Source organism: Myodes glareolus, chromosome 11 (genome assembly GCF_982192425.1).
Source record: "Myodes glareolus chromosome 11, mMyoGla1.1, whole genome shotgun sequence".
In the NCBI taxonomy this organism is placed as follows: Eukaryota; Metazoa; Chordata; class Mammalia; order Rodentia; family Cricetidae; genus Myodes; species Myodes glareolus.
Window position 1 is genome coordinate 15793837 of NC_142036.1, and position 141969 is coordinate 15935805.

The 141969-nt window shown below is 47.3% G+C and overlaps 2 protein-coding genes across 4 annotated transcripts in view; one reads left to right on the forward strand and one right to left on the reverse strand.

The window, feature by feature from the left end:
• Positions 1–424, reverse strand: part of Lbhd2 (LBH domain containing 2) — a 5407-nt gene extending 4983 nt beyond the window's left edge. The window contains exon 1 of one of the 2 annotated variants that reach the window (XM_087911844.1): positions 60–424. The gene's annotated coding sequence lies outside the window, so the exon portion shown is untranslated. The remainder of the gene's footprint in view (positions 1–59) is intronic. The other variant, XM_087911843.1, reaches the window with a different exon arrangement.
• A 20116-nt stretch (positions 425–20540) lies between these two features.
• Cdc42bpb (CDC42 binding protein kinase beta) lies at positions 20541–121459 on the forward strand. Of its 2 annotated transcripts, XM_048431346.3 has the most exons (38): positions 20541–21044; positions 60419–60510; positions 67418–67501; positions 69515–69610; positions 72982–73130; positions 79814–79907; positions 81791–81991; positions 84685–84933; positions 85818–85897; positions 88208–88374; positions 88455–88574; positions 89724–89857; positions 90117–90359; positions 91934–92044; positions 93194–93438; positions 93526–93631; positions 93909–94033; positions 94375–94480; positions 97726–97874; positions 98917–99011; positions 101051–101130; positions 103024–103074; positions 104086–104175; positions 104415–104489; positions 105875–105980; positions 107238–107374; positions 107951–108090; positions 109152–109233; positions 110598–110814; positions 110957–111019; positions 112331–112930; positions 115708–115805; positions 115892–115976; positions 116119–116236; positions 116377–116494; positions 117211–117316; positions 117407–117477; positions 120285–121459. In XM_048431346.3, exons 1-38 carry the CDS (start codon positions 20870–20872, stop codon positions 120414–120416), a joined length of 5190 nt encoding a protein of 1729 aa, XP_048287303.3. In that variant the 5' UTR covers positions 20541–20869; the 3' UTR covers positions 120417–121459. The 2 variants fall into 2 exon arrangements, with proteins under 2 accessions (XP_048287303.3, XP_048287304.3); XM_048431347.3 differs by lacking the exon at positions 103024–103074 and having other exon boundaries at positions 20543–21044.
• The last annotated feature ends 20510 nt before the right edge of the window (positions 121460–141969 follow it).

The window sequence follows — 141969 nt, forward strand, 5'->3', positions numbered from 1 at the left end:
TCCCTTCCCCGGGGCGCTCCCACTAACTCCTTACTGTACTCACCCTCCTCCCCACGCACCTGCCCCTGACTGCCGAGATGCACCTTGGACGGAACCCGGAGGGTGAGGGTGGGGAGGGGGCGTTGCGCCTCCCGCACACTCACCGACACTCGCCGCTGGCGCTTGCGGGGCCTCCACGTTGGCTAGGGAGCTCGCCTCCCTCGATCCTCCTCCGAGTTCTCCGCCCACACACGCGCTCGCAGCCCTCCCCTCATTCACACTCCCGCCCTCTGCTCTGCAGGGCTACCGGAAGGACCTGGCCTCCACCTCCCTAGACTACACCCCTATCGCCAGAACCTGGTCCTGGCCACTTCAGATCTCCTCCCCCAATCTCAAGAGTCGAATGTGAGGTGTAGCGTCACGTGGAGCCAGGTAGGTAAGGAGAGGATTTTCTCTAACCGTGCACCTGAAGAGGAAATGAAAAGGAAAGGAAGTGGGGCAGCTTGGGATTGTTTCCCATTCCCTCTCACATATTCATCCCCAGTTCCATTTCCCCAGAAGATTCTAAAGAGCCGGAACAATTGGTCTGGTGAGCGACTCTGCCCCCCAAGGCCATAGTGCATCATCCCTACACATGTAACCCACAAAATCCTGCTTCTAGGATCCACTGTGAACTCTCTATCGTCCCAGTTCTCTCAGAGGTCTACAACCAACACCCACTTCTGCTTAGCCAAATCACCTCTTGCCTACCATCAACAGCCCAGCATCCGTTCTATGGTCAAGCCACCATTACCTTTCAACTATCTCCCATCCTTTATCCATCCATCCATCCATCGCCCAGTCGCTTAGCAGCTAACATCCAATCACTGCTACCTATCACACAGCTCTTCTGCTCCATCCCTCACACACTCCTCCCACTACTGCATTCTCCACCCATCCCTCACTAGTCACTCAACCACCTAGTCATTCATCCATCTTCTTTCCATGTAATTATTCATCTACTATTATCATCAACCAATACCTATTAACTGCAAACACCCCATCATCACCACACACCATCCAACTGTATACACGCAGTGTACTAAACATCAGCATACTATGATATACCCATCTAACAGACATTCGCTTACCATCCACTTATCTCTCCAGAACTGTTCAATGTCACAGGTTAATTCCATCAAATAACTTCATGCTTCCATGCACCACTTCCAAGCTTCAACCATCCGTCTATTATGTGCTTACTATCCATGTATCCTGAGCTTTCTGCTAGCCTCTGTCCAATCAGTCACAATTCGTCATTGGCGATTGCACGTCTCTACCTGGTCCATGTCCACCTCATACTATCCACCTATCTGCTATCTGCCATAGTTGACTATTAATCCCAAATCTACCTAAGTACCATTGGCCATCTATCCACTCTTCATTGAGTTCCGCTTCTGAGTCAAGCATTGTTCCGTCCACTGAGGATAGACTAGAGAAGCAGCTACCATTGCTCCTCCCAACTGCCATCTAGGCACTGCCCACTCATCTCTCATCTAGCCAGCTTTTCCTATTGCTTCATATTTATCTTCAGGGATCTCTCATTATCCCCTTGCCATTGACCCATCTGTAGATCAAATCATCCACTTACTATATCCCGCTTACTGCCTTCCAGTCAGCCACCATCTCCTCACTGTCTACCCATCCACCATTCAGGTTTCATGAATCAGTTTTCCAGGATGTAGTCATCAACTACTTAGCCTTTCTCCATCTGCACATGGCCACCATCCACCTCCCCTCAGTCCACCCATTCATTATCCACTCTCCATCGTCCGCCTGCACTCCGCCTGGCATCCTTCAGCTAGCAGCCATGTATTTGCTGTCTACGATGGTTACTTTTGGCTGTGAACTCAACAGGTTCTGGAATCAACCAAGAGGCAAGTTTCTGGGCACAACTGTGGAGATTTCTTGTTTACGTTGAAAGACCCACCCTAAGTGTAGACAATAGTTTTTGATGGAGGCCCACCTATAAGGAGGTTTTAGGGGAGTTTAGCCTGGTTGTCTTCGCAGCCCACTGGTGAACTCATCCACTTTGTTGCTGCTACTGCCACGGTTGTTGCTGTTTTCACCAACATCAGCACCCGGCTTCCTCGGCCTCCCAGAGTGGACTGAAGCCCATTGACTCCTCAGGAATTCCCCAGGTCTTCAGAACCAGATTAGGACTGCTGGGGCATGCAGCCTCGGAGTAAGCAGCCACAGTTTTCAGCCTCTCTTGTGTGAAGAGGACCACTGCTGGACTTCCCAGGCTGTGTCTATCAGATAAAGCCCCCTTTAATATCTATTCATTCTCTTGTTCTGCTCCTCCAGAGAGCTCTCATCCACCATCCATGCCCCACCCATCTTCTGTCTGACATGCTTTTGTCCATCACTCATGATCCATCCACCACTCCTGTGGCCATCAACATTTTCCACTTAACTTTATTTGAATAGACCCAACATAACCAACTTACTAATTATCCATCTTGCATCTATGCTTTATGCTTTATCTACCAGATGTCCACCATCCATCATCTGTTACCTAGAGCCCACCTACTATCTATACATTCATCCACTCTCTACCGATTAACTCTTCACCCATATCCAACTGATCTTCTATCAATCTACAATTTATTTGTTCATCACCACTCAGCCGCCTGCCTTATATAGATACTTCTTCCCTCTTCCATCCATCCATCATGGTAGAACAACCAACAACCTTGTTTCCAGTGCCTGCTTAACCCCTGTGCATACATTCTGCTTACATCATTCTACCATTGCGTGCAACATGCGTCCCTCAACTAGCCATCCAGCCACATAGTAATTCCTCCTCTCCAGCACACTTCCATGTAGTCATCTATGATCCTGACATCACTGATAATGGATATCAGTCAACTATTTTAGTCTCTTTCTTTAGACCTATTTCTATAATTTATCCTTTTTCTCATTTACCATTCTTTTCCTCACTCAGTCATAAGCCAAGCATTCACTTGTTGGTAACTATTAAAATTGTTGTGTAGAGCTGACTGGAGAGATGGCTCAGCAACTAAGAGCATTTGTTGCTCTTGCAGAGGACCTGGGTTCAATTCCCAGCACCTGAGGATGCCAGGCATACACATGGTACACAGACATACATTCAAGCAAACACTCATACACATAAAATAAAGCAAATTAATCTCTAAGAAAAATTCAATATAAATTATTAATAAGCATTCATTGTTCAACACTGGGTTCTGAAATCATTAAGACATATAAGAAACAATCTAAATTCATGGTCTAGTGATCCACAAAGAGCCAACAAGCCAGTGAGTGTTGGCATAAAAACATGCATTTAGGGTCTGGAGAGATGGCTCAGTGAAAGCATGTACTGCTCTTGCAAAGGACCCCACTTCTGGTACCAAAATCCACATCAGGTGACTCATGACCACTTGTATTCCAGCTCCGGGGGATCTGACACCTTCTTCTGACCTCCATGGAAATGCACACTCATGTGCACACAGCCACACATTCATACACGCAATTAAAAATAATGTGCTTTGCCCTGAAATTTCAGTGCCTCCATCTCTTGGGTATGGAGCAGATGAAGCTTGTTGCCCAAGTTCCCAGGGAGGAGGAGTGGGAGGAAAGAGTCACAACGGAACTTACAGAGGCCTGGCCTGTGCCTATGGCTGCAGCCTGGGAGACCTGGTGGTGTGATTCAGAAGCGGTGACAGAGACCCTGCTGAGTGGATCAGCCTCCGTTTTGGGAACAATGAAGAGCTTCAACAGGACTGGGGGGGGTGGGGCATGTTCTTAGAAAGGGCCACCTACATACATATACCGCTCCACTCTGGCCACAGAAGCCCAAAGGTCAGACCAAAGCATCACATGCTGGTTGATCAGATGCCAGGTCCACTGGCCATTGTGGCTTCAGCTGAACCATAACCTTACAGCAGGAAGTGCTCTGTGCGGACATACCCTTCCCTCTGCTCCATCCGCTCCTGCTTCCTTCCTACCCGGGCAGGAATTGCTCGCCTTACTTATTAGTGCAGGTGTTAACTGCCATCTGAAGTGTTAGCTAAGGAGAGGTTTGGTCCTGATAAAGCTCTCTGGAAGTGCAATGCTGTAATGGATGGGGAGCGGGTAGGGAGTGTCTGTAAAGACAGGGCGGGCCCAGAGCTTCCTACAAAGTCACCTTGGGGCCTCACTTTGCTTTCGTCTCAATTTCTATGTCTTTCCCACCTTATGCCCCCACTTGGGGACATTCCACAGAAAAAGGGCAAAGTTGATAGCAGGAGCTTTGTGTCTGATCATCTGAGGATCACTTCCTGGGGCTCCCTGTCGGTGCCAACGGAGTGAGGGGTGGTGGACTGAATGAAGGTAAAAACTGAATACCTCTGATGTAGGAAGACAGCTGCGGGCAGGTGCCGGCTTTGGGCCTGATGATTTGCTCTTGTTGCCCTCTGGTGGCTGCTCGAAGCATTGGTAAGTCTCAGCATGAAATGTTTTTTACAGGATGCTATAAACTCTACAGTCCAGTATTTTGTCCTCATGTACTGATCATCTGTGAGAAGACAAGTTCATGACTGACCATTGTCCTGGATGGGCTTTGTAGGGAGACTTTAAAAAATATATTTAAAAGAATTTACTGTTTTAAAAACGTATGCAGATGTTTTGCCTGCTTTTATGTCTGTGCACTCTGGGCGTGTCTGGTATCTGAAAAGGCCAGAAGAGGGCGTCAGATTCCCAGGGATTGGCATTATAAAAGGTTTTGAGCTGCTACCTGGTTGCTGGGGATTGAATCTGGGTCTTCTGGAAGAGCAACCAGCGTTCTTAACTGCTGAGCCATTTCTCCAGCCGCAGAAGTTTTGTTTGTTTTGTTTTTAAGATTTATTTTTGTGTGTGTGTGTGTGTGTGTGTGTGTGTGTGTGTGTGTGTTCATGTGTTTGAGTGTATGCATGAGCCAGAAGAGGGTGTTGGATCCCTTGGAGCTGGAGTTATAAGTGTTTGCAGGATGCCTGGTTTACGATTTGTTAGACATATGCTGGGTTTGAAGTCTGGTTCCCATGATGTTTCAGGTGCTTTTAACCACCAAGTGCTCTTTCCAGTCCTACAGTGCTTTCTGAGGACTCTGCCTTGGGCACTGGCTGCCAGCCTACAGCTGGGAAGTTCCCTACGAGCGCCCACTCCTATCCTACTAAATGGCAGCTCATGTCCACAACGGTGAAGACAGCCCTTCTCCAGGTCCCATTGGTAAATAAATGGACAGTAATCGTCATGGGAACACGGGTAACACAGTTTGAAATGGATGCAGTTTATGCGTGTTTGTATAACACGGGAATGTTCTGGAGAGATACTCTGAAGTTCTGGCCAACAAAGCAGCACTTCCTGTGTGCAGGCTTCGTCTGTAGCTAAAATCTGCGGACAGTGTCCCTTCGTCATGAAACCCCGGGGATGATGACGTGAGACCCCAGGTATCGGGAAAGAAATTAAGCCCAGAGAGAGAGGTTGAGAAAGCTGTGTGGGGTCCCAGAGCTGAATGAGAGGTGGAGCTTGGATTGGAGTGAGCTTAACTTGCTCGGTTAGACTTGAGGCTGTCTGTAAAGAATGGGCATGCACATCCTTTTCAGTAATTGGAAATTGTCCAGTCACACCTCAGTGGAGGTGGGGGGACCCTCCTCCTCCCAGCAGTGCTAGGGATGGGAGCTCTTAACTCTCTGAGGGGGTGAGTGGTTTGCCTCAGGGTGAACAGCTGGAAATACTGAACTTGAATTTTCCAGGCCTTTTCTGCCTACCAAGACCAGGAGAACTAAGACATTCTCCCTTTCTATGAGTCAAAGCAGACATCAGCCACTGCCCACCATCACAGCCTGGAGTCTAGCCGATTCTTCCGGCTGACAGTCTGCACTGTAAAAGCCCCCATTTGAAATTCCCTGCATACCTAAAGGCAGAGGCTGTGACCAAAGCCAGTCAGGTAGGGAATACTGCCGCTCCCTGCTCCAGCAGGGACTACAGGTGGGGTCAGTGTAAGGTTCAAAGCCACTTCATGCCAAGGCATAGGGCCCTCCAGGCCCCTGCACCCTGAGGCAGCCATGAAGAGTGGGTGCCCACTCTATGGCTGACATGACTACCTGGATGTGCTCTGCAGAGGCCTGGGCACACATTCCCCAACAAGGCCAGCCACGCCCGCCCAGCCCTGCCTACCTTGCAGGTGACTCAGTGGTACAGGCCAAAATCTCCTCCAGTAGTACTTTCTGCACTGCAGCACCACTGGATAGCACCCCAACATAGCATATACTTCAGGTGTGGACATTCTGGGCAGGTGAGGGTGAAGAAAGGCCCAGAGTCAAGGTGGGAGGGGCAGCCTGCTCAGTCCCAGACTCCCCATGGTGGGAAAATGAAGAGGTGGCTGCCTGCATAGCCCTAAAGGACTGGTGTAGGGAACTGGTCTTCTGAGCTCTACCGAGGGGAATGAGAGTCACTCTGGTGGTAATAATAATGCTGGCTTGGATGTGGCCACCACGCCCACTCCATCATCTCATTTCTCTTCAAGCATGCTGACGTGTCTGGATTAGTTTTGTTGTCAACTTGATACACCTGGAAAGAGAGAACCTCAGTTGAAGGATGGCTTCTCCTGGACTGGTGTGTGGGCATGTCTGTGGGGGCATTTTCTTTCTGTCTCTCTGTGTAACCCTGGCTGCCATGGAGCCTCAAACTCACAGAGATCCATCTGCCTTTGCCTCTTGGTTGCTGGGATTAAAGATATGTACTACCATGTCTGGCCCCTATAGGGCATTTTCTGGACCCGTGATTGATATGGGAGGACCCGACCCATGGCGAGTGGTACCACCCTGGTTGTAGGTTGTATGTGTAAGCAAACTGAGCAGCCAGTAAGCAGCGTGCTTCCGTTCCTGCCCTGAGCTCCTGTCCTGACTTCCCTCAGTGAGAAACTGTGGCCTGGGAGTTGTAAGATGAAGAAAACCCGTTCCGCTTCTAAGTGGGTTTTAGTCAGTATTTCTTTTTTCTTTTTAGACTATTTATTTTTTACTTTATGTGTATGGGTGTTTTACCTGCATGTGTATCTGTGCGTTACATACCTGTCCGGTGCACACTTAAGGCACAAGAGGGTGTCAAATCCCCTAGAACCCAAGTTATAGAGTGTTGTGAACTTCCTTGTAGGTGCTAGGAATCGAACTCAGGTCCTCTGGAAGAGAAGCAAATGTTCCTGACTGCTAAGCTTCTCTCCAGCCCCTGGTCACTGTTTTATACAGCAACATAGAAAACAAACGAGGGCAGATGGCGACTGACCCGCTCACCAGTAGATGAGGTACAACCTGCTGATCCTCTCTCCTGTGGAGCAATGTCCAGGCTAGCCGGTCCCTGAGATGCTCACCCTCTCTGTTCTCACTTAGGACTGGAGTGCTGCTATGGTTAGGATCTTGGAGGTGTTAGGCCATCAGGGGTGTGCTTTCAAAGAAGATACAGGGTTCTGGCCCCTTCCTGTCACTCTATTTGATGCCTGGATCCCTTGAAGTGAGGATGTCTCCTCCCCTCCTCTCCTGTGTGCCACGTACCACCACCAGGCCTAAATCTGTAGCACCAAGTAACCTCGACTGAGCCTCTGAAGTTGGGAGCTAACGTAAAACTCTCCCCTTCTGGAATCAACTATCTCAGGTACTTGTCACACCAAGACCAGCAAATGAACACAGGTAGGAAAGTGGAGAAAGGCATGTGTTCACAGGCCAGTGATAGAACTCTGGAGAGAAGCCCTACCAGAGCCTGTTGGCTTAGGCAATAAGCCGGAGGTCAAAGCAGGTTCTCAGCCTGAACCTGCAGCAGGATCCTTAACCTTCCCGTAGAGTTCTGGGTTAGTAGGTTTAGAGTCTATGCCTAACTTTCCCGTAGAGTTCTGGGTTAGTAGGTTTAGAGTCTATGTCTAACAAGTTCCTAGGTACTGCTGATGGTCCCATTGGAGACCACGCCGAGAACTATGGGTTGTGGGAGTAGTCAGAAGATGATGATGTCCTCATCCTGCCAGTCCCGGGCCTCATCGGTCCACATCTCAGGCTGTACGAGCCAGTCTTGTAGCCTCTGGGGACTCCCAGGACTCCGCTAGCCATAAAAACTTAGAAAAAGGTCCTATCCCCCTCTGGTTATGTATCTCTAGGGGGCCTCTTGCCCATCTAAGCATATTGTGGAGAAGCTGTGTATCAGTTAGAGAGAGACGATGAGGCCAGAAATTAGCCTCATTTGGAAGGAACCACCTGCTGCTTGAGGGAAGGTGGAATAGTATCAAGGGCCAGGATTCCTGGACTCCAGATGGGCAGTGACTTCCCCTCTTCAAATGTCAGCTTGCTCTTCTGATGGTGATGCGGGTGCTCTCTTGTCCCTTTCCTACAGAGCACTGAGCACACAATGTTTGTAGCCGGGAAGAGAAATCCTTGACCTAAATGTCAGTCGGAACTCCCCATCATCCCTGAGAGAGCAGGAGCTGTGGAAGGATCCAGAGCAAGGTTGGGGTGCAGTCATTGCCAACTTTTCTGAAGCTGCCTCTGATGGTCAGTGGGAGATGGCCAGGCTGCCTGGAAGCAGTGTGCGTGCAGTCCGAGCTTTGCTCAGGTTTGTTGGCCAGCATCTCTTGACCCTGCCTTTTTTTGTTGTTTTGTTTGTTTGTTTTTTTTTTCAACTGTCACCAGCAACCCTGTGTGACTCTAGGGTTATCTGTGAGGACTGTGCCCACTGTGACTACAAACTGAACCTATGAATTCCCAACAACTTCACACACCACGCACACCATGGCAGAGTCCTCTTCCCCCGGTGAATGAGGAGCTGGGGTCTCAGGAAGCCCTTGTGCTGTTGGCATCCTGGGCTGGCAGCTTCTGGCAATGCTGTCTTGTGCTGTTAGATACCAGAAGCATTTGCTGGCTGCAGTGTGCTTTCCCAGAAGGTCTGAGAGAGGGACTAGGAAGGGCAGAGCTGTGTGCAGTCTAAACCAGTGCGACCAGAAACAAGTGGAACTGTATTTGCTGGGGACAGCGTAGGTCCCTAGGTGTCCAATCACTGAGACCACCCTCAACTGGAAGGAAGAGGTGAAGGCAGCAGAAGTTAGGCTCCAGAAGGGAGAGGGGCACCTCCCCTCTGCTTCCTGAAGAGGGGAGTAACATTTGGTCAGGATAGTGTCAGGCGCCAATGGCAAGGAAGAAGACTTGAAGATAAATGCCCCTCTTGTCTCCTCCTTCCTCCTAGATGTCCATCCAACTCCTCATTACCTGAAACCAGGGGCCAGATAGCTGGCGCAGATATGATGGCACCAACGCAGGTACCTTCAGAGATGTAGCAGCTAGAAAGGGTAAGGTGAACCTGGGGCCTGGATATGAGAACAGTGCCACCACCAGCTTCTTCCCGCACCATCACCATCCTTGTGGTCCCTCCCTCTTTCCCTCTGTCGTAGGGCTCTTTGTAAACACGGCTTTCTAAAATGATCCTCACCTGATGGTGCCGGTTGTTCCCTACTGGGCCCTTGCCTGGCAGGGATGTCCAGTGCTCTGTGAAGGCTCACTGGCAAACTCTCCAGAGGCTGTCCCCTGTTTGGCGCCCTTACCCCAGCAGACTGGTGGGGGTTCCCACATAGACTTCTTCCTTTGTGGTCTATGCATTTGGTCCTAACTACTTTGGCCTTCATGCCAGTGGCTCCCTGGTTCCACTCTCTCAGCTCCTCTGCTCATACCACATTGCTGAACAGAGAGGAGGTGTTCAGAGGTCCCCATTTCTCAACCTGACATGCCAAGCAACATCATAGGTTCTCCGGGGCCCTCTCTCCCCCTGCATCCCTCCTGCAGCTCCCTGCCCCTTTCCTTCACATTAATGTTATTGGGCATTTCCTTGTGTCTGATCACTGCAAGACCTGTGATCCTAAACTTCACAACCTTCAGTGTGGTCAGCAGGGGTGTTGAATAGGAGAACATGCGCCTTTGGGAAGAACTGTGATCCAGAGAGTCTGGCTAAAGACTTGGGAGTCGTTACCAGGATCTCAGGAGTTTTGGGACCCAGCAGGTATAGGGGGAGGGAAGGGGTCCTGCTTGTTGGGCAATAGCTATCTGTGCTTGTCAGGCCTTTGAGGGTTGGCCTGCCCACTCTGTCATTCACACTTCTGCGTGTGCCCTGTCTGGGGTTCTTTTACATCTCCCTTAAAGTGTCGCTGTAGGAGAGAGTCCTCCCTCCTCCTGTTTGCAAGGCACACAGATGCGTGTCCTCGGGTCCACCGTCCACTCACACCTCTGCATGCCCCCAGGCCCACCGTCCACTCACACTGTTGCGTGTCCCTAGGCCCACCGTCCACTCACACCTCTGCATGTCCCCAGGCCCACTGTCCACTCACACTGTTGCGTGTCCCTAGGCCCACCGTCCACTCACACCTCTGCATGTCCCCAGGCCCACCATCCACTCACACTGTTGCGTGTCCCCAGGCCCACCGTCCACTCACACCTCTGCATGCCCCCAGGCCCACCATCCACTCACACTGTTGCGTGTCCCCAGGCCCACCGTCCACTCACACCTCTGCATGCCCCCAGGCCCACCGTCCACTCACACTGTTGCGTGTCCCTAGGCCCACCGTCCACTCACACCTCTGCATGTCCCCAGGCCCACTGTCCACTCACTCACACTGTTGCGTGTCCCCAGGCCCACCATCCACTCACACTGTTGCGTGTCCCCAGGCCCACCATCCACTCACACTGTTGCGTGTCCGCGGGCCCACCATTCACTCACACTGTTGCGTGTCCCCAGGCTCACCATCCACTCACACTGTTGCATGTCCTCAGGCCCACCGTCCACTTCCTGCAGAATTGGTACTACCTTGGATCCACCATCTTTACTTCTTTATGCCCTGGTCTGTGTTCTGGTCCCATGGTTGGAATGAACCTTATATCCAGAAAGGATTTCAAGGAGCTGATGGTTCATCCCCTTGGTTTGGTTGAAAGAATTATTTTGCACTGTTTTTAGGTACTACATAGAATTCTACTGTCTGGTGTGGTGTGTGTATGTGTTTTGTTATTCGTTCATTTTTATTTTCTGAGTCAGAGGGTTTTGTTGTTTTGTTTTTGCTTCCTCCCTCCCTCCCTCCCTCCCCCCCTCTCTCTCGCTCTCACTCTCTCTCTGAGACAGCTTTTAGCTTGTGTAGCCCTAGCTGTCCTGGAACTTGCTCTGAAGACCAGTCTGACCTTGAACTCACAGAGATCAGCGCCAGCCTCTGCCTCCTGAGTGCTGATATTAAAGACATGAGCCACCAACGCCCAACTTTGCAGACGGTTTTTTGTAACCCAGGCTGTCCTGAAACTTGCTATGTAGCCAAGAATGACCACAAAGTTCTGATGCTCCTACTTCTGCCTCCCAAACTGAATTAGCTACTTTTTTGCTGCTGGGATAAAACATCATGACCAAGGCAACTTATAGAAGAAAGAGTTTATTTGGGCTTCAGGCTCCAGAAAGTTAGGAGTCAACCAGGGGACTCATATGGTGTGGCGGGGCCCTTGTCACACATTTCCTCCTGCAAGGCCACAAACTTCTAAGCCTTCCCAACAACAGTGCCACCATCTGGGGACTAAGCATTCAAATGCCCAAGACTATGGGGGGCATTTCTCATCCAAACCAGCACAATAGTGCTGGAATTACAAGTGTGTTCCACCAGGTCTGGCTGGACCCTTCGAGTGTTCCAGACTTACCTATTCTCCTGTCTGTATAGACATTTAGGCTTTCATTTTTCCACAGGTGATAACATGCTGTGACCGTCACTGTACAAGTGGCTGGATCAGCCTGGCAGCGATCACAGCCTGCAGGAGAACTGAGGAGACCTTACAAGTGACCTGTTTACCAGGGTGCCGGCAGGGTCTGGTCAGGAAGAAAGGGATGGACCAACTATTGTGTCCTGCTACAGGTCTCATGGGGTGGCTGGAAGGAGGAGTGTCACAATCTGAGAGCAGGGGGGCCCCCAAGGAAGGGCTTAAATGGGAGCTGTTCTGTCGGTGTTGGGGTGGAAATCATCCCTTATGCTCCAGAGTCTCCCTGGACAGCCCACTCTGGGGTACAGAGTAAGACAGGATTTCAGATCTGTAGAGGTAAGACAAACCGCTTAGCCCCGTGCCTCTCAGCTTTCAGCCTTTGTGTCCTTAACCCAAAGGCCACAGAGCTTCAGTCTCTGGTGACCATGACAACTAGGGCTGCATCTATCAGAAGTCTAAGACCTTGGCATCACCCTGTCTTCACGGAGGGTGCCTGTGAGTGGGCGGGACTGCCCAGCAGGAAGCAATCCTCCAGTCCCATGCCATGGCTCCCTATGGTGGCTCTTTGGCAGCTCTTTTCCTCAGCCCTGGAGATATGGCTGGAACTTTAGTTCATTCTGGGCCTAACTCCCTTCAGGGCCCATTTCTAGTGTGTTCTCTTTCTTTTCTGCAGTAAGAGTTATTAACAAGAAGTATTATGAGTGAAAGAATAAAATTCGTAGGCTCTGTTCAACATCCCCTGCCTCACCAGCAGAGCCTGCTCCCAGTCCCCCTGGTGGTTGAGGCTGAGCATCTTAGCTTTGGTGGGGTGGGGCAGGCAGGGCTGGTGGAGGAGGGGCAGCCTCAGCAGAAACCCTGCAACCCCTCTGAGCTGTGGCGAGCTGTGACTGTGTTTCCTGAAGGAAGCATTCCTTTCTTGGAAATTTGCCCAAGGTCACAGGAAGGAAAGCAGAATTCCTGTGTGTGAGCTGGTGTTAGGCGGGAGGGCCTCCTCTGCGGCTGGGTTCCTGGACTCATCATCACGTGCTGTGCTGGGACACAGCACCACACAGAGCCTGCTGGGGAAGGACGGCTACCACACCCTCCAGGGTGGGCCTGACGGTGAGGCATGTGGTAGTCAGGGGATTTCATGGGCATGAGCTCTCTACCAAACTTCCTTCTCCATAAAATGAATCCTACAGTTCTCGGTGATGTTGTTGGAGTTGCTATGGTGATGGATAAATAAAGCATTCTCCAAGCCCAAAAATGGTGGTGCTGGTAGAAGTGCTGTGGCTGGGAAAGCCAGCCCTCGCCCACTGCGATGGAAGGAGTGTCATGTCAGTAACTGGGGATGCCACCAGATGAACAGCACAGCATGGGTCCCTGTTGATGGAGTCTGGGCTGTGTGCTGTGCTGGAAGCCCTGGCAGTCTGGGTGGGGCAGTCTGTGGCCTCCATCCCCCTCTTTTGTCAGTTGTACCTGGGTCCTTTGAACAGGCGCTGTGATAGGGATGAGAGAAGGCTGATATCTTCAGAAGGGTCACCCTATTTGTGGGAACTCTGAGAGCCTCCTCCCCACGGAACCTTTCTTGGTGAATCTTCATTCTCACAGGCTGGCGTGTTATGCCTAACCTGAGAACTATACCCAAATTACCACCCCTGCCTGGTGCCTCTGACTGGCTGAATAACACATTAGTTAGGATTCAACGAGGAGTTTTGCCTTCTGGGAGAATTTCTCTTCAATGTTGTCTCTTAGGCATTTTCCTCACTGGGTCCAACCACAACTGGCTGAAGCCATCACCCCCTGAAGAGCAGCCCCATTATATATTGACTGACCCTGAGGCAGCAGGTGTGGGGTAAGAAGAGTTTGCAAAACAGTAGGTGCAAGTACCATGGGTACCATGCTACCTACTCAAGAGGCTCACTCACTTCTCCCAGATATATCTGGGTCTGGTGTCATTTTACAACGGAATGCTGTTGTGCATACCTGGTTTTGTGGTATCGTGGATAACATCGACTTTTTGATGGGCAGATAAATTGGGTTGAATAGTTTCTTGGTATCCATGGCCAAGTAGTCACACTTACTAAGCCAGTACTAACCCTGCAGCAAGCCAGTAGGAACCTTTGAAATGGAGAACAGTCACTGAAAGAAGAAGTGGATTTGTTCCACAGTCCTGGAGTGTCCAGTGTAATGGTTCTTCTACCAGGGCTGACTCTGCAGGCCTCTGACTGCCCTGCACGCTCATGTGAACTTGCACGTGGAAGCCAGAGGAAACCTGTGTCCTTGAGTGTCATTCCTCAGGAACCATCCACATTTTTCTTCTAAAGACACGGTCTGTCACTGGCCTGGAACTCACAGAGTTGGTTGGTTATGGACTCTGCCTCCCAGCTTTGCTGCCACTCTTGCTGATGTGAGTTCTGGGAACCAAATGCATGTCTTTGGGTCTGTGAGCACTTTACCAACTAAGCTTTCTGCTTAATCTCACATTTTCAAAACTTGCTGGGTCATGAGGCGTAAGAGGCAGGCAGCCTTCACGAAACTTGCGCCTGGCCACCCACCTGGCGTTGTTCTGGTTCCCACCCAAAACTGGCAGCCTTCAAGGATGCCCAGCAAATGAATCAGAGAAGACCATGCAAGGCAGTGATTGTTACTTAGAAAATTCCAGCATGCACAACCCCAAGCCGAAGGTCCTTCATCTCTCTTTTTCATAATGGGTTTTCATGTATCTGGAATACTTTTTCCCTCTTTTTGGAAAGATGTTTTAGCTGAGTATAAAATGTTAGGTCAGAATTTTTTTTCCCTTTTGATACTTCAGTGTGGTGCTGCAAAATGAGATATTTGCTGTCATCCTTTTTTCTTTGTATTTGTCCCTAAAAAGATTTTTATTAGTGCGTACGTGTGTGTGTGTGTGTGTGTGTGTGTGTGTATGTGCGTACGTGTGTGCATGCGTGTGTAAGGGGTGTCTGAGGAGACCAGAAGAGGGTATCAGATCTCTCCAGGAGTGAAAGATGGTTATAAGCCGCCACATGGGGTCTAGGAGCCAAACTCCGATCCTCTGCAAGAGCAGTGTGCCTTCTTAGCTTCCGAGCTGCTCTCTGGCCCGCAAATGATGCCTTTTTCTCTAGCTGGTTTTTTCTTTTCCCTTTATCCCTGGTTAGGAGCAATTCATGACGTGTCTAGGCGCAGCAGTCACAGCGCCTGGCTCTGTGTTTCCTGTGCTTGTGTATCGCTGTCTTCAATTCCTGGTTTATCGTTTTTGACAAATTTGGAAATTACTGTCATTTCTTTCTTAAAAATTATTCCTTTGGTCAGCTCTGATGGTGCACACCTTTAATCCCAGCACTCAGAAGGCACAGGCAAGTGGATATCTGAGTTCAAGGCCAGCCTGATCTACAGAATGAACTTCAGGACAGCCAAGGTTATACAGAGAAATCCTGTCAAAAAACAAACAAACAACACACACACACACACACTAAAAATTATTCCTTTTACTTTTCTGAGGTTCTACTATAATTGCACCATTTTATTCTTTCCTTTCTCCCTCTAAAACCCTTCCATATACCCCTCCTTGCTCTCTTTCAAATTTATGGCCTTTTTTCATTAATTGTTGTTACATACATACATACATATATATTCCTAAATACATAGATAAAACCTGCTTAGTCTGTATAATGTTATTGATGTGTATGCTTGCAGGGCTGAGCACTTGGGATTAGATAATCAATTGGTGTGCTTTTCTTTGGCAAAGACTATGTCTCCTGCTCTCAGCATTTCTTAGTTGTTTGTAGTTCTTTGTGTAGGGTTCAGGCCTAGTGGGCTCTCCACCACACCACCCACCCCCATCTACTTTAGCATGTCTGTTGTTGCTGTCCTTGTTCAGGTCACATTTGGGCAGCCATGTTGGTGAGAGTTTATGGGTGTTGTTTCTGAAATTACTAGGAGACACAGTCTCACAGAAAATTTCTTGTTTCTTTGACTCTTATAGCCTTTCTGCCCTCTCTTCTGCAATGGTCCCTGGGTTTAGGAGTTGTTTTGTAAATGCATCCATTAGGTAGGACTAGGCTCCACATTCTCCATTTTGACTGGTGTGGTTTTCTGTAATGGCCTCTTTCTATTGCAAAGAGAAGACAGGTGAGAACATTTATTATAGCTGAAGATTTAGAGCTAGAAGCCTCAGATGAGAGTGAACTTGTGGTATTTGTCTTTCTGGGTCTGGGTTACAAGTTCCATTTGTCTGCAAAGCTCATGGCTTCCTTTTCCTTCACAGTTGGGTAGTATTCCGTAGTGTAAGGTGTCACGTCCTCATTGGTCGCTCAGTGGCTGAAGGATCCTTTTCCTTCACAGCTGGGTAGTATTCCGTAGTGTAAGGTATCACGTCCTCATTGGTCACTCAGTGGCTGAAGGATCTAGAGGCTGTTTCCGTTTCCTAGCTATTGGTTCATCACCCGCTGTTGTCCCAGAGTTTACAGGTGCTCAGCTCATGTGTGTATGTGCTCCTGCACATGCACATGTGTGTGTGTATAGAGGTCAGAGGACCAACTTTGGGGGGGTCACTGCTCTCCTTCACCCTTGTGGGTCCCAGGGATCAAGGCTATCAGGTTGTGAGCCTGGGTGGCAAGCCCCCTTATCAGCTGATCCATCTCCCTGGCCCTCCTGGATAATTCCAATTTTAAGCTTTTAATTTCACTAATCTTAAATAATATCTAATCTGTTACTAGTAACATACATTTTTTCCTTCAGGAGCTGTAATTTTCATCATTCGATGTTAAATTAAAAATTAGAATGATTTTGTTGTCTTCTGCTAATTCTCTTATGGTGTAAACTGCAGGCTGGTTTTGACTCTTGGTCTCCTCGTGTGGATTGTGCTTTCCTCTTGGCTGGTTTGAGAGCTTGGCTCTCCCTGGCTGGACTCCAGGCATTGTGATGACGCCGTTTGGGATCTTCATTACTTTGCCTCCAATAAATGTTCTGTAGCTTTTTTCTGGGATGAAGTTATTTGTAAAGATTTTGCTATTACTTTGTCTTGTTTTGATGAGTTATTAGCCAGACATGGAAGTATGCTCTGTCTAGTGCCTCTCTTTCCCCCGTCCTCTCCCCTCCTCTGTTGGACGGAACTCAGGGCCTCACATTTGCTAGACCAGAGCTCTACATGAAGCCAAATCCCAAGTATTCAATCTAGGCCTTTATCTAGGGGGTCTAGAGTGGTGATCCCACCATAAGGCACAACTGTTTGTCATTGGGTTGACATCTGAAGGCTCTGTCAAGGCACGCATGTGGACTGCCTGCTTACCAGCTGGTAGCATTAGTGGGAGGGAGGCGATGGGAACCTTAGGAAATGGGGCCTAGCTGGTGGAAGGAAGTCACTGCGGGCATGCTCATGGAGGGTATGCTGGGCACTTGCTCTTTCCTCTCCCTTTCCCTCTTTTCTGGTTGCCATGATGTAAAGACGCTTTCCCGCCATTTTTCCCCCACTATGACAGAAAGCTGCTGAACTCAGCAGCCTTCCTGAGCATTCAGTGTCTGTGAATTATGAGGTTTTCTAGTCTGGTTCGTGGGAAACAACATTATCCTTTTTGTCTGTTTGTGCACCAGATACTGTTCCTCTAATCTTTTGGAAGCCTCTTTCCCTGGCACTGGATGTTTTCTTCCCCTGTGAGCACTGGTAAGTAGGCCACTGGATTCCTGAGGCACCCTGGTGCTCTGTGGAGTATCCTTACAGCCAGGTACCATCCTGAGAGCTGTGCCTGTCTCCTTGGCCCCAATCATCTTCAAGCTTCAGGGTTACCAGGCTCCACCCCAGTTCTCCTGGATGGCTCAGAACATTCGTCTCTGGCCAGTCATATCTCAGGGAGAAGGATCACAGCTCTCTGTAGAAAGACAGCTGTTTTTTATGGTCACAGAATTCCTTATTTCATGTAACCTATCTGTATTTTTCTTACGTAAAAGAATAATTCTGATTTGTCTCCCCTTGGATTTTTAAGACAGGGTCTTACATATTCTGTCTTTGAACTTGATGTAGCCAAGGAGGACCTCGAACTTCTGGTCCTACTGCCTTCACCTCTAGAATGCTGGGATTATGGGATTGCAGGCGTGTTCCATTATGTCTGGTTACACACAGTGCCATGGACAGAACCCTGGAATTGGCACATGCTAAGAAACACTCCACCAACTAACCATATCTCCCTTCCCCCGGACCTTTTGAGATAGGGTCTCACTCTCAGTCCTAGCTGGCCTAGAGCTCCCAGTCATTTTCTTGCCTCGGTCTCCCTAGTGCTGGAATTAAGGCCTGAACCTCTATGGCCCATTCCATCTTACGTGGAAGCAGAAGTTTGGGAGGGTTTTTAAATTTTTTTTTCTTATTTTTAAACACGAGTTAGATCAAGCAAATTCTCATCTGCCTATTGATTCTTTGTGTTTGCTTCCTGTATAGTTCATTGTTCCTGTTATTTGTTCTTTTCTCTTTGGGGTTATCTCCTGTTCTTTGTGATCTGAAAGGATACTTTCAGGTACAAACTTTCTCACACTGATTTACAGAGAAAAGGAAACTTAGTTGCCTGTAGTCAGATCCCTCTTCCCAAACAAGGGTTGTCCCTGGGCCTGGAATCCCACTGTCAAAGCCGGTACTATGAAGCAAGAGTCAGCAAACTTAACCCCACAAACCACTGACTTCTGGAAATAAAGTTTCACTGGCACAGATCCACCCTCATTTGTTTAGACATCATCTGTGCGGATGCGGAATTCTCAAGACCTCAGAGTTAATCCTCCAGATTGCCTATGTAGATTATCAAGGGAAATGCTTGGGACCCTTTCCCTCACTCTGGACCAAGTCTTTGCTTGTGGCATGAAGTTACTACGTTGTGTACATTTTGAAGTGCTGGGATGGGCTAGCTTGGAGTAGGGTTGGTGTGTTGATCTAAAAGCTCATAAAAACATTGGCAAGTCCACACAGTTTACTATGTGTTCTCATGAATGCCAGAGACGATATAGCTAGGCTAACTCCATCTAGGGGCCAAGAGCCAGTACCCAAGGCTGTCTTACCCATCAACTGGTCACAAACTTTCTGTTTTCTAAAATATTAACCCAAATGCCCCAATTGCAGCCACCAAAGTCAATGACAGGGCAGTGGGCAAGTGCTCCTTGGGTGTTTATTACTCACAAGGCCCCTACCAAACTCTCTGAGATGCACAGAAGATACTCCCTTTTACATTCGAGGAAACTGAGGAACAGAAATATCTGTTTAGTTATTTTACTTTTGGCTCCAGGCTAGTGAGCAAACTCCATATGGACCCACTGTTTCAAGTTCAGAGGAAGTCTAGAGTCACCTGGGGCGGATCTGTCTCAGGGCTGTGAGGCGGCCCAAAAGGCAGCATGGAAGCAAATCTGGGATAAACAGACACAGCAGAGGTAGCTGGGTGAGGCACTGCTGATGGCACAGGCGGGGGTGGGGGGCAGGTACGAAGTTCTAATCTAGAGGGATTAAATACTTCAGAGGCAAGCAACCGAGAGTGGGCTCAGGGACTCCAATGCAAGGGTTTGGAAGGCTGACAGGGCCAGTCAGAGAAGACGCGCTCTCATGGGGACACTTATGGGACAAAGAGGAATCATAGGTTCTGTCAGTAAAGGAATTCAGTTGTTTGGTCACACTATTTTGGATCTTTGTCTTACAAACAGTACTCAGATTCTGGCTTTGGGTAGTGCGATCCTCTTGGCCTTTCTTTTAAAATTTTAAAAACTGGGCATCAAATATATGCAGTAACTCGTGAATACACTATGTATATAGATTCCCTCGCGATAACACCGCTATGATGAGGGGTCGCTCTACCCAACCTACTATACTGGGCCATTTTGCCTGCGTTTTAAAAACTAAGGCTAGACATGTGCTTCTGTGACCCCAACCAAGCCATACATCATTCCCGGCAGCTCAGAAGGCTCCAGGGACCCTTCAGTCGCTTCCTGCGCTGGAGTCGACGTTCGGCGGCCGTCTTTCCACCGAGCGTTTTGCCTCAGGCGCCACTCAGCTTCCGGCTTCCAAACCCAACCTGCCCCCGTTGAGGCACAAGCTCTCACTCTGTTGAAGCAACCCCGGGGTCCACAAAGGGATCCTCTGCAGAGGCCCGGGGTTTGTCGTAAGGGATATTCTACATCAACCTTTCCGGCCGCCGATCCCACTAAAGGCGGCGTCTCGCCTGCAGACAACATTCTCAGCGCACTAGGCCGACACCCTAATCAGTCAGGGGGTAGAATCTCAAGAGTCGAGGCAGGGTATTGCGAATTCCCAGGGGCGCGTGCGGGGGGGGGGGGGCGGGAGCGCGCGTCCAGCGGATCCCTGAGCCTTCCGGCAGGTGCCCCGCCCGCGTCTGGCGAGCGCACTCGGGCACAGGGCTCGGTCGGGTTACAGCTCGGACGAGCTCGGACGCGACAACCAAGACCCAGCAGAGCTGCTCCTGGGGTCGCGCCAGACAGATGCCCCGCTAGACCACGATGGTCGGTCCCGGAGTCCCGGGAAGGGAGCCGAAATACGGGACTCCGGACACATAGCGCGCAGCTCCGCGCCCCGCCCGGGCTCCTCTGCGCGTGCGCCACCCGCAATCTCGGTTTCGCACTCGGCACCCCGCCCCACACCGTTCCTACGGCGAACCGCGAGGCCCAAAGAGCCGCGGGCTGAGGGCGGGGCGTCGCGCTGAGGTCAGCGCGGCGGCGGTCGGCCCCGCGGTGGTTGGCTGCGCGGCGCTGGCCGCGCCCTGGTTGGCTTGCAGGTCGCGGGCTGGGCGGCCGGCCGGGCTGAGGTCGGGGCTCGGGCGCCGGCCGGGTTTCTGCTGTGTTCGGCTCCGCCGCGGTCCAGGTCGGCGACGGCGCGCGCGAGGGCGCGGCCAGGCGACTGAGGGCGGGGACGGCGTGCGGGCGTGCGGGCGGCGCCTAGGGGAGGAGATCGGCCCATGGACCCGCGGGGCCCGGTGCCCCAGACTCGGTGCCGCCGGGACGGAGCCCAAGATGTCGGCCTAGGCCCGGCTGCGACGACAAGGACTTTGCGGCTACTGGACGCCGGGGCGCGCGGCCGCTGGGCCGGGGAGTGCTGGCCCTGACGCCGGGGCGCACGGGCGGCGAGAGGCCGGCGCGTGGGGAGCGGGCCGCGCGACACCATGTCGGCCAAGGTGCGGCTCAAGAAGCTGGAGCAGCTGCTCCTGGACGGGCCGTGGCGCAATGAGAGCGCCCTGAGCGTGGAGACGCTGCTGGACGTGCTTGTGTGCCTCTACACCGAGTGCAGCCACTCGGCGCTGCGCCGCGACAAGTATGTGGCGGAGTTCCTCGAGTGGGGTGAGTAAGGTGCCACTCGCCCCTCCGCGCCTCTCGCTCCTCGTACTCGCGTCGGGCCTCCCTGGTCCTGCGCTCCGGAGCCACATCCTCCGTTCGCACTCCCCCCACTCCCGGCCATCGCCCTGGCCGCTTCCTAGACCCACCCTCCGTGTCTGGATATCATTTCCTGCAGCGCTCCCTGGGACATCCGCCCTGTCTCCGCCCGGGACTAGCCTTCGGGGTCCATAGTCGGGCCTGGAGTTACCCCTCCAGCCCTTTGCTCTGCCGGGTGGGAGGGCAGCCCCTCTGCCTTTTGCATCTCCTCCACTCCCGCCCCCGCCCGGTGGGCCTTCCAAATGCCTCGCCCGGCAGCCCAGCTCCGAGAGCTCCACCCAGGTGACAGCCTGTCCACATCCCCTTGATGTCCAGGGCCTGGGCATTCCCCTTTCTTTAGCACCCCAAGCGAATTTTACTGTTAAAAGCTTTATTTCAAATACACCATAGAAGAGCAAGTAGATATTCTCCCACTCCCGAATTATAATCGTGGCAGACTCTTGTGATATTGGAGGGGGTGGGCAGCTGGAACTGTCACTTAACTTTTCTTCATCTGACCTTGGTATCCGGTTCCTTTAGGAATCGAATGCAGTAATCGTAGGTCGGATAACCTATTGTGCTTCATTGGGACAAATGCTTGTTTATTGATGGGAATTTCCCAGACAGGGTAGAGTGTAAGGTGAAACACTTGCTTCATACCTCCCTTACATTCATTTCCCCAGAGACCCCCAGTTCCCTCACAAGGACTGACTGAGCAGGAGGAAATGAGGCTTAGGTTCGGGTCAGACTCTAAATCTTCCCCTCGGGTTGCTTTCGTCACTGGGCTAGGACTGTGCAGTTTGAACCAGTCATCTCTAATCTTTGGGACCGATAAAGCTGATATTTACAGGAGGAAATGCGTTCCACACGGAGGCCTCCTGCGCTCACAGTGGTGACTGGAATCAGAGCTGGAGTCACGGTAGTCTTTACTTCTGTCTGGTTGCCAGTCAGATGTTGCTGCATGTGAGAGCAGCTGGAGGAGGGCCCCTGCCTCAGGACACTCTGGGGCTTTGTTGTGTGGGGCCTCTGCTTTTGGTTACATAGAGGGCTGAGCCCTTAGCTGGGAATGCTGGCTTTCCGGGGACCTTTATCAGTGACATGATTTCCAGCTGGATAATGTACTGACTTCAGAGTTGCTTTGAAAGTGAGGTCTTTAGTGCATGCTGCAATCTGAGACTTCTCAATATTGGATTTGTCATTCTTTTCTGAGCACTGGGTCTTGAAATCCAGATAAGTCCGCAGTCAGGTTCAGCTGGTGCATGGCCTGTGAGTGAGCAATGAGAGGAGACAGCAAAGGGAAGGCTCATTTCCCAATGGGGTGTGGTCCAGGTGTCCTCTGGCCTGGGCCGTGCACAGTGCGTGGTAGGGATGGGCCAGAAAGTGGGTGCTCACCACTCGGCACTCCAGACTTTCCCGGGAGGAAGCTCTTCTCAGCATGTGAAGAGGTCAGATTTTGTAAGATCTGACCTTTCCAAATCTAAACAGAAGTTGTGTGCTATAGTGTAAGCATAGTTTTGAAATTATGTTTTGGCCCTTGGAAATTGTGATTACAAATAAATTATCCTCTTAGCTCAGTTCCTGCAGTGGTGTAAGCTTTTAATTAAGAGCAAACTGGGTGACACACCCCTAATCCCAGCATTTGGGAGGTAGAGACAGGAGGATGGGGACTTGAAGGTCAGCCTTAGCTACATTTGAGTTTGGAGCCAGTGTGGGCTATCTGAGAGACTGTTCCATAAACAACAACATAAAACAAATCAGAACAGAATGGTCTGTTAGATACAAGGTAGAATTTTAGTGAAGTGGTAACACAGTTTAGAGTGCGTGTACTCTTATGTATATCGCCGTGTACACTGTTGTAACATTGAAGTGGTGTGTCACCAGGAAAAACGCATGTGCAGGCATTGTCTAGGTGTGTTGGTGACAAAGCAAAGAATGGCCTTTCTAAAAAATTTGTTCTAGAATTCTGGTAGGTGAAGGGGCTTCAGTTTAGGAAGCATCAGGCTTGTTGAGATTTAGGGTTCTTCATTCTGCCTCTTTCAAAGTCTCTGACAGCACTGAAAATGCAGAGAGCCAGTCTCTCCTCCACCACACCAGTCCTGCTGAGTACCCAGTGACGAGTAGATAGGATTCTTGAGATTGGGAAGGGAAACGGGTGACTCAGCCCTTAAGAAACTTAAGGGAAACCTTTGAGGAAATTTGGGAAATAAAAGTAATAAAATGTTTTTGAAATGTAAAGATTATTCCTGCCGTCCATCGCCACCGTGTTTGTGTTGGATGCGTCGCTGCAGCTCTCTCTGTGGGAGTTCGACTTTACTTCCCTCTGATTGTGTTTATCCTTTGATTGCTTTCCTCTATGAAATTCCAGACCGTAATTAAAAGTTGGAAATACTGTACTTTGCATGTGTGTTTCTTCAAAAAATGTAAATAAGAAAGTGTTTGAAGCACAGCCTATGAAACACTTTAAAGTCCCCACTGGTAAATAGTAACACATACAAGCACCCAGTGTGCTGGCTCCCTCTGTGTGTGTTACATCAAAGTGTGTTTTCCCGTGCTGAGTAGTTTTTCACAGTTCAGAGTGCAGTTTGAAAGAGCAGTTGTTTGGAATCCCAGCGTGCCTCACTGCACAGACCTCTGTGTGGCTTATAGACCAGGAGACAAAAGTCATGGCTCCCCAGTTCCCTGTCGGGCATCTTCTCTTGCTGTGTGCTACCCCTTAATAAATAGAGTTAATCTTTTTATCCTTCTGGTTAGTTAGTTCCTTGTAGTTTTTTTTTTTCTTCTTTTGGATTTTTAAGACAGGGTTTCTCTGTGCAGACCAGGCGAATTCAGAGATCTGCCTGCCCCTGCCTCTTGAGTGCTGGGTTAAAGGTGTCTGCCATCACCCCCACTAAGCAGATTTTTATGTCTTTAATTATCCACCCCCTTTGTTTTAATGTATGGGTGTTTAATATGCATGAATGTATGTGTACCGTATGTATGCTGTGCCCTCAGAGGCCAGAAAAGGGTGTCAAAACCCTGGGACTAGACTTACAGACAGCTGTGAGCTGTCTTGTGGGTACTGGGAGTTAAACCTTAATCCTCCAGAAGAGTAACCAATGCTCTTAACTTGAGTCATTTCTCAAGCTCCTTTAAAATATATATATTTTTAATCTTGTGTGCACACAGGGATGTGTGCCATAGTGCATGTGTGGAGGTCAGAGGGCATCTGACAGGTGAGAGTCCTGGGGACGGAACTCAGGTCGTCAAGCTTGATGACAACCACTTTTGCATTAAGTTGCTTCACCCATCCCACTTAATGGTTTTCTCGACACCAGTGTGACCATATTTTCTCTTCTTGATTGAGCTATGTGCCCAGCCCAGTATGACCAGGTAAGGGCCACCGTGTTTAGTAAATAAGACCTGATAGTGCTAAGCATCAGGTACCGAATAACTTAAGATTTCTCTGAATAAGATGTATGTGGAATATAGTGAGTCTTTCTCTGTCTTGCCAGCTCCCGAATGGCGACTTTGCTTAAGCTTGTCCCACTAGCTCTTATAACTTAAATTAACCCATTTATATTAATTTATGTTTTGCCTCATGCCTTTTAACCTTTCATTCTGTATGTCCTACCTCCCTCCATGTCCACCTCCGTCTCTCTCTGCTCGGAAGTCCTGCCTATACCTCCTGCGTAGATGCTGCCGTTCGGCTTGTCATTACACCAGTCACAGTAATACATCCTCACACAGTGTACAAATATCCTACAGCAGTGGAACATGAAATTTTTTCCCCCTAAGACAGGTAGTCCTGGCTCTCCTGGAACTCCCTCTGTAGACCAGACTGGCCTCGAACTCAGAAATCCTCCTGCCCCTGTCTCAAGTGCTGGGATTAAAGTCTTGTACCACTACTGCCTGGCTAAAATTGCAATGTTTCTGTCTTTTTTTGTTTGTTTCTCCCAGTGAAAATACTTTTTAAAATAAGAGATTTAAGAAACATCTTTTAAAAAGTTCCAAATTGGAGGGAAATGTTGGGACTGCATGATAAAAAAAAAAAAGGCTCGTGTAATTTCGATTTTTATAAATAGCTCTTTGAAGTGGTATTGACCGTGGGTTGAAGGCGTGAGATGGGATAGTGGAAACACTGAAACATTAACAGGCGGTCTTGCTTTGTCCCTCCTCACACCATGCCATGGGCAGTGACACCACAGAGCTGAGCCTGCTATAGAGCTGGCAGGTGGGTGCTCTCCTGGCTCCTGCTTCTTGTCAGGATCCAGGTGCCCAGGTTGCCTAGCTGGGCATCAGAAATGTGTGATCAACTGACAAGTGGGCAAGAACGGGCTAAGGAGATCCAGTGTGTTTCTTGTTAAAGAGGGTGAAGGCACACCAGAACCAGAGGCAGATTGATCTCTGTGAGTTCAAGGCCAGTCTGGTCTACAGAGTGAGTTCCAGGGCAGCCTGGGCTACACAGAGAAATCCTGTCTTGAAAAAAGAGGAGAAAATATTTTTAAATTTAAAAAAAATTATCTATTTTGTGACTATGCATATATGCCACCAGGTGTGGCGGTCAGCGTGTTGACAGCTTGTGCGGGTGAGCTCTCCCCCTCCACTCTGAGTTCTGGGGATCATCTTAGGTCATTGGGATTCCTAGGGAGAGCCCTACCTGTTGAGTCTTCTCACTGGCCCCAGAAAGTTCTTTTTGAGACTGGTGACTTTAATAGGTTCTTGTTAGATGAGAGATGAGACCAAATATAGGTTTTACCTTTTTCTTTTCTTTTCTTTTCTTTTCTTTTTTAGAATTTAAAAACTGGAGAGGGATTTGGCTCAGTTGGTAGAGTATTTGCCTGGCACGTGTGAAACCCTGGTTTCAGTCTCTGTTCCTGTAAACTTGGCCTGGTGGTGGCTACCTGTGAGCCTAGTGCTGAGGAGGTCAACCTTGACTGTGTAGCTAGGTACGGGAGACCCTGGGCCCAGAAAGAACTTTTGAACATTGAAACAGCATAGCCACGTCATCCTGTTTGAATCTGTGATGAGACACACCTGGGTCCTTTTCCACTTTGATGTTTAATTATTTATTTTTAAAAATGTTACTCTGTGTGTGGATGGGTGGGTACATCAGTGCCACAGTGCATGTGTGGAGGTCAAAAGAAGGCCTTTGAATCCTGTCTCTCTCCCCACAACTGAGCCCTGGGGATTAAATATAAGATCAGGTTTGGTGGCAGAGTACCTTTACCTACCCTCTGAGCCATTTCACTGACCCTTACTTATTTCTAACTTTTATTTATTTTGAGATGGGGTGGTGGTGGTACGTAATTCAACTGGCCTGGAGTTCTGTGTAGACAAGGATGACCTTGGACTTTTAATCTCTTGCCTCTGTCCTGTGCTGGGTCACGGCAGGATCACAGACATGGGTCACCACGCCCAGCTTTTGCTGAGATTTTATTCTGGATTCCTGGGATACTGTGTAATGACAGGATCTCAGGAGGTGTGCGTGAGATCTCATACCTGTCCTTACTGAAGGAAGAGCCATGTTCCTCAGTAGAAAGTCCTAAGTGTTTTGGCAGTGTGATGTATTTAGGACAGTTCTCTTTCCTTTTGTGGGGAGGGACTATAGCTCCTCACAGTAAATTTTTCACAATTTATTTAGTTTTAAAATCTACCAGAAAAGGCTGGGCAGTGGTGGCGCACGCCTTTAATCCCAGCAGTCAGGAGGCGGAGGCAGGGGGATCTCTGAGTTTGAGGCCAGACTGTTCTACAAAGTTAGATCCAGGACGGCCAACAAACTACCAGAAGAAGCTCTTGTATGCACGAACAGAATAGATACTACCTATGAGGTATAGGTTGTTCCTTTGAGTTTGATTTTAAACAGTCTGTGTTGACAATTAGGTTTTGGTTTGTTTCATTGACTGATGGGTAACTGACAACTGTTTTTAGATGAACATTGTCCAAAAAAGATTATTGGGCACTTTGGATTGTTTTTTGTTGTTGTTTTTTTTTGTTTGTTTGTTTTGTTCTTAGGAATGTGTTAAAAATTCAGAAATTTTGAATTATTTCATTCAAATTCTGTCCTGCATTGGAGCTCTTGTGATACTTCTCCCTCTCTGCTGATCCTAACTTCATTGAGTCCATGACTCCTGTGGTTTCCAGACAGGAATTTTGAGACTCTGGAACCTGTCGCGGTTCATGCTCCTCTCCCTTGAGTGAACAGGTTATAAACATTCCCTGTAGTTCATTTCAGCCCTGTGGGACTCTCACTCAGGACTACAGTTGTCCTTGGGCCTCCTGGATTCTGGTTGCTGGTTGATTTTTAGCTTTTTTCTTTGGGTTCCCTTTGGCCCTGGCTTAGCTAAAGCTCTTGACCCTAGATGTAAGTGGGTGCTTTTCCAATGTTAAGAGCCTCTGCAGGAACCGGGCAGTGGTGGTGCACACCTTTAATCCCAGCACTTGGGAGACAGAGGCAGGCAGAACTCTGTGAGTTTGAGGCCAGCCTGGGCTACAGAGTGAGTACCAGAGCACCTAGGGCTATACAGAGAAACCCTGTCTCAAAAAACTCTTGCTTTTCAGGTCATTACTTTTTCTCTTAAAACCTCTTGCAATGCTTCATAATGTTGCCTTGTTAAATTGTCTGAATCCCAGTCAGTGCGAGAGTTTAAAATGGACTTAAAGACCTGTGTAATCCTAGTTTTAAAAGTTAGGTTAACATTTCTGGTAAGATACCCTGGAGTGATTTTCTTTACATTTAAATTTACCTTCGTTAGTGTGGTCCATTCATGTAAAGCCAAGTAGAGGTGTGGAATTGAAACATAAACCAGCAGCCTCTTTGCTACCTCTACCTCAGATTCCTTTTGTCTCCTATTTCTGCTTATGAGATAGGATCACACTTCACTGCTAGCTGTGGAGATGAAAACTGAGAAACATGGAGCCAAGGCTGCATTCAGTAGCATGTCAAACCGGGATGTCATGGTCCAGGACTAGTAGGACACCTTGTTCTTAGGAGTGACCAGGGCTGAAGAGGTAGATGAGACGGTTCGGTGGTTAAGAGCGCTGACTGCTTTCCCAGAGGACCTGGGTTCAGTTCCAGAGGATCTGATGCCCTCTTCTGGCCTCTGAGGGTTTCACCACGTGTGGTATGCAAATACACATGCCCACAAAACACCCATACACACTAAAAAGAAAAAAAGTGTTAGGATTTGGGCCTGTCAGGTGGTGGCCAGCCCTTGGATCTCAGGCGGTAGGGTGGGGGTTACTATGGAAAACCCTTGGGTGTCCATGGCTGTGTATTTAGCAGTCCCTGGCTCACTTCCTCCCACATAGCATGCTTGTTAGGTGCTCCCAACCTTCCTTTGGGTATCACCACCTGCTCCAGTGTCTCAGGACTCCTGCATCCCTCTCCTCCACTGCCCTGGAGACAGGCTTTGCCTTCCGTCTCCCTTTCCAAACACTGCTGCATAACTTGGCTTACACTGATATTCAGTGTTGTCGTTCTTACCATAGGTGAGCCCTGTCACAGCTAACCTATAGACAGTAGGGTTAATAGGGCATCTTTTCTAAGACAGGAAAGTTTTTTATGTGATTGGAGTGAATTATTTGCCTTTTTGCTTGAGTTTCAGTCAACAGACCTTAATTTCATACTAGGTTTTTATTTTATTTACTAGGTGTTCTTGTTCTTTTTAAACATCTTGTTTTTGCTTTATGAAGGTAATATCTTCTAAACATTTTTATGTTTTTTGTTGACTTATGCACACATATTTGTTGCACAGATATTTTCTTTTTTCATTCTTGTTTCTCTTTGTGTGATGTATGTGTGTGTGTTCTGTGTGTATGTGAATGTGCATATGTGAGCACACTCCTGTGTAGAGGCTACAGATCAACATTGGATGTCTTTTCTATTGTTCTCTACTGTATTTTTTGAAACAGTCTGTAGTGCATTTTCTAGTTGGTCTTAATAATAGAAGCCTGGAGTCAGATATTAGTGGGCGAAAACTGAAAGATCAGAGAAGCAGAGCAGCCAGTCGCTAGTTCTTACCTCTATGAAATCCTCAGACTGAATGCAGTGAGCTCCTGTCTCCTCCCGATTTATATTCCTCTCTCTATGCAGCTATGTCCCTTCCTGTCTCCACTTCTCTAGTGCTGGGATTAAAGGTGTGTGACTCCCAAGTACTGGAATTAAAGGTGTGAGCCACCACTGCCAGGCTCTGTTTCTCTTTTAGACTGGATCAATTTCCCGTGTAGCCCAGGGTGGCCTTTAACTCACAGAGATCCCTCCACCTCTGCCTCCTGAGTGCTGGGATTAAAGGCGTGCACCACCACTGCCTGGCCTCTCTGGCTAACTGGTGGCTAGCTCTGCACTCTGATCTTCAGGCAAGCTTTATTTGTTAGAGCACAAACATGATATCACCACCACAACAGTGTGTTTACTGAACCTGGAGCTCTCAAACTGCTCGACTAGTTGGGCAGTGAGCTCTAGGGATATACTGCCTCTGCTCCCCATGCTGGGGTTACAGTCTGTGTCATGCCAGTTTTTCCATGGGTGCTGGGATTTGAGCACAGGTCCTCATGCTTGCTCAGCTGCTCTTTACGCTCTGAACCCTCTCCATCCCCATCCTTCCCTCCTCCCTCTCTCTCTCTCCCTCCCTCCCTCCCTCCCTCCCTCCCTCCCTCCCTCCCTAAGACAGGTCTCACCGGGTTGCCCAGGCTGGTTTCAGACCCCACAGCTCTGAGGTCACATACTCTCTAGTTTCAGGAGTTGTCTCCAGGTTCCTCTTTTCCTGTCCTTGCTTTGGTCTTTGGAGAGGCTCTTTTCCCACATCTTCTGGTTTGGATTGTCTGTCTGTCTGTACTTATATATTGTCTGATTAGAACTCAGTATCACTGACAGACTGGAAACCTTGTGTCTCACCTTTAAGAGACCGGATGTGGAGGCTGGAGAGATGTTCAATATAGAGAGCACATCCTATTCTAGAAGACTCCAGTTGGTTCCCATCATCTACGTAGGGTGACTCACAGATGGCTGTAACTCCAGCTCCAAGGGATCTGATGTTCTTTTCTGTGTGAACATCAGTACACTTTGTGGCATGTACTCATACAGACTCATATAAACACCCCCTTGGGGGGAGTTTCCATGTATAACAGCCCTGGCTGTCCTGGAACTCACTGTGTAGACCAGGCTGGCTTCAAACTCACAGAGATCTGCCTGCTTCTGCCTCGTGAGTACTGGGACTAAAGTCATGTGTCACCATACCCAGTCCAATAAAATCCAAACAAACAAACAAACAAATGAATACAAAGGATGTGACCTGTCAGTGTGATTGACAGTCCACAACTTGGTAATTTGCTAGCATAATTTTCTCTTTGTCTTGAAAGTTTCCTCAGAGAGGCACTCCCTTCTCTGTCTGGTAGCAAAGTGGAAAGTAGCTGTGGTAGCCTGGGAAGGTGAAGTGGAGGAGGGTGGTGGGTAGGGCAGACTGAGGAACAGCTACAGGCCGATGCCAGTCCCGCTTTCTGCCATTGCTGCTCAGCTCTGTGGTGGAACCTGGTGATCGCCCCACACTGCCTCAAGCACAGACACGGGTTTCAGGTTTGCAGCTCTGCTAGCGTCCGCTTGTCAGTCAGCTTTCCCAGAGTTGCATGCGCACGGCCAGGCTGCTGTTACTTCTCATTTCTCATCCCATGGTTATTTTTTTCAGGGCTGTGGCCTTATGCATATTAGTCACACTGCACCAATGAACTATATCCCTATCTCCACAAAATATTATGAAGGACCCAGGATTGCCAGTACTACACTGGTGAACAGAACAAAATTCCTGTTCTCCAGAAGCTCGGCTTGTCTCTGAGACTCAATCCCTATGAAGCTTGCATATTCAGATTGAGGTGGAGTCTTCTGACTGTAGGTAAAAGGGTGTACTGTGTGTGGCCCTGCACATGTATGTAGCTGTGGGTGGAGTCTTCTGACTGTAGGTGAAGGGTGTACTGTGTGTGGCCCTGCACATGTATGTAGCTGTGGGTAGAGTCTTCTGACTGTAGGTGAAGGGTGTACTATGTGTGACCCTGCACACATGGCCTTGGAGTCTTGTGCTTACTCTGCCCTTTGATTTGGATACATTGCTTTTTCAGTTTTTATTGTAATCCATTTTCTTGAAAGGAACCCAGGTTGAGTAAAAGGAGGAAATGGACATAAGGGAGTCAGACTTGCACTGGAAGACAGAGATTGAGGGGGGACAGCTAAGAGGGATGAAGGATGGAGGGGCACCAGGCTGTGCTGAAAGTCTCAAAAGGGTGTCTGGCAGTTCCTGCTTTCTCTGGTGGCCAAGAAGACAAGGGGGCTCAAGGGTGCCCTTTCTCCCTCTCTTTTTCCTTCTTTCCTTTCTTCCTCCTTTCTTCCTTTCTCTTTTCTTTGAAGGTAGGTGGGGCGGTACACATCTCTAATATCAGAGCTGAGAGATAGAAATTGGAGGATTAGGAGGCTGGTGTGGGGACACTTGATGGCTAGCTAGCTAAACCATATTGGTGAGCTCCATTTTGTAAGAGACCCCTGCCTGAGAAGGAGCAGGTGAGGTGTTGACACCTGACCCCTAGCTGCCACCTGCTCACACATGGGGTTTATGCACCTGCATACACACTGTACACACATAGACCACACAAGCATACACTCACTATACACACATAGACCACACAAGCATACACTCACTATACACACATAAACCACACAAGCATACACTGTACACACATGCACCACACAAGCATACACTGTACACACATGCACCACACAAGCATGCATTGTACACACATACACCACACAAATGTATACAGAAAACCCTCACAACCCCAGGTATACAGCTCAGTAGTTCTTAGTTGTGCAGTTGCTCATGTACCGGCAGAGCATTTCACTGCCTCACTGGGAAGCTAGTGTGAGCTAGTGACCCCCAGCTGGCCTTCTGCCACATTAGCTCCAAGCAGTCACCGAGCTACTTCCTTACACATTTGTTTATGCTACACTGTGGTTAACACCAACCCCCAACCCCCAACCCCCAACCCTCAGGTTTGCTCTGTATCTCAGGCTGGTATTAAACTCATGGTGAACCTCCTGTCTCATCCGCCCTAGTACAAGGTGAACTAACCGAGAACGGCTTGCCTAGCTTTTTCACTAGCATGTTTTCAGGGTTCCTCCTATGATATTCATTCCTTCCTTTTCATCGCTGACTGCTATTCCATTGTACAGCAAATCCACACTTTGTTCATCAATCGATGGGCATTTGGTTTTCTCTTGTCTATTAGGAGTAATGTATTATAATATTGGTGTACAGCTCTTGTGTGGACATGTGTTTTTGTTTCTCTTGGGTCGTGGGATGGCAGCTCTGTTTTTGGTGTTTTGAGGACCGTCCAGATTGTTGTTCATGGCAGCTGACAGCAGCACAGGCTTGCCCTAGTCTCATCCTCCTGCATGCAGTCTGTTCTGCTTATCGGTGTGGGCAGGTCCTCATTGTTGATTTGATGATGTGCTTCTCATTAGTGGCTCGTGATGTTGCATACCTTTTCCTCTGTCTGTTGGCTGTTTGTCCATCTGTCTTTTTTAAATCAGATTCTTTGCGAATTGAAAATTGAATCAAATTTCATTGTTGAGTTTTGAGTCATTTATAGGATATATATATCAAACACATAATTGCTCCTGGTCTCTGGGACTTCAGTTTGCTTTTCCCCCTTGTCTTTTGAAGCAAAGGTTAAGTTGGATGAAGTCCAGTTTTCTTTTTTTTTAGTTGCTTTTGGTTTCACAACTAAAAAGTCATTTCCAAATCTGAAGTCACAAAGTTTTGCGCCTGTTCTTGCTTCCCTTCCTTCGCCTTCTCCTCTCCCTCTTTCCTTTTTTGGTTAGTTTGTATTCAGGCATGGTTTTCTTATGTAGCTAGCTCAGGCAGGCTGTGAACTCACTTCTGTACCAGCCTTATTATGTCTTGAGACAGGGTCTCTCTCTGTAGCCCTGGCTGTTCTGAACTCACTATGGAGACCAGGCTGGCCTCAAACTCAGAGAGATCCACCTGCCTCAGCCTCCTGAGTGCTGGGATTAAAGGTGTGCATCACCCCTCTGAGGATGGAACTGCACACCTTCTCCCCTGTGCTCAGCATCTGCGGCTGTAGCTCACAATACTGCATAAGCCTGCTGGGGCTGAGGTGAGATCTGACCACTGTGCCTAGGCTGCCTTTTTTTAAAACAAATATTATCATTTTATCACTTAGATTTGGGTCTTCGATTACCTTTTTATATGTTCGTTTATTTGTCTATGAATATCCAGTTCAACCATTTGTTGAACAATTTAGTTTCCTCCACTGAATGATCTTGGAGTCTGTGTTTTGAATTCAAAGCATTCTCCGTATACTCATTTGTTTGGATATTTGGTCCCCAACTAGTGTCAATGTTTTTGGAGACTGTAGAATCTTGAGGAGCTGGGGCCTTTCTGAAGAAGTTTGTCAGCACTGAGACTTAGGGATGAGCCTTGCCTGGTGCACTCCCGAGTTCGCCTTCTCCCTGACTGCCACTGGAGTGCAGTGTAACCAACCTCCCAAGTCTCACCGCCATCCGCTCTGGATCCTCTCAAACTGCCAGTCAAAAGAAACCCTTCCTCCCTTGAGACCTTTCAGATGTTCTGCTCAGCTGTAGGAGAGTTGAGTCATTTGTAAATGTGTGGGTTTGTTTGTAAATTTTCAGCTCTCCTTTTGTTGTTTATGCAGTTGTCTCAGTAGCTCACTGATACTGTTACTGTGTAGTCAGGTGCTGACATTAGGACCTTGAGTGCTCCAGCTTTGTTCTTTTTAAGATGGTTCGACTACTTGGGGTTCCCTGGGTTCCCGGTGGGACTAGGAGACTGCATGGTCTGCCTGGAGGACTGCATCCTGAGGGTAGTGAGGCTGTCTGCTGATGAGCACCTATCTTCCTGTTCACAGAGACTGTCAACATATGTGACATAAACCTGTTATTCTGACTATTATATATTCAATTCAGCATTTGTTCACAATTCAGGATTCCCTTTCCACTCCATTATAAATGGAAATTGTTTTCTCAACTTTATTTTTTGATTTTTCATTGTAAATCTAAAAATACAGCTTATTTTGTATATTGATCTTGAGCCCTACAGATTGCTGAATGAATTCCCTTATTCTAATAGTTTCTGTATGCTGGAGTTGGAATGCAGGAATTTTTTTATTGATGTTTTATTTTTTTAGAATTTTATGGAGTTGTGGTGAAATGGAGGCAGAGGCAGGGGGATCTCTTTATTCAAGACCAGTCTAATCTGTACAGTGATCCTGCCTCAAAAAACAAACCAAAAAGCCAGATGTGGTGGTACACATTTTAAGTTTCAGCACTTGGGAGGCAGAGGCAGGTGGATCTCTCTTATTGAGGCCAGTCTGGTCTAAAGAGCAAGTTCTAAGACAGCCAGGGCTACATAAAGAGACCCTGTCTTAAATAACAATTAAAAATTTAAAAAAAAATTAATTTGGATGTGTATGAGTGTTTTGCCTGCATATATTGTGTACCATGTGCACACAATGCCTAGGAAGCCGGAAGAGGGCATCGGTTCCCCGGGACTGGAGTTGCACAGTTGTGAGCTACTGTTTGGGTGCTGGGAATTGAACCTCAGTCCTTTGGAAGGGCAGCTACTGCTTTTAGTCATCAAGCCATTTCTCTAGCCCCCAGTGCTGAGAAGTTTTATTCTGTGAGACTGGGCGTGGTGGTGCAAGCTCTGGGCCAGCTTGGTCTCCGTAGTGAGACCTTTGTTGAGAAACAAAGGAAAACAAAACAATAACAGCCCTCTCCTGAATTCTACCATTTGCTGAAAAGGAAATCTGCTTTTTTACAATTTGGGTGCCGTTGATTTCTTCACTCGTGCTGGCAGGGACCCGGTACACTGTGAAGTAGACGCGCGTGCTGTCAGCTCAGGTTCCGTGGACGTCTCCGGAGTGTGGAGCGTCCCTGTGTGATGAAAGGATGCTGGGGTTTTGCCCTGTGCATTTTCTGCATCTGTTGAAATAATTCTCAGTTTTCTTTTTCTAATATCTTACATCTAATATCTTACACATCATACTGTAAGTTTGTGGGATACTTCTCACTTGTGTGTTCCTCGTTTTCTGTGTAGGTGGTGTGTTGTTGGTGCTGTTGAGCATTATTGCATCTGCATTCATAAGAGATAACGGGTCTAGTTTCCACATTCATCCTTGCTTTGTATGGGATGGTATTGGAACTGGACAGCTTAGGACGCATTCTTCCTTCCTTTTTGATGAGTTGGAATAGTTGATATTCTTTTTTTTAATGTAATTGACATTATTTATTTATTTGTGTTGTGTTTGTGGGTGTCTCTGTGCCATGGCACACACATGGAGGTCAGGTTCTCCCCTTCTACTATGTGAGTCCTGGTGATTGAACTCAGATCCTCAGTCTTGGAGGCCAGTGCACAGCGATGTCCACTAGAGCCCTGGGATTGACTCTGTGAACATCTGTGGGCTGTATCTGTGACGAGATTGGGCCTGGCCTTTTGTGGTAATTTTTTGATTGCTCACTCTATCTTTGTATGTATAGTCATATTTCCATTTTTTTCTTTGGTCAGTTTTAATCATAACTCTTAAGGAACGTGTTCATTTCACTTGGTTATCAGATTTTTTGGTGCACAGATGTTTATAGTGTTTCTTATGCTGGGGATAGAATCCAGGGTCTGTGCATAAGTGCTCTGTGCTCCGCCTGTCCCAGTCCTCTTCGTTTCTGTAATGGCAGTGTCCCTTTTATTTCTACCCTTGCAGTTTATATCCCTGCTCTTTTCTTGGTTGATCTTAAAAGTGGCTGACTGGCATATATCACATAAATAACTTTTGGGGATGGGATCAGCGTCTCACAATATAGCCCAGGCTTGCCTGAAGCCCTCCATCCTTCTCCTTAGCCTCTTAGTTACTGGGCTGACGAACAGGGGTCCACCATACCTGGCCTGGTAGATACGTTCACTACAGTGAAAGAGTGATGGCAGAGCTGGGGAGCTCAGTGGTTAGAGGGCTTGGTGTGCAAGTGTGAGGACGGGAGCTCAGATCCCAGAGTCCATAGAGATCCCGCACCTTCTGATGCCAGCTGGACTAGCTGTGCGGGCGAGTTTTGGATTCAGGAAAGAGACTGTCTCAGTATGTAAGGAAAAGAACAGTCAAGGAAGACTCTGGTTGTGAGTGCGTCTGTGTATCTCTGTCTCACACACACACACACACACACACACACACACACACACACACACACAGAGTTTTAAAGCTGAAGATGGCTCAGTAGTGGTTAAGAATACTCACAGCCCTTGCAGAGGACCAGGGTTCAGTTTCTGGCACCCACACGGTGGTTCATAACCATTTGTAACACTAGTTCCAGGGATTTCAATGCCCTGTTCAGATCCCTGCAGGCAGCAGGGGGTACATGTGGTGCACAGACATGCATGCAGGCAAAATACTCAAATAACAGTTATAAATATATTAAGCTGGGCAGTTGGTGATGTACACCTTTAATCCCAGCACTCGGGAGGCAGAGGCTGGAAGATCTCTCTGAGTTTGAGGCCATCCTGGTCAACAGAGCTAGTTCCAGGACAGCCAGGGCTACACAAGAGAAACACTGTCTTGAAAAACATTAATAATAATGACAACAACAGCAACAAATATATTTTTAAAAGTAATGGTAGCGGGGTGTGGCTGAGGCATGAATTGAGGCCACCTGGGCTACATGGTGAGCCTTCCCCTACAGACAGCAAAACAAAAACTGAAGTGATTGTGAGTAAGTGACCATGATCTGCCGTGGTGTTGTGCAGAACAGCAATGACTGTTGGGTATTGTCCCTCTGTCTGTCTGTATCATATGACTGCCATTTACTCCTGATCTGGCTCTCCCAATGAAGAGCGTAGTGAGCGCTCTTCACTCAGGGGTGTCTCTGAATTCAGCCTGTTGTGTCAGCAGGGTTGTTGCTGTTGTTTCTTTCATTCCTCTTCAGGTCTTCCTCACTTACCCTGTCCTAGCTTTAATAGTTGGTAGAAGGTTCCCACCAATGGTCCAGTTACCAGTTTGTGGTTTAGGACTGCCTTATCCCAAACATCAGCAGTATTGGAACGAAGGTCACAGAAGCTACATTTGGCAACTACTGTTGTCAAAAGGGTTGTTTATTTATTTGTGTATTTATTTTTGTGGCGAGATGGAGAATGTGGGCTTGCTTTGTTGGAGACAGAAATGATCGTTCTGTCTTAGTCTTCCAAGACTGGGACTGTAGTTTCCTTTTGTTGTGTCTACCTTTACTTACTTTTTTTTTGTGTGTGTGTGGCCAGTCACATGCCTTGGTGTACCTGTGAAGTCAGGACAGCTTTCCTGAGTTGGTTCTCTCCTTTCACCCTACAGGTTGTGGGAACACAGGTCCTCAGGCTTAGTAATCGGCCCCTTATCACTGGGTTATCTCGCTGACTCTGTTTTATTTTTTAAATTATGAAAATAATGTGAACTCATGGCTACATAAGTTTAAATAGTACAAGATAATACTCCATAAAAAGTCGGTTTCCCCACTTGCACTACTGTAATGATTTACTTTTTGGAATTTAAACATATTCTAGGTAGTTTCTCTTAGAGTTGGATATTATTTTGGAATGTTTTAAATATTAAAATATATTTATTGTTTTTTGAGTTGTGAGCCTAGCCTTTAGTGGCTGAGCCACCTCTCCAACCTGTTAAAAATAGTTTTCTAGTCATAGACTTTTATGGGAAGTTGATGTTGGCATATGGTTATTGCGTACATTTGGAGGATTTGGTTTCTGCCTGTGTAGTAAATGAGTGGGCTGTGTTCCTGCCGCCCGGCTAGCTTAACCCCAAAATAATCACAGAAACTGTATTCATTTAGACATTGCCTGGCCCATTAGCTCTAACCTCTTATTGGCTAACTCTCACATCTTGATTCAACCCATTTCTAATAATCTGTATGTCACCACAAGGCCGTGGCTTACCGGGAAAGATTCAGCATATCTGACCTGGCTGCTGGCTCCATGGCTGCTGGCTCCATGGCTGCTGGCTCCATGGCGGCTCTCTCTGACCCTGCTTTCTTCCTACCAGAATTCAGTTCTGTCTACCCCGCCTACCTATGTTCTGACTTATCAGGCCAAGCAGTTTCTTTATTAATTAACCAATGAAAGCAACACATAGATAGAAAAACCTCCTAAACCATGCCTGTGACTTTTATGTATGTCACCCTGCACAGTGCTATCTACTCGTTCATTCCTGACTCCATTTGATATTCTGATGATGTAGTGAGCCTGTTATGTTTATGCTTTGTTGAAGGGTAGGTTTAAAAACTTATTGTGCTATTACTAAAAAACTTTTATTTTATTTTATGTGTGGGTGTTTTGCCTGCATGTGCTTGGTGCCTTCAGAAGCCAGAAAAATACATCAGATCCCCCAGAGCTGGTGTTCCAAACAGTTGTGAACTCAAGGCCTCTGGAAGAGCAACAAGTGCTCTTAATCACCAACCGTCTCTCCAGTCCCTGTTTTATCTCGTGTGTGCGTCTGTTGCACACATATGCCACAGTGCCAACCCCCGTTTTACCTCGTGTATGTGTTGTTCACACACACCACAGTTCTTAGCCCATGTTTTATCTTGTGTGTATGTGTCTGTTGCACACATGCCACAGTTCCTAGCCTCTGTTTTACCTTGTGTGTGTGTGTCTGTTGCACACACGTCACAGTTCCTAACCTCTGTTTTATCTTGCATGTATGTGTTTGTTGCACACACGCCACAGTCCCTTGCCCGTGTTTTACCTTATGTGTGTGTGTCTGTTGCACACATGCCACAGTTCTTTCCTTTCTTCATGGTTCTGAGGATCAATGGACAAGTTTGTCCAGGGTCAGAGCCATCTCTCCTGTCCTGATTTGTGTGTGTTGGGGTTTTTTCTCCTTCTCTCCTCCTCCTCCTTTTTTTTTCTTTGTTTATTTGAGTCTGGATCTCACTATATAGTCCTGGCCATCCTAGAACTCGGTAGTAAACCAGACTTGCCTCTGCTTCTGGAATGGTATCAAAATCTGATTTTGATTAATAATTTTCTCTTAGAAACATCATCTACTTTCTCAATGATTTCAGGTTTATTAACATAAATTGTCTAAAAAATTGTTAAATTTGATCTTTATACCTATTAATTTTTAGTTGAGTTAGAGGACTTAATCAGTTGATGACACTTGTGTGACAGCAGTGGTTCAGGGGATGTTGGGGAAGTACTCTACAGCAGACTGAATCCTTAGCTTTGAAGGCTTTACGTTGGTTTAAAGAGTTGAAAACTGTTGGATGTGGTGGCGCATGCCTTTAATCCCAGCACTCAGGAGGCAGAGGCTAATGGATCTCTGTGAGTTCAAGGCCAGCCTGGTCTATAAAGAGAGTTCCAGGACAGCTGGAACTGTTATACAGAGAAACTCTGTCTCATAAGTAAAGAGAGAGAGAGAGAGAGAGAGAGAGAGAGAGAGAGAGAGAGAGAGAGAATTGAAAGCCAGGGAAAAGCTTTTCTGGCCGCTACAGTGACACAGCGTTAGGATACATTACAAAGCATGAGTCTGTGACTCTGTCCAGTGAGAGTGAAGGCAGGGGGCATTTGTGAGCAGGTGAGGGAGTTGGTTTGATGTGGACTGCACCTCTCTCTGACTTCTGGCTTTTTTCATGCTACTGTGTCCCAAAACTCAGTCACTGTTGCTCTCTTGTGCTCACTACTTTTTCTTGGATTCTGTTTTGATGTTTTTCTAGGGTTCTTATGGGTGTGTTTCTTCTGATGCTCAATTTCTTCTTCTAGACATAGCTCTTTGTTGGCAGTGGAGCTTGAAGGTTGATAGTCCTTGGCTGCCCATTTTGCTATAGATTATGTAGATAACTTGTTTGTATATAGGTTGACAGTTGTCCCTCTTGGTGCTCTCCTTCAGTACTGTGACCCAGCCTTGGTTCATCTTTCTCCACTAGCATTCTGATGGCAGTTAGTTGTAATACAAGTCAGAGCGCGCATCGCTGTGAATTAGTGTCCATTTCATTTCCACCCCTCTTCCCATTGTTCTTTTCTGTTGTGGTTGTTCTTGTTGATGACATGAAAATTTACTTCCAGTGTTGTATTTAAAGTCTTAGAGAAGAATTCTCAATAAAATGCACATCAAATACTTTTTATAATAAAATTTGATGTGGGGAATTTAATTGTTGTTTCTCGTTTCCTGAAGTGTTCTATAGCACTGTGTTTGAAAGGAAGTCTGCATGTTGAACAGTAGGAGAACCTGCACAGACCTTGAAATCAAGTCCAGAGTGTGGCTGGCTGGCATTGACCAAGTTTGGGAAGTACAGATAGTTTGTGCTGAACACTGAAGCCATCTATCATGTTAGCTCTGCAGGATTTGCACAGAAGTTTTACCAGCTCGTAAAACTTTTATGATCCAGAAGGAACACCAGCAATAAACAAAATGAATTCACAGCTCAGCTGGCCATGAGGCTGGTTGTCCTGACAGTGTTCCCATTGGAGATGCTGTCCCACGTGCTACAGGGCTGGCAGTCATGGGGCTCTGTGTTTCTGCTTGGAGACTGTGTGTATGAGTGCTCATTCAACAGTTAGTTGTATCCTCCAGGACCTGTTTTTGGCCGCTGCTGTCTTCCTGTATCCCTTTACACCCAGAGGTCTGATTTGACCTCTGATACCTTGTCTGGTTTAGTTGGGGCCATCCTTCCATGTGATGGGTAATTTGGGGTGAAAGAAAGCTGTCTAGGAGGATGTGCTCCACCCTTCATCTAGCCTTCACCTCTTGTGCTGACCAGATGTCTACCCAGGAGTATAGGGCAGCTTCCTTGGAACCTCCTGTCCCATGGAACCATATAGACAGAGGCTGTGGAGGTGTGTGGAAGCCTTGTTCCTGCCTGTCTCCAGCCAGAGCACTCTGGTTCCTCTTTCCACTGGGTAGGAGGCTGTAGACCAGTTGAGAGATTGTGGCTGCCTCTTAGCCAGGGGTGACTGCAGGACCTTAGATCTACAGAAATGTGTGGTATCCTCCGTGCACCCCTCTCTTCCAGAGTTAGAGGCCCCTTGCACAGTGTCAGTCTAACACATGGTCTCGTGGTATGCTGTGCGCTACTGCTCAGGATTCCACTGCTGGCTGGAGAGCCTTCATTGCTGAAGGTAGTGAGGACCCTGTTTTGAAAAGGATTTTGTGCGGCCTAGGCTGGCATGGACTCCTCATCTTCCCACCTCAACCACCATTGAGTAGGACATGGCTTTTAAATGTGGTCTTGAGCTTTGTGGTTTATTTGAGTTTAGGAACACAGGTTGGTTCCATCTCTGTGAGTCATGCTATGTCCAGCTACCTCAGGTATGTTTCCCTGTGTATGGCTCTTCCACTTGCTAGGTCCTCCAGATCTCGATGCAGATGAGTCTAGATGATAGGACTGGGGTTTGAGCCTCTTCCCACCAAGAGCCAGGAGCAGTGTGTGCATGAAGGTGCAAGTCCAGCACCTTGAGTTCCCCATGTGCTCCTTTTCATGGATGTGTTGACTACTTCTGTATTGCTTTGGAGAGGTTATAGTTTTGAACTGGGGTACGGTATTTGTCTTCTGGTCAACTATGAAAGTCTTTTCCTATATTCTAGCTAGATACACGTCACTTATCAGGTATAAGATTTGCAGATGTTTTTTGGCTGCGGGTTATCTTCTGCTTGCCCTGACCCCCACCCCTGGTCCCCACCATGAGATGCTGTCTCGGGTATGTCTTGGGCTCACCAGAGCTCCTGTCTCAGCTTTGCAAGTGTCTGGCACTGCCAGTACACCGCTGCGCCACGGCACTAAGCCAAGAACTGCACCACTCTTCTTCCTCCTGCCTCTTCTTTCTCTTCCTCCTTTTGCTTTTTTGAGACAGAGTTCATGTAGCCCAGGCTGGCCTCAGCCTTTCAACATGCTGGTTTTGCAGAGATGCGCCACCGTTTGCCTTAGCAGTGCCTTCTGTTTCGGGGTCTGGAATGGACATCAGTGGTAAATGCTTTCCTAGTGTTGTGTGCTCGTTCTTCAGCACTGGAGAAACTGGCCTGCTGTCACTGGCTCCTGGCTGAACAGTTCTAAACATGTTTTTATGCTTATAGTTCAAACATGCAAGTGTTTTTTTGTTTGTTTGGGTTTTGTTTTTTGGCTTTTTGAGACAAGGTCTTACTAAGTAGTACTGGTCACTCTAGAACTTGATACTCAGATCAGGCTGGCCTTGAACTCGCAGATCTGCCTGCCTCTGCCTCCTGCTGTCCAGGGCATCTGCTGCCATGCCTGACATGCTGTTTTGATGAAATCCAGTTTGTTTTTGCTTGTGTTTTGGTTTCATATCTAAAATTGTCACCTAACTCGAGATTGAGACCAGTGTTTGTTTTAACTCTTGGAGAAGGTTGCCCTCCCTTACTTGTTGGAGCGGCCATTCTTTGCTCTTGGACTCATGGTGGGGTGTGGTGTCTGCTTTTGAGCTTTACGTGGAGTCGTGTGGTGGTTGTGAATGGTTTCATGTGTGGATGCTTGTGCATGGGCACTCCATTCTGTCTTTAGAGACGTGGACTGTTACTGGACCTGGTGTTCACTGACTGAACCATGTTGCCTGGCCACAAGTCTGAGGCATCCTCCTGTCTCCGTTTCCCCAGCTCTGGAGTTCCAGGTGTGTTGGTGTTTGTGTTATCTTTAAACATGGGTTCTGGGGATCCGGACTTTGGTGCTCTGGGTTGGGCAACAAGACTTTACCAGCTGAGCCGTCCCCTGCTCTAGAGTGTGTGCTCTTTCTCTCACGTTACACTTATGGTTTATTTATGTGTGTGGGGGGGGGGGCACTTGGAGCTGGGCTCTCTACTATGTCAGTCTTCCAGCTCAGGCCTGCAGGGTTGATGGCAAGTACTTTACCCACTGGGCCATCTTGCTAGTGAACATCCCCACCCCTCTCTTTCTTTTATAGTTTTTTTATTTTTGAGACAGGTTGTAGTCCAGTCTGGCATTGAACCCATGATGAATTCTGCCTCAGCCACTCTAACACTAGAAGCTCCATGAACTACTGTGCCCAGCTTCAGCTTCACACGGCGTCCCTGACATGCTCAGGTCTGCCTAGCTCAGAGCCGACCGTCCTTTCACCTGCTAGGTGAAAATTGATGATTGTGAATAAAGGTGCTGTGAGCATTGTCATGTGCCTTCTTGTGGAGTTACCTAGTCTAGAATTCAGTTTAGAAGCTGCACCTGTGTTAGCCAAAGAGCTCCCTGCACAAGTTTGGGATAGTGGCAACCAGCTGTGCTCAGAGGAGAGCAAGATAATCTCCTGAAGTTAACCTTCCCCCTTAAACTAAACATGGCCCCTCTGATGGACGGGGCTCAGCATAGGGCTCTTCATACCTGGGAAGCCACTGCCACTTGTCTGAGTTCAGTAGCACAGGATGTTTTGATAGTGTGCCATTTACTAAGTGATTACACTAAAAAAATAACAAAAAAAAAATCAGGAGCTAATTTCCCCCCGGCTTTTAAAATGGAAACTTATTAGTGTTGCAGGAAATGTCAGACATGGATGTGGGAGATAAATAAATGGTGACAGATATAAACACCAAGTGCTACCATGAACTTGGATCTCATATTTCCTCAGTCTGCTTAGCTAGTGTCCATCCTGCAGGTTGTCAGGACAGCAGTGTGATATCCCTGACGCTTAAATGTCCAGAGAACAACTGCTGTCAGCTGTGGGTGGATTTACTACTGACCTAATAATTGGGATTCAACACGCAGACAGTTTTTAGACTGTTAGGTGTTTTTTAGATAGGAAGGGTGTGAGTCTGATGAGTCTTTGCAGGCTCACGGTAGTAGAACCTGGAGAAGTGTTTATGTGGGGAGGGAGCTTGGCTGGATCAGCCCACTGGGTGCCAGCAGACAGCCTCTGGACAGACTGGATGCCCCTTATTCTCAGGGTTTCCAGATTACTGAAGTTTAGCTGCCCATGTTTCACTTCAAATCTGTTGATGCCTTGCAGACTTATCGGCGAATCAATCCCACAGAGCGGAAGTCGCTCCCACAACACAGACTCATCCCTCTGGTTAATCTCCTTATTTCCTTCCTGGTGCAGTTTCTGCTCTACATGTCAGTTTAGCGAGTGCACTTTGTCCTAACCTGCGACTGTGATCCCTGGAAGCATGTTCATGTATCCCGGGCTCAAGGACTGGAGCTGGAAGACTTCAGTTGTATTCAGAGATCCCTAGCAGCCAAAGTTGAATCTCCTTTTTGTCTTCCATTCAACAGAAAACTCCTGACCAGAGGCATTCTGGGAGGAAGAAGTGCAGACAGTTCCTCCGTGTCATGTCCTTCCTGTCATAGCAGGCCCCGGCCCATTCTCGTGTGTTGAATAAATATCCTCTGTGTATATTTAGAATGGCTCAACCCAGTGGTAGGAAGGAGGGAGGAATTCATTTTTGTTTTTCATCTTGCACCAGCACAATAGTTAAGCTCACTTCTCATGTTGCTGCCCTGGAGACAGGCATCATCCTAGGTTCTGTCTGCGTGCTAGATCCTGCCTGTTTGATTTGGGGAACCAATCTGTAATGATGCTTTTTGTCTCTAAAATTGCATAGAATTCAAGGGTAGGAGAATGGTCAGTCACCACAATTTCAGATGCTTAGTTTGCAAGTAAGATTGGATTAGAAAACTGTGTCTGCAATGCTCCTGCTCTTCTGTCTTGCTCAGCTATCAAGAGATTGCACCTCATGGTACAAGATGCAAAGTAACTCCATTTTAGCATTCTGTCGAATCTGCCCTACCAGATAATCCCACCTCTGCACACCTGGGAGGGCGTCATGTATAAAGTCCCGGAAGGGCTTTCCTCAGTAAATGTGGGCAGAGTTAAATCTGGACTGGAAGCCTTCATTTCTCAGGTCAGTTGTGAAGAGGGATGATTAAATTGGGGCAAAACCAGGGGCCTTTGTCTTTGTGTCCTTATTAGAATACACTGTTTCAGTAAAAGCTGATTTGCCAGTTAGCTAGCGCCTACAGACTACAGCCCAGCAAGGGCTCTGTCTGGGTGTATGCCTCAAAGACTTCGGCTTCTCTCATCATGTAGAGCTGGCCCTTTTAATTTCACCGTCAGGGTGAATAATTCCAGATGTTGAGTGAAATTCTTTGAAATTGTTGCATTTGAAGAGTGGTAGAGGTAGAGAGGGGTGGAAGTCTAGAGTTTGGGGAAAAGCCTGGAAAATTAAGTAGTGGAGAGAGGACAGAAGCCACACTCCTTTGCTCTGGAGGGAGAAATGGTTTTGTGATCTGTCCTCCACCGTTAGCTCTTCTTCATTCTCAGTACCGAAGTGAAAGAATTCAAGACTCTTCTTACTGAATTAAATTTTGGAATGAGGTTCCATCACAGGGTAACAGAAACAAGACTTTCCTCCTTGTAGCTTGGCTGTTGAACCCAAAGCAGGAAGGTGACTGTGGGGAAATTCAGAAGCTAACTGGAAATGCCCTTGTGACAGGGATGTGACATCATCTCAGCCTTCATCTCTACTTGTACTGCCCTGGCCTGTCCCTTGACGCCAGCACCTGGTGCCTGGGAGAAGATGGCCCCCAGAGTCGGACACGGTCAGATCTTTGACTTAGCCTTGGCCTGGGGTCAGAAAGCTCTTCTATTTCCTGTCTGTGTGATGTGACCACAACCTTAGTTGCCTACCTGTCGGCCACACTGCCGCTGGTTGGGGCACTCTGATTTCACATCACGTGTACTTAGATTGTGTGTCATTTTAATGGCAGGTTGCTTCTTACGTGTGTGTTGCTGTTTCCTGTCCGTGCTCAGCTTAAGTTTTGTCTTTGTAAAACAAGGTTAAACCAGTATTAAAGCTCTTAAAGATTCTACTTGTGCTTGGTGTTGGTGGCACACCTTTAATCCCAGTACTTGGGAAGCAGAGGCAGGTGGAACTCTGTAGATTCGAGGCCAGCCTGGTCTACAGAGCGAGTTCCAGAATACCCAAGGCTACACAGAGAAACTCTTGTCTCAAAAAACAAACAAAAATATTATACTTGCTAAAGGAAAAAAATACTTATTTTTCGAAAGATTTTTGTCCTAGTTCCCCCCAAAGCAACAGGGCTCTGAACCTTACTGTGCCCTTTGGTACCTCTCTCTTATTGTTGGGGTTCTGGTGAGTGTCCATCAGGGCCTCTTAAAACAAGGTTGCAGGGCAGGGAGGATGGCTCTGTGCATAAAGCACTTTAAGTGCAGTGTGAGGACAGTGTGAGTTCTCAGCACCCGTGAGAAGCTCGGTATGATGACATAGCACCCATAACTCCAGTGCTGGGGGAGGCAGAGAGACAGGTGCATCTCCGAGGTCCTCTGGCCAGCTAGTCCAGACAAAGTGCTGAGCTCCAGGTCCAGTGAAAGACCCATCTCAAACAGTAAGATAGAATGCATCAAAGATGGCATCTGATGTTGACTTTTGCCTCCCCTTATCTGTCCACTAATGAGTGTGCGTACACGCAGTGCCACATACACACAACACACACATACACGTGTGTGCACACACAGATTGAGGTACCTTAAACATTGCAAGTCACAAGTTTGTGACGCCTATCTTGAACATTCCACTTTTGAAACCACGTGTTTTTGTTGTTGTTTAACATGTATTTACTTATTTTGTGTGTCTGACTGGGGGCTGGTTGTGGTGCAGACCATGGAATGAATATGGAGGTCAGAGGACAGAGTTGGTTCTCTTTCTACTGTGTGGGTTCCAAGGACGAAATTCAGGTCATCAGCTTGGCAGCAAGCACTTTTACTCACCCAGCCATCTTGCCAGCACCAAAAAACCATCAGTTTGTATTCAGGGCACCATGTGCCTCTGGGTCCTTTTCAGCATGACTTTGGTTAGCTGGCAGAACCCCTTGGGAAGAGAGCCTTCAGGGGGAAGCACCCTGACTTCTAAACTCAGGTGCTCCCAGTAGAAAGTACATTACAAAATCTGCTTGCCTTCTCCCAGCAGATGCTGCTGGCCAGGTGAACTGGAGTCACCTGGGAAGAAGGAACCTCGGTTTAGAACATGCCTTCATCAGACTGGCCTGTAGGCTAGGCCGTGAGGGCATTTTCTTGATTAGTGGTTGATGTAGGAGGGTCCAGCCCACTGTAGACAGTGCCAACCCTGAGCAGGTAGTCTTATGTTCTGTAAGGAAGCAGGCTGAGTGAGCCACGGAGAGCAAGTCAGTAAACAACATCCTCCATGGCCTCTGCTTCAGTTCCTGCCGTTAGTTCCTGCTCTCACTTTCCTGGCCTGTAAGCTGTCAGGTGAAACCCTTTCCTCCTCAGGTTTCTTCTGGTCATGATGTTTGCCACAGCCATAGAAATCAAACTGGGGGTGCCGAGGAACCCACTCTGACACCTCTGTGCTCAGAGAGCAGAAGCGTCCAGAGCATTACTAATCCTGACTTGTTTCAGCCTTCTCTGAGGCCTTTTTTTAAAAAATCTTTTGATTGGAGTTGAGGTTTGGTTTTTGTTTTGTTTCTTTTATCCTGTGTGTGTATGTGTCCATGTTTGACAACATGCATACATGCATGTCTGTTCAAGAAGGGCACATGTGGAGGTCGGAGGACAGCTTGTGGGAGTTGTTTTTTTCCTCTACTATGTGGTTTGCAGGAATTGAATTTAGGTCATCATGTTTGGACAAGCACCTTTACCTGCTTGCTTGCTTTTTGAGACAGGGTCCCATAGTCTAGTGTGACCAGCTTGAAACTCACTGTGTAGCCCAGACTGACTTTGAACTTAAAGTCTCTTACCTCAGCTCCTGGGTTTTGAGCACTTGTTCTTTACTTCTGACTTTCCTTTCTTTTAAATTTGGGGTGTACACAGACAGGATGCTTCTAGGAGCTTGTAGAAGAAATGGCCTAGAAACTGGTTGTCTTGTGGGTGCACCAGCAAGCAGAATGGGAGTTTTGTCATGAAGCCCTTGCTGTGTTTCTGTGACTTCAACTCACTCCATTTTACACTAGGTTATTTTTCATTTTAAGTTTTTGGGGGAGAGAGATGGTGCTGGGGATGGAACCAGCTTTATGCAGCTGGTCAAAGCTCTATACTGAGCTACATTCCCAACCCTAGAATTTTAAATTAAATTTCTATTCAAGCAAGGAAAGCTGGCCTTACTGTAAAGTTGCTCATTCAGCAGAGGGTCTTTGCTTTTCTGAAGGACTCCTCCAGGACAGTACTCCATGTGACTGAAATCACTGCCTTCTTGGAGGGTTCAAGTGGGGTGTACCGTCCTTGAGCAGGAAGTCAAAACACTGTTGGGTGATGCGCAGTGAGGTAATGAACCTTGTTTCTGTAATGACAAAGCAACTTCAACCAAGTGGATGAGTGGAGAAAAGGTACCTGACAGCCACGGCGTGCAGGCCGGTGAGGGCCTGAGTTGGTCTGGAAATCAGGTGTGAATGGCTTCATCAAGGGGCATAGGCGGCTCCTCCCATGACTGTATCCTGCTGGAATGAAGGTTTCCCATCTGGTGTTGACTCAGCGCAGCCTCCCCACCCCAGTGGACTTTCACTGCCCAAGCCTGTAGCTGGCTTGGCTCCTGACTCACTGTTAAAACGCTTCCTCTTTACCCTTAAGTCTCATGTTGAATAGTTCATTAAGTTTGTTCGCTAAGAGTGTTGCAGTCTGCGATCTGTGTCAGCTTGGGCGGGAGGGTTCTCAGGTAGGAACTAGAGTGAGGTACCACTGGGACTTCTTGAAAGAGTCAGTTCAGTTTTCTCCTGCTCATGGTACATGGTGGAGGATTTGTAGTTGCCTGCCTGGGGTATAGGTTGTTGTCACTTTACAAATATCTAGCTATCTATACAAGTGAGTGTGGTTTTTATAATTTGAGCACATTTTTTCAGAACTCTTATGGTGAGTATTAATCTTTTGTGCCCTCACTAGGAGCAGGTGTTTTCAGGGAGCTGGCCGTGTGCCAGGTGGCCATCCTATGTTTCCTGAAGGGAGCTGTCCATGTGCTAAGTGGCTACGCTATGTCTGCCCCAGTGCCAGGTGGCCACACTATGTCTCCAAAAGGCCCTTAAAAGGAGAGGCGTTCTTAGAAGCAGGCAGCCTTCAGGTAGAGTTGACTTACATCTGTGTGTTCCACACACGTCAGCGGCTTTCAGGGGTCCCTGTTTCCCTGTGATAACATGCTGTTGGTACTGGGCGGTCATCAAGGGAATTCAGTTGCAAACATAATGATGCCGACACAGCGACAGAGACAGAAGAGTGGAGAGACTAAGTCCAGATCCGGATGCCAGGCATGTGGGTAGAGCAGCTAGGTGGGGAAAGTGAAACTTGATGCCTGCCTTCTGTGGGCAGTTACCTTGACCACGGTCCTCCTTCCTCTAGCTCTTCCCTGCTAGACCCTCTGTTCAGTTGATCTAATCTTACATCCTCTCTTGGTGAACAAGCCGAGGTAGGCGGCATCAGCTTCTCTTTTCACAGTGATTTGCAGTCACATCTCCTGTTGCCTCCCCTAGTTCTTCCTGGCAGAGCTTCCTGTTTAAAGGAACACTGGGCTTCAATTTTTCTTGCAGTTTGGATCTCATATTTATCAGTAGTTTCTCTTTGTATTTGTATGTGGTGTATACAGTGGGTATCAGTGTGCCTTTGTGAGCTGCAGAGGCCCAAGGAGGATAGCAGGTGTTTCCCTCTATTGCTCTTTGCCTTTTGTCTTGAGACTGGGTCTCTTGTTGAACTGGAAGTTTGCCTTTTTGGCTGTGTTGACTCTGACCATTAAGCTCCTGGGATCCACCTGTTCCTGACTCCTCTGCTTGGGCACACAGAACCATTCCTGCCCAGCAAGCAGTGTTACTTACTGAGCCATCTTCTCTTTCATAGTAGTTATCTTGATGAATTCATTACCTTTTGGGCAACAAGATAAGTTCAGAGAGGCAACAGAGATCTACAGCTCAGTGTAGAACACTTATAAGGGACTCTACGTTTGACCTCTAGCTCTACAAAAAGAGGAAAAATTGAATGTGGTCTAGAGAAATAGGAAGTCTAGCTGTCCAAGTAGACATGGTGGTGTAAGCCTTTTGATGGCTTGTCAGAGTGACCGTCAGTCTTCACAAGTTTGTGGCTGTGCTGGAGAGAAAGCAGTGTTAACCCATGGGAGGTAGACCTAGGCTTCAAGTCCACTTTGTGAGTGGGGAAACTCAGTGTGTGGGAGTGTCTCAAGGCTCCCAGAGTCTAAGGCTGAGAGTACTGACAGTGGAGTGAGCCATCATGGGCTCTACTCTAGGTCCCATCCTGGTCCTTAGCACTTAAAGTTTCCCTGTGGGTATTTACTGACCTGGTAGTATTTGGTGTTTAGACATAGATAGGTATTGATAGATTATGCAAGAAAGTTCTGTTGTGGCTTATTTGTTTTTGTCTCTTTTTGTGTAACCCATGCTTCTGCCTCTGCCTCCTGAGTCTTGAGATTACAGGTGTTAGTTCCTGTGTCTGGCTACAGTTCTTTCCCTTCTTGAAACTTAGAATTGTTACATGTGGTCTTCCTACTCCGTTTATAATATATATCACTGTGAGAGTCAGTATCATTACCAGTTGTGGCTGACTGACCATAACATTGCCTTTTAAAAGTGTGTTGTGTGAGTGTTGTATGAACTGGAAAGATGCTCTTCAGAGGAACAGGGTTTAATTTCAGATACCTACATGGCAGCTCACAACCCTCTGTAACTTCAGTTCCAGAGGATCTGACACTGTCTTCTGGACTCTCGGGGGACTACACATATGTGCAACACAAACACGTGCAGGCAGAACATCCTCATAAATAAATAGTTCTTTTTGGGACATAGTCTCTCTGTTTAGCTCTGGCTATCCTGAAACTCACTCTGTATACTAGGCTGGCCTTGAACTCACAGAGACTGGTAACTGGAGGTTTCTCTCCCACCTACAAACTCTTTGGCCTATTAGCTCAGGCTTATTCTTAACTAGCTCTTACAATTTAAATGAACCCATTTCTATTATTCTATATTTTACCACAAGGCTTGTGGCTTCTTACCTCACATCTTGCTTCTTGCTTCCCCAGTTGCTACTAGGATCTGGTATCCCATTTTTCCCAGCAGAAGAACTTATTAGTGTCAGAACTAAGTCCTTGGTTTGCTTTGTGTGTTGTTGGGTTTGTGACCATTGTGGTTTATTGGGCCATCCTTGAGCTTGTCCTCACACCACAGGGTGGGCTGGCCTGCGTGGGGAGACCTGGCTCCTTTGGTGGAGGACATTGAGAAACTGAAACCTGGTATCAGGGGCTCGTTTTTATTGAAGTTTCTGTTTCTGTGCCCCTCGGGGGATGGAACTTGATCTTCTGTCTCTGTGTACACCCACTTACATCTGTGTATAGTGGTATGTCATTGTGTTTTAATAAATAAAGCTTGTCTGAAGGTCAGTGCAAAGCAGCCAGACTATTCAGCCATACAGGCCAGGCAGTGGTTGTACACGCCTTTAATCCCAACACTAGAGAAGTGTATAAGATGGGAGAACACAAGTCTCACACTCAGTCCCATTCTGAGGACTCATGGAGGCAGGATCACGATTTTGGTTTGAGGTAGAGGTAAGAGCCAGTGACTTGCTGCTTTGCTTTTCTAATCTTTAGGTTGAACCCTAATATCTATCTCTGGGTTTTTATTATTTGTACTACATTTGGCACCCAATGTTTTGGGTAAGAACTCACAAAAAAGCCACCCGCACAGGCCAGAGCTGCATGTGCGGCTTCAATCTCATCTGGCTAGGCTTTCTCTCCCCACCCCCCAAGCCTCTGAGCTAGTTTGGGATTTTCCTGTTGTAGACTCTCTGAAACAGTCTCCAGCTGCCACCTAAACTCCAGAAGCACTTGGGTTCCAAATGCCACAGGACTCACCAGCTCTAGACTGGCTGGTTCTGCCTTCAGGCAGCCCCCTGACACACATGCTTTTTCTGAACAATTTCCTGTACATTTTTCAGACAGGAAAACTTTCTGTCTCTCTCTCTCCCCCCACTGTGGGTTGTGGGTTCTCCATGAACCCCCTTCTTGGGCTGCTGCCAAACTAGGTAGCTGTCCTGAAGTCCAGTCAGGCTTTCTACGCAGCAGCAGTCAGCCTCACACTTCATCAACATCATTGGCAGATTTGGTAAGAAAATTGGAAATTCTTAAAGGGAGGAATTAGTTAAAAGAGAGGTTTTTTTTTTTTCCACATTAAAAAAATGAAAAAATCATTACACTGGGGGGATTTGGGTCTCTGTAAGATAATATGCTAGACAGTTTAAAAATGGAATGATTAAATGAGATGCTATCTAATTTAGATGAGATTTATGTAATGTCAATTGTAAACATTCTCAGCATTATGATTTTTGTCGCATCACTAAAAATGTTGGTTAACCTGAGTGCTAAGATACAGGCCTTAGAAAAACCTAATAAAAAAGATCACAGAGATATTCAAATCCAGACAGAGGAATTTAATGGAGAACCAATTCCAGCACTGCATTATAAGAATAGAGAGGAACAGCCTAAGGTTTTCATACAACCAACCTTAATATACCCAGGAACCTTACAGGAGTTGCCAAATAGCAGAGGCTCTGTTACAGATAACTGGATTCCTGTGTCAGTGTTAGATTTAAGGAGATTCTAGGAAGCAATAATCTCATATGATATGCATTTACCTTTTTTGAAGCAAATGTTAAACTGGTGGTCAGTTTGTAATAGAATTATCCATAAAGACTAGATAGAATTGGTTAAAGATGTTTTAGAGCCTGGTTCACAATTATAATGGTGTTTGTGGTTCAGAGAAGAGGCTAATGTTTTTGAACAATGGAGTAAAGCTAGAGGTAGGGAAATCTTCCAAGATCAAATTCTTGGAGAAGGAGACTATGCTACTATAAAAAGACAAGCAGTGTATGATGACCACACCCTGGGTTTATGCCGCGCAGCAGCTTTGAATGCTTGGGACAGAATTGGAGAATCAGGAAAGAAAATCGAGTCACTTGTTAAAGTTATATAGAGTGCAAAAGAAGCCTTTATGGATTTCTTACAAAGATTGACTTGAGCAATAAATAGAATGATGCCAAATTCAGAAGCTAGAACAGAATAGAATCTCTGGCTTTTGAAAATGCCAATTCTCTTCGCAAAAGGATAATTAGGCTGTTAAAGGCAAGGTCAGCACCTTGGAGGAATGGATTCAAGATACAATTAATATTGAATCTCATGACCATGATGGTACATGGATAGGAGAGGTGATTTCCAGAGGTTTGAGGAAAAATCAAAATGTCAAATATTATAATTATCACAAACAAGGTCACCTACAAGGGACTGTAGACAGGGTGTTCCTAGAAACTGTTTTTTTTTTCTAAGAATATCTCATTCAGAACACCCCTCTGCTGGATTATGAGGAAGGTGTGGCTAAGGCAGGCATTGGACTAATGAGTGTAGATCAATGAGGAGTATTCAAGATAATCTTTGCCATTGGAAAACTCCATGAGGGGCTTCTTACAGGCCCTTATGCCAAATCTGGTTCAGTCCTTTCCTGTCATCATAGAGGCAACTCCTTCCCAGACAATTAACCTAAAGCCTAATATAAGAAACTATACTGCTCTGGATAATAGAACAGCTATAGAAGAGAGAACAAAAAAAAAAAATCAGGAGAAAGTATAAAGTGAATATTTTGGCAAACTTCTGTAAATGAGCAAAAACCAAAATTAAAAACATGAATAAATGACATCATTGAAGGTCTGGTAAACACAGGTGTGGATGTAATAATTTCATCAGAATCTTGGCATCCAAATTGACTTCTTCAGGATATAAATGTTCAGTTTTTAGGAATTGTAATTTTATCTCAGGTAAAGCAGAGTGTGAGATGGGTCAAATGTATAGGACCAGAAGGACAGAGAGAAAGATTAAAACCATATGTGGCTAAAATAGCAATGAAATTGTAGGGACATTTTTTGTTATAGCAATGGAATACTCAGATTAACATTCCCCCAATCTTAGAAACAAAGTATAAATTAATGTATGTTTCTGGAAAATATTAGAAGGTTTTTATAAAGAACAATTAACAGCTGTCTTGCACAACCAACCATTCAGGTTGTACAAGAAAGGGCCAAGCATCTGCTGCTATTTCAGAGGCACTAACAGCCCTCCCTTTAAAATGATTGACAGACAAACCTGTATGGGATAAGCATTGGGCTTTAGCAATAGAGAAACTGCAGGTTTTAGAACAGTTGGCAAGGAACAACTAGATGCTCAGCATATTGAAGAATCAACCAGTCCTTGGAATTCTCTTACATTTGTTGTTAAAAAGAAATCTGGAAAATGGAGAATAGTAACAGATCTGAGAGCTGTTAATAAGGTGATTCAGCCAAGGAGCTCTCTACAGTCTGGCATTCCTTTGCCTTCTTTATTGCCTAAAGGATGACCTCTTATAGTTATTGCTTTTAAAGAGTGTTTCTTCACTAAACCTTTAAAGAAAAAGACACAGAAAAATTTGCCTTCACAGTGCCTACTTATAATTCTTGCCTGCTAAAAGATACCAATGGAAGGTTCTCTCACAGGGAATGTTAAATAGCCCTACCCCATGCTAATATTTTGTAAGTCAGTCATTGGAAATGATACATAAGCAATTTCTTGAATCTATAGTTTACTATTACAAGGATGGCTTGTTAGTATCTGATTCAAATGTAGATACTTTAGAAAGAATGTTTGAAGAAGTAAAGAAAATTTTTCCTTGTTGGGGATTACAAATTGATCCTGGAAAAATACAAAGAGGAGATTCTATTAATTATTTAGGTTATAAAATAGGCTTACAAAATATTAGACCACAAAAGGTAGAAATTAGGAGAGATCAAGTGTAGACTCTATGACTTCTAAAGAGTTGTTTTGCATATTGAAACCGTTGAATTTATACCAGATGACACAGAATTGACCTCATTATTTATTCAGGTACAAGATATAATCAGGAATAGACACCGTCCCTCATACATAACCCACATCCTGTCCCATGTGGGTCTGCCAGGTCCTCTAGCACATGCAAAAATTGTTCAATTCTTCATTGGAAATGTGCTAAAGACCTCGGAATTTCATAAAAAAAAATCATGCCAGTAGCATTTAGAAAATTCAGAGTTAATAAAGCATTATTCAATCTATTTCTGAGGCTATTTATCATCCCTTTCTGTTAACATATCCTTTAGAGTTCATTTTGATCTTTTTGTAACTGCCTGCCCTGTAGGATTGTGTGGTATCCCTATAATATACTTTATATTATAATAAGCAAAAAACTTTCATTTTCTTAGAGATGTATGCTGGAGCATTGTCTGTCTTTATTTGTACAGGTATACCCATGATTGCCATAACTTCTAGCAAACATATAATTACCGAACCAGTCTTTTCCAAACTCAAAGCAGTTGTCCATTGAAAACCTGAATTAGGTATCAATGATGTGGTGTACATATTTTAGTTTTCCAAACTCTGTAAAATGGAACACATCTATTCCATCTGCCAGATTTTATTCTTTTGAGTACCCTTTGGGTTACTTCCTACAGGTGGTGGTGTTTGGCTGATTAAAGAACAAGTAGGAACATTTCCTTATAATTTCCTTGGCTTATTCCCATGTGATGGAAAAGTCTTTTTTTAAACCTGTGAGGAGAAACAGGGGACCTGACTTATTACTGTCCAGGCAGCCAGCTGTTTCTCTCATTTCACACAATTTTTGAAAGTCGCTTGCTCACACTTCCTGCTTACTCAATTAATATTATTTCCTTCTTGGGTCTCTGAGGGAGTTGAAGACTAGATAGTTATAGTTTTCCTTGTTTACCAGACGTGGAAAGCATGTTATTATAGGAAATAAGTTAGGCACAAGACTTTGGGCTCACCAAGACAGGATAGATAATGGAATATTTTCTCTGAATTTGCCAGATGCAAATGAACTAAACATTGTTGATGTATTTATTGCCTGTATATATTGTATATAGTATTGTACTTATTATTTATAGTTTTCTTATATTAGTTATAGCCTTCCTTTTTTATTTTAGACAAAAAGGTAAATATAGTGGTATATTATTTGTGTTTTAATAAATAAAGCTTGCCTAAAGTTCAGTACAAAGCAGCCACACTAGTCAACCATACTGGCCAGCCAGTATTTGCACACACCTTTAATCCCAGCAATTATACTAGTTAGCTATAGAGGCTGGGCAGTGGTGGTACACGCCTTTACTCCCAGCACTACAGAGGATTATAAAACGGGGGGAGAAGGGAAGACAGGTCTCAGTCTCAGTCTCATTCTGAGGATTCACAGAGGCAGTATCACCATTTTGGTCTGAGGTTAGTGGTAAGAGCCAGTGGCTGACTGCTTTGCTTTTCTGATCTTCAGGTTGAACCCCAATATCTGTCTCTGGGTTTTATTATTTGTGCCAAATATATGCTCATTTCTATATGTCTGTCTGTCTGTCTCTCCCTCAGTATATATGTTTGAGAAATGATCTCCCTGTCCTCTCTGTATGATGGAAATGGGGAGTTTGTACTGACCCTGTTGGATTCCCCAGTTACCCCTGCTTCCTTCCCGTCCTCCCATCAGCTTTGTCTAGGACTGTGTACTTACATTGCTACATCTGTGCCAGGTCACCCCTCCATCCTCAACCTGTTCCTAAGCACAGAAGTCTTTCTTGCTCTATCAGCCACAGAATGTGAGCTCCAACTCCTTTGTTCTTTGACCTAAAGAAAGTGCTAGATAAACTCTCAAGGATTTTTTTCCATGCTTCCGTTTTGTGTCTCACTTTGTTTACATTGATTTCCTGGTTTTACTCTTGTAGTTCCTTTACCTTGCCAAATTCTCCCTTAGGTTTGTTTCTGTACTTGTCATTTATCAGACTGACCTATAACTCCACGTCAACCTTTTGAGGGACACCTGGACACAACTGTTCAAATGCACAAGCAACAAAAACCATCAGCAAGCAGAAGGAAAGCTTGACAAAGATGATGAAGTAACCTTAGGGCAGCTGGTGCAGGAGAAACTACAAAGAGGGCATGGAGGTGACAGCCTGCAGCACAGTTAGTCAGATACTAGGGGTGCAGGCCGAGAGGTCAGAGAAGCAGCGCAGCCTGGGCGTGGGCTCCAGTGGGTAGAACAGCTGAGTCCTGGAAAGAACTTTCTGTTGCAGAAAGAAGAAATGTATTCCCAGAGTGGGGAGTGAATTCTAAGGTGATGCCACCGTTGGGTTGTCACCTGACGTCCTGATGACCCGAGTCTGTGGTAAAGGCTGGAGGTTTTCTCTGGGACCCCACAGTGGAGGTGTTTTCTTCTTGCCTGAGAAGGGAGAATTGAGCAGAATTAGGCAAATCATTTTTAGAATACTTAAACACACATGGGTGGTTAAAACAAGCATTAAAATCTGCATTTCACACCTGCTAAGACATGAACATTAGGTAACATAAAGGATTAAATTTTTTTTAAAAAGCCATTTAACAGAAAATAGGATTAAATATGTTCTTCAAAGGGTTAATTGATTTTTCTAAACCTTAATAAAATGATAGGAGAAAAAGAACCAATTACAATTTATTAAGATAGCTTTCATCCCTGTCTCAAAACCAAAAAAAAATATATAAAAAGATAATTTTCCTTAAACTAATTTCTGTAAACTAAAAAATAGTATAATTCATAAAAAAAAAAAAGGTCACAGCATACAAGAATTTCATTTGTAGCTGTTACGACTCGGCAGAACAAGAGTAAAGCAGTTCTCCAGTAGGAGGAGCAGTGTGTGGTGTGCACAGAGCACAGCTGCTAGGAGGCTGCGGCTCTCCAGGCAGCATCTGAGCGCTGTGGTGTCAAGAGTGTGGTCTGGGTTAGGCTTGCTTGGGAAGGCATCTTAGGTGCTGTAAAACATTTCTCTGTTCCTTGGAGAGTCCAGGAATTTCATCTTCAAAATTAATTGGAATATGGTCGTTCAGTCCCGGTCCAGCTGGATTTGGTGAACTCCCATTAGATCAGCACATTGCCTCAGTGGGTGGACCAACCTCTCACGGTCCTGACTTCTTCCAACCGGACTCTCTGAATGTGGCTGACAATGGGGGCTGAGAAGCCATTGATAAAGGCATTGATAAAGGCTTGTTTCTACTGCATGTACTGGCTTTTTGGGACCCTAGTCTATTTGGATGCACAGCTTCCTAGGCCTGGATGTAGGGGTGAGGGCCTTGGACTTCAGGAGGGAGGGGGAGGGAGAAGGGTGAGTGGGGAAACAGGAGGGCAATGGGAAGAGGGGAGGAAGTATAAATTTTTGAATGGAAAAATAAAAATAATTGGAATAATAAAAAGTATGTATGCAAATCATTGTAAACTTATTCACTCTATGAAAATAATATTTATTAAAATTAGCGTATCAAATAGACTCAATTCATAAATCTATTAAAGTGATTGTTGACTGATATAAAACATGAAAGTCACGAGTAAAATAAAACTGGAACAGAAGCTTGTAAGCAATTGACTATGTCCAGGAACAAGAACTGAAATGGCAATGTGGGCAAGTTCAGTACGCATGTGACACTTTTGTAGGTGGAATTTTCTTTACTTCCTGAGAGCTTCTGTGTGCTTGCGCTGTTTGAGTGAAGGCGCTCAGGCTGTGCACCTGCTTCTGCGGCTCCAGAAAGCCCCGCTGCTGTTTGCATCTGTGCTCTCGGAAGGCACACTTCCCTTCTGGCTCGTCCAGAAGTCAGGGCCCCTGCTTCTCCTCCCAGGAGAGTGGAAGGCACTGTTTGGTTCCCCTAAAAGATTGTGAGAGGTGGTGTTCAGTAGCTGTCTAAAAGACTTGTTTCCTTCGGGGGTTTTAAGAATGGTTATTTTGGTGATATTGGAAAGAAACAAGCATGAACTGTAGATGACCCTTGAGGGTTTTCCTGTTAGGCTCTGTGCACTGTTTGCTGAGCTCTGCGCGGCTGGCATTTATGGTGAAGGACCAGAGTCCTCTGCCCAGCTCTGAAGAAAGCCAAGAGTCTTCTTTGGCTTCCAGTATTGCCGGGAACAACAAACGATAGTGACCGAACCTTAATAGTACTGAGCAACCGTGTAAGAAGTATAGAGAAGTAGGGTTAACTGTATGGCTGTCAATGTAAAGTCTTTAAAATATCACATCGTACATTTTGGCAGAGCTCGTTTTAGATATTAATGTAAATGCAGTGGTAAGAATTAATACATTTGCTCAGTTTTCCAACTACTTAACATTCTAGAAACCTTAGAGTAGCCAGGCGGTAGTGGTAAACACCTTAATCCCAGCATTTTGGAGGCAGAGGCAGGTTTGATCTCTATGAGTTTGAGGACAGCCTGGTCTACAAATCGAGTTCTAAGACAGAGCTACACAGAGAAACCCTATCTCAAACAAAGAAGAAGAAAGAAAATCCTCTGGTAATTAGGATCAATAGAAATGTGGGTTTGACGGTGAAAGCAGGCAGGTATATTATAGCAATCAGCGTCTTTGGCAGGAGGGAGGGTGGTCAAGGGCACACTTCCTCTAGAGTGGCAGACCAGCCTCATTCCTGGCACTTACTCTGTCCTGGGGAGAAATGAGTACACCTCTGTGTGAATTTCCTGGGATAACCATACATTGTCATACTGGTGGAGATGGAGGGTGGTGCTGAAAGTGTTCGAGCTTTGCTTGTCACAGTTGAAGGCTAAAAAGGCCAAAGTCAAGGTGTGGTCTATTGTTTCCTTGAAGACTCGGGGAGGACAGTCAGACATTCCATGTTACTATGTGTTCTTCACACCAACTCTTTGAGAGTAACTCTATTACTGCTATGTTTTATAGATGAGTAAAGAGCTGAGTTTTTGGAAGGTGTAGTACTGGGATGAAGTGTCCCCCCAAAATATGACTTTATTTGGAAACAGTGTCTTCATAACCAAGTTAACCTGAGGTCACAACTGTAACAGGGAGGGCCCTAAAGTCAACAAGATTGGTGTTCTTATAGGAAGAAAATTTGGACAGAGGCAGAAGGGAGAAAAAGTCACAAGAAAATAGAGGATGAAGGGGGACAGCCCCAAACCAGTTAATGTCATGGGACGCTGGTAGTCACTAGGAGCCAGAATAGGCAAACAAGTTCCTTATGATGATGTGGGCGTGCCAGTTGCTCTCTCAGTGGACCAGCCTTGGATCGGACCAGGAAATTTACAGTGGTTGTTTGGTTTTGTTTTGACCAGGGGATACTGTAGCCATAATGTTTGCTACAGTAGAAACTAAATTGTACCTGCTGACAAGCATCCACATTGAGAGAAACCTATAATACGGTGTGATACCTCCATCATTTAGGTTTTGATAGAGTGTTAGTGTGCTGGACTAAATTGCAATTTTTCTTTCTGCCTTTAGCTAAGCCATTCACACAGCTTGTGAAGGACATGCAGCTTCATCGGGAAGATTTTGAGATCATCAAAGTGATCGGAAGAGGGGCTTTTGGTGAGGTAAGAGACTCCTTCTGCATGGCCCAGGCTCTGCTGGCTCCATACTTCTTGGGCACCTGTCTGCTGGCATCATCTGGGGAGTTCTGGGTGGGTAAACTCTGAGAAACAGAAGTAAGAAAACAAAATTTATTATTGGTGAATTACCCTGCATATTTTGGGGCTTCAAAAACTAGCTTCTTGAAGATAATATAAATAAATAAGTTTTCAATTTGTTGATTGAAATTGGGGGGGGGGGGATTCTTCCTCTCTCCTTTTTTGTTTCCTTGCTTTTTGTGTGTGGTTGAGGGATGGGGGTATCAAGATCTCATATAGCCCAGACTGACCTTGAACTCACTATGTAACTGAACTTTTGATCCTTCTGTTTTTGCCTCCAAAGTGCTGGGATTCCTGGCTCTTGACATTATCCAAAAACTGCAAGAGGGATTAAGTCAGGTTTACTCTGTGGCATCAGCACCAGTGCTATCCTGTCCTGTCTGTCCCGGGGCAGCTTTCTCTGCTCCTCCAGGGCCATGCAGTCCATGCACTGTAGTGAGGTTTGACCTGAGGCCCCGCTTGCTTTCGAAGTACTTGATAATCACTGAGAAAGAGTCAAACAATAGGAAGGCTGTGCATCCCACCATGTGGGCTTTGTACTCTGCCTGACAGGAGAACCCAAGGGCATTACCCACTGGGTACTAGTGTAAAGTACTGCCAAGAAAGTCAAGTAGTGGAAGGGATGCATTTTCTCATTTATAAAAACAAACCAAACAATGAAAGAAAGTAATTTAGACAATAGCTGCTTCTCTCTGGGATCCCATCTAACTACAGAGTCTAAACCAGCTCAGGGTTTGGGGTATATCTCTTCTGCGGAAGTCACCCCCACTTTATTGCAGGACTGTGATGGACTCTGAATATTGTTCTTGCCCTGTTCTCCTCCTTCTGTCTTCCCATATCTCCTTTCCAGGCCCATCTCTCTCGGCCCTTTCCCCATTGAGGAGAGAACCATCCAGTCCCCAGTGGCTTTTCAACAACTCCAGGTAGACCTTAGTCCTGCCCTGGATAATTACATACACAGATCTAAGAACACGATTATGTCTGACTGAGACAGAGGCCTGTTGCTCTAGAGCTAGCACCTAGTCGATAAAGTATCTCCATCCTGAAAGTCCCCTCCTGTCTCTAACAGTACCTCACCCACACCCAGACAGTTGATTCTTCCATTTTCACCAGGAGGGAACTTTTTATTTGAAGGAGCCACAGGTAAAAGCTGAGCTCCACATGAAGCCAGAACTCTTTTAAGTGGTCAGTAGCTTGCTTGATGGTGTGAGTATGGGTTTGTTGTAGAGTGAGAAGCAGAGAAAGTCTGACAGAGTCAGCCAGCTTCCACCCAGCTCACCGTTTGCCTGCAGGAGTGAGGAACACACCAGGGCCGGCCTCAGTGCAGCCATGGCATCCCTGCCCATAGGAGGAAACATCAGGTGGGAACAGGACTAATAGGTGAAATGAAAGAAGGAAAATTCCTTTGCCAAAATAGTTATAATGTGTGCCCATGGAGGTGGGGGCGTGTTGGGAACTTTGTTGCAAAACTCAGGGTTTTAATGAGTTTCACAGATGGCACTTATCAGCACAGGCTCCTCTAGGTTAAGAGAACCAAACCTCCTTCCAGACTGGCCCCTGCCCTCCTGTGTCTTTTCCCCTTTCTCTCTTTCTCTTTATGACACTGGGCTCAACCCAGGCCTCTTGAAGGCCTTGCACCTTTTTCTTCTTTTTTATTTTTGGTGTTTGAGGCAGGGTGTCACTATGTAGCCCTTGCTGTCTTAGAATTCTATGTAGGCAGCCTGTCCTCGAGCTCACAGAGATCCACCTGCCTCTGTCTTCATGCTGGGAATTGACATATACCACCATGTCTGGCTATCTTTTTTTGTTTCAAAATTTTATTACTTTGGTTTTGTGTGTGTGTGAGTAAGGCTATATGAATTTATGTGCATGCAGGTACCCAAGGGACCAGAGAGTGTCAGATCTCCTCAAACTGGAGTTAGAATTTGGGCCACCTGGTGTGGGTGCTGGGAACTGAACCTGGGTCCTCTGCAAGAGCAGTTCTTAACTGCTAAGCCTTCTTTTCAGCCCCTTGACCTTGCAACTTTTACCACAACCACCCCACCCCCATATAAGGTGTAGTAGCTCATGCCTATAGTGCAGCAGTTGGGAGACTAAGACAGGAGGATTCCCATGAGTTTGAGTCTAACCTATCTCAAAAAACAGTAAGTACAATTTTAAATTAAGAAAAAACAAAAAAATCCTCTTTGTGTACTCTTGGTTGTCTTTTGGTGGCCATGTCTATCCTCCCAGGTCCCTGTGGCCGGGGATTGGCACCCAGCTCTCCTTGCTTTATCACCTAGCCAATCTGCTCATTTTCCTGTGGTCATACACTCTTAGGTTTCCCCTGCCATAAACTAAACCTTTGGCCTCTGGCTGACGTTCCTGCAGCCAGAAGTGTGCCAGTCTTTGTACCTGTCTCTGAAAGCACCGAGCAAGTCACAGAAGGTGTGGACAGTTGCCAGCCACTGTTGGGAGAAATGTTCTTCCCCTCTGATCGGTTTGAATTGTGTTTATGAACATGTATGTGTGTGTTTAGTGGCACAGGAAGGTGTCCTTACTGAGTCTTCGGTGTGTTCTCGTTAACTCAGAGTTCTTGGCCGGTCCCTGTCTGTCACTGTGATCACAGCCCTCGGCCCCTCTCTTCAGCTTCTCATAAAGTACATTCAGATTTAGGCTTTCACCTGCCACCTGTCTGCCCTGCAGCACCGCCTGAGACCCTGTCCTCAGGCAAGATCAGGCGCCAGTGCCAGTCAGGGCCACTGTGGCTGTGATGAAACACCATGAGCAGAGCACACTGGGAGGAAAGGTTTGTTTGACCTACACTTCCACCCTGTAGTCCGACATTGACTGGTCAGGATGGAAACTCAACAGGGCAGGGCCCTGGGAACAGGAGTTGCTGCTGAGGCCATGGAGGGATGATGCTTACTGGCTTGCTCCACTTGACTTGCTCAGCTTGCCCTTACAGAACCCAGGACTACCACAGTAGGCTGGACCTTCCCATATCAATCACTAATTAAGAAACTGCCAGCAGGTTTGCCTGCAGACAGAGCATATGGAGGCATTTTTTTCTTTTCTTATTTTAAAGCAGTCTTTTCTCATTTTCCATACCAATCCAAGTTCCTCCTCCTGTTCCCCCATCTTCTCCCCACTCCATCCCCCATCCACTCCTCAGAGAGGGTAAGGCTTCCCTTGGGGAATTAACAAAGTCTGACACATCACTTTGAGGTGAAGGCATTTTCTTAGTTGAGGCTCCCTCCTCTCAGATGATTTGTGTCAAGCTGATGTAAAACTGTCCAGCACACTGGGCGATACTGGTATTTCTGTGGGTAACTACGATAGTGGGATCAGGGCTTGCTTTCCTGCTGCCCCATTATCTCAGGAGCAGCCTTGAATAGGGGACCTGTGACAGGAACACAACCCCCTACCAGAAGCAGGCTTGAGGGATGTGTCTGAGGGACTATGGAGCCAACAGCTGACTTGGCCCTGGGCAACCCTTGGATGTCATAGAAACCTCACACTGATGTGGCGCCTGTTGTCCGGGAAAGATGAGAGTTGAAGTTCTAAGCTGGAGCTGAGGTAGGACTTGACGTGACTCTTGAGTCCAGCCACTCTACCTTGCTGTTGTCACATTAAAAATCAGATGAGCCGGACGGGCCGTGGTGGCGCAAGCCTTTAATCCCAGCTCTTGGAAGGCAGAAGCAGGTGGATCTCTGTGAGTTCGAGGCCAGCCTGGTCTACAAGAGCTAGTTCCAGGACAAGCTCCAAAGCTACAGAGAAACCCTGTCTCAACCCCTCCCCAAATAAATAAATAAAATAAAAAAATAAAAATCAGATGAACATAACTTTAGAATCCATTTCATCCTAACTATACTGCAGCCCTGGGTGGGGGTCCTTTTGTTAAAGGTCACCTTGTGCATGCTTCCGCTGCCCCACCCAGGGTGTGTGTGTGTGTGTGTGTGTGTGTGTGGTGTTGAAGAGAGAATCCAGGGCCTCGAAGTATGAGTCAAGTGAAGTCCACTGAGCCACATCCTAGGCCCAGCGACTGTTTTCTCAAAGGGACTCTGTTTTGCATTCACATACAGACAGTATATACAGTGAATTTAAAATGGGTTCTGCTTTGTTTTGTTTTGTTGTCTCCTTTTTCCTTCTAGCATAGGACCAGCATGAAATATTAACTTTGTTCTCATGTTCCAAGGTCAATTTTTAATATTTCATGAAATTCCTTTGCTCAAATGTCTAATTTCAGACATAGTTTTAGAATGATAACTGTATTTCTATGTGTGGGGGTGGTGGTGGTATTTACACATGTTAGTGCCTGGGAGTCCTGGTGTAGGCCAAAGGTTGACATTACATGTCTTTGTGCCTTGTTTTTGTCGGGACTGGGGTGTGTATGTCATTGGACCTGATAGGCTGACTCTGCCTCCCAGTGCTGGGGTCACATGTGAGCAGCCTAGCGTGGCACGTGGCTTTGCACTTGGGCCCCAGGACTGAACCAGATCCTTAGCCCCAGGAGGATTGTTTTTATTTGTTTGCTTGTTTTTTTGTTTTTATTTTTATTGTTGTTGTTGTTTTGTCTTTCTCCCCCCCCCCCCCAAACAGGGTTTCCCTGTGTAGACTGGGAATTCACTTTATAGACAGACTGGGCTTGAACTCATAGAGATCCACCTGCCTCTTCCTCCTGAGTGCTGGGGTTAAAGGCATATGCCACCACCATCCGGCATGGAGGATTGTTTTTCTTTGAAACAGTTGAATTGAAGTTTGAGCTGGAGAATTTCTGGTAGGCCAGACGAGAATTTTATGCCTTGTTTATTTTGTAAGTTGTTTTGTCATAAAACTTAGCTAGCAGTCAAGGATTTGTTTTACATAACTTTTACTTGAATATTTTACTTCTACATATTCTTAATAGGTGTTTTTCTGTAACTAACATGCTCTCCCATACATCGTATTGACCATTTTGTATGTTTTCCAGCAGTAGTTTGCGTGGGACTTGCATCTTGCGAGGATTGGGGTCCGGCAAGAGTCCCAGTGCTGTGGGTCTGTTCTTGGAGTTCCCATTTTTTGTGCATCATCTGCAGAGTGTCAGCGCTTTTCCAAGCCAGCTCTGCTGCCCTCTGCAGCAGGACAGTTTCCATAGCGAAGCCAAGGTCACTTTAACTAACAGTGCCTTATAGCTAGCCCATTCTGGCTCTCCAGAGGGAAGAGCCTCTCCGGTGCAGCCTGTACCTGTGCATCTGGAGCTGCTGCTCCCACGGAAACTCACTGCATGCACTGTTTTCTGTTTGCTCAGGTTGCAGCAAGCTGAGCTGTTGGTTTCTAAGCCATAGATAAAGAGCAGGGGAAAGGCTGGTGTGAAGAACCAGCAGTGCTCTGACACTATAGGGAGCACTACAGTGTAGGCACATGTCCTTGACCCAGGCAGCCTGTCTGGGCTTGAAGACGTTGAATTGGCTGTCATAGTAATGTAGGCTTTAAAAGTTTGCACCCGAGAGTGAGATTCCACCACTTTTTGGGCTGTCATCTAGACCCTCCTGTAGGCGGAGACTGCTTGTTCATTTCCTGACTGCTCAGACCCCAAATAATCACACAGAAACTGTATTAATTAAAACACTCTTCGGCCAGTGACTTTTTTTTCTAGCTAGCTCTTACATCTTGAGTTAACCCATTTCTGTTAATCTGTGTATCACATTGAGGCTGTGGTTTGCCAGTGCCACTTGCTACTCCTCTGGCACTTACGTGGCATCTCCTTGACTCAGCCTACTCTCTATCTCTGTTCAGATTTCCCTCCTGGCTTTGCTCTACTAAGCCATTGGCCAAAACAGCTTTATTCATTAACCAATGGTAATAAAACATATTCACAGCGTACAGAAGGGAATCCCATATCACCCTCCCATCCTCAAAGTCCACATCTATGAAAAGTGCTCTCCAGCATCCTTACCATTGAGGGTTGCGAGAGCTGAGCAAGGGTCCATACTGCTCAGCTTGACCCCAGCACATGGCACATGCTTGGGACAGGTTAACTCTCATGGTTAATCTCTCTTGGGGATCATGAGGTATGCGCTGTTTAGGAAATCAGGAAAGTAGGTGGTTCCACCTAAGATCCGTTGTTCCGTAACTGTTATGTTCAAAGAGATACTTGGCCTTGACATAGCTCACAGTGTCTTGAAGGAGATGTAGATCAGTGGACAAGTGATGCCTACTGTAGAATGTGCAAAGCAGGGGCACATCTTGATCTACTCGTCACGGTGGAGTTTATTCAGGATGTGACAGACTGGACGGTCAACACCACTCTGAAAGAGGTGGTGTTACAGGCAGGCCTGAAGGAGCTCTTGGACTCTTGTAGTTGTGGATTATGCGATCTTCCACACAGCCACTACCTCTGTGAAGCAAAGATCTGGATGAGTAATTGCGGATGCTGGCAGGGATGTGGGCCTGGGCAGGAGGGAAAGGGATACAGAGTGTATAGGTCGCCCCCGAGTGGGGGAAGAAAGCTTGAGAGCTGTATGCCAGCTTAGAAAGGGCTGTGTTTGTTTTTACCGAAAATCTTCAAAACATTGCCTCAGTAGAAGACAGTGAATTCCTGTCCCATTGCTTAGTACTGAAGTAGGTTTATTTATTTAATTTTTTTTTTAAGCTAAGCCAGGTGGTCCCATCTAAGCTACAAGGTAAAGCCAAGTTTTGTTGTTTAAAGGGCAAATCTTTCTTTATTTAGAAGACGTCTCTTTTTTTGACTTCTCGTTTCTCAGAGTTCCCAGGCAGTTAGGATTGCCATTTAAATGTGCAAGGCTTTTGAACTATTAGCTAAATTTTTGTTAAATTCAAATTTGCATTCTAGGTTGCTGTTGTCAAAATGAAGAGCACTGAACGAATTTATGCAATGAAAATTCTCAACAAATGGGAGATGCTAAAGAGAGCAGAGGTATGTGTGGGTGTATAATAAGTAAAAATGGTGTGTGTGAGAAGGACGGTTGCACTGACCTTTGCAGCCTGCGACATTTGAGGCGTCTTCCACATGCAGATGAGACCCTTTGTTGGGAACCACGTAGTGCAGATATTTTGTGTTCTGTCGTCGAGGGTGGTAGATACAAAGGATCAAGTAAAGGGGCAAGGGTGAAGGAAACTACTTGCAGTCTTGACACACTTTCCCTTGCTTCCTGAATCCCCACACCCAGACTCTGGTCTCAGCTTCACTTTCAGCCCTCTCAGCCTTGCCTTCCTATCCCTCCTAAGCATGACGTTATCTTCCTCTCAGCCGTGCTCCATCCAACATGCTTACTCCTCTTCTGTCTTCCTCTGCCAGACTCTGTGGGCTCCCCGCTTTGTAAATCCACCTCTGGTCAAGCCTGTTCTCCTTTGGTGCCCATTTCCTCTTCTGATGTATCTCCACACATAAGAAGTCATGTGGTTGACTGAGTTGTCAGCATTTCTTTTTGTCACCTGGTCGCCCCATGACTGCCTTAGCCACCTGCATCCCCACCTTGGAGTGGTACACAGTGACTTCCTTCCATTCTCGCAGTGTGTTTTCTGTTCTCACATATTTCTGTCACAGTTTGCCTTGTTGCTGTGATAAAACACTGACCAAATCAGCTTAGGGAGGGAAGATTTTGTTTGCCTATCATTGCCCTGTCCATCGTTGAAGAAAGTCAAGGCAAGAACTGAATTGGAGACCATGGAGGATCGCTGTTCACTGGCTTGCTCTCCATGTTTTGCTCAGCCTGTTTTCTTACACAACTCAGAACAACCTGCCCAACATTGGCACTGCCTATAGTGAGCTGGAGCCTCTTACATCAATCATTAATCAAGAAAATTCCCCCCAGGTTTGTCTGTGTATCAGGCCAGTCTGATAGAGGCGGTCCCTGAGTGGAGGGTCCTTTCCAGATGACTCCAGCTGCTGTCAAGTTGACAAAAACACAAACCAGCTCCCTTTGGCAAACAAAGGAATCACTGAAGCAGTTGAGGGGGAGAAGTGTGGGGAGTGGAAGGTGTGTGGTCTGGGCCCAGTGCCGTAGTGAAAGAGCCGATTTAAGAGTTGCTACAACTGGTTAAGTTTGATCGATCGCACAGCTTCAGTTTAACAACCGCTCAGAAGGCTAAAATACTGTGTGTCGCTTGTGAGCACACACGTGGCTCTGTTTTAACCATTCAGGCTAAAAGCCTTTTATCTATGTGTCCATGGCCACCAGGAGTGTCACCTGGTTGTGACTATTAGTCCACAGATTGAATAAACAGTATTTCAGATCAGGAAGTGGGCTTGTCCCCATCTTGCCAGTCATGCGCTCAGAAGGAGGTGTGCGTTTGAGCACCCTGTGTATTGCACCTCTACGGCGTGTGAAGAGGCTGTTGTAGAGGCTGTGAGGATATGGTGTAATGGATGTGGGGTGTGTGCTGTTGAGAACTACTACTGAATCCACGTATCACATCAGGGTGACCTGAAGGTGTGGGCCACAGAGATAGTCACTGGGGAAGGGGAAGGCATTTGTGTTTTCCATGATCCCTGCCCTTGCCCAGGGCTCAGGTGAGGAAGAGTGCAGATGCAGCCGCTGGGAACAGTGGTTCTGAGTGAGGTAAAGAGATCAGGCTCCAGGCAGTCAGGAGGAATGGGGCTACTGTCTGCAGATCATGGTCACAACAGAGTCTAGTGTTTGGGAATATGTTCTGTGAGATATTTTCCTAAATCAGTGGTACTCATGACCCCTTTGGGAAGTTAAATGATTCTTTTATAGGAGTCTCTAATACCATCAGAAAACACAGATGTTTACATTACAATTCATAACAGTAGCAAAATTACAGTTATGAAGTAGCAACAAAAATAATTTTATGGTTGGGGTCACCATAACATGAGGAACTGTATTTAAGGGTTACAGCAGCCTCAGGAAGGTTGGAAGGCACTGGCCTAGATGAACGCAGACTGACTGTGTTCTCGCCCTCACAGACAGCGTGTTTCCGAGAAGAGCGCGACGTGTTGGTGAACGGTGACTGCCAGTGGATCACCGCGCTGCACTACGCCTTTCAGGACGAGAACTACCTGGTAGGTCTGGGTACTCGGGCTCTTCCCAACAGTATGGCTCCTCCTTGCTGCCACTCAGAGTAAGACAGTGTAGCGTGGACCTTTCCATAACACTGAGGGCTTTGTTTCAGTGTCATAGCCCTGGGGTAGAATCTTTAAAAACCAGGTTTTTCAAAGTTTGTACATCATTTTTTTCTCAAGCCATTAGTTTGCTGTATGGCTTGGTTCTTAAAACATTTTAAGTGTATGAAACACTATTTTGTTTTTTCTTTTCTATTTTGAATCGTGTGTAACTATAAGAAACTCAGCTGCATGGTGGCACACCTGGGTCCTAGTGATGTGAAGGCTGAGGCAGTGGGGTCAGGAGCCTGAGAGAAGCAGCAGCGCCTGAGACCGTGAGCCCCAGCTCTGCACTGCACAGCTCTTTCCTCCTTTCTCAGTGCGTCTCCTCAGGGTGGCTCGGGGCTCTTGAGTCAGCTGTGTGGTCCACGCGTGTGGGTTTGAGTATGGGCAGCTGTGAAACACTCCAGGCCTCAGGACTGCCTTGTGTAGGGTTCCAGTCTCGGGTGACTTTCCAGCCCTAAGCCAGCAAACTTGAGACTGTTTCCAAATGGCCTCTGGGGACTGCAGAGAAACAGGGCCATGCTTGCCTCCCTCTGGTCAGTGCTTTTGCCTCAACAGTGACTGAACAGGGTGTAATTGCTGTTGTCCCCCAGTCTCCAAGTGGGGATCTGAGGCCTTCTGTGTTTGCCCTGTGAAGCTCCTTAGTCAAGTGTCTGTTTGCTTGCCAGAAATTTTTGTTCATTTTAGAACAATCTCTTTCAGACAACAAAAACCCCTGAGGTTCGAACAACCAGGATGTGGTAAATGGTGTATATTGTATCATTCATTTAGAGAGGTTTATTTTGTCCCAGCAGAGGGCAGCTGGTATCTGCTGAAAACCTCAAGATACATTTGGCCATGGTCAGCTTTCTCAATGACTTTATGATATAAGCCTTTGTGAATACCATCTTTTTTATAACTGGGTGTCAGAATGTGTGGCTATGAGCTCAGTCTTTGTACAGATGACAGCAGCCGTGTCAGGGTCCCTGCTCTGGTTTTCTGGGGCAGGTGGTTAATGTTCCTTGGTTTCTGATGAGTGTTTCTGCCCGTGCACTCAGGTAGGCATCCTCCAGAGCTCTTCTTGCTCTTCTGATTTGACTTTCTGGAGACTCCTAGGCAGCATGGGTCTGTTCAGTAGCCGACAGGTTTTTTGTTTTTTTAATCCCTCAAATGAATAGTGTGATGCTGTGTGAAGTGTGAGACAGGCACTACCAGGGGTGTTCTAATTTCACACATATCACTTAGGAATCTCCCGTGGAGATGCCAGTTCTTGGGTTACCATCGAGGATGTGACTGTGGTGAACCAGCAGACCTGCTGCCTGGGCCAGAGCACAGAGGAATTGTTGGAATAGGAACTGTGTTGTCATAAGGGAGAGGAGAGAGACAGATATGGGAGGTGCTGCTGCATGCTTGTGCTGGCCATGTTGAGATGTGCCGCATCTGGGAGCATGCTCACCCTGTGCTCTCCTGAGGGATGCTGTCCCCTGTCCTCCAAGAATGTCCTTCAGCAGCTACTGACTCTTTTCCTCCAGAGTTTCTAAAGTGTCTGCCCACTGTCTTCAGTCCCCACCACCCCTCCACACACAACACCTTGCCTGTCTGAATGGCCTCACAGTCCCAGTGGTCCCCACCATAGCTGCTGAGCTCTTGCTGCAAGCTCTGGCTTCCTCCCTCACTGCACCTAGGCTCAGGTCTTGCTGTCTCTGTCCTACCATTGCTCCAGCTGCCACATCCATCTCTTCCCCTCCTGGCCTCTTTCCACATCCCCGGCTGTTGGATGCCCCACAGCCTGTGCTCAGTAGCTTCTGGTCACGTGACTGTGCCAGACAGGCTTGTTTCCTGGCCCTTCCATTGCTCTCTGTGCTTGCTGTGCTCTTCCTTTAGCAATATGGACCCTGATGAGCAAGGACATTTTCCATTTTCTACACTCCAAGCCCTACCTCCCAAGGGTACTAACAGGCTAACTGTTGAGGCAGGGTCAGAGGTACTGTGTGATAAAATGGATAATTTAGTGTATGTCCACCAGGAGGCTGTGTGCAGTGAAGCTGAACCGGGTGTAGGAGACAGGAGACCAGCTGGTGCAGAAGTAGTTGGGAAGCAGGCTTAGATGGCGTTCCCAGTGGGGACACAGGAGGAAGGAAGGCTTTGTAGAGGAGAAGACACTTGAGGGAAATTTTGGGAGTGGGGTGAGGGCTGTTGGTTACACTCTGAGACAGGGTGCTCTCTCAGATGGTGGCATGGTGATTACTTCCTTCCATACGACATGCTTGCTTTACTGTTAAGATTGTGGTCCTGAGGCAGATCTCTGAGTTCGAGGCCAGCCTGGTCTACAAGAGCTAGCTGGTTTCAGGGCAAGCTCCAAAGTCTAGGTCAGGTAGCTGAAGGCACAGAGTGCGGTTGTCACACAGAGTAATGCTGTCCCTGTATTATATCTCGATATTTGTTAAAAGACGATTTCCCTGGCTCAGTTAACCAGACCATGGTAATTCCTTACTATGGTAAGTTATATTGACATGGAGATGAGACTGCCTGCTTTTCTGTGTGTCCCCGGTAGTGGAGCCATAGGAGTGGCCTGCAGTGATCCTCCTGTGCCAAACCTCTCTGCTGGAATGAGATGCTTCCATTAGGGCCTCTGCAGCTCTGGGATTTCCTGGCATGAGCCTCTGAGTGTTGCATGGGAGAAGCTGTTACCAAGCAGCATGTTTGTGCAGGCATACTGTGTACCTGACACACTGGCCTCGGGCCTGTACGAGTGAAGAGAAGCACTCAGTTCATTATCAGAAGACATTTTTCCCCATAAAGCAGTAGCTGTCTGACCTGCCTGTGGCTGAACGCATAAGTACCTCCTTTCCTGCTCTTTGATGGCATTATCTTTTCAGCAAGAGCTGCTGGGTCTATGATTTTAGATAGCCCACTTCCCTCTCTGATCAGTGTCCTCTTGTGACTCAAGGACCTGGAGGACTAACCTTTACAGATCTGGATAGTCTGTTTATGAGCTGAGCTCCTGCTTCAGATCCCTGACTCTTAATGGGCTTTCTCTGTGAGCGCTGCCTTCAGCTCTTCCTCACCAACTAGCTGTATTGTTCAGTGAACTCTGTTCTCTGCCGTGTGCATTTGGATCGCAGCAGAACCACAGCCCAGCAGGATGTTTTCTGGGAGAGGAGATCACAGCATACACCTGTGATCCTAGTGCCCTAGATCCTGGGGCAGGAGGCCAGCCTTGAGTCAGACAGTGTCCATGGTAGTTAGCTGTCAGGTTAAGAACTGTATTCTCTCTTTCTGATTTGTAGTACTTGGTTATGGATTACTATGTGGGCGGTGATTTGTTGACCCTGCTGAGTAAATTTGAAGACAAGCTTCCAGAAGACATGGCAAGGTTCTACATTGGCGAAATGGTGTTGGCCATTGATTCGATCCATCAGCTTCACTACGTGCACAGGTAACCACCTTTTCATGACATTTATGAATACTACATTAAACATTAAAATTCTCATTTTCACTAGGATCCTGTTCCTGGTCTTGGGCCTCAGGTTCCAGGCCCCCTGAGGAATCCTTCAGTTGATAAGTACTCACTGAGCGACTGAGTATCAGCATAGGGTGGTTTGTCCCTGTCTCCCTTAGCCTGTGGCATCCAGAATGTTTGGGCTTCTCTTGCTCTGGTTGTGATGGTCTGATTCCCAAAAGCTGAGGCACCTGGGCTTTCAGGCTCCGTTTGCAGAGCCCTTCCCTACTTGCCTGTCCTCACTGGCACTCACGTAGTTCCATCCCACTGCACCTCCATGCCCGCCTCTGTCCACACTGGTCCGTGAAGCCCTCTCAGGGAAGGAGAGGGCTAAAGTGTAGGTGTTTCTGTCACAGCCATGGGAAAGGCCAGAAGAACGGCTCTTCGGCTGCAGGTGCATTCCCGTAGGACTCCCTGCCCCAGTTAGAAAATAACTTCTGGGAGAATCTGTGAAATGTCTGTTTGACTATTAGAGCTAAGCCTTGTGATGTATGAAAGTGGACATTTTTTAAAAAGAGGATTTGTGTTTGTGTGTGCGCCACTTTTGTGAGTGCTAAAAGATCAGAAGGGGGTGTCAGGTTGCTAGAGCTCGAGTCATGAGCAGTCATGAGCTGCCCACGGTGGGAGCTGGGAACCAAGCTTCTGTCCCACTGAGCTGTCTCTTCAGCCTCTAAAAATCCCTTCGTTTTTATTTTATTGATTTTTTTTATGTCTGTCTGTGTGAGCATAGACACACACACACCTCTGTTGCCTTGAGACAGGGCCTCTCCCTATACTGGAGCTGTTTCATGTGCTGACCAGCCACGCCCTGTCCCCAGTGCTGGGGGTACAGGTACAGATAGCTACACCCGGCTCTCTACATGGGTGCTGGGGATTTGAACTCATGCCCTCAGACTTATGGAGCAGGTGTATACAACTTAAAATTTTGTTTAATTGTTATATTTATTTGTTTGTTTTAGGGAGAGTGTTTACCTAAGGCAGACCCAGTCATCTGTCCTGTTGCAGAGGCACAGACTTTATTAAAATTAATAAAAAGGGAGGTATTGTGGAGACCCAAAAATATGAGCCTGTTTCCACCTCGTCTGATGGTCAAGGTTGTCAAGTGACAAAGGTTGACAACACGGCCTGACTCAGGATGTGTTTACTTGGTTCTTTTGATATTAAGATAGCCCATACAAGTAGAGCCCGTCCATCCTGACAGGATGTATTTCTACTCCTTCTTTTGTAATATGGGAAATGGCTGCCTTCGGGGTACTTGGTCTAGGGTGATTTCACTGCCTAAACAGCATAATGCCAATGACTTGATGTCTCAAAGTGTTGGAGCGATTAACTGTTTGAGTTGGCCTTTGTGTCATGTTAAGTCTTTTGCTGCCTTCTTCCCCCTTTTGTGTTGGATATAAAAGTGTATGGATAATTAGGCGCAGGCAGTTTCAGTATTCACTAAAATGCCCTCCTAGTACTGTTCCGTGGATTCTGCTTTATTATTTTTTATGTATCTTTGTGTTCTTATATTTCTAAATCCCCACGCCCCTGCCCTGGTAAGTGGTATTTTTGACAGGAGAGGTACTTGTGCTGTGGGACTCAGAAGACAGCTCTCCTCTCGAGCCATGTTTTCTCCTTCTCCTGTCTAAGGATTGAATTCAGGTCATCAAACCTTGCAGCAAGCGACTTTATCTTGTTGGCCCCAAACTCTACTTTTCTCTGCGACTCTGCGGTGCCTGTGCTGTAGAGCTCTGTACAGTAGGAAGGCGTGTCTCCTCTGCCTCCTCTGCTCTGCTCAGTCGTCTGCAGTCTTTGCTCCCCTGGGCTCACTCTTTGCTGCGGTGGATTCTTGAGAAGGGGCTTAAGGTGGTGACTCTCAGCCGTGGAGCGCATCACGCTGCATGTCATTTCCTGAGATTTTTGACATTGCAGCTCCTGTGTTTTCCTATTCCCCAAAACTCTGCAGAGATGTCTCTGTGGTGTGGATATGTTCTCTGCTCGTTATGTGTTTCTGGGGATCCAGGACCTTGTGTGAACTGGACACACACTGGTGCTGCTCTCCACCCACCTCAGGCCTCTGCGAGGAGGCTCCCTAAGGGAGCTCAGCACCCACTGTGGAGGGAAGGACTTTTCCATTTCACAGAGTGCTGCCACATTACCAGGGAATGCAGCAGGTCCCAGGTAGGTGGCATTGACCCCCTGGGGACCACAGAGTACGCAATGCTCCCTGTAGCTCAGAGAGCTTTTGTCAGTGCCCCCCCCAATGCTCTTTATTGGGTATGCCTGCTTCTGTAGGTTGTTGCAGTTCTTAGATTACTGTTAAGATTTCCCTACTGGGGTCAAACCTAGAACTTTACATCCTACCACTGAGCTACTCCACACACAGCCCTTTTTTCATGAGACAGTTTCCACCAGATGCCCAGCCAGGTCTTGTACTTGTAATCTTCCTGAGTAGCTGGGATCGTAGGTATGCATGCTACCAGATCTGGCTATTGCAGTTCAGTTTTTCTTTTTAAAATACATACATACGTATATATATATATGTATGTATGTATGTGTGTGTGTGTGTGTGTGTGTGTATGTATGTATGTATGTATATGAGCACACCTGTGTATATGGAAGTCTGCAGAGGCCAGGTGCTATGAGCTGCCCAACTTGGACTGGGAACCAAACTTGGGTCCTCTAGAAGAGCAACAAGTGTTCTTAATCACTGAACCAGCTCTCAAATGCTCTGTGTGTGTGTGTGTGTGTATGTGTGTGTGTGTGTGTGTGCGCACGCGCGCGCCAGAGAGAGAGAAAGATAGACCAGTGGCCATGTGTTCAGTACATGTATGGAGAGTGGAGAATTAATTCTCCCCTTCTACTCTTATGTGGGTTCCAGGATAGAACTCAGATCACCAGGCCTCACCCCCACATCTCACTAGCCCTGTTTTGGTTCATAACATTTAGATTTTGTCTCTGTGACAAAGCTTTGCCAGCTTCATAATACAGAGAGAAATATCTTTGTCACAGGCCTCAGGAAACTAATTAGGTTATATTGTATTTATTTATTTAATGTGCATTGGTGTTTTGCCTGCATGCATGTCTGTGTGAGGGTGCCAGATCCCCTGGAACTGAGTTACAGACAGTTGTGAGCTGCCATTTGGAAACTGGAAGTTGAACCCAGGTGCTCTGAAAAACCAGTCAGTGTTCTTTAACTGCTGACCCATCTCTCCGGCCCCAATTAGGTTCTATTTTAAATAGCTTATTTTTTCCTTTTTCTCCTATTTAGAAAACTTCTTTCTTTTATTTTTTAATTTTGTTTTTTATCAATGTGTATATGTATGTTCCTGCTTGTCTGTATGTGTGACACGTGTACGTGCTCACGGAGGTCAGAAGAAGGCATCAGATCCCCAGGTACTGGAGTTACAGGTGACTGAGCTGCTTGATGTGACTGCTAAACCATGCCTGAGACATCTCTCCAGCCCTTCCTCATTTCTTAATTGACCACACAGAGGTTCTGCTTTGTCATTTGACCTCTAGGAGTAAAAATATATAATTCAAAAACTTTTGTTCTTCTCAAACCAACTCAGTTCAGATTGTATGTAACACAGTAAGAGTTAATGCTGTCCAGTCTCAGGCAGGTGTGCTGTGCTATCTTTGGCAGTATCAGAAGTGAGTCTCCGGGGAGCAGCACTGGTGAACTCGGCAGCAGAGCTCAAGCACAGCCACAACTGGGCTGTGGATCATGACCCCTTTGGGAGTCAAATGACCTTTTCTCAGGGGTCGCATATCAGATATCCTGCATATTAGATATTTAATTATGATTCTTGACAGTAGAAAAATTAGTTTTGATGTAGCAATGAAATAATTTTATGGTTGGGGGTCACCACAACATGAGGAGGAACTGTATTAAAGGGTCGCAGTGTTAGGAAGGTTGAGAACCATTGCTCTGGGGGCTGAGACAGCTCTGTGCCCTGACCCCTTCTTCACAGCTGGACTCCTGCAAACTTCACAGCCTCTACCTGGTGCTCAAGGAAACAGTGACAAAACTAGAACCCAGAAGCACTCAGGCCCATGTATGCAGCCCCTTCCTGAGACGTCAGCTTCTAGGGACCTGAAACCAGAGACAGTGAGATTGCACGGAGGATTAGGGCAAGAACAGTGTGTACCCCAGAGAAAACAGAGTCAGTGAGATTGCACAGAGGATCATGGCAAGAGCAGTGTGTACGCCCAGAGAAAACAGAACGTGTTTCTCAGGCATGCTGACGCAGGTCAGCTGCAAGTTAGTAAGCGGGCATCCACGGTGCAACAGGAGCCTCGGGAAACTCAAGTGAGGGGGAGATAAAGCAGAAGACTCTCAGAAGGTGCTAGTTAGGTGTCCTCTGGTGCAACCCGATGATGGAAGCCTGTCCTGGGTGCACTGAACACCCATACTTCTGTGGGACTGGGATTGTCTTGATGATCGCTCATGGGAAGGAAAGGCTTTCAGAATACAGGGGGTTTTGTCAAAATGTTTTTTTCTTTTTCTCTACTGGTGAACAGTTTAGTTTTAGATGGGTAGCTAACAGCATACAGCTAAGGAAAGGAGACAGCACAGCACTGACTAACTGGTCTTCTGTAGCAAGAGCCTGAGGCCCCAGGATTAGTGGTGGCCTTCCCGTCAGCAGGTCCTGGATCCAACTGGTGATACTTAATCCTTGCCAAGACATCCCTTAAGCCATTGCCATAATGTTTAGTTCCATTTGTGTGTGTTGGTATGAATGTGGGTGCATGCATGTAAGGAGGTTAGAGGACAAACTGCAGGAGTCCCAGGTATCAAACTTAGGTTCTCTGGCTTGATGGCCATTACATTTACCCACGGAGCATCTCTCTGGGTCCTGGATTTTTAATTAGTTAATTTGAGTGGCCTTTTGTGGCAAGAGACTACTATATTAAAGGAGCCTTGGAAATACAAATTAGCTTTGCCTGTTTTTAATTATATATACTGAACCATTCTATCTATCTGTCTGTCTGTCTATCTATCTATCTCTACACACACACACACACACACACACACACACACTGTTTGTTTTTGAGGTGATGTCTTGCCAGCAAGATAGCCTGGAACTTGATCCTTTTGCTACAGCCTTTCTAACCCTGAGCTTGCAAGCATGAGGAATGTTCTTGGGTTCTATTTCAGATGGGAGTCGTGTTTTATTATCTGCTTTCCTTATGTCTGTGGGTTTCCTCTGCGGAATGCCCACAGAGGAACACTCCTCAGTCTGACTCTGCTGTGTTGTCTAGGTTCCTTCCCTCAGTGCTTCCATTAGGTTTGATTTAAACTCACTTTCCTTTAAGCATCTTGTAAATTAGTCTTCATTTGAGGTTATAGTTTATTTTTTTTCTCCTGTTTCTTCCTTTAATTAAATCCTCATTTCTTCCTGGTTTTTTTTTTTCCTAGTGTTTTTCCACTATGGCAATTTGGTTCCCCCGCTGTTCCCTTTCTTTATGTCATATCTTCCCCACCTTTCCCAGGCTGACCTCTAGCGTTGCCCTTCTGAGTGTGCCACACCTAACCTGTGTCTTTTCCCTGTCGTGTCTGAGTGAGGGACTTATTTCAGGTTCAAGTGCTGTGCTGGTTTTCTCCTGTTTCTGACTTGTGGTTTTGTGGCAGAATCCCTGCAGGGCCCCCCGTGTGGCTGTATCGCAGCCTGCACACACATTCCTGCACACACGCTCCTGCACATGCGCTCCTGCAGTTGATGCTGGACATGTTTTGTCTGTTGTGTGTGGTATTGCTGCAAACAGACTTGAGCATGACTTTGGTGGACGTGTTCTCTTGCTTTCAGAGTTGTCTGTAATGACTTTATTCTCAGGGCTGTGGATACGCTTCAGCCCAGCATTTGGGCATAGGTAGTTGACAGTGTGGGCTTTGAGTGTCTTGCCGTGGCTGTGTGACTGTGCCATTTGCTGTGGTGGCTGACTGTATATAGGCTACTCAGCTTCAGTGTGCAGAGCAGCTTGTTACCCTGCAAACAGTCGTCCCTGCCTCTTCCCTGACTCCATTACTTCTTCTGATACCGATCCCTTCTGGTAGCTACTGCTAATCTCCCTCCATGCTGCTTGCCCCTTGGTCTCCGTTTCTATTTCTCCAAGCACTCTCCACAGACCAAAGTGTGTGGTGCCATCTGAGGCAACATTGCACAGACGCTATTTGGATGCCTTTTCTTTTTAAGATAGAGGAGACAGAGACAGAGACAGAGACAGACAGAGAGAGAGAGAGAGAGAGAGAGAGAGAGAGAGAGAATGAGAGCTCGCACAGAGACTAGAAGAGGGTATCAGATCCCTCAGAGCTGGTTTTACAGGCATTTGGGGAACCCCTGGCTATTATGTGGTTGCTGGGACCCAAAGATTGCATAGCAAGCCCCATTAACTACTGAACCATCTCCCTAACTCTTAGATGTTATTTTCTGGCCCTATGCTGATGAGCCCCCTCAGGAAGGCAGTGGATACTCGGGAACCTTAGTAGGTGGCAGTGCTGCTGGGGGAGGGGTTGGCATCTGTGACAGCTCTGCTGGTGCTGCTCCAGTTGCTCTGGTTATGGCTGCTCTTGGGTTGACCATGGGTCCCGTGAGCCCGCTGGGACAGTTAACTTACTCTGCTTATTTCATCAACAGAGACATTAAGCCTGACAATGTCCTTCTGGATGTGAATGGTCATATCCGCCTGGCTGACTTTGGATCGTGTTTGAAGATGAATGATGATGGAACTGTAGGTATTTTTGTTGAAGATTGCCATTTGCTTTTGAGTTTGACTTGTAGTTAAAAGGGGACTAAGTGTTCAGTTTGACATAAAATTAAGAAAATCCAGTTTTTTTAATGTAAATTAAGAAAATGAATCTGTTTAGAAGACAATTGAAATTTTCTATTTGAGGAATTTTTAAAGTTTGAAAATCATATGTGTATGTGCATGCTGTGTGCAGATTTGTATGTATGAATGTACAGGTGTGCATGCATGTGGAGGCCAGAGTCCAGCCTGGGGTTAAATTCCTCAGAAGCTGCCCACCTTTTCTTTTGGAGGCAGAGTCCCTCACTGACCTGGAACTCACAGGCTCTGTTGATTGGCCAGTGGTCCTGGGGCCCGCTGTCCTTCCTCCCCAGCACTGGGTTTATAATGGCATGCCATCGTGCTACCCCACCCCCCACTGCCAGCTTCCTTTAACAGTGTGGGTTATGACAATAGAGCACAAGATTCTCATCTTGTAAGGGATCTTGAGGAAGTCCAGTTTATTGACTAGACTGTCTTCCAGCCCTTCTTTTCTGTTTTTGTGATGACATATGGGTGCTATTGGGGATTTGTCAGGCTCCTCAGAGCCCTGGGTGACTGTAAGCATGCTATGCTGCCCTGAGTGAGACCAGCCCTTCCCTCTATCCGTCTTGGAGGGCCAGCTCCAGGTAGCTTTCTGCAAGCTGAGCTTTCTCTTGTAGTTATCGCGGGCCTAAAAACTGGGTTCCTTAGTGCAGAGTGCTGTGAGCCCCAGATGTGGGACAGGAGAGTGCCTGGTTCACCTGGTACCTCAGGTCAAATCAGCACTGCAGTGAGGTGGCCTGTGAGTAGTTTTTCTGTCTTACCTCACTGGCCAGCTCCCCGCCCTCTTTTTATTACACTGTGTGTCATTGCATTCTTTCCTATGACTACAGCAGCCCTTGTTGCAGTCCCATACAGGAGGCTCTGATCCTTTAAATCCTACACTTATATGTGATGCCAGCTACTTCAAAAGGAGTCCCAGACAATTCCTACCAGTATATTTTCAAACATCTATGTGCAGACACCAACTGACCTTGCTGCACAGGCCACGGGGCTCCAGCTGACCGTGCTGCACAGGCGTGGAACTGTTTGCACTCTCCTCCACTGCTCTGTGCTTTTTTTTTTTTTTTTTTTAATTTCAGCCTCCATGTTAACTTGTTGATAGGTTGGTGCTGTGGTCAAATCTGTTCTGGTAATTAGTAATGAGAGCATGGTGTCCTTGGGTGCATTTACAGTGTCATCTACCACAGTGGACATTTACTTACCCTCACTGCCCTTACTGCCCTTACTGCTTACAGCCACTGCAGGCTGCTATGCTGAAAAGTGCCAGGCAGACCCCTGCTGTCTGTCCACTGAGTAGCTCCTCTTACACTGCTTTCCACAGGGGACCTTAGAGAGCCTGGGCTCTTCTTAGATGGGCCTGGGACCCCTGCCCCATTCCTGCCCTGCTCCAGGCATGTGCCTGCTGAGGAGGCACCACCCTCAGGCCACTGAGCAGAGACTCTCTGGGGAACCCGGTTGGTGCTGGGACAACTGCTTGTTTTCCGTCTGGGTACTCAGGGTGGGCTGTGCTAGGAAGCCATAGCCCCTGGGGGCTTGACAGAAGCCAGCGTGTGCTTTTCCTTCGGCTTTGTGTTGAACAGGAAAGTCAAGGGCTGGCCTGGACACGGAGCCCGTAGATTACCCTGGGAGCATGGGCAGCAGGTGTAGGGCTGCTGCCTCTGGGGACTTTTATTTCACGGTTGCTCTGTTTTCTGCAGCTGCGGGATTCTAAGGGAAGCAGATAGAGATATGTAGTTGTTAGCGATGCTGTCGGGCTTCCCTTCATCACCCCCTTTTCTTCCAAGGTTCAGTCTTCAGTGGCTGTGGGTACACCTGACTACATCTCACCAGAGATCCTGCAGGCTATGGAGGATGGCATGGGCAAATATGGACCCGAGTGTGACTGGTGGTCGCTGGGCGTCTGCATGTATGAGATGCTGTATGGAGAAACACCATTTTATGCAGAGTCACTGGTGGAGACCTATGGCAAGATCATGAACCATGAGGTGAGATGCTATATGCTGTTGTGGTGCCCGCACAGGCTGGCGGGGAGGTGGAGGCTAATAGTGTTCAGGCCAGATGGGGTGGAGGGACAGGAGGGATGGGCAGAGGTTTGTGATGTCATCAACATAAGATGGTGACACTGCACATGTGGGACGGAAAGGAGGGGATACTGTGCACTTAATGGAGCCTGTGTTCACTGACCTCAGACTCCCTAGAGGAGAAGCAGGCTTGTGTAGAACAATCCATGTGTTCATTTAACTGTCAAGTGTGACGAGCCTAGAGTGGTGTTGGGAGGTCCTTGTAGACACTTCGGCTTTAGATGCCACCTGGGACACAGTCATGAGTGAGCTCACCTCCACATAGGGCATCCGCGTTCCTCCCCCGTCCGGTATGTTCCTTTTTCCCTTTTCAGGGTTTTTATTTTTCACTTTGATGTTGTGCCCTTGTTCTCTCCATCTCCACCTCAGCCCACAGCACACACTTGACTGAACACAGGGCTCCATACGTGCACCTACCACAGAACTGCACACCCAGCCCTGGAGATCCATGGTCAGGATTCCTTTTTCCTGTCTGCTGTAGCACAAACACGACCTGGCATGTACGTGTGTATGTGCCTACACATCCCAGAAAACTGAGTTGTATATAGTTGACCTGTATTTCAACTAGTCTCCCATTAATTGCTCATGTTGGGGCAAGATTAACATGAAAATTGCTTTATATTTTACTCCAAATCAAAGTAAAAACTATACTTAGAATATTTTTCAGTATGGGGGGGCAACTCAATCAGTAAAGTGTTTACTATCTAGTTGTGCACACCTGATTTGAAGCCCCAGAACCCATGTAAAAGGTATGGTAGTGCACAGCTGTATCCCCATGGAGAGTCAGGTGTGGAGGTGCACAGCTGTGTCCCCTTGGAGAATCAGGTGTAGAGGTGCATAGTTGTGTCCTCGTGGAGAATCAGGTGTGGAGGTGCACAGCTGTGTCCCCATGGAGAGTCAGGTGTGGAGGTGCACAGCTGTGTCCCCTTGGAGAATCAGGTGTGGAGGTGCACAACTGTGTCCCCATGGAGAGTCAGGTGTGGAGGTGCACAGCTGTATCCCCCTGGAGAATCAGGTGTGGAGGTGCACAGCTGTGTCCCCTTGGAGAGTCAGGTGTGTTGGTGCACAGCTGTGTCCCCTTGGAGAGTCAGGTGTGTTGGTGCACAGCTGTGTCCCCTTGGAGAATCAGGTGTAGAGGTGCACAGCTGTGTCCTCGTGGAGAATCAGGTGTGGAGGTGCACAGCTGTGTCCCCGTGGAGAATCAGGTGTGGAGGTGCACAACTGTGTCCCCTTGGAGAGTCAGGTGTGGAGGTGCACAGCTGTGTCCCCATGGAGAGTCAGGTGTGGAGGTGCACAGCTGTGTCCCCTTGGAGAGTCAGGTGTGGAGGTGCACAGCTGTGTCCCCATGGAGAATCAGGTGTGGAGGTGCACAGCTGTGTCCCCATGGAGAATCAGGTGTGGAGGTGCACAGCTGTGTCCCCTTGGAGAGTCAGGTGTGTTGGTGCACAGCTGTGTCCCCTTGGAGAGTCAGGTGTGGAGGTGCACAGCTGTGTCCCCTTGGAGAGTCAGGTGTGTTGGTGCACAGCTGTGTCCCCTTGGAGAATCAGGTGTGGAGGTGCACAGCTGTTGCCCCATGGAGGGACAGGCAGATCCTGGAGCCAGCTGGTCCAGACAAATCAGTGAGGTCTAAGTTTTATATGAGAGACTGTCTCGAAAAATAAGTCAATAAATAAAGGTGGAAGGTAATTGAGGAAGACCTCAGTATGGACCTTTTTGATGCACACAGCAAGCACACAAAGTAGACGTAGATTCTTAACTCATAAATAAGTGCTTCCTAGAAAGCCTTCACAGAGTGCATACTCGCCTCGAGTAGATGGCAGCTCAGCTCTCAGCCCTGCGGCATGCGGTACGTTGTGAGAATGGACTTCTGTTCGTGTTTCAGTATTTATTTCTGTACCACACAGGTACATGGTTCTCATTGTTGGTGTCTGTTCTGTCCTTTTTTAAACAAACCCTTCCATAGGAATTCAGCTGAACACTTGTTCTCTTGGTCAGGGTGCAAATGTGAGGTGTTAGGAGTTTTTATCTGTTCTTTGTCCCTGACAATTAAGGAGTGTGTGGTTTGTAGTTTTCCTGCAGCGTGAAGTGTGGATTCTTAAGGCTGTTTTCTTTTAAGATGCAGTGTTGGCCCAGCACTGAGAGGGCTGTGCCGCATGTCTCCACAGCACATTTTTCTGCATTCTCTGCTGTTTAGAGAGGAAGAAACATAATCTGTCATTGTCATTTGTGGGTAGGAGTTAACAAGCCAGCTATGATAAGTCAGTTTATCTTAATTAATTTTCTTCTCATGCGTATGGGTGCATGTGCCGCAGTGCACACTGGAAACCAGGGGACAACTTTGTGGAGTTTTCTCCCCCATTCACATGGGTTCTAGGGATCAAACTCCATTTGCCAGGCTGCAAGGCAAGTGAGTGCCTTTTACCCATTGAGCCATCTCACAGGCCCCAAGGGAATGGTTTACTTATTTGCCTTGTGGAATTAAAATTCCCTAGTTTTGGATTACATTTGGTTAATTGTAAAGTAAGGATTATTTCCTGTACTGTCTACACATTTGAGGTTTTCCTGACTGTGTCCTCTGGCTGTCCCTTCCTCCCCAGGAGCGATTTCAGTTCCCATCCCATGTCACTGATGTCTCTGAAGAAGCAAAGGACCTTATTCAGAGACTGATATGCAGCAGAGAACGCCGGCTCGGGCAGAATGGAATAGAGGACTTTAAAAAACATGCATTCTTTGAAGGCCTAAATTGGGAAAATATACGAAACCTAGAAGCTCCGTACATCCCTGATGTGAGCAGTCCTTCTGACACATCCAACTTTGACGTGGATGATGACATGCTGAGAAACACTGTGAGTGTCCCAGCCTCCTCCCTGGGCTGCCTCTCGGTGGGTCTACGTGTCAGGCTACTGTTTGCTTAACAAGTCAGTCAGTGGCAGAATTGTTCTAATCTTTGAAAATATTTGACAGCTGAGCTGGAGAGGTGCTCAGCAGTCAAGATTACCTGGTGCTCTTCCAGAAACCCAGATTCTGTGCCCATTACCCATATTAGGCAACTCACAGCTGCCTCCCACTCCACCTCTAGGGGACCCAGCATCTTTCTTTGGTCTTTGCAGGCACCTGTGTACATGAGACATAAACACAGACACACACATAAAGTAAAAATTAAAGTAACTGCTGTGGGAGCACACACCTTCAATCCCAGCACTCTCAGGTGATAGAAGCAAGTAGGTTTCTCTGAGTTCAAGGCCAGCAAGTCTACATAATGAGTTCCAGGCCTGCCAGATGTACACAGTAAGATCTGTGTAAAAACAAAAATGTTTTTTAATTTGGCAATTATTTTAAAGTCTTCAGCCTGGTCCTTAGTGTTGCTTTTTAAAGACGAGGGATTACTCTTTTGACAAAAATTTTCTCTTGTTATGGCACACATCTGAAATCTTTTGCTTTTGTTTTTCCATATTTTGTACCTTTTTATTTAGTGTTGATTTGTTATTGTGTGACAGCTTCATTGTTGCCATGACTACCTCATATATATGTAAAGGCTTCAGATGCACAGGAAGCCTGGCCTGTAGACCTCTCCCTGTGAGCCATGTTACCAGCCCACATTAATGCTGCTTTTCATAACTGGTGCTCAGAGTAGTGACTACAGTGATAAGATTTTTACACTCTTTTTGGTGGCATGTGTTGCTTACGTGAAAGGAGATTTGTTTAATTTGTGTTATATGTTCTGATGCAGGAAATATTACCTCCCGGCTCTCACACAGGCTTCTCTGGGTTGCATTTGCCATTCATCGGCTTTACATTCACAACAGAAAGGTATGGCTGGGTCGCTGCTCCCATCGCTCTTCACTAGGGGTGGGCACAGCCTGGGAGTGGGCTCTCGAGCTGGGAGGATGCCACTCAAGAGAGATACATCAGTACCAGCTGGCGTTTCTGAAAAGAGAAAATTAGTAAAGATACTCATGGTCAACGCCAGAATGGTCAATACGGAATGGTGATCTGAAATATTCCCACTACCTAACGATGCCATTGTCTGCCATTTGTGGTGGTGCATTACCATTGTACATATGTATGTTCATTGGAAATGCTTGACATTGTAACATATGACTCCGCTCACAGCTGCAGAACACGCTATTGTGTTGTGTAATTTATGTGTTCTGTGGATAGCATCCCACCATGCCAGCAACCGCTTCGATCCCATGTGTGCCCTGCAGTTCTGATTGCGTCTCTCTGTCGTGCACATGATTTACTCTCAGGCTGTGGAAGTATACTTTAGGTGTTGGCACAAGATCACCTAACATCACTTGCCAGAATATGTCCCTGTCGTTAAGCTATAGATGACTGTAATATGCATCTTCTGTTCTCTGTCATACATTTTTTTTCTTCTACAACCCTTAAATATATAAAAACTGAGGCTGAAGAGATAGCTCGCCAGTTAAAAGCTTGGCTGCTCCTCCAGAGGACTAGGGTTCCATTCCCAGCACCCCCAGGATAACTCACAACCATCTCTAACTCCTGTCCTAGGGATTTATTTATTTATTTATTTATTATGTGTACAATATTCTGTCTGTGTGTCTGCCTGCAGGCCACAAGAGGGCATCAGATCTCATTTCAGATGGTTGTGAGCCACCATGTGGTTGCTGGGAATTGAACTCAAGACCTTTGGAAGAGCAGGCAATGCTCTTAACCACTGAGCCATCTCTCCAGTCCCTGTCCTAGGGGTTTTGACAACCTCTTCTGGTTCCCTTGGGCACTGCATGGAGGCAGTGCACAGGCATACATGCAGGCAAAACATTCATACATATATAATAAAATGAAAAAAAAAATGGGAAGACTACCGGGAATATAGTTCAGTAGCAGTGCTTGAGTAGCATGCATACGTTCCGGGTTCCATCCTGTGTGGGGGCCAGGGAGAGAGGCTGGAGTGACATGTGGAAGGCGTTCTTAAGGCTCAGAACTTGGCCCACAGGTGACGGTTGGCTCCTGGGTATAGGCTGTCAGCTGGTAGATTTATCCTGGTGAAAGCCAATGGTGGTCACAGCTGTTTCTGCTCACACTCAGTCAAGAAGCCTTTAGAGCACACTGCTTAGATTGGTGTTTGTGTCTGTCATTTCTGTCCCCAGTGACCCTGTCTGTTGGCCAAGTTGTGTAGTACAGGGTGTCCATCCTCAGTTTTAGAAACCAAAAAGAGAGGGCGGTGAGAAGAGAGTGATGCGCACTCCTCCTCCTCCTGAGCAGAGCTGCAGAACTGGATACGTCCTGTGCTCACACTCCTGCAGTAGTGTGGCTGTGCTGGAAGGGCACCTCTGCTCAGGCTGGTAGGGAGTCTTGAGATGTGGCACGTGCATCTCCTGTGATCCCACAGTGATTACTGGCACCTCATCACAAAAGGGTTCCAGGTGCATTCCAGCCCACAGGGTGTTCGTCACACTTGTGACTAGCCTGTCAAGACACAGTTTATCCAGATGGACTTAGAACTCTATGTTTGTGGTAGGCTGTCTTTGGAAATGCTGGTTGCTTATAGTCTATAACAGAAGGGAATGCGCCCAGTGCCTACTATCGGGTTCATAATAGGAATGAGACAAGCTAAGGAGAACCTCATGTAGCAATCCAAAGATTAGGCTGTTGGATAACAGAACTGTCCTTGGCTTCCATTTGAGCAGGGCAAAGAGCCCACATCCATGAGTATGGTCTTGAGTCAGCCTATCCTTCACAGCTAAGCCACTTGGCCAGAGCATGGCAATGTGCTGTTGAGTCTGCAAGGCAAAACAATAATCCCTAAATTGTTAGCGTGGCACAGCTTGTAAAAAGCACAGCCAGTGAGCCTTTTGACCACTCACAAGTGGGTTATGCCTCCCTGTAAACCCAGCTCATTAGGCAAAATGCCTTATTTTTGCTTTTCCACTTGATTGTGAGCAGTGAGTTCCTAGTGAGCATTCGTGTCCTGTCCAGGCTCCCACTCCTACCAAGTCGTCTGTGGCAAGGAGGCTCTTGTCTGACTTTGGTTCCATATACAATAAAATCTTTTCACAGGTATTTTTGTTTGCCACTTTAAAAAGACTCTAAATGCTAATGAAATCATTGTCAGTTTTCAGTAGATTAGAAAGCCTGTTGCTCTGTTTGCAGCTGTTTTTCTGACCGAGGCTCTCTGAAGAGCATGATGCAGTCCAACACATTAACCAAAGATGAAGACGTGCAGCGTGATCTGGAGAACAGCCTGCAGGTGGAGGCTTATGAGCGAAGGATACGAAGACTGGAACAGGAGAAGCTGGAACTGAGCCGGAAGCTGCAGGGTGAGGGTCTGGAGCGGCCTGGTGTGGCTAGGGTCCTCCTTGCACACATGGCTGGCCACTCAGTGCGGTGTCTCCCTTAGAGTCCACCCAGACTGTGCAATCCCTTCACGGTTCCACACGGGCCCTGGGCAACTCCAACCGGGACAAAGAAATCAAGAGGCTGAATGAAGAAATTGAGCGTTTGAAAAATAAAATGGCAGGTAAGGGCTCTAGCTGGTTGCTGGTTGATCTTTATTCTTGAGTATGAGTTTCCTATTTCCAGAATCCTTTTTCCTAAGGTGCAAAACAGTAGGGAAAAGCTCAAGTTGGCAAGCTTATATACAGTTGAAGCATGTTGTCTGTATCTGAAATTGTTTTCCTACCTCGCTTGTTCTGATAACGTAGTATTCGCCATTAACTTGGGCTTTTCTCTTGTACTTAATTTGCCTGTTGGCTGTTGCCTCAGAAGTATAGGAGTTCAACCTCACACCTCTACTTTCTTTCTTCTGGTTTTATTTGTTTGTTTTTTTGCCTGCGTGTGTGCATGTGTACTGTGTGCGTGCATGCCTGGTACCTGTGGAGGCCAAAAGAGAGTGTCAGATTCCTTGGGACTGTAGTTACAGGTAGTTGTGAACTGCCATGTGGTGCTAGGAACCAAAACCGAACCAAGGTCCTCTGCAAGAACAGCAGCTGCTCTTAACTTCCGAGTTGTCTCTCCAGCACCATCCACATTCTGTTTTAGTCTTGGTCATCAGAACATCCGAGGATTCAGATCACTTGTGAACCATATCCCTTAGCACACGTGGGCAGGCTCCCGTCAGCCCCCATCTCTAGGTTACATCTGGAGTCTGAGCTCTCCATTTCTATCAGACCCCACCATCCTGATTAAAAATAAAAGATTACACTGTGTATGTTACTCACTAAATAATCTTATTACCTTACACTCTGGGATGACAGAGGGATTGAGGCAAGTCTTTGAAGAGAGTCTCCAGCATAAACATAAGCAGAATAGAAATGTTTAGGATAAACACCACGAAGCCTGAGTGTATGCATATCTGACACTGTGTGTGGGGACACAGGCTTCTGACTGAAGACATTGTGAGGCTGACAGGATGGTGCAGTGGGTGCTTGCCGTGAAACCTGACTGTTAGCATTCAGTCCCTGTTGGCCTCTGACCTCCACACCCTCACTGTGGCATGCACATGGGCATACACTACACAGACATACATATAAAATAAATAAATGGAAACTAGTGAAAAAAATGAAAAAAAAAGCTTTATTTGTAAATTACCAGATAATTTCAAGTCAGTAAGTCAGCTAACATAAAGTCACTGTGCACAAAGGGACAAATCCCCTTCTCTTCTGCCCAGATTCACACAGGCTTGAGCGACGGCTTGAGGACTCAGTGACGCTTCACCAGGAGCACGAGGACGCCACACACCGGCTGAAAGGCCTGGAGAAGCAGTACCGCCTGGTGCGGCAGGAGAAGGAGGAACTGCACAAGGTAGCACAGACTGTCCTGTGAGGGGGCCTTGCTCCTTTCACATGCGTAGCCTGAAGGAAATACACTGGTTCAGGTGCTTAGTGCCCACATCAGTAGGTCCCCACTCCGTGTGGGTTAGCCTGTTCCTGAGAGCAGTTTCCAAACCCCTGGCTATAAACTGACCAGCCCTGAATCACTTTTCACTTTACTACAACTCAACCCTTGGTTTTCCAGGTTTTTGTTAAGCAGATGTAAAACTTACAGAATTCTTTTCATTCAGCAACTGGTTGAAGCTTCAGAGCGATTGAAATCCCAGACCAAAGAACTCAAAGATGCCCATCAGCAGCGGAAGCGGGCCCTGCAGGAGTTTTCGGAGCTCAACGAGCGCATGGCAGAGCTCAGGTCCCAGAAGCAGAAGGTGTCCCGGCAGCTCCGTGACAAGGAGGAGGAGATGGAGGTGGCCATGCAGAAGATTGACTCCATGCGGCAGGACATCCGCAAATCTGAGAAGTTCAGGAAGGAGGTATGTTTTTCTTCACTTATTTATTGTCCGGTGTGCGTGTGGATGCACCTGCACCTTCATGTGCAGGTGGAGGCCGGAGGACTGCTGGGAGGAGTCGGTTTTCTCCTCCCCCTGTGTGGGTCCCAGGGATTGAAGCTGAGCCTGATGCTAGGCTTGGGGACAACTGCTTTCCGGTTTTTAAGAATCTGAGTGAAATACATAAAAATTCCTAATGCTAGGTACCTGAAAAAGAAAGAACTTTGGTCTTCTGGTGGTGTCTCAGGACTTGGGTATCCTCCTCAGTCCCTACGTGGCGTGCTGCTGCCCTGAGTAGCTGGTGTTCCACTATTTACAGTGCTGTACTCTAAGGGATGCTTGGTTTTAAGTTCTGTAAATGTATTTGATGGATCGTGCGCATAGACAGCCTGGCCGTGCATGATCCACTTTCTTTACTTTCAGACTGTCAGTCCCAAATACCTATTTGATTTCTTAGTTTATTTTATAACCTAGACATAATTGCAGTGGTAGCCAATTATAGCTCAAGGTAGCAAAACTCATAAGGATTAAGGATGAAATGACAAGCTGCCTGGCTGTTGTCAAACTATATGTCAGACTAGAGACATATAGGCAAAACAAGTTCGGTTCTTAGCTACTTGTCACCTGTCAGAGCTGGCTCATGGGCATGTGGGTTTTTCTCTCCTTTTGAGGATATTTGAATTTTTCATTTAAAAACTGAATTATAAGCATAATTTTTTTTAAGACAGAGACGAACACTTTATTAGGTGGTGTTGAAAATGTTTGATCGAGAGGGATTAGAGTTTACTCTGATCAAATGAAACTCTACATTCAGAGCTGGAGATATGGCTCAACAATTAAGAGCACTGTCTGCTCTTTCAGAGGCCCTGGGTTCAATTCCCAGAAACTACATGGTGGCTCACAGCTGTCTGTAACTCTAGTTTCAGAGGATCTGAAAACCTCGCACAGAGAATATACAGGCAAAACACCATTGCACATTAAATAAATATCTTAAGACAAATTGGGCTTGGCTGTGGTGGTGTACGCTTTTAATCCCAGCACTTGGGAGGCAGAAGCAGGCAGATCTCTGTGAGTTTGAGGCCAACCTGGTCTACAGAGTGAGTACCAGGACAGGCTCCAAAGCTATATAGAAAAACCCTGTCTTGAAAAATCAAAAAAAAAAAAAAATTGGGGGAAAATAAAACCTCTACATTTTTTCCATTTTCTTCTCTTTTTGTTTTTTTCTCTCATACGTTACATCCTGAACACTTCTCCTCCCTCCACTTCTCCCAGTTCCCCGAGGTCCACTCCTCCGCCGTTTCCACCTCCCATTATGCCTTCACATGTCAGGATTGTTTCCACAAATAAGGAGTTTTTCTTGCATGTAAACCTCAAATTAATCTATTTAACTAGGCTTATGTCATTACTAATGGTCATAGCTGGCCATTCCAATTAAAGTGTTCCTCGGCCTCCGACTCTTGTGAATCTGATGAGACCCTCACTGCACCTGATCCTCAGGGGCTGCTCCTTGGGCAGGTTCTCAATGCGGTTCATAAAAAGCAGGTCTGCCTTTTCCTTAGCTGGAAGCTCAACTTGAGGATGCGACTGCCGAAGCCTCCAAGGAACGGAAGCTGCGTGAGCACAGCGAGAGCTTCTGCAAGCAGATGGAGAGTGAGCTGGAGGCCCTCAAGGTAGCTCTTCTCTCTGGTGGGCCGTGGGGCGTGCTGGCAGGGTCAGTGCCTCCCAGGGCAGTTTCATGGGAGGAAGTGGAGGATGTGGCCACTGCTTGTGATAACCCTCATTATAAAAGCCAAGTTCATTTCTTTATCACATGAAAGTTTTAGGTGTTTGTAGTCAGTATTACAGAGTTAGCAGACACCATCTCTTTCCTATCCTGACATCCTGCGCGTGGGCATGTTCAGTTCTGGGAAGCTGTCTAATCCTGTGTCCTGTTGTTGATGTGGCAGAGGCAAGCTGCTCCTTATCTCGGCCCTGCGGATGGGGTCAGAGGCAGAAAAAGGCTAAGAGAAGAGACAGTCATGAGTGAGGGCCACTGTCTGCTCCTTAGTGTAGTGTGATTCTGGATAAGTGACTTCCCTCTTTAGAGCCTGGGCCTCTGTACCCTTCTTGTGGCTGTGATGGTGCTGTCCTTCGAGCCCGTGTGCCCAAGGTCCTTGTTCTTCTGCTGTCTTTGCTACCACCCGACCCAGCTCTCAGCAACACTACTTTCTAGACTGTTTACCTGTGACTAACCCTTTCTGCCTGCTCCTTACCTCTCTGGAGGTGTCCTACCTCTAAACCATTGAGTTTAACAGACCCGTCAGGGACTCCTCTGGACTTGGTCTTCAGCCTGAGTCAGAGCTCCTCTCCCAGCACCTCTCCACTAGCCTTGTCAGTCACAGCAGCCTTCCAGCAGGCCCAGCTCACTTCACCCCCAGCAGGCCTGTGCCATTGTCTGTCCCTGTGCTTAAGACTGTCTCCTGCCAAGGTGGCACCATGCCCACCTTATGTCTTCCCACTATTCTTCCTTACTTAATGATTCGCTGTCACCATGAGAGCAGGGACCTCAGTGTCATGCCAGTCACCAGAATACTTGTGGCAATCAGTCAGCACTCAAGAGTAAACAGACAGCACGGCACTGGGACAAAGCCTGTGCACGTGCCCTGCAAGCCAGGTGCTGCCCCCTACTCTACCTCCAGTGTGGGCTGCTCTGCTTGGTGTGGTCCGGGAGGCCAGGTCCCTGCTAATAGTAAAGAATGAAAAGACATCATGACCCTTGAGGGAGGGAGGACATAGATTTGATAGTTTATTTGATAGTTTATTTTAACCTTTATCTGAAGGTGAAGCAAGGAGGCCGGGGGCCAGGTGCCACATTAGAACACCAGCAGGAAATCTCCAAAATCAAGTCGGAGCTTGAGAAGAAAGTCCTGTTCTATGAAGAGGAGCTGGTCCGCCGAGAGGCCTCCCATGTGCTAGAAGTAAAGAATGTGAAAAAGGAGGTGCATGATTCAGAAAGCCACCAGTTGGCCCTGCAGAAGGAAATCTTAATGCTGAAGGATAAACTAGAGAAGTCGAAGCGAGAACGGTGAGTTACGCCCTCAAGGCGAGAGACAGAAGCTTACTGTGTGCTGTAGACTTGTGTTGTGAGGCAGTCTCTCCTTCACCTCTGCAGGCATAATGAGATGGAGGAGGCAGTAGGCACAGTAAAAGATAAGTACGAACGAGAAAGAGCGATGCTGTTCGATGAAAACAAGAAGCTAACAGCTGAAAATGAGAAGGTGACTGGGTCCTCACCATCCTTTAGGGGAAGTTGATTTTTTTTCCTTGGGTCTCTTGGAAGCTTGGTGCCTGTCTTAAATGTTTTGATATTAGGATGAAATAATACATTTGGTCTTTAAATGGGATATTTTCATTGTTGAGAAGCTGCTCATCTTTGGATCAGGTATAGTGAAAGCCCCACAGGGCCTGTGAGCAGCAGAGCTTTTGATGTCACCGTGCTGTGTAGTGAAGAGGCGCCAGACAGACGTGTGATGTGGTGACATTGTTTAATTTCAGCTTTGTTCCTTTGTGGATAAACTCACAGCCCAAAACAGACAGCTGGAAGACGAGCTGCAGGACCTGGCGTCTAAGAAGGAGTCCGTTGCACATTGGGAAGCCCAAATCGCAGAGATCATTCAGTGGTATGTGCCCAGCAGCGTGTGAAAAGCTGCTCCTGGGCTGCACTGGAGTGCGTCTCTGTGTTTTCCTGAATCCCTGCCTCTAGGACGCAGTGGTCTTCATAGTGGACTAAGGGTGGGGAGACCCCTTAGGACTTGCGGTGAGCTGTTTATGCTCCTCATTGTGGGTGACACATGGGTGGAGAGCTTCTGTGGCCAATGTACACACAACCAGGGAGACCCTAAGATGAGAGCAGAACCAGTCTACTCAGTAGAGTCAACTGGTGCTCGGGCCACAGTGACATTGTCCTGAGGAGGGTAGCAACTGCTCATCTTCATAAGACAAACACCTGTTCCCTGTGTAGGGTCAGCGATGAGAAAGATGCTAGGGGCTACCTCCAAGCCCTCGCTTCTAAGATGACCGAAGAGCTTGAGGCTTTGAGAAGCTCTAGTTTGGGATCAAGAACTCTGGTAAGGTGCTCTCTAAAACTTGATTTCTCCTCCTGAAGGGCTCCCTGGTGGTTTATTATAAATGCATGGCAGCTTAGGTGCCATCAGGTGATTCTAGGGAGGAGATCTGTGTGCCTTGCAGGATACGTGGCAGCTATCAGTCCAAACTTGTCTTGTGTTCATTTCTTTCATTGTTGACTTGACCAGGGCCTAAGGTATGACCTCAGAGCCTCGGGCCTAAGGTATGGCAGGCGCTGCTCGGCTGCTTTATTGATCTCACCCTCCATCCGCTCACTGGGGATCTGTTTTGAACTGAGGGTGTAGCAGGCTCTGGGCTCTTGGGGACCCTCCCCTCTGTGCTGCTGCCCTGGTCCTTTGAGCCGTGCAGCAGATGCTTCTCACCATGGCGTTGGGGCCAGCTGCCACCTTTTTTGTTTTGTTTTTTGAAACAGGGTTTCTCTGTGTAACAGTCCTGTCCTGGCTGTCCTGGAACTCACTCTGTAGACCAAGCTGGCCTCAAACTCAGATCTGGCTGCCTCTGCCTCCTGAGTGCCAGGGTTAAAGGTGTGTGCCACCCCAGCCCGCTGAGAACACTGATGATTCTTGATTCCACAGTAGGGCAGGAAGCAGCCTCGTGTTTTGCTCTATGCTGGAGAATACTTTTGGTTTTAAATTCTAGATTAAGAAACACCAATTAGGGAACTGGAGAGATGGCTCAGTGGTTAAGAGCACTGGCTGCTCTTCCATAGGACCTGGGTTCAATTCCCAGCACCCATATGGCAGCTCACACCCTTCTGTAACTCCAGTTCTAGTAGACCTGATACCCACACATAGACAGACAAGCAGGCCAAACACCAATGCACATAATAAGGAAAGAGAGAGACTAAATAGAATATTCAGTAAGTTTGGGGTTAGGACGGTTACTTAGTTGGTAAATTGCAAGTATGAGAACATCAGTCTGATCCCTGTCACTCACGTGGCAGTAGCTGGATCCTCACAGCACAGGCAGGAGGGGACCTGGATTTGCTGGCCACACAGCTCAGACTGACCAGTGAGAGACTGAGCTCCTGATGAGCAACACCTGGAGTTAACATCTGGCCTCTGAACTTGGGCACCCATGTGCAAGCACACATAACAAAAAACAAGTAAAATAAAGAAGCGTCAATAAGTGTCAATGAAATAAGAATATTCCATTTCTCATTTTCTGTTTTATTCTAGTGCTGATGTGTACATGTTTGTGGACAAGTTTATTTGTACTGGTGAAGAACAATAAGTAAATTTTTGTGCAAGCCTCATAAAAGATGGATGTATGCTGTTCTAGGTCCTTTCAGCAAAGTAGTTGAGATTCTTATCCAGAAGCAATCTTCATGTTGAGGGGCCAGCTTAATGAGAATATGTTTCCTTTTAGCTGTAAGAGAAGTGGGGTTTTTTTTGTTGTTGTTTTTGGTTTTTGGTTTTGGTTTTTTTTTTTTTTTTTTTTTTTTTTTTGCCTATTAGTTCTTTAGAAAATCCTCCCGTGTGTAATGGATTGAAGATGAGGGGTCCCAGGTTTTCTCACACAGTCCACCGTCATCGTTAGCATCTTCCTAGGGTACCGCCCCTCCCCCACGCTGGTCTCTTTGACTGAATCTTGAAAAGCATCTTCCTTGGGTCAGTTTGTTTCTCTTGACTATTATGGGTGGAAAATGAAAGGCTCAACTGTGTTTTAAGTAAAAGTCCACCAACATAGTGTTTTGAGACTTTTTAAGAATGAAGTCATCAAACCAGTTTGCTTCATTCTCTGAGGCTTCATTCTAGTAGGTTTTTTCTTTATCCCTTCATTATAATAATTTTAGCCTTTTACTGTTAAGTAGGAATGAGTAATGATAGCTCCCTGAGGTGAAGTAGTAAAATGTTTCAGGATATAGGAAAAAGTTAATAGTCTCCATGTGATTTATGAATTCCAGTGGACCCACAAAGAAATTGTGCCACAAAAATTAGATTTGTTCTTTGTTTAAAAATTACCCCAGCTGTAGCACATGATCCCGGCCTCCAAGAGACATAGGTCTCTATGAGTGCAAGGCCACCCTGATATACGAAGACAGTTCTAGGCTAGCCAAGGTAGCATAGTGAGACCCTGTCTCAAAAACCAAACACCTAAGTGGAAGCACTGGGCAATGACTGGTACCAGATGGCAGGTAAAGGCTCTGGTCGCTAAGCCTGACAGTCTGAGACCAGACCCCAGAACCCACCACGTGGAAAGAGAGCGCCTGCTACACATGCACAATCAAGAAAGCTTTATTTTATGTGAATTTTTGTCTCCATGTGTGTGTGTGTGTGTGTGTACTACATGTGTGTTTGTTGCTTGCAGAGGTTATTTCCCCTGGAACTGGAGTTAGAGATGGTTAGTAGCCACCGGATGAGTACTGGAAACTCAGGAGCTCTGGAAGGGCAACAAACAAGTATTCTTCACTGCTGAGCCATCCCTGTAGCTCAGAACGAAAAAGAGAAGGAAAGACAGCAAAACCAGGCGTGTTGGTGCACATCTGTAATCCCCAAACTGGAGGCTGGGACTCAAGGCCAGCTGCTGGGCTATATAGTGAGACTCTCTCAAAATAGTTTTTTGCTGTTTGTTGTTCTGTTGGTTTTTGAGACAGAATCTCTCTATGTAACAGTGACTGGCCTGAAACTCACTCTGTAGACCAGACTGGCCTGGAACTCATAGAGATTCACCTGCCTCTACCTCCCAAACTCCTGGATTAAGGGTGTACACCCCTCATACTCCTCCAAACTCCCACCCCCAGCTTGGGTTTGTTTTTAAAGGACTCTTAGGAAGGGCCAGAGAGATGGCAGTTAACAGCACACGAATCTTCCATGGGACCTGAGCTTGGTTTCCAGCACCCATACCTGTAGCTCACAACCACCTGTAGCTCTGGCTCTAGGGATCTGATGCCTCTGGTCTCCATGGACACTCAACTCTCACAATCACATGAGCACACACACACACAGTGCACATGAGTAAAAATGATGTGAATAATTTTTAAAAAGAAGGAATAAAAAAGTTACAAAATATTGGCCTGGAAATTTATCTCAGTTCTAGGACACTTCCCTAGCATGTCCTTGCTCAGGGTTTATTCCCCAGCACTCCAAAAAGAAAAAAGAATACTGATATTAAAATTAAAAGCAGGACTTAGGAAAGTAATTTATAGATATACTTAAGGTGAATTACTTATTTGTAATCATTTTATTAAGTAAATTTAAATGTATTTTATTTTAACCAATCAAAGGATCCACTCTGGAAAGTTCGCCGAAGTCAGAAGTTGGACATGTCTGCACGGCTGGAACTGCAGTCTGCTCTTGAGGCAGAGATCCGTGCCAAGCAGCTGGTTCAAGAGGAGCTGAGGAAGGTCAAAGACACAAGCCTCTCCTTTGAAAGGTTGGTTTGTCCTGGAGCCAGCCCCTCAGAGAAGCTGGGCCTTTGTGACCTGAGGCTGCCCCTGAGATTGTCAGGACATTTGCTGCTTCTGAGGAACATGTGAGGTCCTTAAGTCAGGGTGACTATAGAGATGTATGGAGGAATGCAAGTTTCACGGCACTTTAGCTCAGTCTGTATATTCAGGTAGGTGGATTGTGCTTTTCCCAGAGAGGGCCCCGTAGTGTTCTCAAGAAGTAATGGGGAGCCTGTGCACTATAATCCTGGCCCTCATGCTGAGACAGATCCTGAGGTCAAGGCCAGCCTGTACTACACAGCCAGAGTCTTCAATCAATCAATCAATCAATCAATCAATCAATCAATAAAAAGACAGGTACACCATTCAGTAATAGAGAATTTGCCTAGCATTTGCAATAACCTGAATTAAGTCATGTGTGACTCTTCTACATCCCAGTGAGGTAGACATTAGTATCCTCATTCTACAGGTGATGAGACCGAGGTGCAGGTGTATAGAGGTGAATGTCATCCTGTTGACTAGTGGTCATGCCTGCGCTGGGTTCTGCCCTCCTGGCCAGATTTCACCTGCTAGCTCTGTCCAGGCTCTCGGGGCCTCCACCCTCAGTGTTAGTTCTAGTGTCTGTCATGGGGAAGCCTTTTTCAGGATGACAGCCAAGGGATCCAGACGCTGCGCTTATCTTCAAATGGCGGGCAGAAACTCACCCAGTTTCATGAGCTACACTTTTCTTGACCAGGACCTTACTTAGATATTTTGTTTTGTTGGTTTAATGTAGCCCAGACTGGCCTTGACTCTTGATTCTGTTGTCTCAGCTTCCTGGTTGCTGGGACTGCACACTTGTTCTCCTATAACCCCTTAGCCATGACTTAAAGCCTGTGTTTGAGTCCACACTTCTGAACGTTCTGTAATATGCTGAGTGGAAAGGCCTGTCATGTCCTAAGCCGTTCTCAGGAGGATGGGAAAACACACCGTGAAACATAGAACGTGGCCTCTGCTCCCTGCACTTACAGCTATTTACTTTTATTTCAGTAAACTAAAGGAATCCGAAGCCAAAAACAGGGAGTTATTAGAAGAAATGCAGATTCTGAAGAAAAAGATGGAAGAAAAATTTAGAGCAGATACAGGTAAATTAAAGCCAAAAGATTTTAAGTACCAAATATCAGCCTTTTCTAATGAGTGGTTTTCTTCTTAATAGCTTTTTTTAGTTGTATAAAAATATTTCCAGTTAAGTGGTGGTGGTGTATGCCTTTAATCCCAGCACTTGGGAGGCAGAGGCAGGCAGATCTCTGAGTTCGAAGCTAGCCTGGTCTACAAGAGCTAGTTCCAGGACAGGCTCCAAAATACAGAGAAACCCTGTCTCGAAAAACAAAGCAAAGAGACAAACAAGCAAACAAAAAATACTTCCAAGCTTAAAATTTTGAAACAATATGTTTAAAAATATCTTCCCCCAAATTAGCTATAAATTTTGGTTACTTCTTCCTTTGAAAATCAAAGCAAACACACACACACATACATCTGTAGTTACACAGTCACATCCCCTGTAACACAGAAGGCAGCCCTTTTCTGATGAGGCCACTAGGCCACAGCCCATGGGAACCATCTAGAGCCCTTTCACAGCTGCACTGAGCCTTCTGGGCTGGGCTATTTCCTGTCCTTGGCTCACCAATGCTGCGGTGTGGCACCAATGCTGCGGTGTGGTGTTGAACAGACATAATCCCAACACTCAGGAGGCTGAAACAGGAGGATTCGTTTTTATTATTATTATGTATACAATATTCTGTCTGTGTGTATGTCTGCAGGCCAGAAGAAGGCACCAGACCCCATTACAGATGGTTGTGAGCCACCATGTGGTTGCTGGGAATCGAACTCAGGACCTTTGGAAGAGCAGGCAATGCTCTTAACCTCTGAGCCATCTCTCCAGCCAGGAGGAGGAGTCTTTCTGAGCTTGAGGCCTGATTGGAATCTATAGACCCTTTCCCCCACATGCTTCAGTAAGCAGCCATGTGCATAAAGCATCTCATATTTTGGGATAGAGATTTAGAAGTGAGACTTTGTCTACATCAAAAGGCAGAATGTCACATCCCTTAGTCTTAGACCACACTCAAAGTGAACTTCATACTTGGAAGTCTCCATCCCAAATAGGTGGCTTCTCGGTACAGAAATTTACATTCTTTTGTCTATTTCTTAAATCTGAGTTGTCTTACATTTCAGAAGCTTTTTATATATTGAGGAGGAAATCTCTTTGTGATGTAAATCTCCGATATTTTGTCCTACTTTGACTTTTGCTAAGAAAGAGCCTTTCTAGGGCAAGGTTGCAGCCTAATGTTAGATATTTCCTGACACGCACAAATGCCACAGAAAGCAGGCCTGGTGCAAATGTACCTGTGAGCTCTGCACTCAGGAGGTAGAAGAGACTCAGAAGTTCACAGTGATCCTGGTCTCCATGAGACCCTGTCCCAAAAAAGAAAAAGTTTTCCCTGTTTTTGTCTCAAGTTTATTAATCTCCTTGCAAAGGAGAATGTTTCCAGCTATAGACTGTTCAGGAAGTACATCTTCCTGACTGTTGTTTTATGTGTATTGCTGGTTTTGCTAGTATGTATATCTGTGCATTACTTACATATCTGGTGCCTTCAGAAGCTGGAAGCAAGTGTCAGATCCTCTGGAACTGGGATTCTGTTACAGACAGTTGTGAGCAGCTGGGAATCCAACCTGGGCCCTCTGAAAATATAGACGGTGCCTCCTCTACTCCTGATTTTTTTAGACAAGACAAAATCTCACTGTGTTGATCAGACTGGCCTCAAACCAAGATCTTCCACTGTAGCCATCTAAGTACTGAGGTCATTGCTGTGTGCCTGGCATGATTTGGAACCCACTCTGGCCTGTAGTTCAAAGTGTCTTCCCAGCTAAGCGCTCATCTTAGTGACCTTTCTCTCCTGGCTTCATGTGGTCTCTGGAAAGTCTCTGCTCTGTGTGGTCGTTTGTTACCACAGAGCTTCCATGACCCTGCGGTCATGCACTGTGACTCCTCCGCCCCCCACCCCTCCTCTAGACCCTCTTCTGGAGGTGGGGTTAACTCTGCTTACCCCCCTGAAGTCCCATCACGTCGACAGTGAGAACTGCTGTCTTTACAGTTTTTGTCTTAATTTTCCTTTCTTTCTTGCAGGGCTCAAACTTCCAGATTTCCAGGACTCTATCTTTGAATATTTCAACACTGCTCCTCTCGCACACGATCTCACGTTTAGAGTGAGTATTGCTTTTGCAAATAATGAGTGTGTGTAAGTGAGGAACAGTAGAATATGACTTGACTGCCTGTGACCCAAAACGTCCCAGAAAACAGAAGTCTGACATTTATGTGAGAGTTATTCCAGGGACATCGTGGGCAGGGAAGTCACGTGAGTGAAGGTGGAGAGCACTGTAGGTGTTGGAACTGAGACGATATTTAGCCTCGATACAGAAATCTATACTGGCTGTGTGGTGAGGATTTGGTGTAAAATTTAAAATATAAATAATAATAGTCATTTCTGGAACTTCTGTATGAATATATAGCTTAGACTCAGTGTTTAGTGAGAAAAGTGGTTTATAAGAGATTCAGTACCAAACAATTTACCAAGACTCTGCCTAGTCTTGCCCATCTCTGAGCCAGTAAACCTCCAGGTAACCAGAGTGTGATTGCAGGTCTGCTTAGAATGCCCCTGTGGAGGGGGATGAGCCCCCTCCTCCATTCACAGGCCAAAGGTGCCCCAGCACCCCAGGGCCGCTTCCCTCTTCTGGAGCGGAGAAGTGGGCTTGCTCTAGTTCCTTACTGCAGGATGCATGTGGGAATGATGGAGGGGGTAGGGGGGAGCAGCTGTGAGGATGCACCCAGTGTGGTTCCCGAACTCACTATTTGCTGTTGGCCCGCCCACAAGTCGGACATGAACACTCAACACTTGCACCCGCACCTGGCGTGTGCTTCATGTGCGCTCTTTTTCCCTCTCTGCCGATCTCCCTTGCTCACTTACACACTGGTCTCTGGTCTGACTAGTTGAAAGTGGTTTGTAGGCAGCAGTGGCTGCAGGAAACCTGGCACAGTTGTCTCCTAAGGCTCTGTGCAGACTTACCTGTGGTCCTGGCTGTGCTTTCTCCCAGTTCAGGACCCGCCAGAGGTCACTGATGGCGTTTAATCATCAGGTTCTTTCTAAACAGTGCCATCTTTCTACTTAGGACCTGGTAGAGTGCCCTGCCCTCTGGGATTATATCATGTTCCATCTTGATGCCCATGGAGGGGGTTGACATAGATTCTGCACAGGAGACAGGTTTTTGTTTTTCTGTACGGAGGCCACTTTGCAGTTGTGTCACCAGGTTGGAGGTGGCATCTGCTGGAGTCCCCTCCCACAGGACCATAGTACAGACTTCAGAGTGAATCGTTCTGGGCCTCAGCTGTTTACTCATCAGAGTACTTGTGGTTTTTCCCAAAGGGCAAGCTGTCTTTTCCGTTGTTTTTGTTTGTTTGTTTGTTTGCTGGGTTTATTTTTTTGTTTTGTTGGTTTTTTGGGTTTTTTTTTTTTGAGGGGAGGAGCTCAAGATAGCACTTCTCTGTGTAGCCTTGCCTGTCCTAAAACTTGCTCTGTAGACTTGGCTGGCCTCAAACTCATAGAGATCTATCTGCCTCCACCTCCTGAATGCTGGAATTTAAGGCGTGTGCCACCACCACCTGGCAAGTCCTCAGTTCTTAAGCAAATATATTACGGCAGTAATCGCTCACCTTGCACACTGGGTTACACAGAGATCTCCATGGCTCGTGGCTTTCACAGTTCTGTCCACCAGTGTGGAAATCACAGCGTGGACTGAGTTTACCATGGAGGTGGAGCAGTTATCAGTATACATCATTCACTGTCCAGCATCCTGCCTTTCGTTTCTAGACCCTCTTCAGTGCTTTGTCATTTGAGTATGAAGCGTGCTTCCTTTCAAAAAAAAACCCTAAGCTGGACCAGTGTCCATATTAAAAGTTTCCAGAATTGAGGACTACTTGGGAGATCTTGTACTTTGCCAGATTGAACATGTTACAGCATGCTAGACATGGGTCTCCACAGTAGCCTTGCCAGGCTTTCCTGGAGGGAAATGACCATTTGTGTTCCTCCTGTCTGTTATACCAAGGACTCGCTCTCCTCCTCGTCTGCATCTTCTCTGCTAGCCTTGTGGGAGGACGTAAGTGACTGCAAACCCCTTCCGTGGGTGCTCTGCTAAGTCTGCACCCTTCGATTAACAACTAAGGAAACTGAGGTCTTAGACGGCTAACATTGACTCCCTCAGCTTGCTCTTCACTCACCAGGTGGAGCTAACATGCTTGACTGGCCTTGTGGGTGATGCTCACATTTACTAGCTCTGCTCATTAGCTAATTGATAGCCCTGTCTACAGTTGTGTACAAACTCCAGCCCTGGAGTGTGCGGTTACACCTGTGCTGTGTGTCACCCCCAATACTCCCTCCCCTTGGAATGTGGAGTCTACTCAGGGTCTGGTCATTTGCAGTTTTTGGAAAGTTCTCACCTGTGTGCTGTTGGGGTCAGAAGTGGAAGACAGTTTAGCTGTGGACTTGGAGAGTCTTCTCTGCAGTCTCCCGTGCCAGTGCTGTAGCACATTCCCGTGCACTTCCTGTGCCCATGTACCCAGGGCTCCGCCTGCAGGAAGGCTCACCTCAGATAGCTGTTCCTGACGAGTGCCTGTGAGGGAGACACTGCTTTGGGGGGGGGGGGGGGCTGCAAGCTCTAGTTGTCAGGGCTGTGTGTGAATTGCCTCTTGATCTCTGGTAGGAGTTTGGTATCTGGTCTGTCTGAGGACTGCCTGAGGCCGTGATTCCCAGCTCCTTTTCTGAGAACTGAGATTGATTTTCCCAGTTACTTTATTAAAAAAAAAAAAAAGTTTTTACTACGTGGCCTTAGCTCACCACTTAGACCAGGTTGGCCTCAGACTCACAGAAATCTGCATGTAGAGTACTGGGATGAAAGGTGTGCGCTGACATGCCCAGCCCTGGCTCCTGCTTTTAAATGGCTGGAGGAGAGCAGGCTCACTCACGTGATGAGGTGGCCATAATAGTGACTTGCCATTCCCTGGGAAAGTCAGGATAGTTGTGAGGCCTGGGAGTAATGAGGATACAGGGCACTTAGCCCTGACAGAATCCACTGTCCAGGAACAAACACCACCTTTTTTTCTTGTTGCAGACTAGCTCAGCCAGTGATCAGGAAGCACAGGCTTCGAAGCCAGACTTGTCCCCTTCAGTGTCTGTGGCCACGAGCACAGAGCAGCAGGAGGTAAGGCTGCATTGCCCTGAGGTACTCTGTGGGCCCTGGTCTGCTATGCAGACTCTTTCTACATCTCCTCTGCAGAACTCTGTCAGAGCATCAGGTAAATGAGGGAAACTGTGACAGGTGCCTGAACAATGTAGTAAATTAGAAATTCAGAATGTTAATAATTTATAAATTCTAGAGAGAAACCCCAGATAGGACCTGGCAGCTAAGCTGCCGCTCACCTGTCCACACTTTTCTCCTAGGATCCTCGGTCCCAGCAGAGGCCGTCCGCTGTTCCCCTGCCCAGCGCACAGGCCCTCGCCATGGCTGGACCCAAGGTAGGCCCTCTTGCATCTCTGGATGTCTTCTTGGTTTTAGAAGATGAATTTTGTGTAACGTGCTGTGCTGGTTTTGAATATGCGCGGTGGGGACAGTTCACAAACCCAGGTCCAGGATCTGCGCTGTTGTCTGCACACTCCAGCACTCAGTGTGTTTTCAGCGGAAGCAGTTCCAGCCTCTCCCTCCTTCTTCCCTTCATTAGTCTCGTGTTGGACTCTCTCGTGGCCAGGTGCTTCCCTTTATCATCATGTTTGTTGTTGGGAATCATATGGTTTGTAGGAGACTATTCCCAACATAAACAACTGTCCACAACGTGCAGTTTGTTCCCTGACTTCTGCATGAACATTGCAAGAACCTGGCCCCTCAGTGTGTGTGTCTTCACCTTGTTTTCCTTAGTAGTAACCTTAACGCTCTACTCGGTCTCCTTTCTCTCTGTAGATCCTGAGTTTCCCAAGTGTGTCAGGCCCTGAGGTTCTAGTGTGACTGCCTTTAGCCAATATGGCATGGACTTGTGTCCTGGGTTTTTTTTGTTGTTGTTGGTGGTGGTGGTGTTTTTTGTTGTTTTAAATACAGACCTGGTCTATTGCTGTTTTCCCCTGGAGACCTAGAGTAATTCATGTTTTGGCTTTGGTGCTTGAGCTCTTGTAGAATCAAGGACCAAGGTGCGGGACTGCTTGTTTAGTGACTTCTGCTACCCAGGGAAGGCACTGTAAATGGGGTGTGTATTCGGTGACCGAGCCCTTGCCTCCTCTCTGGCCACCTCCTGTAGCCGCTCCTGGGGCTGTGCTAACCATCCTCCGCTCCTCGAGAAACACCTGGTCTTATTTGTGTCTGCGTCTTCCTGAGCAGTGTGTCACCTTTGTCACTATGTGTGTGTGTGGGCTTTCAAGGCAAGCTGTCACGGCCTGTCCTTGTCTTTCCAGCTAGCCTCACTGTTTTCCCGGTTTGTTATATTCTAATTTTTCTGTCCTGGCAGGAGACAGTGGGTCTTTCCAAGATTGTGCTGTTAACATATCTTGTAAATTAAAAGTGCTGTCTTGTTCACACACCCAAGAAGAGCCAAACATAGACAGGGTTCCAGGCCAAATCCCAGATCCAGTTGGTGCTGGTCCCTGGAAGTGCTCCTAATCTGAGTAGAGTTTCAGTTGTGAAAGGTGACGTCACGACCAAGCCCAGCTCTGTCGGTAACAACACTAGCTGAAGGAAAGGGTGGCTTTGAGATCTGGCTTGGGACCTTGGGGTGTAGGCGCCACTGATGAAGAACCCATAGCTGGAAGAGAAACGGCACGAAGCAGGCAGGTTGTGTATAAGCCAGTCAAGAACACTGACCCACTTCTCCTTGGTTCCCAGTCACCTGGTTTGTTTTGCTTGTTTTTTCCTGCAGCCTAAAGCACACCAGTTCAGCATCAAGTCCTTCCCCAGCCCCACCCAGTGCAGCCACTGCACATCCTTGATGGTTGGTCTGATCCGACAGGGCTATGCCTGTGAAGGTGAGTGTTGGCCTTAATGCCAGATCGCACACTTGAGCTGGACACCCTGCTGCTCTGGATGGAGTTCTTACAGCAGCCAGGCTAGGAGGGGGGCGGGGGTGCATGGTTAGCAGTGTGGGGCAAGCCTGCTCTTCATATGTGCACAGTCAAGGCCTGTAGCAGTCTTGACCAACCTGTAGATCCAGTAACCAGGTAATCACCTGAAAGTTACTGTAAAGCACAGCACCTCCTTGAGGGCCCTGTGGAGCTCACCTCCCCATCTCCCCTGTGGAGCTCACCTCTCCCTGTGGAGCTCACCTCTCCCTGTGGAGCTCACCTCTCCCTGTGGAGCTCACCTCCCCATCTCCCCTGTGGAGCTCACCTCCCCCATGGCTCTGTAGATCACAACACTCAAAGCCATTCTGTTGTGTCAAGGAACAAGGAAGAAGGGCCAGAACTTTCCACTCTCATGTTATCTGGAGGTTTTTTTTTGGGGGGGGGGGGGGGGGAGGAATACTGTTTTTGCTATTGTTTTTATTTTTAACTTCTTAAATGCACTTACTTCTTTGTGTATGTGAGTGTGTGGCCGCATGTGCCATGACACATGTTGGGATTGGAAGACAACTTGAGTAGTTGCTTCTCCTCTTTTCACCTTTGGTGCCAGAGGTTGAACTCAGGCCGTCAGACTTGGTCATCGTCTTTCTCCACTGACCCTTCTTCTCACGGGCTCCAGATTGTCTAGCCCTCATATGATTATACTGTCTTTTTATGGTAATCATTATTTTTAAATTACAGCAGCCCTCTGTACTCTACTCTGTGATGGGATTTGGCCGTGTGCTGCTGAGCCTGTGCACCTCACTTCACAGACGGCGCAGTGCTTCCCTGCTCAGAGCCTCCCCTGCGCAAGCACACACATTCTTCTTTTTCTGTTGCTAGTTTGTTAGTTGTCCTAAACCTTCTGATTGGCTGTCTATCACTGTGACTGCCCTACAGTGACACCCAGGTAACCTCAGTGAGCAGATCTGGAGCTTGCTTGTGTGGATTCAAGAAGGCTCGTGGGGTAACTATGAGGCAGACTTCAGTGTGTGCTTGTTCAGGTGACCCCGCTTCATGTATGGGCTCCATATTTGTTGAGCTTTTATTCTGAAGCCTTTTGGGATTGTTTTCTTGGAGTCTGCCCTACTGGACACCTAGGCCTCCTGGGCAGTGTGTGTAGAGAGCCTGTGCTCAGCAGCTCCACTGCCCTGGGTGCAGTTGTGGAACTATTCTCTTTTCCAGTGTGTGCGTTTTCCTGCCATGTGTCCTGCAAAGACAGCGCTCCCCAGGTGTGCCCCATTCCTCCTGAGCAGTCCAAGAGGCCTCTCGGTGTGGATGTGCAGAGGGGTATAGGCACAGCCTACAAGGGTTATGTCAAGGTAGGAGGACCAGCTTCTGTCCCATAGCCTGGTGTGGCTCATTAGGTCAGCTCTTAACTTCTTTTGTGTGGTAACCAGTGATCATAGCTCATCTATTCTTGAAGCAGTCCATTTGCTGTGTGGAGCAGTCCTCGTACCTTCAAGGTTTTAGACACAACTGCTACTTTACATGGCCAGGAGCCTGAGTACCATTGGGTGCAGATTCCACCTTGGGTTCCTACAGTTACTCTCCTTGGATATCTTGTCATGAGCTTAAAGTCAAGGTTCCAAATCCAAGCGGTGCTTACCGACCATGGGTACCTGGGCTATCTATCTCCGTGTCTTATTAGCTGCAGCCTCCCGGATGCAGTGTGGTCCTGGGTCGTCAGCATCCCTTGTCTCATTCACAAGCTTCTAGTCAGGCCCTGGGCCTCCTGAGCCTAGACACAGGCTTACCTACCAGTCTGGAAAAAGGTTTGATGGGGGAGCCGTGCCTGGGGACCAGGACAGCCACACAGTAGACCCAGACTGCAAGAAATGCTGAGGGTCTGGCAGTCTCTGTGGCCCAGAGGAAACGTGGTCACTGTTGGTTTGTAGGTCCCAAAGCCCACAGGAGTGAAGAAGGGATGGCAGCGGGCGTATGCAGTGGTTTGTGACTGCAAACTCTTTCTGTACGACCTGCCAGAAGGAAAGTCTACCCAGCCTGGTGTCGTTGCTAGTCAAGTCTTGGACCTCAGGTATGTTTATGCAGCCAAACGCCACCCTGGTATCCAGTGCTCACTGCCCAGGGTGGCAGACCTGTGCTGTCCTCCACATTTCTCTCCAGGTCTGCTTGGAGAATGGTAGCAGATATGAGGAGCTATCATGAGCACTAACCAGGTCCCAAGGGCACACTCAGACAGAGCAGGTCTGGCAGGCATCACTGCTGTCGTCAACATATGTGGAGGGCCTGTGCTATTCCTGCCTTAGCCAGATCCGGAAGGCAGGAATTATGACCGTCCACAGTTGGCATCTGTCTGGCCTAGAGACACAGGCTCCAGTGTGTTCTTAGCAAAGGGGTTCTGGCTGGTTCTTCAGATCTGTAAGAGCACATGTCAGTCAGAAATACCCAGCAGTGGCAATGTCTCCATTGCATGGTACCTTATGGTTTCTTGTTTCGTACAACTGTCTTAGTCACTGTTCTATTGCTGTGAAGAGACACCATGACCAGGGCACTCTTATGAAGAAAAGCATTCAATTGGCTTGCTTATAGCTTCAAATGTTTAATCCTTTATCATGGCAGGAATTACTTTTGGCGCTGGAGCAGTAGCTGAGAGCTACATCCTGATCCAGAAGCAGAAAGAGAACTGGGCCTGCCTGGGCTTTTAAAACCTCAGAACCCAACCCCCAGTGACACACTTCCTCCAACAAGGCCACACCTCCTAATCCTTTTAATCCTTTCAAGTGGTTCCACTCCCTGGTGACTAAGCATTCAGATATGTGAGTCTGTGGAGACCATTCTCATTCAGACCACCATACAGCTATAGCCTGGCCTGAACAACTCAAGCTGGTATTCCCATCTGAACTCGGCACCTTCTGCTTCTTGTTGGCCAGTAGCTAATGAGGCTTTGTCCGGTTGTACCAAGGACAAGCCAGAAATAAGATGTGGAACTTGGAACTGGGGGACATTGTAACAGTGGGAGTCAGGCAGGGGCTCCGTTCTCAGTGTTCCCCCATTTAGATGTTGGGACAAGTTGTGAAAATGTGGCAGCCAATCTGCAAAGCTTTCCCAGAACTGTGTGCATTTCTTTCTTGCCAGAGATGACGAGTTTTCCGTGAGCTCAGTCCTGGCCTCAGATGTCATCCATGCAACACGCCGAGACATTCCATGTATATTCAGGGTATGAGTTTCTATGACTTCACTTCTGTTTGTGAGGCATCCTTTTTAAAATAAATTACACTGTTTAAAGACATCAGTTCTTAAAAACAGCACAAGAAACCATGGGCATAGTGGTACATGCCGTTTAATCCCAGCACTGGAGGGCCAGAGATGACGGATCTCTGTGAGTTCCAGGATAGTCAGAGCTACATGGTGAGTCCCTGCCTACCTCTAAATAGCACAAACAAAACAAAAAAGACATCAATTCTCAAGCATCTGGCTGTGCTGCAGCAAACTCTAAGGAATATTTCGAGTGGCCCCTCCCCTGCCTCGCATTCTTTCTGTGCACCAGGCTCCTCCTTTGCCATCTTCCTGGTGCAGGTGACCCTCGCTGAGCACTGCACCCTCCCCACACAGCCTGAGTTTCATGAGGAGCTTTCCATGGTGGTCCTTGCACCCTGGCCACAATGGCTTAGCACTGAAGGACTTCATGGATCTTTGAGAAGGGTCTTGTTTAGGTTCCCTTCCCCTCCCTGGCATTCTGGCTCTCACTGGGTGAGACAGAAACCTTTCTAGAATGACTACATCTGGTTTGGCTGTGCTTCTCAGACTGAGCTGAACTCCCTGCTGGTGCTGTATGCTAAAGCCCCAGGACACTTCTGGAAGAGTGTTGTTCGGAGAAGTACACACTCCAAGTAGGATTGTTTGTAGGTACATCTGGTTGACCACAAAGCTAGGTCTCAAGAGTTGTTTTTTACTGAATCACACTTTTATTCAGAAACAACCTTTTCCATACGATCCAGAAAATCATCAGCCTTCTGTGCCCGGAGTGACAACCATTCTGTAGCTCTGGAGCCTGCCATGTTCCTACCGGTGCGTAGTGAGCACTTACTGTGTTGCCTGGACATGCCCTAAGAACCCACCTCTTAGTCATAATAAAGTTATTCAAGGAAGCATTTTTTTTTCTTTTTGAGACAAGGTATTTATTTAGTCCTGGAATTCACTGTGTATTCCTTGTGTATGTGGCCAGTGTATGGCAGACTGGCTTGAACTCACAGAGATCCACCTGCCTCTGCCACTCTCCCGAGTGCTGCAAGAGAGCACTTTCAGAATGTGTGTTTATGTGATCGTGTTGACAAGAGCAGGGTGAACTGAAATCTGCCCAGGAAGGACTTGTGTGTTTGCAGCACTGCCCTTTCTGTCAGCTGCCCTGCCAGTGCCCAGCTGGCAGCTGAGGAGATTGGTGGTCTCTGGGGCAAAGCAGGGACATGGACTTGAACCTGTTAGCATCCCATTTGTGACCTCTGGCAGGGTAGTTCCAGCACAGTCCCTGCTCTGATCTGGCTGGCAGCTCATGGCTTTGTCTGTTTTGTTTCTCTCATGAAGGTGACGGCCTCTCTCTTAGGTTCCCCTTCTAAGGCCAGCTCACTGCTCATCCTGACAGAAAATGAGAATGAGAAGAGGAAGTGGGTTGGGATCCTTGAAGGACTGCAGGCCATTCTCCACAAGAACCGGCTGAGGAGCCAGGTGGTGCACGTCGCTCAGGAGGCCTACGACAGCAGCCTGCCGCTCATCAAGGCTGTTCTCGCTGCCGCTATTGTGGGTATGTCTGTGGCACGCCTCTCGGGTCTGGGAACTCGGGTTCTGAGCATGGCTGTGTGGTCCCATCCATCTGAATGTGTGGACGGTTGTCCTTTTTGAAGAAGTAGGTCTTGCCTCACAGAACCTTTGTGGTGTTTCCCCAGATGGAGACAGGATTGCAGTCGGCCTGGAAGAGGGGCTCTACGTCATTGAGCTCACACGAGATGGTGAGTAGAAGGGCACCTGGAGTCTGCTTGCCTGCTGCAGACACAGGGCCTTCAGAGGGCTTAGGGTTCACTCAGACTGTGTGGCACAGTGCGAGAGTGTGTGAGGCTCTCGGGTCCCTCTCCAGTGCTGTAACAAAAAAGACCTCCCGATATGTAAGTCGAGTGGCAGTGTCAGAGGTCTTAGCAGGACATGGAGAAAAAGGATTTCCAGTTGGTACAGCAGGTGTTCCATGCATACAGGTACCTGGAATGTGTTTATTGGGTCGCTTCATGTGTCTGGAGACACAGTAAAGAGCCCTTGTTATGTGTTTTTGAGACAGGGTTTCTCTGTGTAGCCCTGGCTATCCTGGAACTCACTCTGTAGACCAGGCTGGCCTTGAACTCACAGAGATCACCTGAATCTGCCTTCCAAGTACTGGAATTAAAGGTGTTCACCACCATCGCCTGGCCAGCTAATTTTTGATTGGTTGGTTTCTGCGTGTGTGCACACACACAAGGATGGGTCAGAAGACAGCCAAGGCAGCTGGCTCTCCTGTCACCATGTGTGTCCCGTTACTCAAACTCAGGTTTTCAAGCTTGGCAGCAAGCACCCGTACCCACAGAGCCACCTTGCTGGCCCTCTATTGAATTCTTGTTTGTTTGTTTGCTTGTTTGTTTTTGAGACCGACATAACCCTCACCATCCTGGAATTCACCGTGTAGGACAGGCTGACCTGGAAACTCACAGGGATCCACCTTCTCTGCTTCCCATGGTGGGGTTGAGGGTGTGCACCACCACATCCAGCCTCTGTTGAGTTCTTTAAAGAGAATGGGATAGGTGATAGGTCACAGAGCCTCTCAGGAGAGCCCAGTGATGCTGGGTCACTGAAACTGGTCCCTCCTGCCAGCCAGGGAAGGTGGCTTTTCCTGCCTTTCCCCACTCCATAGCCACTTCCTGTTGAGAGAAAGGGAACCAGAGCCTACAGTAGCCAGAGCATGTGGGAGCTGCACCCTTCAGGCTCCAGACCAGGGAAGGTGGCAGAGGTCCTAAGCCAGCTAGCGTCCTAGTTTGAGTGGGCATGAGCTTGGGAATTCCAGATCCAGTCCACAGGACCTTACTGTTTTGTATCAACTAGAACTGGCCACACTGAGTACAGGACAGACAGTGGCAGGACAGGGTTGTCAGGAAACTGAGACAAGGGTGCCACTGTGTCTCTATTAGGGGCATTTGCAACATTGGCTCAGGGGCTGGCTGTGGAGGGAGGATTGCTAGGGGAGCCAAGGGCAACTCTGGTGTCAACCAGAGCAAGTCACCTGCACCCTCTGCCTGTAGTGATCGTCCGTGCTGCTGACTGCAAGAAGGTGTACCAGATCGAACTGGCGCCCAAGGAAAAGATCATCATCCTCCTCTGCGGCCGAAACCACCATGTGCACCTCTACCCCTGGTCCTCCTTTGACGGAGCAGAAGCAAGCAACTTTGATATCAAGCTTCCCGAAACGAAAGGCTGCCAACTCATAGCAACAGGGACACTGAGGAAGAGCTCGTCCACCTGCCTGTTTGTGGCTGTGAAGCGACTGATCCTTTGCTATGAGATTCAGAGAACTAAACCTTTCCACAGGAAGTTCAATGAGATGGTGGCACCAGGACACGTGCAGTGGATGGCCGTGTTCAAGGACAGGCTCTGTGTTGGCTACCCTTCTGGGTTCTCTCTGTTGAGCATCCAGGGGGACGGGCAGCCTCTAGACCTGGTAAATCCCACTGATCCCTCGCTTGCGTTCCTCTCACAGCAGTCTTTCGATGCCCTTTGTGCTGTGGAGCTCAAAAGTGAGGAATACCTGCTTTGCTTCAGCCACATGGGACTGTACGTGGACCCTCAAGGCCGGAGGTCACGCATGCAGGAGCTCATGTGGCCTGCGGCTCCTGTCGCCTGTAGTATGTATATGTTTTTCTGTTGCCATATCACTGTTGCTGCTTCTCATATGGACAGTCGGCATGCGTTCTGTTTGCTCTGGTTTGTCTCCCAGTCCCCAAGCTGAGAACTAAGACCAGAGTGACAAGGCTGGTCCACAGGCAGGCAGTGTGCAGGCTGTCAGGGCTGTGCCTGTGCTCTTGGCCAGCAGCCTTCCTCCCAGGTGTTCTGCTTGTTCTCCTGTGTGACAGCAAGGATCCTCCTGGGCAGAAAGGCACAGTGAACAGGAAATGAACCTGGAATCTTCTTTAAAAAGGCATTTCCCATAGTAGAGGAATTCACAGGGCCATATAAAGCTACAGGGGTTTGGTCACCAGGAGACTTAACTCCGGTATCAGGTCATGCCCTTGTAGGCTGGAGCCTATTAGTCTGTACTGCATTTGCAGTAAGAAGAAGTCCGTGTGTGTACGGGTGCTGTGCAGAGGCTGGAACACCGCAATTTGTTTGAGAAGTTGTAAGGCTGGGAGAGCCAAGCACTTTGTTGCTTTATGGCTGCCCAACCATCATAGAATTGAAGTCAGCAGCAAGCAGTGAAGAATTTGCAACCAGCAAGGCACAGACTGGTTTTGGCATGGAGCCTCTGGGGTTGCTGGGATAGGAGGGAGTGGCGTGTTTCCTTGACGGTGGGCAAGGCTGACTTCTCGCTGGTGCGGCCACGCTAGACACCAGAGCTGTCATGTCTGATAACCAATCTGTGCATTGCAACACTGACAGCCCTTCTCACCCAGGAAGCTGAAGCAGGGCGGCAGGGCTGGGCAGTTCACCAGAAAGGACAGCCTTGTGATCCCCTGTCCTAGTCTCTTTACAGGTAGCCAGTGCAGAGCTCTGGGCCATACACGCCTTACTTCTAGAATTCCAGTTTTCTTCCCAGTTACTCAGGTCCCTAGGTGCAGTGTCTCTGTGATCCTGGCCATGGATAACTAGCGTGAAAACCCGGTATTCCTGCCTTTCCGCCTTCATGGGCCTTCCTTCTCAGCCCCGTGTGGAGCAGATTCCAGGTCAACTTTAGAGCCGGAAGAAGTTAAGGAACTTGAGGGTGGAGAAGTACTAGCCTGTCTACAGCAGTGCCCACGGTGCCTCCTCGTCCTGTCTCAGAGACAGGTGCAAAGGCTCTCAGCCTGCAGGTCTGCCCAGCTCGAAAGCACACGTCCTCCACTGAGTTCTCTTTAGTGTGTGTTTTCTTCAAACTTTTCAGTTTGAACATCGTCCTTTGTTGACAGATCAGAAGTGAAGTCTCATATATGCAGCAAGTAAGAGCACTTGCCCCACCATTCCCATGTGGGGAATTGTCATCTTAGAGGTAATTGAGGGCCAGCCTCTGCACATGGCATTCAAAACCAGCATGCGTGACTGTGTGTGTAACTGTGTGTGTGTGTGTGTGTGTGTGTGTGTGTGTGAGAGAGAGAGAGAGAGAGAGAGAGAGAGAGAGAGAGAGAGAGAGAAACACCACTGTTGGACAGGTTTGGTGACATTCAAAAACTCATGCGGGGGGGAAGAGGGAGGGAGAGAGATTGTGTGTGTGAGGGAGAGGGAGAGTGTGTGTATTGTGTGTGAGAGAGAGAGAGAGAGAGAAACCACTGTTGGACAGGTTTGGTGACATTCAAAAACTCTGTGTGTGTGTGTGTGTGTGTTTGTGTGTGTGTGTGAGTGTGTGTGAGAGAGAGAGAAAGAGGGAGTGTGCTGCACACAGGTTTGGTGGCCGATTCCCAGCACCTTGGCTTGCCCAGGCTGACTGCAGCTGGCTAGAATCGGGCAGAGCCTTAGCTGCATAGCTCCTAGAGCACATTTCCAGTGAGTGCTATGGCAGAGGTGCTCCGGCAGTCGGCCTGGGATCCAACGCCCTCCTGCTTCACACTGAAAGTTTCTAGCAGTGGCTGGGCCAGCAGCAGCATAGCTCAGTAGTAGACATCCACTCCTGGTGTCTGGCAGGCCATTCAGGTGGGCTTTGCTGTGTCCTAAACGTGAGGGTGTCTCCTTCAGCTTCACAGCTCGGGGGCCGTGGACGTGTATCTGCAGTGTAGTGTGCCAGTTGTCATAGCCCAGCAGACGGCTGGGAACGGAGGGGCATCGTCTCGTGCTCATTTGAGTGTGTTCCGAGAGGGTCACCCGGGTTCTCCCCACTGTGGTGTCCCTCCAGTGAAATGTGCATAGCCCAGTCACGGCCAGAGAGAGCAGTTGGTCTGGGTCTCCAGAATATTCACCCAGAAACCTGCCTTCTTTCCATCGTTTTAGAAGGCTTGGGGTTGGAGAGGTGGCTCAGTGGTTAAGAGCGCTGACTGCTCTCCTAGGAACTGGGGTTTATTTCCCAGCACCCACAAGGCAGCTCCCAGCCATCTGTAAGTACAGTTTCGGTGATCTGGCACCCTCTTATAGTCTTTTCAGGCACTGCATGCACACGGAACATAGATACACATGCAACTAAATGATTCATATGCGTACAAGAAAGAAAAAAATTAAATTTTTGCCTGGCAATGTGGGACCCACGGTCCCTGCCTGGCTTAACAGGTGTTGAGCCTTGGTTTCTTGACTTTCTAAGTCAGCGTCAACATCTTGCTGAGGTGTGGAAAACGCCCCAGTTGTAGAAGCAGTGGGGTGCCCCCGGACACAATCAGACAGGTGGCTGGCGTGGGAGCCCCACCACAGGCAGCGCTGTGCGCCTGGGCCTTGCCAGTGCCACTGTGGTCTAAGGGCGGGGAAGGGTGGAACTCGACGTTTACTTGCTCTGCTTCGTCTGCGCCAGGTTGCAGTCCCTCCCATGTCACGGTATACAGCGAGTACGGGGTAGATGTCTTTGACGTGCGCACCATGGAGTGGGTGCAGACCATCGGCCTGCGGAGGGTAAGATAGCGTGATGGTCTCATCAAGGGCGGCTGTCCACTCTGATTCCTGGTAGCACACATGGTGGGTCTCCTCCACTTTTATAGATACGACCTTTGAACTCTGATGGCACCCTCAACCTGCTGGGCTGTGAGCCCCCACGCCTCATCTACTTCAAGAACAAGTTCTCAGGTGAGAATTCCCACAGATGGGAGGTGGCCCTCAAACAGAACACAGGCCTCACCTATTCCACTGCTCTGGTTAGTCTGAGGTGACCGTTTCCGCGTGTATGGCTGCCCCTCCATGCCGCAGCCTAGTGACTGCTCCCCTACAGGAGCTGTCCTCAATGTGCCCGACACCTCGGACAACAGCAAGAAGCAGATGCTGCGGACTCGGAGCAAACGGCGTTTTGTCTTCAAGGTTCCCGAGGAAGAGCGGCTACAGCAGCGGCGGTGAGGCGGGTCCCTGTTTCGGGTCCCTGTTTCGGGTCCCTGTTTCGGGTCCCTGGGTCCCCGCGAGTGTGCAGTAAAGGGCTGGCCAGAGCCAGAGGATGCTTCCAGGTTCCTGATTCTCAAATGTTTCCTTTTTGCAGAGAGATGCTCAGAGACCCAGAATTGAGATCCAAAATGATATCCAACCCGACCAACTTCAACCACGTGGCTCATATGGGCCCTGGGGATGGGATGCAGGTGCTCATGGACCTGCCTCTGGTGCGTGCTCAGCCAGCTGTGGGCATGGGCTCGCCCCTGCTGTGCAGCCAGCTGTGGGCATGGGCTCCACCCCTGCTGTGCAGCCAGCTGTGGGCATGGGCTCCGTCCCCTGCTGTGCAGACAGCTGTGGGCATGGGCTCCGTCCCCTGCTGTGCAGACAGCTGTGGGCATGGGCTCCGCCCCTGCTGTGCAGACAGCTGTGGGCATGGGCTCCGTCCCCTGCTGTGCAGACAGCTGTGGGCATGGGCTCCGTCCCTGCTGTGCAGACAGCTGTGGGCATGGGCTCCACCCCTGCTGTGCAAACAGTGCCCGTCCTGCTCACTGTGCTGTGCTGGCCTGTGAAGCCCTTTCCAGTGCTGTGTGATCCTTGGTACCGAGATGGGTGTCTGTATGGGGGCCTCCCTGTGTGCACTTGTGTCCCTTAGGGAACTGCTGTCAAGAAGCGGGTTTCTAACTCCTTTGTATGAGACAATGGCAATTTTTGTGTCCTCATTTTATACAGTGTTTTCTGTAGGCTTTTCTGCAATTGCCTTTGCTGATTCTTGGCTCAGACGCATTGGTGGTACAGTAGTGAACATAGCTGCCTTCCATTCTTAGCTCTAACTGGTCAGCAGCCACATCCAGGGGCCTGTTCATTACCATCCTGTTGTGGCAGCCCCACTGTGGTCCCTGTCCGTGTTCACGTACCACTCTTCTGTGCTACTCTCTTCCCCCAGAGTGCCGCACCCCCTGCCCAGGAGGAGAAGCAGGGCCCCGCCCCTCCAGGTCTCCCTCGGCAGCCCCCGTCTAGGAGCAAGCCCTACATCTCATGGCCCTCGTCAGGTATCATGGGGGGATAGGTGCTGGGCAGGAACTCCGTTCTCCATCTTCCTCTTGACCTCTCCCTGAGGTCAAAGGTGTCATTGTCCACAGGTGGGTCTGAGCCTGGAGTGAGTGTGCCTCTGAGGAGCATGTCCGATCCTGACCAGGACTTTGACAGAGAGGTACGTGTTACCCAGCACAGACCGCCAGGGCCAGCTGGTGAGAACTGGGACAAGGAAGACACCGTACAGCAGGGAGTGCAGTCTTGAGCTCCTCTGGAGTCCTGCACTCCAGGATACGATGGCCTGAGCACAGAGACCCCACTAGCATTGGGCAACCCAGGATGGGCAGCTGCCTGACTTGAGTCACAGGTCCACGTGCAGCAGTGTGGCCAAGGTTGTGGGGTCACCAGGCACACACCCCACATAGGGGTGAGGTTCTGCCAGAGATGCCCCTCTTTGGACCCTCTCTGCTCTCTGAGGTGGTTCGTGTAGCCCGGACTGGCCTCAAGGTTACTACTGCATAGTTGAGGATGACCTTGTCTTGTGATCTCCAGGAGTGAGCCCTACATCACAGTGGTTGGGGGTTCCATGCTTGCTGCGTAGGGTTCCACGCTTGCTGCGTACTTAACAGACTGTCCCGAGCCAGGTCTCTTGTAGCCGTTGTCTCCCGAGCTCTGGAATTCCAGGCAGGCACCACCTTACTTTATTTCTGGACTTTTAGTTTGTTTTGTGAGGGTTTTGTTGCTTTTATGCAGGGTCTCACTAGATAGCCCAGTCTGGCCTGGAACTCAGTGTTGACCAAGCCTTGAGCTCAGTACTGAGATCTGCCAGCCCCTGCCCCTCAGTGTTGATTAAAGAAAAGCTTATCTCTGCGTTTCCTGAAAGGATCTCAGTCTTTGCCTAGAAAAGCTCTGCCCTGCCGGTCTTCCTGCAGCTCCCCCTCCCCACCCCCAGTTCTGAGGAGCATGTGCCACCGTACCTGGCCTTTCCTGCAGCCCCCCAGTTCTGAGCATGTGCCACCACACCTCTCCTTTCTGTCATATTTTTCTGTGTGGATATGACATAACCTGGCTCTCATCCTAGAGAGTCTGCTCTGGTCACCTTAGCTCCTTCCCTTCTAGAGCATTTGTGAGGGTGTGAGCAGCAACACTCCCATGCACTAGAAGGTGTGTGGCCCTTGCTTCAGTTTCCCCTCCGTGGAGTGGGGATGAGAAACAGATGAGATAGGACTTACCTAACATCTAGCACTGAGGTTTGAAGAACTACGTGTCTTATGTGACTTAGGTATTTCTGGAAAGAGAGGAGCTGGCTTGTCACTCACAGCCACCCAATATGGAAGTGGTGATTGACATGGCCATTCTCCTGCTCCATTTACAGCCTGAGGCTCACCGCGGCAGCCATCCTCTCCAGTGCACACTGGAGAAGGGACCCTCCCTCCTTCCTCACCCGTCACAGCATGCTGGGTGATGCATTGTTCTCCATTGAAGTCAGTCTTGTCATGTGGTTTTGGTTTTTATTTATTTTATATGTGTGAGTGTTTTGCTTGCATGTATGTCTGTGTACCATGTGTTTGCACCTGGTGCCCAATGAGGTCAGAAGAGGGTGCCAAATCTCCTAGAACTGGAGTTACGGATCGTTGTGGTAACTGGGCACCAAGCCTGGGTGCTGTGCAAGAGCAGCACTGCTCTTACCATTCGGCCATCGCTCCAGCCCGTGTTTCTCGTTTTTCGTGGTGTTTTGTGAAATGCAAAAGCTACTGATTTGGGCAAAATTCAAATTTTTTTAACTGTTACACCCACTTTTGATATTCTGTCTAAACTCATGCTGGTTACATTGTTTCCATCCAGTGTTTACGTTCTTAGCAGGGGTGTGTGTGTGTGTGTGTGTGTGTGTGTAGTGTAGCCCCTGCATGTAAGCGTCCCATGCCAGCTGTTGTAGGGTGGGTTCTTGCCCTCTGATGGCCTTGACAGCCTTGTTTAAGTCGTTAGCTGTGGCTGTGTGGATGTCTGTGTTGCTGACCTCAGCGCCACTCTGCTGCTCTGTCCTAGACTTTGGGACATCGGACCCTTGGCCTTTTAAAAAACAAAAAAAAAAACTGGGAATTTTTCTGCTGAGCCTAACTCCAGCCTGAATTTTGCTTATGACAAAGTGTGAGGTCCCAGGCAGCTTTCCTTCTCTGCACAGACCTTGCTCGTGGCTGGGAGTAGAGGCCAGAGTCACCAGACCCAGGCTTTGTTTCTTCAGAGTAACTTCCCTTTCTGCAAAAGGCCATTGGAATTTCAGGAGCTCACGTATGTCTGTAGACCACGTTGAGAATTGATACCATCTTGATAATATTTCAGTCTGTGAATGTAGTGTCTTTCCATTTTTCTGAGTCTCCTTTATTGTTCTGTGTGGTGTGGTGTGGTTGCTAGCACAGGCCAAATCCACCAGAGCTGGAGTTAGAGACAGTGGACTGCTCAGTGCGGGTGCTGGGAACCAGCCCTGGGTCCTCTGCGAGAGCAGTTTATGCTCTGAGCTGTCTCTCCGGCCATATTAAGTAGTGGTTTATAATTGTACACATCTCCTTTGTTATTTTCAATGCTCTTGTGAATTGACTTGTCTGGTTTCCATGTTGTTTGTTGCTGTGTGTCAGTACTGAACCCTGAGCCTGCTGAATTCGCTTGGTTTATTCTTGATGTGTGCAGGATCACAGTGTTGTGTCCTCTTCCAGTGCAGGGCAGCAGAAGGTGGTTCTTGTCCCTAACCCTAGGGAAGTTGTTTCTCTCTCATACTGTGGTAGCTGTAGGCTTTGATGACAGCCTTTGACCCCGATGACGTTCCTGTCTATTTATCCCTAGAGTTTCTCCCTTGGCTTCAGTGTACAGGGTCAGTGGATGCGCTCGCCTGCGACCTTAAGGGCCCTGCTGAGGCTGTAGACAGCCTGCACACTCACGCGAGGGACCAGAGCACACCTGCCTCTCATGTATCTCTCTTTGCATTGGCAGCCTGACTCCGATTCCACCAAACACTCAACTCCATCCAATAGCTCCAACCCTAGCGGCCCTCCAAGCCCCAACTCGCCCCATCGGAACCAGCTCCCTATGGAAGGCCTGGATCAGCCAGCCTGTGATGCCTGAAGCAGCCAGCATAGCAGTGCGGGTCCTGGGAGCCCAGATGGCCCCAATGTCAGTGCCAAGACTGAGCTGACCCTCCAGTGTTGTCCAAGGAGATGTAGAATCAGTTTGTAGATAGATAAAATAATCTTTATTATAATGAGCAGTTTTGTGCCACGTTGTTGGTGGCAATCGACCAGATGTGTTTGTCTGCACAGCCGTAAGGCAGCACTGTTCCGTTTGCACATGAAGGACCACCACTCACCTCTCCCACCTCGGCAGATGCTGGGGGTGTGGCCTCAAGCCCTTTCCTTTCTCCTGAAACTGTCTCGAGGACCTTAGAAGACTCAAGTCGTGCGTCACCCCAGTGTCAAGGAGGCAGAGGCTAGTTTGTGGCACTTTTGTTCACTTAGCCCTACAGCTGCAGCTGTCCTGCTGACTGCCTGTGTCCCTGTTAGTCCATGCTGGGCCACAGCCACAAGATGCCCTGCTGCACCTGCAGTCTGCCGCAGACTAGCACAGGGCTGGGAAGCCATGCCCCAGGCCCTGGGACATCCCCCTCCCTCTCCCCTCACCTTGCATGGAGCCTCTGTGCTTAATAGCCCAATCAGTCACATAGAATCACTCGACACTCCTGCACATCGGCCCATACCGCAGGCCCGCGAGCGCCACCTGTATTTAACCTCATCCTTCCCTGTGACCTGTGTTGAGTGGTCAGGTCTGCGGCCCAGCCCATGAAGGCTGTGATAACTGTGGCAGCAGGCATGTCTTGTCCTCTTCTTGGACAGGCTTCCCTTACCTATTGGCGTGCTTGGTGACACTATTCAGGATGTGCACTTGGCCGAGTTGGCACTGGGGGTTGTGGCACTGCTGGCCATGCCTGCGTGTCACACCCAGCACCTGTCTGCCCCATCCGCCCTCCCCGGCTTTACACTGGGGCACGCACCTGCTGGGAGCTCTGGTTTTTACTTTTTAATGTAAGTCTGAGTCTTTGTAATTATTGAATTGTGAGAACATTTTTGAACAACTTACCTGTCAATAAAGCAGAATACGGCAGTTTTACAGTTCTCAGTGGTTTGTCTGAATGCGATGTTGCCCACTGTGCCCCAAGGACATACACATGGCACCTCTGTCCACAGCATGAGATAGCAAGTCACCTTGCCAGGGCAGGCAAGTCAGATGTGGGATAGGGAAGGGGCGATCCACTGAGGCGTTTTTGCCAGGTTTGTGCATCCCCTAAGGGGCCTCTGCGGATAGAGCTGGCCTTTCAGCCTGAGCCACAGCAGAAGGCAAAGGGGACAGGGTTCGAGAAGGACAGTGTCGAGGCTTGCCACAGGGTCTGGCCAGCAGGACTTGCCCCATGAGTCAGCATTCCTGAGAGTCGCCACTCACTGGAGACCTCCAGTAAGGCTTGGTGAATGAGGACACTAAGAGCCTGCCTCAAAGTGAGGTAATGCGCAGGGTTAGGGGTGGAGTGAGTGTCTCGGAGCTCAGCAAGCTCATTCCCTGGTACAGACAAAGCAGCAAGAACAGATGACCATGTCACAGTTCAGAACGGGAGGGGCCGGTTGTGGGTTCTGGTAGAAAACAGTGGCTGTGGTGGCACACGCCTTTAATCCCAGCAATCAGGAGCAGAGGCAGGAAGATCTCTGTGAGTTCAAGGCCAGCCTGGTCTACACAAGAGACCGAGTCTTTGAGGGGGAGGGGGAACAAGCTCAAGAAGCCAGATGGAGCAAGACAGCAAACAGCACTTCTCCATGGCCCCTGCATCAGCTGCCTCCAGGTTCCCGCCCTGCTTTTATTCCTGTCCAACTGGCTTCCTTCAGTGATGGTGGAAGCACAAGCCACATAAACCTTTTCCTTTCCAAGTTGCTTGGCACCATCAGCCCTGGACCCCTGCGCCAGGCCAGGCTGAGGGCTGAACAGGGTTGGTCTTGGTGTGTCATCATAGCAATGATACCCTAACTGTGACGGGCCCTAAAAGCTGGGAAATGTGCTAACTGGATTCTAGCCTGGGTGTTGTATAGGTCTCCTGGTCCTCGTTCCACTGCTGGTCCTTGTTTAGATCTTACCAGTGCCCTGTTCTCTTGGGGATTGCACCTTACCTTCACACCCTTGTCCTTGTCATCTACCTGTGTCCCCTCTAACAAGTGCTGTGTGTGGTATGTGGGGGGAGCTGAAGGGCCACCAAGCCATGTGGCTAACATGGATAAGAATAATGGGTTAGTACAAGTTAGAAGAGTTAACAAGAAGCCTGAGCTAAGGAGCCAATCAGTTTATAACTTATGGAGACCTCTGTGTGATTTTCTTTGGGGCTTACCGGCTGTGGGAACTGGGCAGGACAAAAACCCCAGCAAGCAGGCCTTCATGTTACAACTGAACAGGAACAAACAGATCAGCTACATCAGGATGTGACTAGCACCCAGCTTTCTTAGGTTCCCCCCCCAAGACAACGCCCACAAATAAGCAGGAAGCAGTCTTGAGAATCCACCACCCTAATTCCCTTAACTTGTGGTGCCTAACCTCCTGCCTTTTTTATTATAAAAAAAAAAAGAGATGAGAATATAATGATCTGTTCATTATAGACAAGCCATGCCCACTCCCTCCCTCCCCCATCTGCAGCCACTTGGGGATCCGCAGAGTTTTATTTTTACCGTTACAGTTACTGTTCTGAGTTTTTCCATTGACCGCTTTTCTTTATGAAGTGAATAACAGCACAAGAGTGGTGGAGTTTCTGTACTTGCCCACGACTCAGTCCCTGCCATGCATGGTTCCCTCTTGAGTCTTAGGCCTGTATCACCTTCTTTTCCATCCCCACAGGGACTAGGGCTCAGGTCCTTACAGCTACCCAAGACATTAGATGTCACCACTCCTCAAAACAATTAGCTTCCATTTAAGCCACATGAGCTCAGAGGGACCATAGCCCCATTCACCAAGTCCCCTAGCACACGCTCAGTGACGGCCGCTCTGCTCCAGCCTCATGACCCTAAGCTTATGAGCAGGGCATTCCTGGTGACCAGAAATTCACCTGAGGCCACTGAGCTGGAGCAGGGGCCGGATGCAGGCAGAATGCTGGTAACTTCAGCTCACCAGACAGCCAAGGTGGGGATGGGAGTCAGAGTCATCATTCCAGGATTCAGCCACCCAACAATTAAAAAATGCTCAAGTGTCAGTCATTTGCAGAAACAGCATAGAGCAAGGAGTACCAGCCCATTGTCAGCCAGAGCTGCCAGGCAGGGTTGGCCTCCTGGACACCTTTTCCTTCACCTTCCTGTCTGGAGGCCTTTGGGAAACAAATTCTGGCTGTGCAAACTTCACACCTGTGGCTTGGCCCCAAGTCTATTGTCACCCAGCAGAATCAGCAGCAGCGCTCACGGGCCCTTTAGACACATACAGGCCTGCATTTGTTCCATTCTAGTCTACTAGTTTTTCACCAGGACCTGGATATTCCTGTCCTTCCTAGTGCACCTCACTACCCAGCCGTGAGGCCATGGCTCCAGGCTGCAGCGAGTTGCACCTGTAACACAGGAGGAGTTCAAAAGGGCGACTCCTCAGTGCTGTCCCTAGTGGGGCAGAGGAAGGGATCAATTTGAGATTAAAAAGGATCATCAGAATAGAAGGGTCCACAACGCACTCGTGGACATCTGCAGGGATGCTGCTGGATGTCCAGAGAGCAGTAGCCTCCTCAGTGACCCCTGGCCACAGTGACCTGCACAGGTCAAGGGGGTGGCGAGGTGAAGCAGCAGCAGCAGCAGCAGCAGCAAACTCGATGCTACACACATGCTTAACCAGACTTAAGGGTCACCCCGGTGCTCAGGACGTATCTGATTTCAGAGCCCCAGAACTCAGCCCCTTCCTGTTGCAGCTTGCCACCTCTGTTGCTCTGGGGACTGTGCTAACAGTCCTTCCTTGTTGACACTTGGCAGAAATTCTGACGTACAGGAATGGCCAACAGCTTCATCCAGCATGAACCAGTTCATTGGGCGCTCGGCCCACCAGGTTGGCTGTGGAGGCTTTCTGCCCTGTTGGTGTTCACGTCCTCTGTACTTCCCTTTAGAAGCCACTGTATCCTCCAGTTTATAGATGAAGCCCATGTGCAGAAAAATGTCAATTGTTTCCTTCTTAAGGCTATGGATCGGGGATCTCAGTGGATAAAGACACAGCCTAGGGGAGCCTTTGCTAAGGACCATGCATTTTTAGACAAAAGGTGTACTGGAACATCTAGATCTTTGTCACTCGAGTGTCTTTGGGACTTTGTGTTTTTAAAAATTTATTATATATACAGTGTTCTGCCTGCATGTACACCTGAACGCCAGAAGAGGGTGCCAGATATCATTATCAATAGTTGTGAGCCACCATGTGGTTGCTGGAAATTGAACTCAGGACCTTTGGAAGAGCAACTAGTGCTCTTAGCCTCTGAGGCATCTCTCTAGCACCTCGTCTTGGTTTTTGAGGCAGTTTCTCTGTGGAGCTCTGGCTCTCTTGGTTTTCACTGTAGAACAGTATATCCTCACACTCAAAGGTCTGCCTGCCCCTGTCTCTGGAGTGCTGGGATTAAAAGTGTGCACCACCACTATTGGCTACATCTTCCGGAGATTTTAACAACATGGGCATAGGGACCTGTGTCCTCTTGTTCACTTTCTTCCATGAAAGGGGGGGCATGGTCCTTGGTTAGGCCATGTTGCTGAGACTTAATGGTTACAGCTTCTGACATTTCTGACTCCCTGCACTTTCAGATCCTAGAGTCTTCTTGGTGTCTTTTGTTTGTTTGTTTGGTTTGGTTTTTCAAGACAGGGTTTCTCTGTGTAGCCTTGGTGGCCTGTCCTGGAACTCGCTCTGTAGACCAGGCTGGCCTCAGACCCACAGAGATCCATCTGCTTGTCTCTGCGTCCCGAGTGCTGAGATTAAAGGTGTGCACCACCACCACCCAGTGTGATCCCAGAGTCTTAGGACAGGACTTGTGTTGAAGATTTATCAGTTGAGACTCGGCTTCATAACTCTGCATTTTGATTGATTGTGGTTTTCTGTAATGGTCTCCACCAATAGATATGCAGATGGGGTGGGGCGTGTTGGGGAGCTCAGGAGGCCTCAACGCTACACGAAGGACCACAAGCAACCAAGGAATGCTGAGTGTAAGAGACAGTCTTCCACGGGGAAGAACACACCACTTGATTGGCCAATACCAAATGTGCAGCCCTGAGAACATACACGCAAGTAGTATGATAAAGACTGAATGGGCAGGGCTGGAGAGATGGCTCAGAGGTAAGAATACTGGCTGCTCTTTCAGAGGTCCTGAGTTCAATTTCCGGCACCCAGATGCTGGCTCACAACCATCTGTAATGGGTTCTGAAGCCCTCTTCTGGCATGTAAGCATTCATGCAGAGCTTGCACACACGCAAAATATAAATAAATAAAATTTTAAAAAAGACCAAATAGGCTGTAATTGTCCGTTTAGGAACACACACACACACACACACACACACACACACGTGTGTGTGTGAGAGAGACAAAATTAAAAAGAGGCCATGAATTTGAGAAAGAGCAAAGGGTGGGGGGCACATGGCAGAAGACAGGAAAGGGGAAAATGATACAAATATCTCAAAAAAACAATTTTTAAGAGAAAAAAATGAGGGGGAGTCTGTACTATCTGCCCTATAATGATTCTTCAGTACCCTGTGACCTTAATGAATTGACAACCACCATTCTCGAAAACCTCTGAGGTAAAATTCCCTTTGACACCTTCCCCGGTTCAAATTTATGATCTGTAAAGTTGGTAAGCACTCAGTAAATAATTTAGCGCATGGGCCTGTGGTCTGGAGCTCTGGGGTGCTTTTCCTCAGCCTGTGCGCGGCACAGCTGGAAGACACAGGCAGAAGTGGGGTGGGGCAGAACTCGAGCAGGCAGAGGGCAAGGGAGAATATTCCATCTCCGTTAGACAAACAGGCACGGATGGTGGCAAGGGAGAGCTGGCGGGCAGCACAGTTGCAGTTGGGCCCTGGTCCCAAGCCTCCCTCCCTGGCAGGCCAAGCCGCCTTTGCCTCCAGGTGTCCTGGCAGCAGCTTGTCCAGAACCAGCCCTGGCTGTCACAGTCACACACATCTTCCAGACCATCTTAATGTGACGTGGGTGGGAAAGCTCTCAGTTCCCTTTGTCCCCTTTGGAGACAGCAGCCATATTTTCTCTGTGGACTGGCTTGCAGTGCTGGGAATGGAACCTGAGCCTCCTGCATGCTGAGGCCGGCCTACCTCCCCCCGAGTCCACCTGCAATCCACAGCCAGCACTCCTGCCATTTTCTTCCCCAGAGTCCAGAGTCCCCTGCAAGACCCACAGAGCATTACACACACACAGTGTCCCCTGCAAGACCCATGGAGCAGTACACACACCACCACCACCCACCCCCACCACTCCCTCCACCAACAACAACATAAAGCTTGGGCTGGAGAAGGCTAAGCCTGACAGGGCATTTGCAAGGTCACAACCATCACTCTCCTGGTCTAGCCTTCCCTGCCGCCCCAGCCCCACCTCAGAGTTCACATCAAACATTCTTAGCTCTCCTTTTGAGAGCTCCGAAGAGGAGGAAGGACAGGCTTCAGCAGTCATGTCGTTCCAGACACACAGCCAAAGCCCACGAGCCATGCAAGCCCCCAGCAAAGCTTTCCAGTGAGAAAGACCTTCCCTCTCAACCTAGAGAGTCCTCGAGGTGCCGTGCCCCACCTCAAACCCAAAGCCACTTTCCCCTCTGTAATGGAAAATTTCCAGAAGGCAGGTCCCCCCAAGCCCGGCGTGCTAGATTGGCTCAGAAACGTAAAGCTGAGTGGGTCTTCCCTCCCCAGGTGCCTGCCCTTAGCTGGTCACAGCCCATGAGCCCACAAGTCAGGTGGGGCCAGGAGGCAATGGATCTTCCCTGTGAACCTTGCCCAGGTGTGCCCACCCCACCTTCCTCCCCAGGAACTATCAGTTTCCTTGGTTTGCCCTATCTCTTGGCTTAGGAATGGTGGCTTCCACCATAGTTTATGAGGTGAAAACTCCTTCCAGCCAGAAAATATCAAAGCTTGCTCCCGCAGAACCTGAAAACCGTACTCTCCTTACTCCCCTGGAGGTGGGAGCTAACTGGGGGTTCTCGCCATACTAGTCTTGGTACAGGGGTCTAACTCAGAAGGGGTCCCCAGAGTGCCTGATGGTTGAGGCCACCTCCAAGTCCTTCTCCAGGATCTAGTCTGGTATACAATCTTGGGTAGATTGCTCCCCAAATCCAGTATAAGTGCCCTGAAAAATCTAACAGGGGCACATAAAGGTATCTCAGAACTCATTCCCTGGCTGGGACAAAATAAAAAAAAAGAAAAAGAAAACAATAGTCTCATGTAACATGAGGGCCGGCTTGTTGGGGCTTCTGTCCCGCCTGGTACTCCACAACCCACAAGCCCCAAAGGAAATTACACACAGGACTCCATAAGATTATGAACTGATTGGCCCATTAGGTCAGGCTTCTTGTTAACTCTTATAACTTATGTTACCCCATTATCATTATCTACATTAGCCACATGGCTCCTTACCTTTCTCAACTGTGCAAGTTACATGCTGCCTCTTCAGTGGTCTGCGCAGGAGTAGAGAGGGAGCTTCCTGTGTCCCAGAATACTCCAGTCTCTTTGCTCCACCCCTACTTCCTGTCTGGCTTTCCCGCCTATACTGCCTGCCTGGCCAATCAGTGTTTTATTAAAATATGATTGACAGAATACAGACAGTTCTCCCACATCAGTCTCATATGTCATACTTCACCTTTTGTGAAGCAAATGTTAAACTCGTGGTCAGTTTGTAATAAAATTATCCCAATGACTGGAAATATTTTGTTAGTGGAGTTTTAGAGACTGGTCTACAATTACAATGGAGTATGTGGTTCAGAGAAGAGGCTAAAGTTATTGAACAATGGAGTAAACCTAGAGGTAGGGAAATCTCCCAAGATCAAATTCTTAGAGGAGACTATGCAACTATAGAAAGGCGGGCTGTGTGTGATGACCACACCCTGTATTTATGCTGCACAGCAGATTTGATTGCTTGGGACAGAATTGGAGAATCAGGAAAGAAAATTGAGTCATTTACTAAGGATATGCGGTGTCCAAAGGAAGACTTTACAGATTTTTTTTTTTTTTTTACAAAGATTGACTTCAGGAGTAAATAGAATGATACCAAGTTCAGAAGCTAGACAAATTATAATTGAATCTCTGGCTTTTGAGAATGCCAGTTCTCTATACAAAAGGATAATTAGGCTGTTAAAGGCAAGGTCAGCACCTTTGGGGGAATGGATTCAAGACACAATTAATATAAAATCTCATGAATATGATGACACATGGATAGAAGAGATGATTTCCAGAGGTTGGAGGAAAGTCAAAATGTCAAATATTATAATTGTGGCAAACAAGGTCACTTTAAAAGGGATTGTAGACAGGACATTTCTAGAAACAGTGTTTTTTCTAAGAATAATCCTTTCAGAATGCCGCTCCCTCCTGGAGTATGAGGAAGGTGTGGCAAAGCCAGGCAGACTAATGAATGTAGGTTAATGAGAAATAGTCAAGGTAATCCTTAGCCATCGGGAAACTCCATGTGGGGCCTCTTGCGGGCCCCCATGCCAAATCTGATTCAGTCCTTTCCTGCCATCATAGAGGAAACTCCTTCCCAAAGAACCTAATACTTTTGTAGGAAACCACACTGCTCTGGATAACAGAACAGCTATAGAAGAGAGAACAAAAAATATAGGAGGAACAATAAAGTGAGTATTTTGGCAAACTTCTATAAATGAACAAAGACCAAAATTAAAAATATGAATAAATGACATCATTGAAGGTCTGGTAGACTCAGGTGCTGCTGTGGGACAATGGTTTGTACCCTGCCAATTGTATTTTAATAAAACTCTGTTTGGCCAGTAGCTAGACAGGAAGTACAGGCAGGGCAGTGAGAGCAGGAGAATTCTGGAAAGACCAAGAACAGCTTGGTCTGCAGTCGTCATCCAGCCATAGAAGAAGCAAGATGTGACTGCCTTGCCGAATAAGGTACCAAGCCATGTGGCTAACATAGACAAGAATAATAGGCTAATATAAATTATAATAATAGGCTAATATAAATTAATAAGAAGTCTGAGCTACTAGGCCACTAGGCCAATCAGTTTATAGCTAATGTAGACCTCTGTGTGATTTCTTTGGAACTTAACAGATGCAGAACTAGGTGGGGCAGAAACCCCGGTCAGCAAGGTGCAGATGTAACAATTTCATCAGAATCTTGACATTCAAATTGACATCTTTGGGATGTAAATGTTCAGTTTTTAGGGATTAGAACTTCATCTCAGGTAAAGCAGAGTGTGAAATTAATCAAATGTAAAGGACAAGAAGGACAGAGAGGAATATTAAAACCATACATATGTACATGTATGTAGCTAACTTAGCAATGAATTTGTGGAGATATGATTTGTAACGGCAATGGATACTCAGATTAACATTCCCCCAATCTTAGAAACAAACCATATATTAGCGTATGTTTCAGGGAAAATTATTAAAAGGTTTTATAAAGAACACCTATCGTTCAGGTTGTAGAAGAACAGAGCACAACAGCCCTGCCTTTAAAATGGTTAACAGACAGACCTGTATAGGTTAGGTTATGGCCTTTAACAATAGAGAGACTGCAGGTTTTAGAGCAGCTGCTGCAGGAGCAGCCAGATGCTCAGCATATTGAAGAATCAACCAGACCTTGGAATTCTCTTGTATTTGTTGTTTAAAAGAAATCTGGAAAATGGAGAATGGTAACAGATCTAAGAGCTGTTAATAAGGTGATTCAGCTGATGGGCTCTCTACAGTCTGGCATTCCTTTGCCTCTCTATTGCCGAAAGGATGGCCTCTTATAGTTACTGATTTAAAAGATTATTTCTTCACTATGCCTTTACAAGAAAAAGAGAAAAATTTGCCTTTACAATGCCTCCTTATAATAATTCTCAGCCTGCTAAAAGATGTCAATGGAAGATTCTCCCACAGGAAATGTTAAATATCCCCACCTTGTGTCGATATTTTGTAAGTCAGTCATTGAAAATTATATGTAAGCTTTTTCCTGAATTTATAGTTTACCATTACATGGACAACATTTTGCTATCTGATTCAAATGTAGATACTTTAGAAAGAATGTTCAAAGAAGAAAAGAAAAATTTTCCTTGTTGGAGATTGCAAATTGCTCCTAAAAAAGATACAAAGAGGAAATTCTATTAATAACTTAGGTTATAAAATAGGATTACCAAATTTAGACCCCAAAAGGTACAAATTAGGAGAGATCAATTGCAGACTCTTAGTGACTTCCAAAGATTGCTAGGAGACATTTCCCAGCTATGGCATGCTATTGGGTTAAAACCTGATGAACTAATTAATTTAAACAAAACTTTAGGTGACAAGGACTTAAATAGTCCCAGGGAATTACCAGCTGAAGCTGAGAGAGAATTGACTTTGATTGAAGAGAAATTACAGAAGACACAGGTGGATTGTGTAGATCTGAATCTTAACTGCATTCTGGCCATATTACCCTCCAAACATTCCCCTACAGGAATTTTAATGCAGAGGGAAGATATTATCTTAGAATCAATCTTTTACCATATAAACTGAGTAAAAAACTAAAAACTTATGTGAAAAAAGCCTCTGAGTTAATTGTAAAAGAAAAATTGAGACTTTGTCAATTAGCAGGAATAGACCCAGCAGAAATTATAGTACCTTTTACTAATGATGACATTACAAAATTGTGGGAAGAATGTGAACCCTGGCAAAGAGCTTGTAGTAATTTTTTGGGAAAGATTAGCAACAACTATGCCAAAAGTGAGAGAATTCAATTTATAAAGAGAGCCAATTGGATTCTTCCCCACACTGTACAAGACACATCAATAACTGGGGCCCCTACAGTGTATATTGATGCAAATAAATCAGGAATCGCAGGTTACAAATCAAAAAATTTAAGTAAAGTGGAACAAAGCCCTTATGATTCTGTCCAAAAGTCAGAATTATGCTATCCCCATGGTACTAAGAGATTAAATAACCTCTCAATGTAGTTTCCAATGCGCAATATGCAGAAAGAATTGTTCTGCATATTGAAACAGCTGAATTTATAGTAGATGATACAGAATTGACTTTATTATTTATTCAGGTACAAGATATAATGAGGAATAGGCATCATCCCATATAGATAACACATATCTAATCCCATATGGGTCTTCCAGCTCCTCTAGCACAAGGTAATGTAGAAATTGATAAATTACTGATTGGAAATGTGCTGAAGGCCTCAGAATTTCATTTAAAAAATATCATGTAAATAGCAAAGGTTTTAAAAAGGACTTGTTCATTACATGGCAATAAGCCAAGGAGATTATAAGATTATTCTTTGTACAACCAAACACTACTACCTTCAAGGAGTAACCCAAAGGGTCCTCAAAGGAATGAAATCTGGCAGATGGATGTGTTCCATTTGTAGAATTTGGAAAGTTTAAAATATGTACACCACACCATTGATACCTATTCAGGTTTTCAATGAGCAACTGCCTTGAGTTCAGAAAAGGCCAATTCAGTAATCATACACTTGCTAGAAGTTATAGCCATCATGGGCATACCTGCACAAATAAAGACAGACAGTGCCCCAGCATACATCTCTAAGAAAATGAAACAGGTTTTTCACTTATTATTATATACAGCATATTACAGGTATAACACACAATGCCACAGAATAGGCAGTTATAGGAAGATCAAATAAAACTCTAAATTATATGTTAAATAAACAGAAAGGGGTGGAAAATACCTCCAGAAATAGATTGAATAACGCTTTATTAACTTCGAATTTTCTAAATGCTATTGGCAAGGGGGCAGCAGCTGCAGAGTGACACTGGATTGTAGAAAAGAACTACGGAATTAAACCAGCCAATATGCTTTAGAGACGCACTGACCTCAGAATGGAAAACAGGACATGTGTTACATTGGGGAAGGGGTTTTGCTTTTGTCTCCACAGGAGAAGAAGAGTGTGGAGGCCCAAAAATGTGAGCCTATTTTTCACCCTATCTGACAGAGAGTTGGAAGTTGCTCAAAGTGGCTGACAAGTGTAGTTGCACATCCCAACTCAGGACGTGACTGCTGAATTCCTTTTCTTTCTTTCTTCCTTCCTTTCTTTCTTTCTTTCTTTCTTTCTTTCTTTCTTTCTTTCTTTCTTTCTTTCTTTCTTTCTTTCTTTGTTTTTTCAAGACAGGGTTTCTCTGTACCTTTGGAGCCTGTCCTGGAACTAGCTCTTGTAGACCAGACTGACCTCAAACTCTCAAAGATCTGCCTGCCTCTGCCTCCTGAGTACTGGGATTAAAGGTGTGAGCCACCACTGCCTGGCAACAAATGCTTTTCATTTGATCAGATATAACTTGCCAAAAGAGAACCTCCCTCAAATTAGGGTTGGGGAAGGGTTTTTTTCTGTCTTTTTAGGAGAATAAAGGTATCCAGCTAAGGAATCTGAAGACCGCTGGACAAATGAGACATCTGAAGAAAAGGAACAAATCATCCAAAAAATGTCTCAAGAAAAAGAGTAAATTGGCCTATTGGTATATCACGTTTCCATCAAAGTAAAATTTCATAAATCTTCCCACATGTTTGTTTCTGCTGTTCTCCACAGACATATGATGCTAATGGTCTGTTTGTAGTCCCAGTTGAATTAAAGATTAAAGCTGGCATTGGAGTTGGAGTGTGGCTCTCTTCCTCTAAACCCAAGCATGCTTATTAAAGTGAAATTCAAAATCTCTGTCTCATGTCAGAAAAGCTATGATATGGAATAGAAGAAAAACAAAAATTTAAGAGCTACTTTTATTGTTACTAATCTCATAATCTTCTGGTTTTATGTTGACCCTTTGACAGCCTTTCTTAAGGTTTAAGTTTTATAAGATAAATATATATAAATATATTAAACTTTTTGTCTTGATATTAATGGTCATATAGAGCACTAACTAATACTAGAAAAAGGTTTCATCTACCTTCCTGCACATGATTTCAGGTGTGAGTCTCCATCAGGTTTCTGTAGTGAGCCTTGAGCACACCTAACAGTGACCTTTGAAATCTCCATAAGGAGGATGGGGCCCCACAAAGACTCCTCCTCCTCCAGGACTACAATAACACCACTAAGCTGGAAAACACCACCTAAAGATCGGTTTTGGACTCCAAACTGTTCAGAATAAATTCAAGGTGGCTAGCTGAGATGATCCAGCCTAATAGACTAGCCAGGACTGGAGACGAGTCCGCACTTTCCCATTACACAGAGGCTGGACAACAAATGATACAGCTACCTCTCCCAGGACTTGACAATTAGCCCAAATTTTTCTTTTCATGATCTTCTAAAGATACTGTCACCCCCAGATAGCAGGGTGTAAATTTAAGAATATGACGCCCACATTCCCAAGAGGTGTGGTGGGTAGTTTTAGGTTGTTCAATGGATTATGGATATTTGTCATTATTTAGGGAGTTAGTTACAAATTATTATTTGTTATGGTCAGGAAAAAAGCTTAAAAAAAGGAAATTAGGTTCAAGGTTCTTATTTTGAAAAGAAAAATTGTAATGATCTGTTCTGTCCCTTTAAGAGACAAGCCTGGCTCACTCCCTCCCCTGTCTACTGAGGCAGGCAGATCTTCCTTCCTGCTGGCAGACTGACTCTCTTCTTTTCTGTCTCCCTCTTGAAGAGGCAGCTTCTGTCTCTCCCCACTTCTCTCCTTCCCCCCTTCTGTTTCTGTCTCTCTCTCTCCTTTTCTCCCTTTTCCCCTTCCCTTCCATAACCCACTAAATAAATATCCATCCTCACTCTGCATGGCGTGCCTATCCCTCTCTCTCTTGCCCACCGTGTGGCTTCCTGCCGGGACCAGCGGCCTCCGGAGACCTGCGGTGTGGTCTCGTGGCATGCCCATCTGTCTGTCTCTCCTCGTGGGACCCCTCATGGCCCACTGCAGCCATTTGGGAACTGCACTATCCCTGCCTGGGACTGGCTGCTCTGAAGACCCGCTGCCCACTGCCACCACTTGGGGACCTGCAGCGTTTCTGCCACTGCAGTCACTTGGCGATCCGCAGCTCAGCGTTTCTGTCGCTGAGCCCCTCAGGGATCCGCAGCATTTTTATTTAATCCATTACAAAAATATCGGGGGCCTTGAGTGCCAGCCTCAGTACCCCTTCAGGGTCTAGGTAAGATTTGCTTTGGCTAATTGGTTCTCAGAGTAAACAGAATAAATCAACTCATGTCTGTTACCTCTACATGGTCTTTATTTCTTGGCGCAAAGAAGCAACGAGAAGGAAAACGGGGCGATCTCCACCAGTTTTTTTTAGTTTTTATAGACACGGTTGGGAAATTCCATAGACGAGGACAATGATAACATGCATATCAAAATCACAGAAAGGCGGGTGCGGCCTGAGAAAGCAGCACTCCAGGACAGGTGGCACCACCCAGGAGAGAGCCGTAACTGAGGGGAATACCTGACATTCCAGACCTTTAGATAAGGTTACTAAAGGTCTCTGAACCTGGACTTTACCCACACCAGACCTGTCTGTCTGGTAAGGGCAGTGTCTTCCTATCCTTTTGAAATTCCTACGTGCTCTGTTAGCAGGTAATTTTGTGGGACTGTCTCTATGTAAATTTGACTGTTAGAACAAAGAGCGAAAGTTATTTCTCTAGGACCTCACCGTGTGGGGGAATGGAAAGGTCATTTTGTTGCCCAGTAGAAGTCACACTGCTGAGATATTTTGGGGAATGAATCCCATTTTGAAGGGAGAATCATGGTTTTAACAGATTTGACAGTGACTTTTCCAGAAGACAAGTGTTCCCACAGCTCTGCTGAGACACATTCTCCATGTGAATGTGTACATGTATCATGTATCTTCCCATGGATTAGTCTGATAGATCTGCCAGCTGTTCATTTACTGTATAGTCTTGTGGGTTCACCACAGAAAAAAAGGGAGGATATAGATATAAGATAAACGGTAGATTATTAAATCTACCTTTTTTGCTTTGTTTTTTGAGACAGGGTTTCTCTTTGTAGCCCTAGCTGTTCCCGAACTACCTCTGGTAAACCAGGCTGAACTTGAACTCACAGAGAGCCACCTGCCTCTGCCTCCCAAGTGCTGGAATTAAAGGCGTACACCACTGCTGAACTGTTGACTGTACTTTTAAAAAGCAACTACTAGTTTTAAATATTTTGCATTGGGTTGGACTTTTCTATATTCTATACAAACTTTGTATATAGAGATTAATTTTGTTAAACCATACTGTACATACATTTCTATTCTTGTGACTGGTATTGTGCCTCTATAACTCATTTAACAATGTAATGCAAATTTGTAGTCCTTGAAAATTAGTATTACCAACTGTTATGGTTTAGATAAAACAGCAAGGAGGAGCCAAGATGGGTGAGAGACAGAAATGGATAGGCGCACCATGTGGAGAGAGGGTTTGGGTATAGTTTATTCAGTGAGTTATGGCAGGAAAGAGAAAGGAGAGGGAGGGAGGGAGAGCGGGCGAGGAGCGGAGAGAAGCCACAAGCGTGCCACAGTATGACACAGGCATCTCACATACATGAAATCCACATGACTAAACTGATCCCAGTGGGGCCAGGCTGTGACGGGGACAGTGGCAGATCGGAAGCCTCTGACGCTGTGAGGAAGCGCTGCTGACTGCCCAAGCTACATGTCCAGTCAGGAGTCCTGACACGTGTGCGCACACAAGCTACACGTCCAGTCAGGAGTCCTGACACGTGTGCGCACACATGCTACACGTCCAGTCAGGAGTCCTGACACGTGTGCGCACACAAGCTACACGTCCAGTCAGGAGTCCTGACACGTGTGCGCACACAATCTACACGTCCAGTCAGGAGTCCTGACGTGTGTGCACACATGCTACACGTCCAGTCAGGAGTCCTGACATGTGTGTGCACACATGCTACGGCCTGCCCTGTAACTGCTCCAGTTCCGCCTCCCCAGTGCCTGGGCTTTTTCTTTTAGGCCGACAACCAGCTCCCAAATCATGACACAGAGACTTGATAGCTCCTATTTTAATCTGTTCCTCTTTATCTACATTTTGTCTTGGGTCTTTTTACCTTCTTTCTTTCTAAATATCTTACTTTCCTGATGTCTTTTTTTTAAAAGATTTATTTATTTATTAGGTATACAATGTTCTGCCTGCATGTGTCCCTGCAGGCTGGAAATGGGCACCAGATCTTAATATAGATGGTTGTGAGCTACCCTGTAGGTGCTGGGAATTGAACTCAGGTCCTCTGGAAGAGCAGTCAGTGCTCTTAACCACTGAACTCCAGCCCATTCCTGCTGTCTTTTTGTGTGACTGGCAACTGCCTGGCCCTGGGCATGTCCCTTTTTCTCCTCCATTCTCTTCTCTCTCTCTCTCTCTCTCTCTCTCTCTCTCTCTCTCTCTCTCTCTCTCTCTCAACCCCACCTATCCTCTTTGCTGTCTAGCTATTGATCATTTGCACTCTTTATTAGACCAACCAGGTGCCTTAGGCAGGCAAGGTGAACAGACGCAACACAGCTTTAGGTAAGTAAACAAATGTAACACACCTTTACACAGTTCAAGTAATACTCGGCAGCATAAACAGATGTAACCTATCTTTGTCTAGTGAATGTACTATTCCACAAGTGCCTACCTCAAAACTGCCCTTGGGGAAGGGTGGGGTTGATCTTACAGCTATAGGCATATAACAATTGTAAAAAGCAAGATGGAGTCTTGCTTGGGAACCAAAACCACAATAAAAATAGGAATAAGACTTACAAAGGGGGAGACCCATGTGTGTACAGTGCACCTGTCAAGAACATCATGGAGCTTCGGAACAGAGCCTCCACCACCCACATCTTCAGGGACATTTGTCCAGTGATGTCTTCAGCTCCAGCCTGGCCCCATCCTTGTGAAGCCTTCCAGCTTCATCTTTAAAACCTTCCCTTGGCTTAAAGCTTTGGAACAGGCCAGCGGCCTCCTGGGCACTGCAGGGCCCGGCTCTTCCAGGATACTTGATATGTCTAGTGTGGGCAGAGCGAGCTGAACTCACATCACTTTCAGAGGAACTCAGTGATTCTTTTAGACTCTGATTTTACATTTGGGGCCAGGAGACACCCGCACCCTGATGCCTCACCTTCTGCAGCGGCTGAGGAGGTGACTGTGGCGGCTGAGGAGGTGGCTGTGCAGTGGCTGAGGAGGTGGCTGTGCGGTGGCTGAGGAGGTGACTGTGGCGGCTGAGGAGGTGACTGTGCGGCGGCTGAGGAGGTGACTGTGGCGGCTGAGGAGGTGGCTGTGCGGCGGCTGAGGAGGTGACTGTGGCGGCTGAGGAGGTGACTGTGCAGCGGCTGAGGAGGTGGCTGTGCGGCGGCTGAGGAGGTGGCTGTGCGGCGGCTGAGGAGGTGACTGTGCGGCGGCTGAGGAGGTGACTGTGGCGGCTGAGGAGGTGACTGTGTGGCGGCTGAGGAGGTGACTGTGCGGCGACTGAGGAGGTGACTGTGACGGCTGAGGAGGTGGCTGTGCAGCGGCTGAGGAGGTGGCTGTGGGTGCTGCTCACCCAGGAAACGCCGTCCACAGGCTCTTTAAGTCTCATAGATGTTTCTGATGGACACTGCCAAACTGTCCCCATGTGATGCCCCGGTCCCACTCATTAAAAATGCCATCAAAACCAATTCTCTTGTCAATGACCAGATTCAAAATTTCTAACCATGGTTGTCCTAAGTAGCTTGTCACCCACAGTTCTGAAATGTTGGCTGCCGGGTTCCTAAGTACTCTCAGTACAGATTTCTAATAACTTTCAAGATGAATGAAGTAGGAGTTGAACCAATAGCTCAGGGTCAAGACTGCTTGCTGACCTTGCAGAGGCCAGATTTCAGTTCCCAGGATCCATATCAGATGTACCTGCGACTCTAGTTCAGAAACTCAAACACCCTCTTCCGGCATCCGCAGACACCAAGCACACACGTGCTGTACCTATGTCCATGCGGGCATTCACACACTCACATAAACTAAAAAATAAATCATTTGGTTAAAAAAAATAAACTAAATTAAAAATGTCAGACTAGAAATGGTAGCACACACCTTTAATTCCAAAACATGAGAGACAGAGACAGGATGAGCTCTGTGTGTTTGAGATTAGCCAGGCCTACAGATCAAGTTCCAGGCCAGTCGGGGCTAAACCTCAGGAAAGCAACAAAATTCAGAACCCTGACAGGATTTGCCACCGAAGCATGAGAGGATCTGAGGTGGGTTACAAAGAGGCTGCAATGCAGAGGGGCAGTGGGAGAGCCGGCCTGACAGGCGGGAACACTTCTTTCTTGCAGAGGACCTGTATTTGGTTCCCAGTACCCACATGACAGATCACAGCTGCCTGTAACTCCAGTCCCAAGGAATGCAACATATGTGCTTTGGCTTCCGTGGTCACCCATACACATATTCCACACACACACACACACACACACACACACACACACATTCACATGCATACAAACACAGACACAATAAAAATAAAATCTTAAAAAAATAAAGTCACGGGTGTGGTAGTGTGTGCCTAGCAGCAGGAGGCAAAGCAGGGAAGGCCAATGGGGCTCGCTGCCAGCCAGTCTAGCCCAATCAGCGAGCTCTAGATTCAGTGAATGACCCCATCTTAAAAACAAAAACAACAATAGATTGTGATAGAGGAACCCAAGGTCCACCTCTGGCTCTGCTGTGGGATAATTCTCTTGTGTATTGTAAAGATTTGTCACTCGAATTGGCTTAATAAAACGCTGATTGGCCAGTAGCCAGGCAGGAGGTATATAGGGGGGAGCGACCAGACTAAGGATGGTGGGAAGGAGATGGCGGAGTCAGGAGTCACCAGCCTGGTGCAGAGGGAGCAGATGAATGTGCCATGCCAATAAAGGTACTGCCACATGGCAGACGTTAATAAGAAAATGGGTTAACTAATATATAAAAACTAGTTGGAGGCTGGAGAGATGGCTCAGTGGTTAAGAGCACTGACTGCTCTTCCAGAGATCCTGAGTTCAATTCCCAGCAACCACGTGGTGGCTCACAACCACCTATAATGAGATTGGGTGCCCTCTTCTGGCCTACAGGCAGGATACTGTATAAATAAATAAATAATTTTAAAAAAAAACTAGTTGGTAATAGGCCTGAACTCTCAGCCAAACACTTATAAGTGATATTAAGCCTCCAAGTTAGTTATCTGGGAAGTGGCCGCTGTGTATCGGGGAAAGGTCGGTGGGAGAGAAATGTCTGACTCCAGGCTCCACATGTCACATGCAATTCAGGGTTCAGAGCGGCTGGGTCCACACAGCTAAGGAAGCGCAAACACTAACAGTGGTAATCGCATGAATCCAGACAGAACATCGATGAAAACTTCCTTCTGTTTACATAAAACACTGCTGCTCTGTTGTTGCTAAGATTTTTATCTTTGTGCACCACGTGTGTGCCCTTGGAGACCAGAAGAGGGCATCTGATCCCTCAGAACTGGAGTTTGGGATGGTTGTGAGCCACCATGTGAGTGCTGGGAATCCAACCCCGGTCCTCTGCAAAAGGGCCGCTGAGCCGGCCTCCAGTCCTGTAACCTTTTTAAGACATGTTCCTATGTTTGCCTGAAATTGGTAATCCTCCTGCCTTAGCCAGCTGTGTGCTAGGATTACCGTTCTGTACCTCCATGCCAGGCTTGTTTTTTATAATTTTTTTTCTTCTAAATTAAGTTTATATATATTTAGTGTTGGGGCACATGGCTCCAGAAGGCACTCTGCACTGCGTGCCAACGCTGGAAAACCTTAGGTTCCCAGATCCTGGCAGTCAGAAAAGAGCAGCTGCTGTGGGCAAGAGCAGAGGCCTTCGTTCTTTGTCTTCGAATTTAAGTTCGCTACAGTCAAGTCTCCCTTTTTATGAAAATATTGCTCTGTGCATAATTGAACAGAAATCTGTTGTTTGTGACAGGACAGCACATTTAAAAGCGATACAGAAGACCTGTTCTTGGAGTCCTTGCTTCAATGAGTGGGTAAAATCGTGTCCCCTAAATCCTGATTCCTGTGTCCCAAGAGCTGGGCAGATTTGCCTCCCCCTCCATGTGAAACTTGAATGTTTTTTGTGGTTAATCATACGCTGTGTGTGTGTGAGTGTGTATGTGTGTGTGTGTGTGTTTGCTCCATTTACATAATCAAATCAAATTTGATGAAACTAAATTCTTTTTTTGTTTTTTGAGACAAGGCCTTTCTATATTAGCCCTGTCTGTCCTGGTACTCACTATATAGAACAAGCTAGCCTCAAACTCACAGACATCCACCTGCCTCTACCTCCTGAGTGCTGGGATTAAAAAGGTGTCGTAAAAGAAAGAGAAAACAAATGTGTTTATTTTTTTTGTCTTATTTTGTTTTTTGAGACAGAGTTTCTCTGTGTAGCTATGGAGTCTGTCCTGGAATCCCTCTGTAGGCCAAGCTGGGCTCAGACTCACAAGTGCCTCTGCCTCCCGAGTGCTGCTGGAATTAAAGGTGTGTGCCACCACCACCCAGCTGGAAAAAAATGTGTTTTTAAAGACTATATGGGGCTGGAGAGATGGCTCAGTGGTTAAGAGCATTGCCTGCGCTTCCAAAGGTCCTGAGTTCAATTCCCAGCAACCACATGATGGCTTACAACCATCTGTAAAGAGATCTGGTGCCCTCTTCTGGCCTGCAGGCATACATTCAGACAGAATACTGAGAATACTGTATACATAATAAATAAATAAATTTTTAAAAAAAAACTATAATATACTTCATATTTATGAGGCTTTACTTCTGTTCTTTTTTTTAATAATTTATTTTATTTGCATTGGTGTTTTGCCTGCATGTATGTCTGTGTGAGGGTGTCAGATCTTGGAGTTATAGACAGCTGTGAGTTGTCATGTGGGTACTGAGAACTGAACCCAGGCCCCCTAAAAGAGTACTCAGTGTGCTCTTAACCACTGGGCCATCCCTCCAGCCCCTGGTCTTTTTTTTTAAAGACTGGTTTTGTTGCTGCCTGTCCATGTGTGTGCCTCTTGTGGGCGGTGCTCAAGGAAGCCACACCCCCTGCACCTGGACTTACAGATGGCTGTGAGCTGTCATGTGGGAGCTGAACCAAACCAGGGCCTCTGAAAGAGCAGCCGGTGCGCTTCAGCTCTGAGGGTCTCTGCAGCTGCTTTTAAGGGATGTTTTTCTACTTCCAGACTGGAATCCATCCTAAGTTCTTGCATGTGTTACCAATATAATTTTCTTTCTTCCTTCTTGTGAGAGGCGTGTGCATATATGTATTCATGTTTAGGTGTACACAGGTGCACGTGTGCGCATGCAGGCATTGAGGAAGAGACCCTCTGAAGGTGTCTTCCCTCTGGAGCTCAGGAAGACTAGACTGGCAGCCACCTCCCCAGCGCTGAGATCACAAACTTGCACCCCGTGCCTGTAGAATCTGGGACTCAATCTCAGCTCCCCCAACTGCAAGGCAAGTGCTTACCTAACCCACTGAGCAGTTTCTTCAAGCCCGCCGCTCCTCCTCTTGGCATAGTTTCTTTGTTTTTGCTTTTAGAGAC

Excerpts from the sequence above, each read along its gene's own strand:
- Cdc42bpb (XM_048431346.3), top strand. The coding sequence starts at position 20,870 with ATGTCGGCCAAGGTGCGGCTCAAGAAGCTGGAGCAGCTGCTCCTGGAC. Across the intron at positions 69,611-72,981 it reads TTCAGGACGAGAACTACCTG|TACTTGGTTATGGATTACTA; the intron begins GTAGGTCTGGGT and ends TCTGATTTGTAG. Across the intron at positions 112,931-115,707 it reads TGCGGCTCCTGTCGCCTGTA|GTTGCAGTCCCTCCCATGTC; the intron begins GTATGTATATGT and ends CGTCTGCGCCAG.